Source organism: Lutra lutra, chromosome 3 (assembly GCF_902655055.1).
Source record: "Lutra lutra chromosome 3, mLutLut1.2, whole genome shotgun sequence".
Taxonomy (NCBI): Eukaryota; Metazoa; Chordata; class Mammalia; order Carnivora; family Mustelidae; genus Lutra; species Lutra lutra.
The window spans coordinates 104,826,915-104,970,057 of NC_062280.1; the positions used below are offsets into that span (position 1 = coordinate 104,826,915).

Below are 143,143 nucleotides of genomic sequence, written 5' to 3' on the forward strand. Positions count from 1 at the left end.
AATTGGTTACATACTGAATGGTAAATCAGTTGTTGGCAAGTGGATGGGGAGTTCCATGACTGGTGTGGACTAATCAGCAGCTACTGCTGGGAGTGGGGATCTGGGGAACTGGGACTGGGAGAAGACTGAGCAAAGCTGGAAGGTGGGAGTAGACAACCAGCAGTGTCCACTACGCTACAATATGCAATTTGGTGGATTATACAGAGATCTACATATTATATCTATTTCCATATCTCCATATCTATTTTTATGTCTATCTTTACCTATAAAATAGGGAATTCAGCACTTTTTATAAAAAAATTTTTAGGACAAATTAAAATGTATTACCCAATACCCATTAACTAGTGTACAGAAACAAGCATTTGATGATTTAAGCTGGAGTGGAAAGGTCTGGGACTGTGGGAAAGTATTTATTCTGAAATCTACAACCTTGTTGGGGCAACAAAAGGGAAAGAACTAAAACAACACCCTGTATAAACAAATGGATTTTTTTTCACCCACTTGGCCAACAATTACTGGATAATCACTATAAACAAAGATCTGCGGGAGATCCAAAGATAAGGCACAGTGCCCTCCTGATAAGAATTTTGCAGTTTAGGGGCACCTGGGTGGCTCAGTCATCGGATGTCTGCCTTCTGCTCAGGTCATGATTCCAAGATCCTGGGTTCCAGCCCCGCCTTGGGCTCTCTGCATAGTGGGAGGCCTGCTTCTCCCTCTCCCACTCCCCCTACTTGTGTTCCCTCTCTCACTGTGTCTCTCTCTGTCATATAAATAAATAAATAAATAATCTTAAAAAAAAAAGAATTTCACAGTTTAAGACACACAAGCAGTAATGGGTACAACATATAAAAAGATAAGTGCCGAAAAAGATGCTAGAACAAAGCGTATGGAACCCAGATTAAGGAAACAGTCCTTCTGACTGGGAGGGCTACGGGGAGGGTAGAAGATATCTCCAGACTAGCCTTGAAAGATGGGGAGACTTTTAATCAGTGACACTGGCGGCAGGGACGGATTGGAGAATAGGAAGATGGGAAAAATGAATATTCCCAATGTGTGTGGGGGGAGGGGGAGGGAACCACATACGGCACAAGTGATGTGGGTGTGGGGAAGGCAGATATTCTTATTGGATTCCTACTATAATTTCTTATCAACACGAAGCCATAAATAATATCAAGCAAGTGTCAAGGCATACAATGAAAAAAATGAGACAGGGACAACTCCTGGGAAGAGAGAAGCTTGAAACACACTCATGTAGTGTTTAGTGTCCATGGGTGAGCAGGACGGAGCAGACACGGCAGGAAGTCTAGGGAGCAAGTCCAGGTTTGTGGTTTACAACTCCTAAATATCAGTATCAGAACAGAAACAGTTCCTTCAGTGAATAACTTGCAACAACAGAAAGATACGGAGGGACCATCTGTCAACTAAAAGACACCTAAAGGACCTATCAGTCTATTGTAATGTGTGGGTTTTATTTGAATTCTGATTCATCGTGGCAACTCTAAACGTGACATTTATGACACTCGTGGGGCAATTAAATTAATTATTTAAGGCACTGGCATTGTGGTTACGTTTTTAAAGAGTTCTTATCTTTTGGAGGTATTTCTGAAATATTTATGGATGAAATGATGCCTGGGATTTTCTTCAAAATGATACAGGTAGTAGGGGAAAGGTGCAGACGAAACAAGATTGACCGTGATTCGACCATCGTTACAGATAGGTGTTGAAGGTTCATCGTACTACTCTGCCTACTTTCTTACGTGTTGGAAATTTACCATAACGGAAAATGTAGAACAAACTATACTTAAGTATTAAGCGATTCCGTGGATGAAGGTGTGCCGGGAAGCCCCGCCCACTGAGCTGGGGAGGCCCCGCCCCTTTGGGCCCACCGCCCTTCCGCGGTCCGCTCTCTCAGGGTTCCAGTTTACGGTGTCTCCCGACTTTCTCACTTCCCCTCGGGAATCCATTGCCTTCGCATCTCATAAATCGCTCTCTCTGTTCTCCAGCCCCCACAGACTGCTCCGAGTCCCCAGAAGTCACCTGCGGCCTCCGGACCTGGAGCCGCCGCCGCAGGGCCTTCCCCACCACCCCAACCCCCGCAACCTCCGCCCCACATCCCTGGGGAGTTTGGTCGCTTCCGGCCGCAGACACCGCCCGGGAGCCTGTCCGCGTCGTCATGGCGACGCTCGGAGCCGACGCCGACGCCTAGGCCGACGCCGACATGGGCGCCAGCCGAATTCCGCCCCGGAACCATCTCCTGTGTGAGCGGCTTGGGACCTGGGGCGCGGACTTGGCCCCCTGGGCCGCCGCTGAGCTGCTCAGGCAGCCTGAACCGGGGGCGGGGGCGGGGGCGGGGGGCGGGTGTCTCGCTTCGAGTCAGCCTGGGCTGGGGTCAGAGGAGAGAGAGGTCCGGCCTAAAGAGTTGTGTGAGGATGGGGGTGCTGCGTGGGTTTGGGGTCGACCCCGACCCCTAGAAGGAGACGGAGTAAAGGGGCTCTGAGGGGATCAGGCGTTTGGCTAGGGTGAGAGGGCCTGCCGGGTAGAGAGGATGGGGGCAAGGGGACCAAGGACGGGGGTGTGCGAAAAGAGACGGGGTTCACCCGGGAGTGAGTGAACTGGAATAGGAGCTCTCCTGAAAATGGTTTAGCCCTTGTTCCTGCGAAGTACAGGCAGGGAACTTGAGGCAGCCACGAAGAGGGAGCCTGAAAGTGAACTAGAGGCAGGTTTTGTTGAAGGGATGGAGGGGAAGGACACTGTTGTGGGGGAGGCTGTGCTGAGGGGGAAATCTTCAGAGATGCTAGTGAGAGGAGGTGGGAGGAGGGAAGGGGAAAAAGAAACTTCCAGAAAATGACTATTAAACATTGTCTTCATTGTGGTTACTGTATTTTGCTTGGTGCTGTGGACTGCAGGGAATCTAAAGTTATGAGCCTTTTCCAGGAAAAAAAGAGAGAGAAGCACATAAAGATCCACATATGATTTTACATTCACTCTCAGAGACATCGCAGAGCACCCCCCCCAAGCATGTACAAGGACCCCAAATTTAGAGACTTAGCTGTAGAAGATGGCAAGATATATAGGCTTTATAAAGAGTGTACAAGGCAATAAATCATTAAGACCCAATGAGTAGTAGAGGCGTTAATTGCTGAAGAATGTGGAAGGGTGTTGGGGTCAGCATAGACTTTATGAAGAGAGTGGAACTTAACATGATAAGGAAAAGCAAGTCTGACAAAGGGTGCCCGTGAACCAGGACCCTAGATCCTAGGGCAGAGCTTCTAGGAATGCCTTCTGTGGTGCTGGAGGAGGTCCACTGGCCACTCCAACTTCTCATCACTCCAGAGACGGACCCTGGAAGTTGGCCCCAGGATGCCAAATGGTAAAGGGTTTCATGGTCACATGCAACTAAGAGACCGATTTGGAGAAATCTCAGAAGAAGCTTTTCCAATTTGATTTATTTTTCCATTCATATACCCCTCCTAATAGCTCAAAAGCATCTCAGGACTACATTTTGGGAAAAGCTTTTGAGGAGAGAGAATGAAGGACAACAGAAGGGTTTTGAGCAAAGGCATGATATTGGGTTGTGATGTGTGACACAAGATTAATGGGACATCTCTGTGTGGGAATGGAGTGGCCAGGAGAGGCAGGGAGGCAGGGAGAGCCTGGTACACACAGTCACAGAGGTACATTTGTCAAAGACTGAGAAAAAAAAAATATGTGTGTGGTTTCTCATACTGCTACTGTTTGGTCCCCCCACCCCCACCCCCAGGAAATGACCTTTGGCTCTAAAGAGAAGACTCGATTTTTCATGATAAAATGGCAGTGGTGAAAACCCCCAGCAGAGAACTGGGCAATGCCCAAGAACCATTTACTAATGTATCCCCCCTCCTTTTGAAGAGGCTAGTGGAGGAGCCCAAGAAAAGAAGAGAAGTACCTAATCACCTTTTAGAATCAAGTAAGTAAGTAGAAAAGAGATTTGCTTTACAATTTACATCTTACCGGAGGATCCAAAGTCCAGAAAGCACAATGGGATTTTTGGTGCTGATTTCTCTATATTGTTTAATGGGCTATATTGTTTTATGGGCTCACAATAGCTTTTAATATTAAGCTGTTATGGTTCTATTTAGGTCCATCCACTCGTGATAGATTCTTTTGATGTAAATGAGTCACCAAGTCACCAAGTTCTATTGCTTCCTCTAACAGCTTACCTATCTGTCCCCACTGCCTTGTTCCTCATCCTCAGCAGGGTCACTGGGTTATCCTAGTGCTCTCCTCTGTATCACCTTCACACCCCGTCAGTCAGTTTCCTTTGTGCAGTCATCGCTGGCCCTGCCCCTATCTTGCTCAGATACGTTCAGTGGTTCCCTTGCATTGGGAAGAGGGTTGCAATTTCCTTCACTTGGCATTTGGCCCCCTCTGCTGTGGATGCAAGCCCGCCCACCGAGCACCATCCCCACACTGTGCACTGCTCTTTTCCAGCTCCAACCACACAGTTACTCCTGCTTCTTCAAGACCACATGAACTTTATACCTGCTTGCCTTTTTCCATGCACATCCTTTCCCTGCCATGCACATGGAAAGCCTAGTAAAATCCTGTAGCTAGTATGTAAGAGGCTAATCATTTTGCCTACATTATTCTCACTTAATCCACACAATGTCAACGTTCAGTTTTTATCTTACTGGTGGGGAAGTTGAGGCTCAGGGAGGTCAAAGGAATTATCCATGGTGGCACAGCTGGGTGGAGAGGTGTTGTTCTGTCACGGTCGCCCAATCTCCAGCTATCTACCAACATACTAGGCCGCTCCTCACTCATCTTTCAAGGCCCATCACAGATGCTGAAATGTGGTATTTCGGTGTGGCTTTTTCATCACCATAAAACTTACTGAGTGCAAATTAGTAGACTTGACTCTTTCTGGGCATCAACAGAAAAATACCGGTTTTGGGTCTATTTTGCGGCCCTAATAACAAAAGCAAATGTTCAGCATTTAACAAGTTTAGCAAAGAAGGTTCATTTCAATACTTAAAAAATGATCAGATAACCCACAGTGATCACCCATCCCCCAGAAACATCATCCTGACCCCATCCCAATCCTTTGGTTTGGCCCAAACCTGATGACAGTGTCGGGTCACCTGGTGAGGAGAAGACCACCAATCATTTCATATGCACTCCAGATGTTTATAAGAATCACAGCAGGCTAAGCAATGGAGGAGGGTGTCTCAGGCTCATGTGTGTTTGGCAATAGCCAAAGGTGAAAGGTCATTATGTGTAAGAAACTGAACAGCGCCTTCGTATTGAGGGAGGCAGTTCAGTGTTTGGAATCGGACAGACCTGGGTTTGATTTTTAACTCCTGGCCCTGGGCAAGTTGCTTAATTTTGTTGAATCTCAGCTCCTTCACCGGCACAATGGAAATAGTACCCACTGCATAGGGCTGGAACAAAGATTATGAACAAATGCCTAGTGGGTTGCCATGGGTTCTCTGTGCCTCCTCTACATGTCTCAGCTCCTGCCTCATGAAGAGCTGGGGAAAGTATTATAGATCCGGACACTTTTGTGAGATCGGCTGTTTTAACCTTGTTCTCAGAACTGAAGAAAAAAATAAAAAAGATATTCACATTACACTAATAGCAGTTTGAGACTTTACTGTCCAGAGCAATAATGACTCAGAGCTTTACGATTATACTATCACATTGTAATTCTATTTGGAGGAAACCCAATGATAACAGGTAAATAATCTAGTGATGAAACTAAACACTTGGAGTCTTTGAACTGTGTATTTGTTACATAGTAAGTCACATCAGGGTTACCCAGAGCAGCAAAGTTAGGGTGTGTGCTATTGCAAACTCATGTTTTGTTATGAAGACTTGTACAAAATGGGAAGAGCAGATTATTTTAGTGGGTAATAAACAATACATGTGAATTTGTGTTGTGATGATAATTATCTCCCAAACGATGTGTAAATATAGAAGGAGAAGCAGTACAGTTCATTTGGAATAGATCATTGATCTTGTTGACAGCTGTATCCTCTGTCTGAAACTTTCATATGCTAAAAATACCCTAAATTAAAGAAAGCCCACATTAATAGGATCTTTATTTATTGAATATTTTCTCTTATGTCTCATCTCATGGTGTACTTACCTACATTGTTTTTATAGAGGTTTATGCGAAAGTTGTGAATAATAAGGTCATACAGGCAAAACCTGGCATATTGCATTTTGGAGGCTACGAAGTAGAAAAACACCACCAACAGATTCTGGTAGGTATTTTTTAAGTGGGGTAATTAATCATGGTAACAAAATGACATGAATGTTCTCCATTTATATAACTCATTCATTTAAAGAGCAGCATTATCTGCAGAAGCACAGATGTGAGTTGGGCCAGAAAGTTGGGTCTAGGATGAGAAATTTTAAAGCCACACCAGTGTCCTTGGACAAGCTACTTTCCCCCTGCCAAGGGCTCCTCATAGCATTCTTTCCAAAGAGGTGTCATTGTTGACCCACTCTTAGGGGCTAGGAACTGTGCGTGCTGTCTCATGGTGATCGCGTCTCACATGATTGGATTTCATCCTTACCCTAGCTCTGTGGAGGTTGTAATATTATTCTCATTATATGGATGAGGAAACCAGGATTCCAGAAGTTTCAATAGTTGGTTCAAGAACACACAGTTAGTAAAAGTGATAGAGACTGACTTTGACTTTTAAGCTGCCTTCTTCCAAACCAGTGCCTTCCTCCTCCAAGCCTACACAAGTGAGGCTTCAGTGAGCTTTCTGTTTCACGCACTCGGGTCCAGTGCTCATGCCTAAATCAGCCGTTCTGGCCCGAGAGATTCAAGCCAGGTCTGGGTGGCAAGGGTCCGTTCTACTGGACAGGCTCCAGGAGGGGCAGTTGAAAGGATGGACTACAGCCCACCATGGAAGGGTCCCCTTCATTGACCTGCGGGTTCAGACTGGGTGGGCCTGGGGTGGCTATAGCATTCCTAACTCCTATGCTTAGAGGACCTGAAATTTTTTTTTTTTTTAAGAGGGATGGGGAGGGACAGAGGGAGAGGGAGAGAGAATCTTAAGCAGATTCCACATCCAGCCCATAGCCTGTCAACCCTGAGTTCATGACCTGAGATGAAATCAAGAGTCAGACACTGACTGAGTCAGACCGACTGAGCCACCCGGGAGCCCGGGACCTGAACATTTAAGCTCTATAACCTCGCTGACCTCACTTCAGTTCCCTAAAGTCACACTGAGCAGGCGTCTCAGAACTACTCCTGCTGGGCTCTGGGTCTGAACCAAATGACCTCCGTGCGTGGTTGGAGGGGAGCAGAGGCAGCCTCCCTCCTCATGAGCCCTCTGAGACTCCAGCTTTGTACACTACGTTCCACCTCTGGTTCTGTCACCAGCCACCACAAAAGTCTCTACTTTTGGCGGGGGGGAAGCTGACAAATGCTAAAGCTGTCGGGAGGTAAAGTTAGGTTTCTATCAAGCAGTCCCCAACAAACAGATGATGCCGTTTCCGTGCATCCTAGTGCATCGAAGTGGGTAGAGAGAGAATAAACCCAGAGAGAAACCTGTTAGGTGCCAAGCGTTTCCTCTCAGAAAGAGGGTAAGGTTTTAAAACAGTCTATTAGACAATCTGCCGGTCAACCTATAAGCATGCACTTCTTAGAACAGAGCATCAAAGACCAAGGTTAGTAAGTGGTTTCGGAGCCTACTTTTTCTGGTGTTAGGTTTGCTGTCTCCATGGTGATAGGGTAGATCTAAAATAATTATCTTTCATAATTGTTCATTGTTTATAATGAATATAGGAATAAACAATTCACTCCCTACCCTCCAGTACCCTCGCTCCTCTTATTCCTCCACCCAGTCTACTCCTACCCTAGGCAACTGCTCATCCGCTTTCTGTTAGCATAGACTTAACTATTCTGGATTGTTCATGTAAATGGAATCATGTAACATGACGTAGCCTTTTGTGACTGGCTTCCTCCATTTAGCGTTGTTTCCTAGGCTCATCCACCTTGTAGCATCTATCGGTACCTCATTCCTTTTTGTGACTGAATACTATTCCATTGTACGTCTCTACCACATTTTGTTTATCCATTCATCAGTTGGTGGACATTTGGATGTCAACTTTGAGGCTATTATGAATAACACTGTTAGGAACATTCCTGTACATATTTTTATGTGACAGATTTTCATTTCTCTTAGATATATACCAAGGAGTAGAATTGTTGGGTTGTAGGTATGTTAGTTTTTTGGGGCTGCTATAACAAATAACCAAAAATTGAGGGTCTTAAAAAAAATAGAAATTTATTCTGGAGGACAAAGTCCAAAATTAAGGTGTATGCAGAGCTGTGCTCCTCCAGAGGTGCTTGGGGAGAATCTGTTTGCCTATGGCAGCTTCTGGCAGGTGTTCCTTGGCTTGTGTGTTTGTAACTCCACTCTTTACCTCTACCTTCATATGCCTTCTCTGGCTCTGTGACTTCTCCTCTTTAAAAAAGGATACATCATTGGACTAAGACCTACCTGGGTAATTCAGGAAGATCTCATCTCAAGGTCCTTAACTTAATAACATCTGCAATGATCATTTTCCCAAATAAGGTCATATCCACAGGGGCTAGGTATTAGGATGTGAACATACCTTCTTGAGACCACCATTCAACTCACTGTTGTTGTTGTTTTTTTAAGGTGATAGAAGCTTATTGAATGCACCACAAGGGAGTGGCAGGCAGGACAGCAGAGGAGAAGCCATCTGCTCAATTCACTATTTTATTTGTATTTCTTTATTTGCGTGCTTTATTTGCATTTCCCTAATAAGTAACAATACTGGGGGGGGGGGAAGCTTATGGAAACTTCCAGCTGGCTTAGTCAGTAGAGCATGGTACTCTTGATCTCTGGGTTATAGGTTTGAGCCCCACATTGGGTGTAGAGATTACTTAAAAATATTTTAAAAAACAAAGAAAGGAAAAGCTTGTGGGAGGAGAAACCACTTGAGATAGCCCAAAAGGAAAGAGAAGTGGGAAGAAGGTATTCAGGGCATAAAAGAAGACATTGAGAGAGGTCCAGGGTGCGTGCTCCTTATTTGGACACTAGTGTACAATCTAGTTTACCTGGATTGTAGGGTTTGGGGAGGGAGATAAAAGCTTCATTCTGTTGAAGAACAGAGACCATCTCTTTGATACAGCACAATGCCTAACACATAGAAGTTACTCAGTAAACACTTCTGAATGACCCTGAGTTCACTTCACTGGAAGAGAATGACTTGGTGAAGACTCACACACTCCCAGGTAAATACAGTGTAAAGTCTATATAATCATACTGCTTCTTTCAGACATGAAAACAAGCAGGCACAGATAAAAGTACAAAATGATTTCATCTTAATAACATTCTGGGAGATCTTGGGAGGGCCAGCCTCCTGTTTCCATCAGCAAAGTTAAGAGGAAGCCTAAGGCAATTACCTTGAGATTCTTGCCAAAGAAAGGGGAAAATCCAGCTCTGCTTTTATCTTGGTTTTGCTACAGGAAACTATGCAAATTGCCCAAGAATGGAAAGATAGAATGTGGGTTTAAAAACCACAATAAATTGTTCATTAACATTCGAGATTGATCCAGATCTGGTTAAAGGATTTAAAGCATTTTACTTGGATTCATAGTGAGATCAATGCTTTGACTTACTTTAAAATTTGAAAGAATGGTTCCCAGGTTCCTCAAAACAAAGACCTCTTAAATTCTCTTTCCCTCTGCAGAAAGATTTTGTTTGTCTGGAAAACTATATTTAATAAGTAAATAATTAGGTTTCTCACAAGACAACCAGTGTTGATGTTGCCAGCCCAAAACAAAGTTGTTAGAAATTAACACTTTCTTTAGGCTTTCTGAAATAATAGCATTAGTTTTCAATTCCCTATTGCAACCTTTAACACCACCCCCCAACATATAGCCAAATATTACATCTTTTATTATAATGAATGGGATCTATGTTGTTTGATTCTTTTAAAAAATTTTTTCTAATGATATATCTATCCATTTTAGAGAGAGAGAGAGAGTCCACGTGCACAAACCAGTTAGGGGGAGAGGCAGAAGGAGAGGGGAGAGATAGCCCCCAAGCAGACTTCTTGCTGAGTGGGGAGCCAGATCCATTGCTTTATCCCAGGACCCCAAAATCATAACCTGATCCAAAATCAAGAGTCAGAGGCTTAACCAACTGAGCCGCCCAGATGCCCCTTTAATTTATTTTTATTTTTATTTATTTATTCTGAGCGAGAGAGTGGCACAAGCGAGGGGTAAGTGGTGGGGAAAAGGCATAGGGAGAGCAAGAATCTCAAGCAGGCTCCATGCCCAGTGTGGAGCCCAACACCGGGCTCTCAATCTCATAACCCTGAGGTCATGACCTAAGCTAAAATCAAGAGTCAGAGGCTTAACCAACTGAGCCACTCAGGCACTCCCCTATGTTGTTTAATTCTTTAAGAAATGAATTCAGGGGCACCTGGATGGCTCAGTGGGTTAAGCATCTGCGTTTGGCTCAGGTATTGATCCCAGGGTCCTGGAATCGAACCCTGCATAGGGTCCCTGCTCTGCTGGGAGCCTGTTACTTCCTCTTCTACTCCTCTTGCTTGTTTTCCCTCTCTCGATGTGTCTCTCTCTGTCAAATTAAAAAAGAAAGAAAGAAAGAAATGAATTCAGTATTTTCTAATTGGTAATTTTTTATTCATTTGACAATGTAGATGTTACCTACTGAATTCCAGTGCTCATCCTTCACATACAAATGAGTTGTGGGCATATTTGAATTTGTTCTGCCACACTCAGGTTGGAGGAAGCGACAGGTTTCTATATGTTTTTAAAATCAGGATGTGGCCCAGCCCTCACCCACAGGTGCTGGCTGTATCTTCAGTCTCAGGAGAGCCAGCGCCTGTCTCCTCCCTTGGGACCACTCAGGGATACGGGAACACCTGAACCCGCTCAGTGGCTTTGAGCACAAGACCTCTGGTCTCCAGCCCGTGATGCTGCCTGTTGCAAATTGACCTAAACCCACAAAGTGATTAGATATTAGGTAGATATTGAGAACCTGACCCTGAAGGGAGGTGGGAGTCAAAGGTCCCCTCCCAGCAGCCTTGCTACCAGGTGTATCTGCGGCTATGAAACAGGTCCGAGAAGAAATTCTGCCATGCATACGACACTCAACAGCAAGCAGGCAAGAAAGAATGACCATACCTGACATCTCCAGGAAGGCCCAACCATAGCTCCTTGCAAGGAAGCTTTGCTGGCAGCAGATCTAGTAGGTCCACTGATAGGATTAGCCTACCTTCCAACCAGCTGACAGGATTTTTTTGTGCTGTGCAAAACACAAGACCCGAGGGAGTCCTGGGTCTTTGAAGGTCATGCTAAAGGATCCTGGGTTCTGGGCTCACTGGATTCTCAGATCCCTTTTGTTTAAGAGCAGGAATGCCTGTATGAAAGTTCTGGTAAATACACCTATCCTGATATTGTAGACCCTCTAGTGCCAGTTCAGGTGAGAAGGATTGAAATGGCCTGAGTCACCACCTCTGGAGTATGGATTCGATTAGGCTCCCACAGTGTCTACTAAGCACTCCTGGAGTACAGATTACTGATTTCTTCTAAGGTTTACCACCCTTGAGATGCATATTAAAGGCAGTCCCTACACCCTTGTTTGTTGCCCTGTCCTTACTGGATTTAAAAAAAAAAAAAAGGTTTTTTTAAAAGTGACAGCCAATATAACCACTTCTGTTCCCAGTTCTTCCTGAACTCTCTCACTCAAGGCTTCCAACTCCAGGGTCCCCCTTGATGACAAGCATGGGGACAGAATTCTTTGTCAAGGCTTCCAGGCCCTGGGGCTCTATGGCTACCTACCCATCCCCAGGCAGGTCCCACCACCCCAGGATTCTGGGTGTGATGGGCACAGGCCCCAGGCATCCTGGGTCCCAGCATAACTATCCCTCCTCCCCACATCTCTCTTGGAAGGACCATCTTGTCGGTAGAGCCCCAGGAGCCCACACCTTCACCAAGACTGCCCCTGTGCAGGGCCCTTTGGAGGTCCAGAGCAGCCTGGAGAATTTTTTTTTTTTTTTAAGGCTTATAGCATATTTAAAAAAAAGAAAAGATATGCCAAAACAGGGCATAAAACAGGGTCACTTTAGGAATGTTCACAGGTGACAAATAAGAGTTTTTAACAAACCCAAACACCACTGTAACCTCATCAGGAAGTAATGTCTGAATTTTAATTTAGGGCTTCAGTGACCATGAGGCCTTGGGCAATGGGCCCCATGACAGGCCCAGCCTCTGGCCTGGACTTTGGAAACAAAGGCCTCTTAACTGTCCCCTGGCCCAGGTGAAGCCCCAATTCCCAGATCCCGAGGTTCTTGGTCCCATCTCAAGCAGAGGAGGAAAACACTCCTATTTAGAGACCCATTTATTTTATGAAGCAAGTTGTCCTGCCTCACAGCGGGGGCCTTTTCCGGTCACCATCCACCATCAGAGAACTCCTGACTTTCCTGACTTCCAACTTCTTTTCCATTTTCCCCAGGCATGGATTGGAGGCTGCCCTAGCCACACTCTTTTTCCTGATTTTTTTGACCACCGTAGTGTCGCCGGGCCCCCAGGATCAGTGGCATATAATTTGAAGTAGTTGTGGGAGTTGGTGGGTGGCTGACTTTTTAGCCGGATCACAGGATGAAATGGAGTTGTGAAAATTCATAAGTGATAGGAAACCTGGTTCATATTGGAGTCGGGAGGCTGTCACACCCCACTACTCCTCTGTGACTACAGACCCCGTAGGAAGAGATGTACCTTGCAAGTCCATACTTTAGGTACTACTTCACTGACCCCAGCAGGAGGAAGGAAGATTTTCCTTCTCCCCAAGCAACAGCCCAGCCAGTGAGAGACAGTTATAATCAACCAGTGAACAGTCCTTACACTTCAAATTCCCAGTTTACTCCAATGGACTTTTGTTTATAAATAGTCCTCACCCCCTTCCCTCTTGCATCTCCCTTGGTCTGGGACTTGTCTATGGTTTTGCAGCAGCCCTCTTGTCCTAGTTTGCAAATCTGTGTTATTCTGAATAACCCCACTTTTTGCTGGCAGAGTAACTGGTGGCTTTTTTGTTTTGTTTTGTTTTTGAGGTTAACAGAGCTCAACAAAAAGGCACACGTGGTAACTGGTCAGAATTGGGAATGTGGGCTTTGTAGAGGAGTTTACTGTCTGGGGGCTGCAGGCTCTAGTAAGGTCCCTAATCTGGGCAGAAGGCACTTTGGTATGCTTTATTATCCTTTAATGGGTGTTGTTTTCAGGGTACTTGGCTAGCTCAGTTGGTAGACCATATGACTCTTAATCCCAGGGTTGTGAGTTCAAGCCCCACATTTGGTGTGGAACCTACTTCAAAAAAAAATTGTAAGTGGTGCTGTGTTTTACTATTCTTTAAATGGTGTATGATGCTTTCAAATCTTCTAAAAAGTGAAACAATAAATTTTGTCTCCTCAAATCTCTTTAGGAACAAGATGATGAGATATGCAGCTAGCTAAAACAATGTTTTCCCTAAGTGCTTCTCTTTCTCTCACAGCATCTGGTCAATATTTCCAATGAAGATGTACATGTGCATATTTTACCCCCTCAAACCAAATACTTTCAGATCAAGTATTTGAAAACGGTAAGCACGGCCTGTTGCCTGTTCTCCATGGGGCTCTCTTTGGATTGTGACTTTCCGTGTGGTGGGTCTGCTTGGGATGCATGTGTAGTATGCCGCCACTACAGCCCACTTGTCTTCTAGGAACACCGCCTCGTCCCTGGCTTGTCCCTCACAGTCACCGTTACGTTTTCTCCAGATGAGTGGCGATACTATTATGATTGTATTCGGGTTCACTGTAAGGTAAGTTTTCTTAAGATTGTTTTTTTGGAGGGTAAGGGACAGGACGATGTCAAAACTTATACCCTGAGGGAAGAACAGAGGGAAATGGAGCGATAAGTGTGGTTTCTCACCCAGCCCGTGTGTTCCTTGGGCAGCCAGTGTGAGTAGCATGGAGGGTCCTTGTCTGGTGACTTGGGTTCTGGGTGCAAGAGCAAGAACCAAGAACCAGGGCAGAGCCATGAGACATCATTTGCTTCAGGTTTCCAGCCTGCCCTGACCTGGAAACTCTATCATGAAGCTGTAGGAGTTGATTTAAAAAAAAAAAAAACTTTGTCAAATAGCTTAAACAAACTCCTTGAAGTGCTAGGCTTCTAAATTAGCAGGATCCCCGAATTGTGATTACGAACCCCAGGGACTGGATGGTGTCATGTTGGAATGTCCTCAGAGGCAACCCCTGGGGCCTGCAGAGAGATAGGAGCCTGGGTGGCCTGACCTCAGATGGCTGGGCTGTGTGGGTCCCTGTGAGCCTTTTTGAGGTCACCAAATTCATCCTGTGGCCTCCAGCCAAGGCCAGCTCCATGTGCTGTCAATCCATCTCTTCTAGCGGCCCCCCATATGTCCCTTTGCTCCCCTAGGCCCAGTTCTTGCAAGTCGAGAAGCCTTAAGGGGAACTAAAAGTATGCCTTAGTAACCCATGAGTTCCAATCTTTAAAAAGAAAATTGAAAAGCTAAACTGAAAACAAAGGTAGGGTATGGCTTTCAGCAGGAGCACCTGCACCAAGAAGATGAGTCTCGAGGACAGGCATGGTACAGAGGGCCAGGGCCCATCTCCTGCTACTCAGGGGTAAGGCTAATATAATACTCTGCAAGGATGTAATGCTCTTATCTCTTTCAGGCCATCATCTGCCTTAATTCTTAAAAATAACTTTATTTTATTTTTAAAAATTGTTTAATCTTTAGTTTTTTTTTTTTAAAAAGATTTTATTTATTCATTTGAGAGAGAGAGAGAGAACATGAGCAAGGGGAGGGGGAGAGGGAGAGGAAGAAGCGGACTCCCCGCTGAGCAGGGTTCCTGATGCAGGACTGTATCTCAGGACCCTGGGATCATGACCTGAGCTAAAGGCAGATGCTTAACTGGCTGAACCACCCAGGCTCCCCTTAAAAATACCTTTAAAATAAAGGCAGAAGTATTCCCATTTTGCAAAGGAAGAAACAAGGCTTGGAGTGGTTTTGTTTAAGGTCAAACATGAAGCGGGATGGCCTGCAACCCTCTGGGCCCAATGTCAGTTCATGGTTTATGGTTCATTGCTCTCTGTTTCTTTTGGGCTCCTACAGACTAGGTTTGCTTATAATTTTCTCAAATAGAAGTAGGTAGATTACTGTCTTTGTATCTATAGGAAAACATTGTTATCTTTAGCTTTACTGGATAATAGTGAATATCACTTCAAGGAAATGTACTTAAAATTTCCTACAGTTTGTTTATAGTTGGGAAAGCTCAATATTTCTGGTGTTATATGTAAGCACTCAGGCTTCTTAAGGAAATGTTTTTTGGTGATAGCAAACAACATAAGAAAGTATCTACAAGTTCATTTTTGAAAATTAGAGCCTCCAGTATAGTAAACTTGACTTTTTCCCTCCATTAATTTTAGGGAGATGACACTTTGCTTATTCCCATCCATGCCTATCCTGTCATGAACACATTGGACTTTCCCTCATTTATAAATCTATCCAATGTTTTCCTTGGTGAAAGGTGAGTTACCAAGATGAACTACCAAAATGTTATAGGTCATGAAAAGCTAAGGTATATGCACATAGAAACTTAGATTTGTATTTTTCCTAATGGCAGGTTATGCTTGTAGCTGAGTTAGACTGGACTTATAGTTGGAAAGGCAAAACAAGGGGCCCCTGGATGGCTCAGTAGGTTAAGCATCTGCCTTGGGCTTGGGTCGTGATCCTGGGGTCCTGGGTTGAGCCCTGCATCAGGCTCCCTGCTCAGTGGGGTGTCTGCTTCCCCCTCTACTGCTCCCCCTGCTTAAGCTCTCTCTTTCAGATATATATATATATACATATATATATGTATATATATATATGTATAAAATATTTTAAAAAGAGTGCCTACCTGGGAGAATTGTCCTGAGGATTTAAATAGGTTAAAGTAGAACTTAACAAATAGTTAACAATAGTTAACAATATTTGAATGTTTGAATTATGCAATATTTGAATATTTTAATACTTAATAATAGTAAGAACAGTGCTTTGCATGTAGCTACTGATTTAAATTAGCTATCAGCCATCATCAGTGCCATCATCATCATCACCAAAGAGATTTTGACCTAAGTAATGTACAAGTGAGATCCAGACAGGTTGACTCACACATCAGCAAAGGTAGACAATGTATAGAGAAATTGTGATGAGAAGCTTGGAATGGAAAGGCTGGTGGCCAAGTTGAAGGTGGGCTTCCAACACTGAGTGATGGGGTAAGAGCTGAGGGGCAGTTGTGAAGCTCCAGAAGAGCATGTCAGGGACTGTGCCTCTGCTGGGGAGAGCGGCCCACTGGCAGGTCTGCAGCAGGGCAGGGAGGAGGGGCCCTTTTCTCTTGGCCTTTATATGTTAAAAAACAAAAACAAAAACAAACAAACAAAAAACCTGTTACTGAGATATAATTCACATATGATAAAATTCACTAATTTAAAACATAAAGTCTGATCATTTTTAGTACAGGCAGCCATCACCACAAAGAGTTCTTGAACATTTTTTTCATTACCCCAAAAGGAAACCCATTACCCATCTCTCATTTCTCCTTCAAACTTCTAGTCTCAAGCAAACTCTACTTTACTTTCTGTTTCTATAAATTTGCCTATTCTGGACATTCATATACATGGGAGCATACATTAGGAGGTCTTTTGTGACTGACTTCTTTCAGTTAGCATAAGGTTTTCCCGGTATCAGTACTTCGTTCCTTTTTATTGCCATTTAATATTCCATTATGTACACATACCACATTTTATTTATCCATCAGTTGATGGATATCAAGTTGTTTCCACTTTTTTTTTTTTTAAGATTTTATTTAATTATTTATTTGACACAGAGAGAGAGAGAGACAGCAAGAGAGGACACACAAGCAGAGGAAGTGGGAGAGGGAGAATCAGGCTTCCCACTGAGCAGGAAGCCTGATGCAGGGCTCAACCCAGGATCCTGGGATCATGACCTGAGCCGAAGGTAGATGCTTAACGACTAAGCCACCCAGGTGCCCCAGTTGTTTCCACTTTTTGGCTACTTTGAATAATACTGCTGTGAACATTTGTGTGTATGTTTTTATTTGGGTATATACGTGTTTATTTGTGTTGGGTATATACCGAGGAGTGGAACCGCTTGGTTATGTGGGAACTCTATGTGTAACTTTTTGGGGTACTTCCAGAATTCTTTCCAAAGGGACTGCACCATTTTTAATTTCTACCAGCAGTGTGTGAGTTCCAGTGGCACTTATATTTGTGAATGTCAGAGGAGAGCAGCTCTATCTACAGCTAAAGAAAAATTCCTGTATATTATGGAGAAGGACAAAGGTTATGGGAAAACACAAATCTAACAGAAGGTAGCTTCAGAGAATGTGTTTTCTCTCTGCATGTAGAATCCATTCAGACAAAATTGCCAGAAGTTACAAGAGCTACATTTAATACCACCAAGTCTGCTTTCTTACTTTGAGGTTGCTTCTGGGGAGAAGCAACTGTGGTCTGGATAGGGCCTCTCTGAGGACTGGATAGCCTTTCCCACAAGATCATGAAGTGTACTTGTATATATTCATCAACCACATTTGCAACTGGCTGGATTTGATGGTTATAAATTTTCCTTGCTGAAATAAAATTCTACGTGGACATTTGCCTCTAAACAACCATGGCGGCTTAAGATCTGGTAAAATGTATTTTGACAGCTTCTGTAAATAACAAAAAGTTGCATTCTGGTCTCTGTCCAACATCTCTAAACCAAACACTGTGGGGTACAGAGGACTTTTAGTTCTCTTTCCCTTTTGGAGGTTGAAATTCTGCTTTATAACTAGTCTAACCACCATGGCTGATTAAATTTCATAACCACTTTATATTTTAGGGAGTATTACAGACAAAATACAATTTTCCCGGGGTGCCTGGGTGGCTCAGTAGGTTAAGCCACTGCCTTCGGCTCAGGTCATGATCTCAGGGTCCTGGGATCGAGTCCTGCATCGGGCTCTCTGCTCAGCAGGGAGCCTGCTTCCCTCTCTCTCTCTCTCTGCCTGCCTCTCTGCCTACTTGTGATCTCTCTGTCAAATAAATAAATAAAATCTTTAAAAAAAAAATACAATTTTTCCCGGGGGTGGTTGGGTGGCTCAGTTGGTTAAGCATCTCCTTTCAGCTCAGGTCATGATCCCTGGTCGTGGGACTGAGCCCCACAACTGGCTCCCTGCTCAGCAAAAAGTCTGCTTCTCCCTCTCCCTCTGCCCCTCTGCTCACGCTTTCTCTCTTTCTCTCAAATAAATAACTAAAGTCTTTTAAAAAGTGCAATATTCCCCTTCCTATAGATGCAAATAACTAAGAACATGCTTTTATTAGGTGCTGAAATTTGGTATCTTTCCATTCCTGTGTTTCTAAAAAGATTCACATAGATTGATCAAGCTCTGTAGTTTCTCTAGCAGTGTCTACCTGGTACCCAATAACCAGTCAAAATCTGTAACAAACCCAGTCAGTTGACCAGTTCTCTCCATGTGGCATCAACATGTCTTCCTTGCACCAAGATGACTGTTGTCCAGTTGGTTAGTGTGCTCTAGACAGGCTTACATGAAAGTCACCTGGGCCCTTTCCTGGACTCCCTGTCACTTCCCCATTTTTCACTCAACCTGGTTGGTCCCATGGCAAGGCAGTCATGTTGCTCCAAAGCAAGTGGAACTAAGAGTCCATCTCAGGGCTGCAGATGCTGTGTAGACCACAGGGTCACATTAACAATGCCAGCAGAGCAGGTCCCTGGCTACACCATCCCAAACCTGGGCTGGAACTTTTACATCATTAAGTTTAAGAATTTACCAAAGGATGCTTTTCTTTAGGCAGTGAACCTCATGGCTCATTCAGAAAGTGTGGGAATACCCAAGGTCAGAATAGGATGTCCAAATGAAACCTAGTTCTCTCACTGCCCTATGGTTGAAAGCATGTGGGCTACAGGAGAATGTGAGTAGCACTGGGAGGGAAAGAGCCACAGTGAGGGTGACTGGCATAGACAGCAACCAGGTCCTTTTTCGAATTGTGCAAGTAAAGAGCCTCTGCTTGAAGGCCCCACAAACCAGCTGTAACTGGGTTAGAATGAAGGGGTCAGAATGACTACAACACAACATTGATCTTCAGAAGGATATTTTTGAAGCCCTCCCTACTCAAAGAGAATAAATTCACATTTTTCAGTTCATCCGGGGAAACACTGTCCTTATGCTAGGGACTCATTTTTTTACATCCCAGAGTCAAAGTTGACACGAAGGAGCAGCGACTTTTTATGGAAATATTCTGACAAGGGGGACTTGAACTCATCAACACACCTGTGCTTTATTTCAGCCCCTACTTTGAGTTTATCGAGCAGCAGTGAACTTGTATTTCAAAATTGATATTCAGAGGAAAAAAGGCACTTGGTAACAGCCTGAATTTTTACTATATGAAAAATTCTATCATATTTTATAGTTAAAATTGCTTTGATTTAATACCCCTTTGCTGACCTAATATCTTATGCCAGTTTCTTTTTGTGAATTTTAACAGGAAATGAAAATCATCCCATTCCTAAACCTTAGGGATCTATATCAATAATGGAAGGGCATAACTGCTTCCCTCTTTCATTCAGCAGAAGTGGGTGCCAACTTGAGACAGTCACCAAAGGAAACTTTCAATGGAAGGCCTACACTTTTTTTTTTTAACAAAATGTTGAGTTTTAGACTTTTGACTCCTAGGGAAAGTGATGGAAAGGCTAGAAAACTGAAAATTTGGGAAGCAGTATTGACCTTATTAAGGCCTCGTTTGAATATTGTAATACTCTGCTTTTCTCCCTTAGATTTTGTACAACTTTGATTTGGAAAATTGCTTGATTGGTTTGCATGGGGCTAAGGGACAGAGTGGTACCAATGTTTGGCCAGCACCTAGAACAAATGAATGCGTGCATAGAGGTAGTAATGAAAGGTGGGGTATTTCTGTTGCTTAGGTTCCTGTAGGCATTGAATACATTCTTGGAATGATTCCTTAAACTCCATAGCATATACATTTTGTGACTTATATGAAACTACCAAGCTGCTATCATGAACTAAGCAGTAAGAACATTTTTTTAAAGATTTATTTGAGGGGTGCCTGGGTGGCTCAGTGGGTTAAGCCTCTGCCTTCGGCTCAGGTCATGGCCTCAGGGTCGTGGGATGGAGCCCCCCATTGGGCTTTCTGCTCAGCAGGGAGCCTGCTCCCCTCTCTCTCTGCCTGCCTCTTTTTTCTACTTGTGATCTCTGTCAAATAAGTAAATAAAATCTTAAAAAAAAAAAAAGATTTATTTGAGAGAGAGAGCACGAGCAGGGAGAGAGGGAGAAGCAGACTCCCCGCTGAGCAGGGAGCCCAACACGGCGCTCGATCCCAGGACCCCGGGATCACAACCCAAACCGAAGGCAAATGCCCAACCCACTGAACCACCCAGGTGCCCCAGCAGTAAGAACTTAAAAAATGAACTACATTTTAAATTCTACAAAAAATATCCAGGGGCCAGTCCCCAATTCTGATATTTAAGAATATAACACAAAGAGTTTCCGTGTCTCCCTAAAGCACATTACTGGAAGCAGCAAAGACAAACACTATAGTTTTTGGTGTTGGAGACACACTCCTAAATGGAAAGTGTTTTCTGGGCATGTCTCCTCCTTGCTTGGTTTATACAGCAGACAGATCTCCCACCAAGCCCTGTCCAAGAGGCCACATCTGGTCACTACTGCTGCTGTTCTCCATGCTCAGCATCCAGGTCTCTGATACCTGCACGCATGCATGTGCACATGCACACACACACACACACACACACACATACACACACACAGTGTACACATACCTGTGTGCTCTTCCCATGGTTTCTAGAGGAGCACCTGGGTCTCTCAGTCAGTTAAGTGTCCAGCTCAGTGTTGGCTCAGGTCCTGATCTCAGGATAGTGAGACTGAGCCCCACGTTAGACTCCAAGCTCAGTAGGGATCTGCTTGGATATTCTCTCTCTGCCCCCCGCCAAGTAAATAAATCTTTAAAAACAAGACAAAACAAACATGGTTTCTAGAATGTGATTATTTCATGCTTGTCGGAATACTTAAAGCAGAGTAACTAGCAACAGTCAACTGAATTGTGACTCTTTTCTTAAATAATTGCTTTTTCTTCAACATGCCTGAAATAGCTCATGGAAATTCCTTATCTACAGCCATTTCAATATCGAAATTATTTGAATGCAAATTACTTTGCTTTAAAAATTCATGTCTTACTCTTCCTGTGAGCTTTTTTTTCTAATAGTTGCTAGTGGGTAAGCCGCAAGACCAAGCCAGGTCCCCTCCGTGCTGTGTCAGGCCCAACGTGACAGGTCCCTCAGCTCTGAGGAGGTATGTTTGGAATGCAGTTAGCGTGTGGCTCCTTGTGCCCCCTATTTTAAAAGAAGAAAAAGCCAGCAGTAGTTTTTAGTGTATCCTCTTATCTCCAAATAAATGCTGTATTTTTCTCAATAAAAGAAGAAATCAGCCTGCAGGAGGCTTTCTTCTACCCTCACATCACAATTCAGTTGCTTCCTTTCCCTTGAACGTGACTTTCTTCCTGATGACAGATGTCCCTATTCTCTGGTCTTAGCCATGGGCCCTGCTGTGACTCAAAGGAGCCACTCATGAATTTCACTCCTTACTCCATCTTATCCCACATTATCTGCAACTCAAGTGAGTTGTGAGGTGCTGTTTTTCTAATATGTATTATTTATAATACATATTAGAAATAATTATTTTTATGAACGAAATAAAAATTATTTCATTTTTAAGTGAAGTTAATGTTTAGTTTTTGGGTTTTTTTTTTAAGATTTTATTTATTTATTTGACAGAGAGAGAGAGATCACAAATAGGCAGAGAGGCAGGCAGTGGGGTGGGGAGCAGGCTCCATGCTGAGCAGAGAGCCCGATGCGGGGCTCGATCCCAGGACCCTGAGATCATGACCTGAGCCAAAGGCAGAGGCTTAACCCACTGAGCCACCCAGGCACCCCTGACGTTTAGTTTTTCAAAGCTATTTTATATTGTATGAAAACATTCATATGAGGTACTTGGAGTAGTCAAATTCAGAGACAGAAAGTAGAAGGTTTGGGGGTTGCCAGGGGCTAGGGGTATTGGGGGAAGGGGAGTTGGCGTTACTAGGGACAGTTTCACTTTTGCAAGATGAAAAGAGCTCTGGAGAAGGAGGGTGGGGATAGTTGCACACCAGTGTGAATGGTTTGATACCACTAAACTGTATACTAAAAAATAGTTAAAATGGTAAATTTTATGTTATGTATGTGTTACCATATTTTGTTAAAGGGGTTTTTAAAAAGTATATATGTGAATAGGGCATGTATTATCTCTGCAGAGAGCAAGCATGTCACAGTCACCTCTAACTTTCTGAATTCAGTTTTATTCCAGCCCCTAGAGAAATGCCTTACCTTCTTTTACCAAGAATGCAGAGGTGACCCCTTTAATTCTGGTTGTTCCCTGGGGTTCCACCTTTTCCTAAACTACAGAGGCCTGAGGGAAGGCAGGGAGTGGGGAGTTTTAGCAACAAGGAGGACTAAGCAATTAGATTGAGAAAAGAGTTGAACCAGAGGCAAGAAAGGCGCTCAAAGGCCAGGCCAGCAAGAGACAGATGTCGACCCTCCCTGAATCTTTGACTACTTCTTGCTCTTTACCTCCAATACTGGTCTAAGCTTAGGCTAAAATGAGGGTAGTGTTTAATTCTCTCAGTGTAAAAAATAAGTAAATGCCTGTTACTTGAACATTTCTTTATGTAAATCTCTGTTTGTCTTTATTTGACTATATCGTTAAAGATCGTGGGTCCCCTCTGCTTCTCGTTTGAGGCTCGAATCCCGGTGAGATTAATTGTGTCTTTGAAAATAAGATAAGCAGCACATGAAAGTTCATAAGAACATAAATTATCTTAGATAAAAGGGCACACTTTGAAATTTGAAACGTAATTTACCCTCAACTCTTTATATCTTTTCAAATCATTGCCTGTTTAGGGGGTTGGAGGTCTGGCTTATCAGGCAACTAATCATTTTGTCTGATTGCTTTCTGGTTTTGGGGTCACATTCTGGATACAACAATTTACATCCACAGCTTAAAGCAAAACAACGAGTCAGCCCCCAGATTTCTTCCTTTGTCTCTATGCACGTAGCAGTGCTTGAAGGGAGGTTGGTAACATTTGAGAACAGGCCTTGGGATTTTCTAGGCTTTTCTTGCTTGTGGGATAATTAAAGGAAAGGCCTTCTAAAAAGCTCAACAAATAAGCACAGAGGGCTCAGTTTCAAAGAGAATGTCAATAAAGGAGAAGACTAGTGCAAACAATGAGATGTCATTAGCTATTCCTTTAGAGACCAAAGAGAGGTAATGAAATATAGCAGTGAACAGCTCAGGTTCTGGGGTCCCGCCTTTAATTTCCACTCATCTCTTATGAACTGCTTGCTTTTGGACTACCCTGTGGGTCAGTTCACTTATCCATAAAATGGGCATAGTAATAGTACATATCAAGCGTCAGGAGGGTTAACCAAAATACAAGCCTAGTGGTGACTGGTACCTATGAAGGGCTAGTACCAAAAAAAAAAAAAAAAAAAAAAAAAAAGGAGAAGGGCTTTAAAGTTGCCAAATTAAGGTTGCAACTAGAAATGGGGGATAAGGTGGTCATTTACTGAAGAAGAAACAAGACAGAGAGAATGCCACTTGGGTCCATTTTCTATTGCTTTGTAACAAACCACCCTAGAAGGTAATGGTTTAAAAGAACAGCGATCCCTCGTTTTGTTTGTGCGTGAACCACGTGGAGAAGCTCATCAATGTGTGTGTGGGGGGGGGGCCTGCCAGATCCACTTTCCAAGATGCTGCACTCATGTGCTGGGTGTTATCTGGGTCCTCAGCCAGACCAAGGTTCTCTCCCCAGGCTGCCTGGGCTTTCTTACAACACGGGCAATACGTTGCAGAGTGAGCCTTTTCTTAGACTTGGCCTCAGGAAAGGAGTACAGCATCCTTTCCAACACATTCTGGCAATTGGAGCCCAGATTGCAGGGAAGAAGACCTAGACCCCCCTGTCAATGGAAGGAGTGTGGGAAGAGTTCACAGAGTTGTTTTAAAGCTGCTACAGCGTGTGATCCCAAAGCGTGCCCAGATGTAATTTTTTCATGAGTCTCCTGTACATTTGCAAGGGAAAGACTGTGACATGGATACACTGTTGCTGCCCACATCTTTGGATCTAACCATGATCCTTCATCAGTGAGCACTTGACAGAGCAAAAGTCCTATAAAATTGACATGTGACAGTCAATGTTATAGTTTAAATTATTCATACGTCTCCGTGATAGTTTAAATTATTCACACGTCTCCGTGGGGAGACCTCCCTTTATCTTGAGTTTGTGTCCCTCAGATTTTTATGTAGGCATCACAGCTAATGAGTGGTTAATTTACTGTGCGGTCTGAGTCCAGCATCTTGTCATAAGTTAGCATTAGTCATACTGCTGTCAGTTAACCTGCATTCTCCCCAAAGGAGTCAGATCCGGTATATGGCAAAGTGCTTCCTCCCCCTCTTTGCATACTGAGATTTTGGAATTAAGGAGGAAATCTGATTTTATGTTATCTACAAATTCACGAGATCATTCCTTCTCTCAAAAAAGGCTTGATTAGCTTCTTGACAAATATAATGTTAAATTTTAGAATGAATGATAAAAATAACATCAGACTAAGGTAAAAACAAATGTTATATAATTAACTGGAAACCCGTGGGATATTTGACCCTTACTAGCATGCATTTAGAGAAGGGTGAAGGAAAAAATTTGAATTTATATTGTTATTTTATAATATCTAATTTCCGTAAGTCAAATGTTTACTCTCTTCTAATAGGCACACAACTTGTATATAATCATGATATAAGTCTAGTATTTAAAAGGTTTGGGTTGGGGGCACCTGGGTGACTCAGTGGATTAAGCATCAGCCTTTCACTCAGGTCTTGATTGCAGGGTTTCGAGATTGAGCCCCGCATCGGGTTCTCTGCTCAGCAGGTGTCTGCTTCCCTCTTTCCCTCTGCCTCCCCCCCCCCCCCCACTTATGCGCTCTCTCTCTCTCAACTGAGTAAATAAAATCTTTTAAAAAGAAAAACTATGAGAGCACCTGGGTGGCTCAGTCAGTTAAATGTCTGCCTTTGGTTCAGATCATGATCTCAGGGTCTTGGGATCGAGCCCTGGGTCAGGCTCTCTGCTCAGCTGGGAGTCTGCTTCTTTCTCTCCTTCTGCCTACCTGCTTGGGCTCTCTCTCTCTCTCTTTGTCAAATAAATAAGTAAAATCTTTAAAAAATGTATTTAAAAGATTTGGGTTGGGAGGCACCTGGCTGGTTCATTTGGTGGAACATGTGACTCTTGATCTCAAGGTTGTGTTTGAGCCCCATGTTGGCTGTAGAGATTACATTAAAAAAATTTCAAAAATAAAATAAATGTGATGTAGTGAGCACTGGAGATTATGTAAGACGTGTGAATCTCTGAAGTCTATCTCTGACACTAATAATACACTATATGTTAATTAATTTAATTTAAGATAAAAAATAGTAAAAGAATAAGTAAAAGTTTTGGGTTGGATTTTATTCAAAATAGGGAATAATTCTTTTAAAGTATTGGGTATATTTTTATACATCATTTTAAAGTACTTCATTTTTTTTTTTTTAAGATTTTATTTATTTATTTGACAGACAGAGATCACAAGTAGGCAGAGAGGCAGACAGAGAGAGAGGGGGAAGCAGGCTCTCCACCGAGCAGAGAGCCCGATGCGGGGCTCGATCCCAGGACCCTGAGATCATGACCTGAGCTGAAGGCAGAGGCTTAACCCACTGAGCCACCCAGGCGCCCCTAAAGTATTTCATATTTATACATGACCTTAGCGTAACTGATAAAATGTTTAAATAATAAAGTAATGAGGATAAAAGTTGTGGTTAACTTCAAAAATACCAGCTTCTGTATGCTTTTGATATTTCGATTGGCTGCTTCCTATAAGTTAGAGGAACTCAGGGTACTGTTTGTGTCTCAGGAACCATAGGCGTAAGATGTGTATATTCATGTTTCTTCAGTATAAATCACTTTTAATGGTAATTAACAAGGGTATTTAGAATCTCTAAGTCCCCTTAGAATCTAATGGGATTCTGTTTTTTTCAAATATGAAAAATTTCTAAATAAACTAACCTTTATATTTGTCAAAATTCCTTGGGACCCAAATTCATCTAGACTGTGCTTGATTCGCAATTATGGCCGTCATCCTTGCTGATTCGGCACCGGTAATAACAAGCTGCAGTAATGAAAGCAAATCTGTGTTACTTGCACTGCTGTGTCTCCTTCTGAATCAGGTTACTTGGAATTCTGTGCCTTTAGGGAATCGTTTGTTTTTGCAGATTGGTTAATGCATCAGGAACTTGGCTTCACGTAATCATCGCTAAACAAATATCCTGACACCTTTTCTATGGGAATTATCAGAGCTCTAAAATTAGTTTAAAATTGGGCATATATAAAAAGTCCCAGCAGTATTTTTTTGGTTTTAGTTCAGGAACATGCAAACATGCAGCTCTTAGTAGAACAATCTTGAGCAGCCAATTTGACCTCGCCAGGCAGCTCTGAGCAGATCACTGGGGTTACCAACCCAAGCACCATCCGGCTCATGTGGCTGTGAGTCATGAGTCATTGGCCTGATCTTCAGGGACTGTGTCTGAGCCATTTAGACTTCACATTGACCACCTGGAGAGCATTTTGGCCATAGCTAGTAAAGTTGATCATTTTACTTTACTACTACCCAGCAATTCCATTCCTGGGGTATACCCGGAGTAGCTCTGGTACTGAGGCACAAGGAACCCCAAGCGAGGATTGTCATTGCCACGTCACAATAGTGAAAAAGTGCAAATAACCTAAATGTCCTTCAGCAAGAGAATAGGTAAGTGGGAATGAGATAGTCATGGAATGGAATATTCATCACTAGTGACATGAATGAACAGTACTTCATGTGTCATGGATAAGAATCATATATCATGGGGATACCTGGGTGGCTCATTCTGTTGAGTGTCTGCCTTGGGCTTATTTAGGTCATGATCCCAGGGTCCTGGGATCAAGTCCCACTTCTGGCTCCTTGCTCACTGGAGAGCCTGCTTCTCCTTCTGCCTGCTGCTCCCCCTGCTTGTGTTCTATCTGTCTCTGTCTCTGTCTCTGTCTCTCTCTGACATATAAATAAATAAAATCTTTTTAAAAAATTGTATATCATGGATAAATATCAGACAGATAGCACTGAACAACATTAGCAAGTTTTAGAATGATATTGTTGAAAACAATGTAGATTTTGTCAGTACCTACATGTGTAATGGTATTATAAAAATGCATGGGAATGATGGACAGTGGAGACAGGGTAGGGGTCAGTATGGGGAGGGACAAAGTGGAGGAAGGGGAGAGGTGTACAGGGAGTTTCAAGTGTTTGGCAATGTTTTATTTTTAAACGCTTTTAACATGTTCACTCATTCATTTATTTATTTATTTTAAACATTTTTTAAATTTAATTTTATTTTTTCAGTGTTCCAGGATTCATTGTTTATGCACCTCACCCAGTGCTCCATGCAATACGTGCCCTCCTTAATACCTACCACTAGGCTAACCCATCCCCCCACAAAACCCCTCAGTTTGTTTCTCAGAGTCCACAGTCTCTCATGGTTTGTCTCCCCCTCCAATTTCCCCCAACTTACTTCTCCTCTCCATCTCCCCATGTCTTCCATGTTATTCCTTATGCTCCACAAGTAAGTGAAACCATATGATGATTGACTCTCTCTGCTTGACTTATTTCACTCAGCATAATCTCCTTCAGTCCTGTGCATGTTGATACAAAAGTTGGGTATTCATCCTTTCCGATGGCTGTGTAATATTCCATTGTATATATGGACCATATCTTCTTCATCCATAAACATTTTTAAACACTTAAACATTTTTGGTTTACCCAAAGCAGATTTGAGAGCTTGGTAGTGGATAAAGGGATCTCTATTATATTACTCTCTATATCTTTCTTTCTTTATATTCAGAATAGTCCACAAATTTTAAAAAGGTAGTGAATTTAAAGCCAAATAAAAATGCTCTTGGCATAATTTTTAAAACCACATTTGACCTATACCATATCCCCAGAATTACTATGGAAAAAGAGTTATTTTACTTTGTTCCAACAAATACTTGTTGAATGTCCAGCAGATGCAGGGTTCTGGAATTTTGTTGAGGTCAGGCTGGAGAAGCAAGCAGACTCAGCTCTGCCTTCATAGGACTCAGTCTCCCAGGTAGACAGGTGTGGGACAGGTAAGGAAGCAGGTCCTTGTGGGAAAAGTCCCCGAGACAGACAAGGTCAGGATGGGCACCACCCAGAAGACAGCATGCTAGCTGGCCTGATAGTTCTACTCAGCCCGATTGTAGTCTCAGTCTCCCACACAGACTGGGAAATGGGAGGGAGAAGGGTTGGCAGGAAGGCTCTCACTGAAAGGTCAAGAGGTGGAGACCAACCGCTGGGCAGGAGGACAAGATGGGCTGTGAGGGTGCAGGAGTTACGAGGTAGAGAAGGGAGGAGGCAGAAGGAAATACAGGGATAGAGGGCAGGGCTGAGCTCTATGTTCAGCTGCTGAAAGAGGCTGGATCACCTACCACCCCAGCTCCATATCTGTGGGGAGGCCAAGTGCTAGAAGCTCAGCTTCTCCATGCCTCGCTCACCGCAAACTCTGGCCCACCTGGGCTTGGGCTGATAGTAGGAGAAGACATGATGAGAAGCTCAGGGCCCTCTGAGCAACGGCCCAACTATAGCAGCTCCTGCAGTACCATAAGGGACAACCTCAAGCACACTCAGAAGTCGGACTAGTCTTGGTGAGGGAGCATTTCTGGGTCCTCTGCTGCTTGTTGGCCTTCTTACCAAATAAGAAGTCTCTGGCACATTTCAGTCCAACACAACTGGAAGGGTGGTTTCTTCAGCGCCGTCTAGGTCCAAGCTCCGTAAAGGCCTGGGGCTTCCCAGGCTTCTCTGTGTCAAGCCTGCTCATGCCGTGTTCCCTAGGTTCCCTGGGGCCCATTGGGTGGCAGAGAAGCCCTTTCCCTGTAACTGTGGGTGTCCACAGAAAGAACCTGACAGTACTCAAGAAGCAGCATGGACAGAGGTATTTGAGTGCAGAAACTGGGCCCACTTGACCTGCCTTGAAGCCCACTTCTGCCATGAACTAGCTGGGTCACCTTGGGCAGGACACTTACCCTTTCTGGTGCTTTGTTTGCCTTGTCTGTAAGTGGGGATGATCACAACACCATCTCACGGGATTCAAGGAGTTAATGTTTGGGACATGTGTGTGACGGGAGGCACCCAGGAGTTACTCTAGCTGCTGTGTCAACCTTCACTGTTGTGGTTGTTTATTATGTAACTTGAGTGTCTATTCCTTGCGATCAAAAAAACTCATTATCAAGAAAACTTTTTTTTCCTTTTTTTGTTTACAGCAAAAAATATGTTATCCCTTTGCAGTGCAGCTGCCCTGTCGATTTCGAGTTTCATATCACTTTGATTCAGTCTCATGAAGCCTTTACTATTGATCCAATATCAGGTAAGGGGAGTCAAGATTTCAAGTTTCTAATTTCCTTAGGGTTCTCAGATCAAAGGGATTTGGAGAGTTGGTCTCAAGGTCTAAAAGAGAATAAGCTACACTTGAACATGGTATCTTCACATGTGTAACAGTAACAGATTTGACGTGTCTGACATATTGTAAATTGGGATTGGACACGTGAGAATGAGGACACTTTGGGATCATTTGTATTGTGCAGATAATTTATAACAGTGTCCAAGTAAATTTCTTCCAAGATCAAAACTTGACATCGGAAGTTAATCCTTTCCTCTTCTAATTTTGGCCCTTGGTTTATCCTTGGAGTATCCGTTTCACTCAATTTCTGATAAAATGGGAATTGCATCTCTTACCAAGCTTTTGGGATGTTATTGAAGGCTGTCATGAATTTACTACACACATGGTGTGGACAATCTGCCTTTTCCTGCCCCAAAGGGCATAGATCTTTGTTCTGCTCAGAACTTTTGAAAGAAAAATCTCCTCTAAAGCAATTACTGCTTCCAGTTTCTGTCTCTTTTGATGTTTGGGTGTGGGCTTTAAATATCCGTCCACAGTGTTCTGCTGTGAACACTAAAATAGCTTTATTCTTGAATGTCTGGGTATCCACTAATCTCCTGATTTTGAGTGCATATATGAGTGTTCAAAGCAGAAATTTTGAATAACTTCTAAATTATGAGATGTATATAGATTATTTCCTAGAGAACCAGGATCAATTCTAAGATTTCTGAAATGCAATGTAGCTTACTATTTATATTGCAAAAAGCAAAACAAAAACAGTACTTGATTCTCTTTCTGGAGAGAAGCTTTATTACTTTTAGGCTTTAAAGAGCAGAGAGAATAAGTGGTTACCAAAATTATACTAAACAAGATTATATTTCTGCTTTTAATTATAGTCGGTGTTCTTGCTGTAGGCCTTTTGGTAGAATAATAATAGTAGCACTTACTTAGTGACTGTTATGTGCCAGGCACTGTTCCAGGTGACAGATATAGATATATTTGATATATGTTGAAGTACCTGTATATTTAATCTAACCACAACCATGTAAGGTTGGTATAATTATTATTTCCAATTTATGGACATAGAAATGAAGCACCAGGGACACTCGGGAGTAAGAGGCAGAGGTAGGATTTGAAACCAGTGATTCTGGTTCGGAAGCTGGTGCACTGCCTCATAAAATACAAACTGAATTTCCACCTTCACTCTGAAGAGGTTATAAGAATTTGACCGTTGATGGGGGATGCCTGGGTGGCTCAGTCATTAAGCAACTGCCTTTGGCTCAGGTCATGATCCCAGGGTCCTGGGTCTGAGCCCCATATCGGGCTCTCTGTTCGGCAGGAAGCCTGCTTCTCCCTCTCCCACTCCCCCGCTTGTCTTTCCTTTCTCACTGGCTCTCCCTCTCTGTCAAATAAACAAATATTAAAAAAAAAAAAAAAAAAAAAAAAGAAAGAATTTGACCTATGAGGTAAGTTGGTAAAGTGAACTAGCTCCTGTGATCTTAGTCTAGACTCTACTTGAGAGATGACAGCAAGACAGAGGAGGGACTCCTGTCCCTCCCTGGGCCATCAGACCACACTGGACCTCTGGGAATGTCCCTGAAAGCCAGGTGCTAAGACAGATCCAGATAAACCGGGGAAAGAGCATCAGGTCAGTGTAGGAATGGGGAGAAGAAAAAGGCACTGGAGACAGGCCAGCTGTGTCAGTAACAAGAATCACTATGGTGTAGGGGCACCTGGGTGGCTCAGTCAATTAAGTGTCTGCCTTCAGTTCCGGTCGTGATCCCGGAGTTCCAAGATCGATCCCTTCATCAAGTTCCCTGTTTCTTTCTTGCTCTGCCTTTCACTCTGCTCATTCTCTCTCTCTCTCTCTCTCTCTCTCTCTTGCTCTCTCATTCTCAAATAAATAAATAAAATCTTTTAAAAAATTATTAAAAAAATAAAAAAAGAATCACTGTAGTATAAAAAGGAATGGCCTTAGGCCGGGCAGCTCCTGGTGCATCATCAGAGATGCTCAAATAGGAATTGATCTCTTATCATGTAGCTAGTTCACCATCACTGAAGACTGGTGGGAATGTTGTAGAGGGGAGTCAGAGATGGGACTTAGAGCAGGGCAGTACCCCAAGACATTGAACATTTATGACAGCTATGAAGCTAAGGGACCCATCCCTGGTAATTTGCACTTAATAGCTCTGGGAAGGGTCTGGTTTTCTGTACTGGTAGCAAGCACCTACCAGTGATCCTGATGTGGACATTGCTCAGAGTGGTGTTTGGCAATCACTAGACTAGGTTCATCTATATGATCCTGCCCCTCTTGATGGTCTGTAATTCTGTGAAACTCCATAGGCAGAAGGGAACCACCAAGATTTCTGAGCAATTGTGATAGGAGCTGTTTTTTTGAAAGGTCAGTACTGCTGCAGTGTGCAGGAGTGACTGGGGCGGGTAGAGGCAGGAGACCAGGAAATCATTGTGTTGGGAATGAAATCATGTAGGTCTTGAGAGCCTGAACTAAGCTGGTGTCAAGTGGCAAGGAAAAGGCAGGGGGAATTGGGAAGGAAGTGAGAGGTTCTTATGGCCAAGGCCTACTTCTGCAAAGAACTATGTCCCAAGATATAGAATATTAATCTACTGAAAGGGTTTTGAAACACAGCCTATTCAAAACCCAAGGCAGGTGAGAGGTGGGAGCAAGAGACAGAAATTTCCACATCACCTAGGTACTAAAGAAGTGGACAGCCGTGAGACAGAGAGGAGGTCGCCCGGGGAGTGGGTGTGGCTAGACAAGAGAGGTGGACAGAGCACTGAGCCCTGAACACATAGGCCTTCAGGGGACACTGAGGGGAATTGGGTCCGGGATAGTGATCCAAGAGGAAAATCAGAAGAGTTTGATGCAAGCGAAAGCATGAGTGAGGGAGGGAGCTAGCAAATGAATGAAAACAAATGAGAACAAACCAGGGCTTTTGAACTTTGCGGACCCCACCTTTACGATTTGAAACGTTCTGCATCATGTGGATGGCCTTGCTGATTTGGCTTTACAAAATGATCTCCTAGGCTGGACCCTTCAACCTCCTTATGAGGCTTAGTGCAGGACACTCTTTTGGGCAAATATTAGTAACTGATTATCTAAAGGCCATGGAGACATGCGTGGTCCATGGGATTATACAGCAACATCTTCTCTAGGAACTAGAAGCATCATTTATTCATGCCTTCCAGGCATTCTGTGCTCAGGCTTGCCAAATGAAAAAATTTGAATAGGATAATTCCACTTATAAGATATGACTCTGACATAGGGCCCCCAACTTTAACTCAATAGGCCATTTGCCCACTGGGCATCCTTAGGATTCATGTGTGCCCTAGAGCTGCCAGAAGCTGGCTCCAGTGATGGGGCCAAGATCTTTCTGAAATTGGGGAAAAGAAGTAAAGGATTTTGTGAGCTTTATATTGCTGACAAGAAATCATATACAATTAAAACATCAAGAACGCTCTGTCAATAATTTTGGAAGAGCCAGCGATACATGACTTTGGCCAAGATTTTATTAGTGTTGGAGAAGAGCCAAATGCCAGAAAAAAATGGTAGAACTTGTTTACTTTTGACCACTTTGAGATCCTGGCCATTTGCTTGGTGTCACATACATCAAGAAGAATGCATGCAATTCATATCAATGGCAAATTGTAGCCTAAAATGGCTAGTTAAGTGTTCCTGAGGACTATTGGCCAGAGTTCTTATGGAAAGTCTTAATACTTATGTTCTCTTTTATCCCCCCAATTATGAGGACTAGATCAGCCATTATAAATAATTTTATATTTTGCATTTTCTTATGAAATGCAAATTTATGACCATTTTATATTGATTTGGGAGTAATCCTAGAACCTGTGGCCTTGCTTTGGACCCAGACTGCTTTTTGGTTATAAGCATTACCTGTAGGCCCAGGTCCACCAAAGGAGTTTCCCTTCCCCTGAGATGAGCACTATGACACTGTAAACACTGAACCCTACCCATCAAAGTCCAAGGCACCTTTGTATACCTCCTATTCTGGGTTGGGGGGAGGTATAGGGACTTGACCTAGTCCAATCATGTGATCTCAGTTGGATTCATTCATTCTCCTGCAACACCTGCCGATGTGGTGCCCGCCCCCCAGCATTTACCTCTTCAGGTTTCAAAAGAAAGTGACTGTTAACCCACTTTTTTGTCTCTTTCTTCTTCAAAGCCCCCTTCCTCCCTGACTGAGGTATTTTATCATTTAATAAGCCTCACCAACAGGGTCCAGATGCCTTTGGGCATCCATGAGCAAACTCTTTCCTTCCAGACAAGAATATGAATGGGGAAGTTTGCCCTGCTTCTCTTCCCTGCCTCACTATACACCTGTGAATGGGTGAGACCTGCAGGGGACAGGTCAGGGTTGTCAGGAGGATGGTACGACCTTTGGATCTTTGGCACACAGAAGAGGCCCCCATAAAATGTTTCTCCTTGGTGGCTAAGACCATCATGGATAGCCTCATCCCAGAAAATAGTGCTGATTATATGGCTATACAGAGAAATGGAGACATCCAGGTATGTCTTTGGCAAGTGATAGAAATGAGTGAGATATACCAGCGAAGTGCTTCTGATCACCTTCCAGTTCAGCCAATTTGAGAAAAGCCAGAGGCCATAAGCCGGGTTGGAATAGAATGCTAATGAGAAGTAAAATCAAGAGATCAGACGTTTTTATGACTTTCTAAAGCACCAAACTGAATAATGAGGAAGTGAGAACATTTAAGGACAGTTAATACACCGAATGCAAATGGGTTCCTTATGCCCCTTATTTAAGGGCATATGTAACTGATTTGCAGTAGCATACTGAAGAAAGCAGGAAAAGCTAGAGAGGCAGGTGGCGGTTCTTTACACACAGGTCCTGAAGCAGCTGTGTCACTTTGGAAGCGATGTTACATTTTGCCAGACATTAGTTATGTCCTTGACAAGTGATGGTGGTTCTACACAGAGTTGTGGGCATAATGCTAAGAATCACTCCCATTTATTAATTGTTAACCACGTGACAGGCACCGCCCCATTGCCCCCCACAACCCTACGAGGCAGGAAATAGTAGCATCATTTTTTACTGCCAATGTCGCCAAGACTCAGGGAGGCCAGATGACCTGCCCAAAGCAACAGGGTCTGTCTGACTCCAGACTCAAGTTCTCACCCCCCTCCCCTAAGCTAAAAGGGTAACAAAATGAGGACACCTTGAAATAGAGGAGAGGAAGACAAACAGAACTGTATCATAGACCAAGAGTTTAGGAAAATTCTATTTTTCGAGAGAAAAGCTAGGGAGATTAATAAGAGCTCTCCACCCAGCCTTGTATATTCTTCTTGCCTTTGGGATCCCTAGGTATCTCCTGTTTGAGATGACCATTTGATGGCCTGTCAGTCTGGGCTGGTTTGAGCTTGGTTGATCAACAGCATTCAGTGAACTTCACCCAGAGGCCAATTCCTATACCTAGACTGAGCTCTGGATCTCTCCTGCCCATCCAGGGGTACTAGCCCAGCGAGGCCCAGGGAGGGGCCAGGGATGGCTTAAGCCAACCCCTCCTCCTGCTGGAAAATCCTGTCTTCCAGGAGACTGAAAAGGAATGCCAGCTTCGCTTGCAGGAGAGCAGGCCTTTCTGGGGTTCCCTACAGGGATGGTCCGGGAAGGGTGATATGCCCCAGACCAGGCAACAGTAACAACAGAGTTAAACAAAGAAGAGCTCTGGGTGGAAAGGAGTGTGGAAGATAGGGGGTTGAGCAGACATAAATATTTCTTTAAGAAGTGGCTTTATAAAAATGAAGTATGTTATAAAAATATGTTTCATGACTTGATACTGATTGAAAAAAACAAACAGGTGAAGCCAAAGGAGTTGTTGAACTACATTGATATAAGTGATAGTCTTAAAATTTACAGCTACAAATAAGAGTATTAAAAACATCAAGAGGTCAGAGCTACTGTCTTGCATGCTTCAACTCCAGCCGGAAACATGGCGGTGCGGACAGTGGGAGGGAGCGTCCATGCTCTGTGTCTCTCTCCCTCCTTAATGGCTTCACCTTCTGTAAGTTTATCTTCCCTTTTCTGAGCTGATAGCGTTTGCATTCTGTCTTGTGACCAGAAATGCCACAGTTACTTCGTTTCTATTTCAGTGGAACCCGGGTGTCCACCTCCATTCTTTGATCCACTTTTCCTCCATTCTAAGTTCTTTAGGTCCTTTCTTCCCCTGGCTTGTCTGGAATGTGAAACCAGCAGCTTGTTAACCAGAGGTTCCTGGAGGCTACATACCGAGAATGCTTGCATGTTTGACCATGTCTCTACAGCCTGTCATCTTGAAGGACAACCTGACTGGGTCGAAGAGTCTTGGTTTACCAAGACTGTTGGCCTCAGAACTTTGTAGACATTACCCAAGTGCCCCTTGCTTTGAGAATTTGTTGGGAAGTCAGAGGCTGGCCAGAATCTTTACCTGCCCAAGGTGAATTCTGGATGCCCTTGGGATTCTCTTTGTTTTTGTGTTTGTTTCAGTCTTGAGGTTAAGTAATCTGCCAGGCGTTTCTCTGTATCATTTGTTTTCCTTGAATGTGGTATATCCTTTTGATCTGAAGAAAAAGGACTTTGGTTATTTTAGGAAATTTTTCAACTATTAAAACTAAGTATTTTAATCTATTTGCTTTGTTCTCTTGTTCAGGAACATAAATTATGTGTATGTGTTGGTCACCCTTTGCCCTTGGTATCTGTTATCTTCCTTAACATAATTGAATTTTGTGGGGATTCCTCATTCCTTTCTGCCATGGCTCTACCCATGTGTCCATGCGTGTACATTGTGTATGTGTGTGTGTTTTGTTGTTCCTTCTCATGCAGTGTCTACTTCAGTGACCCTTCCATTTCCTTTTTCTGTGTGTCTCCCAAACCCACCAACTCTCTTTATCTCCTTCTAGTATGTTCCACCATCACTTCCTTGAACCTAGTAACTCTCGCTGTGGGAGGGTCAGGCTGTCTGTCATTTCTTTAAGACTTTGGTGAACCACCTGAGTTCTGAGGTCATCCCTCTTGTGATGTTCTTGTGTGTTCTTCACCTGCTTTTGCTTATGTCCCTTTCCTTCTTCAAAGCATATTCATTCTTGAATGTACAGTTTTCATGCATAATACCTGTGTTGGTTCTACTCAGCATTTTATTCAGCTTTGAGTAGGGCCTGCTGCCAAAAGAAGAATAAAGTGGGAAAGGAATTATGATGATGAAAATAATTATAGTAGTATCTAAGGCTTGCATGGCCCTTACCCTGTGCCAGACCCCAGCACCGCTCCTATCATACTCCCAATCACACTCATCAGGCGACGCTATGAGTAGGTCCGCTTTGCAGGTGAGGAACCGGAGGCATGGGGTAGTTTAAGTGGGTTGTCCAAGGGCTGAGCTAGGATTGGAAGCCAGGGTCTGGCCACAGTCCGTGGGCTCCCACATCCTGACAGAAAACCTCCTGGTGCTGCCCTGGGCTCACGAAAGCCAGGTGGATCATCTGTGCTGCGCACTACCATCGTGGGGTTGCCTGCTCCCCTCTGTCCCCATCAAGTCACCTCCAGCCTCCGGGTCCTGGGTCTAAGACAATAGAAATGTCAGGGCAAGGTAAATACTTCTTCAGCTCCCTCCCTGCTATTCTAGGATGCTGAGGTCTGGTCTCTTCTGTCCTCATCCCCCCTTCTCCAGGTCCCAGCCACATTCCCTGTTTTGCCACTTTAATCAAAGAGGAGGTAGATGTATTTTTTTCATGGCTGTTCCCCTTCCCCTTTGGGAAACCAGTTGCCTTCCTGGCTCTCTGCTCATTCCCACACCTTACTATACAGTATTTGGGGAGCATCTGCTTTTTCAGGCTTTGGAAGTATAGTCATTTCCCTGGTTTAACAGAAGATTTTCCTTCTCTTCCATTTTGCACAATTTTTTCTTGTTTTGGTGAGTTTGACAGGAGGGTAGTCAAGGGCAAATGGCTTCACTTGACCATCTTTTACCAGAAATGCTGCTGGGTTGAATCCTGTCCTGTGGCCCCACATTGGCATTTATTCTAGAACTAAGCACTCAGTGCCTGCTGTCCATCAAGTGCTGTGATAGGCGCTGGGCTGCCCAGGTAGCAAGACAGACTTGCCCCCGGATCTGACATCCCAGTATGGCGGAGAGACACAGGCACCCAGAGAGGACATTGCCCAGGGTAGAAATGGTTGTGACAGTGGGGGATGGGACCAGGTGACTGCTGTCATCCAGCAGTCAGGAGCTAGGAAAAAGGGTTTCAAGCAGAGGAAGTCCCCAATGCCATCAGGTTGGAACAGGCTTGTCGGGGTCACGTTTGAGGGAAGTCCCAAAGCCCAGAGTGTCTGGACCGTGCGCCCAAGGGGAAGAGGGCATGCCCCAAGGGAGACCAAGTTGGAGAGGCCTCAGGGACCTGAGGAGGGTAGGAGTTAGGGTTTGGTTCTGAGCTGGGAGGGAGACAGGAGAGGGTTCTCAGCAGGGGGTGGTGGCTTGACCTCATTATGCTTCTGAGGGGGGACTGGGTTGGAGTAGTACAAACGGGGAGCTGACTGTCCCCTTAGGAAGGAAGCCCAGGTTGGCCCGGATGGGTGCCGGCCATGGAAATGACAAATGGTGGCATGGACAGGCTTTGCTGAAGGGTTGGTGAGGCTGGGGACGTGGTCAGGGGGAGGCTCCTGGTGTCCCTGTGAGCGATGGGAGAAGGCAGGTGCTGTGCGAGGTGCTTCAGGCAGCTCATGAATTCAGCCAGAAGCATCCCCATGCAGTCTCTCTGGCCTCCCTGAGCTGTCTTTGCGCTGCTGGACAGCGCCCAGGAGAGGGGCGTCGTTAATACATGAGGTGGCACTCCCAGCTCCCGGTCAGCAGGTTACAAGCTGGACAGAAAATGAGTTGCCGGGCTAGCCTGGCTCTCCCCAGCGTCCTTCTACTCAGACTGCTTGCTCTGCAGCTTCCCACTAGCATAAGCAGGGCCCCCAGGCTGTCTGCTCCTGCTCCTCATGTCAATGCATTTTGGGTATTTGGTGGACAGGGAGGAAAAGGGAGATCCCAAAAGACTCCATTTTACTAAATATTTCTGGTTTCAGTCACCAAGGCTAGCTGGAGGGAAGGGGATTAAAGATTAAAATAAGCACTGAGAGGAACACCTGGCTGGCTCAGTCGGTCACCATCTCGATGTGATGAGATGGACCCCCCTCCACCCACCCCCCTTCCCCACCCCTGTGTCAGCTTTGCACTCAGCACAGAGTCTGCTGCAGGTTCTCTGCCCCTCCCCCCACTCTTGCATGCGCAAACACTCTCTCTCAAATAAATATATTCTTTAATAAAGTGAGTGCTGAAGTAATTAACAGTATCTGTTGTGGCTTAGCAAGTTGGTCCTTCCCAGGGAAACCTAGAAATGAACTGGTAACTGAAAGTCTTGGGACTCATATTTTAGCCCTTACCAGAAAGTCTGAGGACTCAGTTTTTTTTTTTTTTTTTTTTTTTTTTTTTTTTTTTTTTTTTTTGAGAAAGAGAGCATGCATGTGTGCACTCATGAGCCAGGTGGGAGGGGGTATTTGGGGGACGGGACTTGGGGGATTGAGGGGATAGATTAAGGAGAGGCTTAACTGATTGAGTCACCCAGGCCCCCCATAGCTTAAATTTTAAAGCTGACCTTTCCAGAGGCAGCTCAGTCCTTGTTTCTTGACTTGTAGAATCACCTGCTTTTGGGAAACTCATCTCAGAGGCTTGGCATCATGAGGCAATTGCGTCTTCCTTCTTTAACACTCAAATGGGTCAGGTGCAGCTAACCCTTGACAACACAGGTTTGAGTCATGCAGGTCCACTTCTATTCAGATTTTTTTCAATAAGTACAGCATGACTATAAATGTATTCTCTCTTCCTTATGATTTTCTTTATATTTTCTTTTCTCTGACTTGCTTTATGGTACGAATATAGCATATAACACATAGAACATACATACAAATGTGTGTTGTTTGTTATTGGTACGACTTCGGATAAACAGTAGGCTTTTCATTGTTAAGTTTTGGGGGGAGGCAAAAGTTACATACAGATGTTCGACTTCATAGGAGGTCATTGCCTCTAACCCTCATGTTGTTCCGTAGTCAACTGTGTAAGTTTTCCCAAGAACTATTTCCTCTTCCTGACATTTTATTTTATTTATTTTTTCAAGATTTATTGGGGGGGAGGGGCAGAGGGAGAGGGAGAGAGAGAATCTCCAGCAGACCCCCCCCCCCCACTGAGGCAGAGCCTGATGTGGGGCTTGAAGTGAGGCTCAATCCTAGGACCCTGAGATCACAGCTTGAGCAGAAATCAAGAGCCAGATGCTTAACCTGGTTTCCCTGACATTTGATTTTTAATTTTTTTTTCTTTAAATAGACTCCAAGACCAGTGTGGGGCTCCAACTCACAACCCTGAGATCAAGAGTCACACACTCCACTGACTGAGCCAGCTGGTTCCCTCTTCTTGACATACTACTAATAATATAATACACAATAAATTATTACTCATTTTACTTGGCACAAACATTGGGAAGGACACATTCATAGGGCACACACTCTGTAATAAGTACATATTATCCCAGACCTGTACATTCTTTTCTTCTTTAAACCTTGTCCCATTTTGCAGATGAGAAAACTGAGCCACAGTTAAAGTAACAAGCCAAGTCACAGAGCTCGTACAGGACCCAACAAGTCAGGGTCTTGTTGTCCGCACACCCTGGGGGTGGTGGTGGCCCGTGAGTGTCCCAGTGGGTAGTGTGTGACTCATGGTGGTGAGTCAGATGGGAGGAACGTTCTTGAAGCCCCCCAACCCCACTGTAATCCAGTGAATCCAAAACACTGAGATCATCGATAGCTTGTTCATGGACAATTTTTAAACTACACAGCTATTAAATTCCCACACAAAGCTTAGAGAGATTAAGAAATTAACCCAACAACACTCAGCTCGTAAAACCCTAAATCCTGGAAGATTAAGACCAGTACTTACTAACACTTCAAGCATGGGGCTTATAGGGCTCTGTGATAATTTAGGGAAGATGATCTGTGCTTTCTGAGGACTTCAAAGAAAAAGTTATTTTAAAAGTATAACAATATTGTAATGATGCCATATGAACATAAAAGAAGAAATGTTTAAAAAATGATTCCCCACCCCGGGCCTAACTGCCCTAACACCGTACTTTTATTTTTCCATCTCCTTTTGGTAACTGGCCATATTTATGCATACTTTACATAATTATCATCAAGGCAAAGATCCAGTGGAATTTCCCAGTCAACCATTAATCATAGCATTTTTCAGTGTCGCTACGTTTTCTTCACTATACCCATTTTATCGATAGACTAGGATTTTCTTAGGCTTTCACTGATTTCTCCGTTTTTCCTTCCTCTCTCCCTCTGCCTCGCCAGCCTCCCTGCCCTGTGACTTCACATGATCCCTGCTGATGTTAAGGGTTGCGATCCAAAATCGGCCCCAGACAAAACTGGACTGAAGCCATAAAATCGTGGTTTGGGTTTTTGGAAAGGAAGTCGTAATTTGGGGGCAGGGGAACCTTCCCACTTTTCAAATGTGACACTTTCTCTCCCTTCTCCCAGCATTAGTTTTGCCAAGCAGTAATCTGCCTCTGTGAGGCACACCTTTAAGAGCAGTTAGCCTCTGACAGCCGCAGCCAAGTTCCGTTAACAGAGCCGAGCTGATGGAAAAAGCGGTGTACCTGGTCGCCCGGGCTACGCCTCCAGTGTGCTTTAGCTATTAGCTGCAGGCTGGGAGCACTTAAAAATAAATCATCCAGGTCAAGGCAAACATTAATCCTTGCTCCAGAGCTTGTTAATTTTTTAAGTTAATGAGCTGGAGCAGAAGCACTAGAATGTTCGCAGTCTGAAGCCTCCCCCCACCAGCAAACCAGAGGTCAGGCAGTGTATTTTCTGACCTCGTGGGTGGTCGATGTCCCAAACTGTATGCAGCAGTTTCTGTTCCGCTGATCCTAGGCTGGCCCACAGAACTGAGCTCTTCTGCTGATTCGCTGTCCCCTGCAGTGAGCTCTTGGGTCACTAGTGGGTAGCATTTCAAGATTTGGACTTTTGCGGGTGCCTCGGTGGCTCGGTCAGTTAAGTGTCTGCCTTTGGCTCAGGTCCTGATCCCAGGTTCCCGGGATTGAGCCTTATCTGTCTCCCTGCTTCTCCCGCTCCTCCCTGCTTGTGCTCGCTCGCTCACTCTCTCAAATAAATGAAATCTTTAAAAAAAGAAAAAAGAAAAAGATTTGGACTTCTGCTCTCAGGAAGTTGACAAATACCTATTTCTGAAGCCCTGCACTAGGGTTCTGGGAAGGTGAACGAGCTTTGGGGCCCTGTGTCAGCTCTAGGGGCTTGCAGTCAAGTGGGAGAGCTCTAAACTTGAGAAGGCAACAGTTCAGGGGGCACATGGGTACTGCAGGGCTGACAGAAGTGTAGGGGAGTGAAGGCTTCCGGGGATGGAGAGTCAAGAGGGGTTTCATTCACTCATTCAACAAATATTTATTGAGCTGGGAACATTGTAATGGATGCTGGTAAAACTGCATTTGAGTCTAGAGTAAGGCAGATGCCAAGACAGTGATTTCGGAAAGTAGGATTAAGAAACTAAAAGAAGATCTGGAGAAAGGGCTTTCCAGACTGAGGGAATAGCAGGTGCCAAGGCCCTGAGGCAGCAGGAGCCCAGTCTGGGAAAGTTAGTGCATAGGCCCCTCTCCACCTTCAGGTCTTGGCTGCAACATCTCCTCACCAGAGAAGCCTTCTCTTTATCCTCTCTCAAATAGTACATCACGTTTCACTTGCCTCCCCCACACCCTGCTTTTTTTTTCTTGTTGGTATTCATGACATGATTTTACATTTTATAATCATTTTTGGTTTGCTTGCTTGCTGTCCCCAGCTAGAAAGTGAACTCTGTGAGATCTGGGACTTTGTTCTGTTTATTCCTATTCCTCAGGTGCCTAACATGTTGCCTGGTACAGAGTAAATGCTTAGTGAATGCTGAGATGGCCAAATGAAAGGTTCATGTGGTTGAGCATAGAGAACCGGGGAGACAGTGGTATAAATTCAGAGGACATAGATGGGAAGGAGGGAGCGCCAAGCATTTATGAGGGAGTTGTGTAAATCCTCTATAGGGACCATGCAAACAAAAGATGCACAGGGGCCTAAGAAGTCATCTAGAAGGCAAACCAAAGAGCCCTCAGTGGGAATCACAGCAAGCAGTAGCCCTTCTTCTACCTACTACATTGATCTTTCCTCTTTTCTCCCCCTCTCTCTCCTTTCCTTTCTCTCTTCTATTTTTCTTCCCATGTTTTTTGAGCACTTACTATGCTCCAAGCCCCACTGACCCCAGAGATACAAAAGAGGAACAAGACATAGTGGGATATTTGACTTCAGAAAGAGCAGTGGCCCATCCCAAAGATTTGGAAGGAAAGATTCAAATGACGCCCAAATGTAGGGAACTGAATTTTTTGGGCATAAACTTATATGTGTGTTCCTAGTTTTTCTTATAGCTTAGAGTGTAAACAATGACATCTGATAATTGGCTTAGAGATCATAGTTCTAGGAGTTCATGTCTGACTCACTAATGCTGATGGATGTGTATATATTTCTATAACTGAGAGTCAAATAATTATTATAAAGAATTAACGTAGCCATTGGCAAATAAGATCAACGTAAACATGCGAAGTCAATTCACATGGATTTAATGAAAAGGCTATATAAGAATAATAGAAGTATTTGACTAACCAGGGGAGGAGTGTGTTTGTGTGTCAACCTCTTTGTTGGGACTTTGCAGGAAAAAGAATTGTGCTGTCTCATTTCCTTCCCCTCAGGAATAATCCCGGCTAATGGGAAGGTGAACGTGACCATCAAATTCACACCATTCAAGTACGGGATTGCACAGATAAAAATGCAGCTGTGGATCTCACAGTTCAATTCTCGGCCGTATGAATGTGTCTTCACTGGAACATGCCGTCCCAACATGGCTTTACCGTATGGTTGCTTTGGAATGTCTTTGTTTCTTCCTAAAACTTTGTAAAAAAGATCTGAGTCTCCATGTCTTCCATTCTTTCTTTGTTTTGTAACAAAATGCCATCAAAAACCATACTTAAAATGATGCACTTTCAGAAAATACTCTTTAAAGTCTAACAGAAATGCATAGAATAGCTCTAGGCTTGTGGCGGTAGATGTTCCTGCCAAGAGGGAAGAGATGATCAAGAAAAGGTAGATGGAGGGATACTTGCCTTCACTGAACCCTGCTGGTTGATCATATGACCAGTTTTAACCATATGTGTGTATTATATATGTGTGCATCACATGTATGTATATCTCTGACCCTATGTATTATGGTCTTCCAAATTTTTTTCTAAGATTTATTTATTTGAGAGAGAGAGCACCTACTATGGGGAAGAGCAGAGGGAAAGGGAGAAAGACTCTTAAGCAGACTCCACGCTGAGCACAGAGCCCAACATGGGGCTCTGTCCCATGACCCTGAGATCACGACCTGAGCCAAAATCAAGAGTCAAACACTTAACTGACTGCACCACCCAGGTGCCCCCATTCTTTCAAATGTAAACCATAAGACAGGAGCAGCATAACCATTTTCAAAATTTCAGTATAACATTATAATGAACTGAGGGCCTGCTGTGTGCGGTGTCCACTGCAAAGCCCCATGGGACATGGTCCACACTCTGAAGATGCGCCAGCAGAGGGACCAAAAGAAGTCGTGGATCACAAGTGACTTCAGCATAGGGCAAAAATGAGAACATGCCACATGGGAGGTTTCGTTGGGGTTTTGTTTTTTAAGAACCCTCAGCATTCAAGTCTGTGTAAAGCTGTGAAGTGGGATTAAGTTTTACTTCACAAAATTTTTTTCCAAACCCCTATTTCTGTTTGAATGTGAGCTTGTATTTTTATATCCCTACGTACCTGGTTAAAATGGTAAGTTTTTCCCAATATGCATGATACTTATAAAAGCTGAAGGAAAACTTGTCACAGTTTTGATCCTAACCTTGGTAAATCCTTATAGATTTTTGAAAATGATAAAGAAATAGCTGGCCATTCCTTCTCTCCCCTCACACATAGATAGACCTCACATAGCACCCTCATTCGGCATATTATTATGTAGAGTAACATCCTTATATCGAAACATGAACTAATTCCATGACTCATTATGTATTTATATCATGATCTTCTTCCGAAAACTTCAAAGCAGCCTGAATCAACTGTAGGATGTTAGGGTGGCCTGCCGAACCCAAATCCTGCAGGTACTGTAGGAGAAAGAAAATCATGCCAGCAATAAACAAGTAACACTGGATATAAATAAAAGACAGTAGTAATTTTTCTGCTATTTTCTGGCCAAGAAAATGTGATTTGCCATGTCACGTCACGTGCTGCGATGTACAAATGACTTTCTTAAGGACATCACTTGAGTGGAATTTTTGCTTCCCACAGATGTGTTCTTAAAGACACAAGAGCGTTGTATGGAAGAAACACCACGCAAATGGCAGGCATCCCCTCTTTCTAAACTTTTTTTTTTTTTTGGTCACCCAGCTGGAGTTTAATATCTTATTTAGTGTACTCCTGAAGTTTACAAGGACTCCATCTCAAGACCTGCATGTCTCCCCAGACTGCAGATAGTAGTAGAAACTATGAGTTTTTTCCATGCAGGAAAAGAATTAGCCAGGCTATGGCATTCTCTGAAAAGTGTCACAGGCAGCTTCTTGTTGTTATTTTCAGAATGAAGTGTAGGAGGGACTTACTCAGGTCCCACGAGTAACTCCTTAGGAAAATGTATCACTTTCTTAGACCCCTTCATGTCCATTGTCAGCAGTCAGATCCTTTAAGGAACCTGTTCTGTTTTGTTTTTTAACAGTTTCAAAAATTTTTTGTTGTTCCCCTATATTTATAGCAGAGGTGATGTCAAAGTTCTGATGAAATATGGGTGGAGGGCCCCTGCTGGCTCCCTAACCCAGGGCCTCCACTGTGCCCACCACAGCCTGTTGGTCAATGTGTATGTCACCAAAGGCCACTTCCCTCAGGCCATTGACATTTCAGGATTCTCTTTTGTAGGCGATGTTAAGTTTGAGATGGCTGGCACGTCTCCTGTGTTGTGCAGTGGGGTCCATTCAGGAGATGTTCAGCAGATGGTTTGTGACCATCAGAATGAATGAATATCAGTGTATTCTTATTTCTGTAATATCAGGGACATACATAATCCTGCAAAACAGACATTCACATATTCTCACTTAAAGAAATGCTTCATAGCACAGAACATGAAGTAGTTCTAGTACATCCCATAATATGATTCCAGGAGTTTCTGTAGGCAGGCTAGTAGCCCTGTCTGTACCTACATATGTCCAAAGATTTTTCAGTTGCAGAAAAGATCTCAAACATTAATCTGAGTCACTTGGGCATAGTCATTCTTTTACTAGGAACATACATCAGTGGAAGAACTTTTTTTTTAATGTAGTAAATTTAGCTATTGAAAACCAACAGCCGAGAAACAAATCACACTAGAGCAGGAGAGCATTTTCTAGCCTGTCATGTTATCTACTTGTTCTGTTCTTTGAGAAGGTAAGGAGGAGCTGCCATTGGTAGACGATTTTGGACTGTAAGATTATAGTGTGGTACACTGACATTGCATTCATTTTAGTAGACCACTGTTTTAGCACACAGATTTATTTTTAGTGTAGATAGAGTCACTACTGGACTGAAAGTCATGATATTATCAGAAGGAATCTAAAAATAGGAACCTTGTGGGACACCTGGCTGGCTCAGTTAGCACAGAGCACACAACTCTTGATCTCGAGGTTGTAAGTTCGAGCCCCATGTTGGGTGGAGAGATTACTTAAAAAGCCTTTAAAAAATAGGAACCTTGGGGTGCCTGGGGTGGCTCAGTCAGTTTAACCTCTGCCTTCGGCTCAGGTCATGATCCTAGGGTCCTGGGATTGAGCCTCGTGTCGGGCTCCCTGCTCCGTGGGGAGCCTGCTTCTCCCTCTCCTGTTCCCAAAATCCTAAAAAACAGTAGGAACCTTGAGTTGTTGGATTATATAGTAATTTAATATCTGTTTTAAACTATAGATTAGAAGAATTTGAAAGATTAAATGCTCTTTCTAAGGAAGTGGACCGTCCTCCAGAAAAGGCAGTGACGCGCATACATTTTCAGCAGCTGCCACCAAAACTAAAGCCTCTGAAGATTAAGGTAACCTGGGCGTTATGCTCAATATGATGGAAGGAATGACAGAAAAGCACAATAATGACTTATCCCTCCTGATCTTGGTCTCAGGAAATTGAATATCAGAACTTGAGATTTCCGGTAGATTTATCAAATCCATATGCCGTGGCAACTGTTTTAAACCAAGAACCAGGAAAACTGAAGATTAAAGAATTAAGAGAAGGTAACTAGCTGACCTGTTCGTCACATTTACTATTTATGAACAACAACAGCAAAACCCAGTTAGGTTGCTGTTATGTTTTGCCATTAAAAACGTGTTTTGGGGGACGCCTGGGTGGCTCAGTTGGTTAAGCAGCTGCCTTCGGCTCAGGTCATGATCCCAGCGTCCTGGGATCGAGTCCCACATCGGGCTCCTTGCTTGGCGGGGAGCCTGCTTCTCCCTCTGCCTCTGCCTGCCATTCTGTCTGCCTGTGCTCGCTCGCTCTCCTCTCTCTCTGACAAATAAATAAAATCTTAAAAAAAAACAAAACAAAAAAAAAGTGTTTTTGTCTTGGCAAATGATGCTGATTTGATTACTGACATAATCATTGTTTGCTCTTGCCCTCAGTTTTGGACCAAGGCAATGAGATTTCAAAAACAAGACAGATGAAGGAAGCACTCTTTGAACAGAAAGTCAGACAGGACACTTACGAAGAGATCGAAAATCACCTTAAGTGGTAAATATTGAGCAGTTATTTATATCAAGGGAGAGGACAGCATTTTTAGTAATGGCTTTTTATACATGAGACATGATGAAATGTAATCGCTTTGTGCCCTTTGAAAAGTTTCATTATTTCCTCTCCTCTACTGGACCTGAGACGTTTCTCTTTGGCATAAATCACCATGACCAAACCATGCTCTTTCCTAAGTGTGACCAGATAGTGGCAGAGACAGAGCAAACTGTGAGAGACACTAGGACACTGCTCCCTACTGACCACTGCTGCCAGCATCCTGTCTCTCCTTTAGGGGCCCCTAATCTCGCCCCCCACCCCACCTCAACCCCCTGTACCCTGGGGTGTCTGCCCAGGTGCCTCTGGGGATCCCAGCAGTGCAGGCTGGAGTGGGGGAGGCTCTGGGTGGAGGTTCCAGAGCTCAGCTGTGAGACCTCTGTCCTGTTCTTCTGTGGTCAAAATACATCCCTGTCCCCAGGTTTTTACCGGATCATACCAGAACTATCCATGTACCCAGACCCCACTAAACTTGAAAAACTCTTGAGCTGAGCTAAAAAAGAAACCCTTAGAAAAAGTCTTGGAGAGACCACTTGCCCATGCCCCACAGCCATACTTCTCAGACGGAGAGAACACACGCCAACTTCCCAGGCCTTCACGGATGTCCCCCATCCCGCCACCCTGCTTGCCCGGGGCAGTGCCCTCCATGTCTCACAGAAGCATCTTTCCTTCCACAGCAGCCTCTCTCTCATGGTCTGGCCCTGGTTAAATGCGAAGTACACCAAGTCACTGCAGATCATTTTTTAAAATACTCTTTCCCTGTTACAAAAAATGGCCACACTGTCATTGTAGAAAAGCTGAAAAATACATATATATTTTTTAAGGGGAGAGAAGTGGTGAAAAAAGTCTGTAATGCATTGACTGCCGCCAACACTGGGGTCTTTCCTTCCTTCGCTGCTTTTTTGTAGCGCGCTTGAGATCACAGCCGCAATTCAGTTCTGAAGGCTCTGTCATTCACTGACTATTTTCTTCCGGCTTTTTCTTATCAGAAAAAGAATTTAAACCTGCCAGTAACACCCACATACACTAGACATCGGTTCACTAGTTGTTGACATTATGCCACATACACTTGCACTGTCTACACACACACACACACACACACACACACCTGCTTTTGAAGCATTTGAAAGTGAATTGCAGACATCACGGAGCTTTGCTCTTAGAGGCGTTAGCGCGTGGCTCCTAAGAACAAGGATATTCTCCAACAGTAGCCTCATCACTTCCAAGAAATCTAAAACTGACGCCATAATATTAGAATCACCAGCCTCTCTGCACGTTCACCCAGTGGTCTCAATAACGTCCTTTCCATCTGGGCTTCTGTTTGGTTGGTTTTCGGAGAGGAAGACTCCGCCATCCAAACAAAGGTCAGACCATTTGTACTTAGCTTCCAGGTCTCTCCAGTCTCCTTCCGTCAAACAGTTCTCCAGACACTCCGTCCCCTTTTAAAATCATAGCAACTGTTTATTTTGAACATGTGCCAGGCTCCGTGATCAATACGTTACATACCAGAATTTTCTAAACTGTGCTAAAGTTCACAGAGCGCACAATTCACAATGTTAACCGTTTTAACGTGTACAATGCAGATGTTCTCATTGTATTCACAGGCTCATTCAACCGTCCCCATCATGCCACACTAAAACATTTGCATCACTCCAGAAGGAAACCCCATACCTATTAAGCAGTCACTCCCCATTCCCTCTCCCCTCCCTGCTCTCAGTCCACTTTCTAGCTCTATAAATTTGCTGATGCCAGACATTTCAAGTGAATGGAATCCTACATACATAGGGGGCCTTTTGTAACTGGTTTCTTTCATTTAGCACAGGTTGGAGGTTCATCTGTGTCATAGCATCTGTCAGGACTTTGTTCCTTTTTTATGGCCGTGTAATGTTCCATTGCATGGATTGACTACATTTTATTTACTCATTTATCAGTTGACAGGCATCTGGATGGTTTACACTTTTTGGTTATTGTGAAGAAGGCTGCTGTGAACATTTACATGCAAGCTTCTGTGTGAACACATCTTTTCAGTTCTCTAAGGTGGGGAATTGCTGGGTCATATGGTAAATCTATGTTTAGCATTTGGAGAAACAGCCAGACTGTTGCTGTAGTCTCTACAACTTCTCTCCCCCGTGGCCCACCTCCAGTATCTCCACACCCGCTTCGGTTGTTGAGAATAGCAAAGACACTCCATCCCCAAACTGACCATGGTATTCTGAAGGGCTCTGGAAGCTGGGTTTGTTTGTTTGTTTCCTCCCCAGGCAGGTGCACCTCGGTAGAGATCATATGTCTTTTAAATTTAGAAAAGACCTTGCTGAAGAGCGGCAAAGAGAAAACATCAAATATAAGGTCAGAGTCACTAATTCAATGATACTGGTTGCGCTAAATAGTTTGAATTCCTGCTATATGCAAGAGGGCACATGGGAAGAAGGAACACATAGTTCCGTTGGGAGGGGAGGAGGCTGATGACAAGTTAATTGTTAACCATAAATCAAGGCTGGCTGTAGATGTCACAAGAAACCTCTACTAAATATTGTGGGGAGTCAGAGGCCAAAGAGGAGAAAGAGCTCATCTAATTGAAAAGCTTCCTCCAAGACATGGTATGATTTTGAAAGGCAGTAAAGAGGACAAAGGCGTTTAATTCAGAGAGAGGGCAATGCCTCAAATTCAGGTTGGAGTTCTGGGTGTGGCGCACGCCTGCCCCGTGATCTGCAGAGCACGAGAGTAAGAGGGACCCACAGACAGGGACCAGGAGTGACGCCAGAGCCAGAGCCAGAAAAAAGTTCCAAGCCAGAGATGCTCAAGGGGGGCTGAGCAGAGAGAATGACAAACTGGTTGAGGGGAGGGGACCACGGCTGGCTTGTCAAGGCGGCACCTGCAGATTCAGGGAGGGGAGGGTAGAGACGGGAATGGTGGAACTGTGCCACACCCCTGGGCTCACCGTGTGTGAGAGACCTTGTTCGCTGAGAGCAGGTGCGGGGGTGGGGGGGTGCGCTGGGGACAGGCCCATAGTCACTGAAGCACAGGGCACTCATGGGCCAGAGGAGATAAGGCTCGTTTCGGGCTTCCTGTCTCAGGGGCTGGGACTTTGTTGGGAGGACTGACGGAACCATCCTGTGTCGTACTAGTCTGCTCAGGCTGTGGTAACAAGTACCAGACTGGGAGGTGTAGGCAACAGAAATGTGTTTTCTCACTGTTCTGGAAGCCCAAGGTCAAGGTGCATGATCTTCTAAGGGACATGAGGGAATGATCTCTCTTCTCGACCTACAGACCATCTTTTCCCTGTGCTTCACATTTTTTTCCTCTTTCCAAACTTCTTCTTATAGAAGACACCAGTCACACTGGAGTAGGGCCCACCCTGTGACCTCCTTGTAACTTGATTACACCTTCAAACACAGCGTTTTCAAACAGTCACATTCTGAGGTGACTGCGGGTTAGGATTTCAACATATGAGCTTTGGAGGGACATAATTCCGCCATAACACATATATTTAAGCTTGGGATTGTGAGCTTCCCATGGTCAGTGCTACACGAAGTGGCCACACTGGGTGGGAGGGATTAGGGAAAAACATGGATCTTGTTGGATAGGAATCTATTTTTCTTTCTAGAATACATTTTTCTTACAGAATACATTTTTCTTCCTAGAGCTTCTTTCTGATTGGATTCCAAATCAGATACTCGAGTAAATTTATCTTTTCTTTATTTTTTACAAGAGAGAATGTAAAATGATTGCATCAGTAAACCTTAGCATTTAGGGAAGGCACGTATTAGATTGACATTGAAATTTAGTTCGATTCTGGTTCTGTTTCTCTGCATTGGATTTTAAAAACAAAACATTGAGTATTCTGTCCACCCCACAACGGGATGATAACCATTTTAGAGATGAAGGTGACACAAACGTGGCACAACCAGGCAGGACAGTGTGACAGCAAAGGCTGGATTGCCAGCCTTTGGTCGCCAGGGAACTCAACTGTGTATTTGCCTTGCAAGCGTGTTTAACAAGTGCTCTTTGTCTGTAAGACTCTGCTAGTGAATGAGCCACTGTCCCTGCCCTCCAGAAAGGCACAGTCCACAAGGGGCACAGAAACATTAAGAGATGATTTAAAATGTGCCAAGTGCTGTCACTGCTGGCAAAGAAGGGCAGGGGATCGAATGGTTCATAGGCGTCCCGCTTAGGTGGGTGCTGGCGATTTTTTTTTTTTTTTAAGATTTTATTTACTTATTTGACAGAGAGAGATCACAAGTAGACGGAGAGGCAGGCAGAGAGAGAGGGAAGCAGGCTCCCCGCTGAGCAGAGAGCCCAATGCGGGACTCGATCCCAGGACCCTGAGATCATGACCTGAGCCGAAGGCAGCGGCTTAACCCACTGAGCCACCCAGGCGCCCCCGTGCTGGCGATTTTAAATGAGATCCCAAATACAGAAGAGAAGTTCAACTTAAGACATGTTACACATGGAGGGCCTGGAGGGCATCCTGGTGGTGGCTACAGGAACAAGTATACCTCAGCAGAGAGGTGGAGAGTAGACACAGAATAGCGCCATGGACTGGGGAAAGTTAATGGAGCAAGAAGCTGGTAGCTCCAGGTGGGAAAGCCAGAGAACCTCATGATTTGAGGGGAGAGCAGCAGATATCGAAGGAGCCAGAAGGAGAAATGGTCAGGGAGGTCAGGAGAACCGGGTGACACTGAAAAAGCAGATGGGGAGGGATCCAGGATGGTGGGGCCCGAGAAGTACATGGTGTGTTGGACCACTTAGAAGGCCTGTTTTGCCATAGCGATAGCCATCCCGGGAGAGAAGTGGAGATGAAAAGCCAAATGGCCACGGCTCGAGGAATGCAAGGAAGTGAGTGGCTGGTTTCTTGAGAAGCTGAGATGACCAGAAGCGAAGAATCAGGGCATGGACCATTCCAAGGGGATGTGGTGTCAAAGAGCAGGTTTCTAAAGTTGGAAAACTCCAGAGCATTTGTACGCTGAAGGCAAAAAACAACCGCAGAGGGAAGGGCTAAAGAAATTTGGGAAGAGGCCTTGGTCGGAGGGGAAGACTGACCTTGAGGAAGGACATGGTGTCAGGCTCGCATGCTGAGAGAGGGCCGTTGAAGGCTGCATGTGGCCTTGTCCTTCTGGGTGCCCCAGGAGGCCAGGCCAGCTGCAGAGATAGCCATGAGCACTGGTTGGAGAGTGGCCTGCAGAGAGGAGCTAGTAGTCACAAGGGTAGCCAAGGGGAGAAGGAAAGAAGACTTCATGTGCTTAACATCACTCACTGGGCCCCTGAGCCCCAGTATAGTTTGGCAGCAAGTGCTGAGGGACCCTATTCTGTGTGTCTGGGAGCTCTCATCAGGCAGCTGAATCCTGGCGGGTGACCCAGTGGCAAGGAACACCTGAAGGCCCAGGCCATGTAGCAGAAAGCTGAGACAAGGGATCTGGGTGGGGAGATGGGGGTGTGGGGAGGGCAGGAGTGGAGGGAGTGGGAGTGGGCAGGATGATGGGCTTTTACCCAGGAGATGATTAATGATAGTAAATTTCAAAACACATCATAATAAGTAGAGTCTTGATATAAGACCTTACCCTCCTCTCTCTTCTAGCTATCAACCTATTTGCTAATCCCTCCTTTAAGATGCTATTTTATTTTATTTTATTTTATTTTATTTTTAGTAGTGGTGGAGATCTGGGTCTCTTCCCACAAAATCTGTCTTTCGAGGCTAACATCCATAGTCTCAGTCTCAGACTCAGCTCCCTGATATGTGCAAATCAGAGCTAGACAACTCACCACCTGGTGTCAATAACAAACTCTCTCGTTTCTTCTGTTAATATGGTGATCGGAATAGATTGCTTCCAGTTAAGTCTTTAAAAATTATGGCAAACAGCAAACATACAAGCCAAGCTAGATCTGGAAGTAATTTAACAAGTAATAAAAACCACAGATAGGTAAAAACTAACAAGCTTTTGCTGTGGACACAGTCCCTTTTTCCATGGAGGCAGGTGTATGCAGACACCAAGCCAAGCCCAGCCAGCCAGGCTTCCGGGGGAGTGTGCCATGTCTCCTGGGCAATGGGCCAGAGAGCTCCAGGGTCCTGGGGAAGCAGGAGGTGGGGAAGGGCAGCAGCCTGGGAGAAGACACTTACTCCAGGGAAAGGGCAGATCCCAGAAGAGAGGAGGACTTAGGCACCTTTGTTAAACCCCGTACTGGGATAATCAGCTCTGAGGAGGAGCTTGAAACTTTAAGTTCTTTTTAAAATGAAATCTCTACACTCCCGTGGTTACACGGTTTCTTATAAAATCCTTCTGGTGAGTTTTAAATGCTTTGGAAATGATTTCTAGAGCCACTTCCCCTGATTATGGAAAGAAAGTTCTGGGTCCACTCAGCTGTTAGAACCCCCTATGTTTAAACAGTGAGTATGATTATAATGAGCCCTTTAACTCTCTGTCACCCACTCCCAGCCAGAACTTCGTGTGTGGTTGTGACTGATCCTTTGATAGGTTTCTATCAGCTTTAAAGAGATATACAGTTGTGTGTGTTTGTCTTCAATTTCAATATTTTTGGTGATTGAAAAACCCAGGTAGATCGAGGAGATCCTGTTTTGGATGAGGAATTTCAGCGCACCAAGACAGAAGTCCACCAGAAACGGGTTGTTCGTAGTCTAGAAGAAGTGGGTAACTTTCCTTTATTTGGGAGCTAATTATCAATAGCCCTTTATATTCTTATTTTTAAAACACTAAACAATTTTATAGAAATGCTTTTACCAAGAGATATTTACTAAGTTTTAATTTGCATTTTAATTTATATTTTCAGAGTGTTTTTTTACTATATATTTGCAAGTGAAGTATCAAAAATCATGATGTTTCCCTTAAAATTAACAGCATTAAATTCTTTGGCTCCTCCTTTATGCCCTTCTACTTTCTCTTTCTTGGTCTTCTTTTTTGTTTCCCTTTGCTCTCTAAGCCCCTGTCTGCAGGTCCTTCCTGGTGGGTCTCTGAGCCTATGTTCCTTGCCTCCTGCCCTTGGTGGGAAGGATACACAACAGGAGGACAGAAGCTAGAGATTCTCAAGCTCTCTTACAGATTTGGGACCTGGGAAAAGCCCTCTTAGTTTCTGTACCTCAGTCTCCTCAAACATAAAATGGGGACAGTGGCTCCTTCCCCTGAGTGTCCTCTGTCATGTGATAGTATCTGGTTAAAACCCCAATTTTTAATTTTAACGATGAGACCATTTGAGAGACAGAGAGAACACAAGAACAGGGTGAAGAGCAGAGGGAGAAGCAGACTCCTAGCTGAGCGGGGAGCCTGATGGGGGGCTGGATCCAGGACCAGTCCTGGGATCATGTCCTGAGCCAAAGGCAGATGCTTAACCAACTGAGCCACCCAGGCACCCCTACACTGTCAATTTATTAAAACCCAAATCTCAAATTCCACTTTTGGCCCCCAACCCAAGAAGTATTCCCTATACTGCTACGTTACACTAGGAGTGTAGAATAAATGCTCATTCCATGGTGGAACAGATAAGTCATAAGTTGATTTAGGGTCAGGCTCTAAAACGTTTTTATTAAGTGCTCCTACCTGGAGTTAAATTTAAACCTAAGATATGCCTGTGTTCTATTTTCACAGAAAATCAAGGAATTCCATCCTAATTTTGATCCACTCGTTAATAATACCTGGGTCAACAGGTTCAGAGCACAAAAGCGCTTTCAGCAAGCTGCACGCAAGGTAAGTCCCAGCACCAAACGGAAATCTTAATTGGCTTAGTCCTCAGCACAAGAAAATCGAATGACTTTTTCTAACAGTTTTATTGACATATAATTCACTTCCTGTAAAATTCACTCTTGTAAAGTATACATTTTGGTAGGTTTTAATGTATTTACACAGTTCTACAGCCATCACCACGATCTAACTTTAGAACATTTAAAAAATTTTATTGAAGTGTAGTTAGCATACAATGTTATAATAGTTTCAGGTGTAAAATATAGTGATTTGACAATTAATTTTAGAATAACTTTTTATCACTGCAAAGAGAAACCTGGTTCCCGTTAGCAGCCCCTCTCCATCCCCCAGTCCTTGGCAACCAGCGATCAGCTTTCTGTCTCTATGGATTCACCTTCCTGGACATTTCATACACATGGAATCATAGGGCACATGGCCTTTTGTAACTGGCTCTTTCACTCAGCTGGTTTTCAAAGTTCATCATGTGGTAACCTGTACCAGTACTTCATTTCTCTTTTATGGGTGGATACTATCCCATCATCCCATCGTGTAGATACGCCATATTGTATCTTTTCATCCGCTGAAATGTTTGTGTTGTTCTCACTTTTTGGTCATTATGAATAATAATGTTATGAACATTCCATTCGTGTACATGTTTGTGTACATGTTTTCAGTTCTCTTGGATATATACCTAAGAGTAGACTTGCCCTGTCATGTGGTAACACTAGAGCAGTTGGACTTTGATCAGTTACTTCTAGGGAGAGCAATCGCGAATTCCTGTGGGATCTAGTCTCATCCAGGCTTATGGCTTTCCCTTCAAGACGTGTCATCTCATTTCACCCTCATGGTGGCTTTCCACCCAACCCATTAGAGCCTCCAATGGCTTGCTGTGATCGGGATAAAAAATAAAAGGTGTCTTAAAAAAAATTAAAAAAATAAAAAATAAAAAAATAAAAGGTGTCAGTGACTCCCTAGTCTAGCTGCAGCCATACCTCTTTAGCCTAGCCCCGCCCTCCACCCTGCTCCCTACCTTCATCCTCTGTGTGGTCCCAGTCCTCATCTCCCAAACACACCAGCCCGTTCCCTACTACAAACCTTGTCATGCTTCACCTGAAGAGACATTCCATCTCCCCTCCATGTGCATACTTGTCCTGTGAGCCAGCATGAGCCCACCGAGCCATCACCAAGCCAAGGTGCCTCTTGCTTCTTATGCTGCTAGTAGATCCCTTGTCCCAGCCACTCGAGTGCAGCCGCCTTGCGGAGGAGAGTCATTCCTCAAGCAGGGGAGAGCCGTGCTCAAGACCTGGACTCTGGAGCCAGGCTGCCTGCCTCTAATTATTCCTTTTCTTTTTTTTTAAGAGAGAGAGAGTGAGAGAAAGCATACATGTGAACAGTGGGGAAGAACAGAGGGAGAGAAGGAAGCAGACTTCCCGCTAAGCAGGGAGGCCGACACGGGGCTTGATCCCAGGACTCTGGGATCATGACCTGAGCCAAAGGCAGCCACTTAATGATTGAGCCACCCAGGATCCCCTGCCCTTAATTCTTGATGCCACTAATGAGCTTTCTGATCTTGGACAAGTTCTATAACCTCCATTAGCTTCCTCCTCCTCCGTAACGGAGGATCACAGTAAGACCTGTCTCGGAGTTGTTGTGAACATTAACTGGGCGAATATGTATAAGGGACTCCAAAAGTTTATAAACTTTCTCCATTGAGCAGTGTTTTTAGCCTGGACTGAGGACAGTCTAGGGGAGAGGCAGAGCTCACTGATCAGTGACCTGCGCACCAGCCTCCAGGGTCCTGCGGGACCCTATCCCTGCTGAGATTCTGTCTGGGTGGGCTGCTATGTGCAGAACAGAGGTGGCCACAAGGAGCTCAGTGTGGGGAAGGAAGTGGTGGAAAGAGGCAGGGCGAAGCTGTGCTCCAAGGGAGGAGGGCACAGCTGTTAACAATGGGCAAACAGCAGCGATACGGGCCAGGCTGGGTTCTCCATGAGTGCGACCACCTGACCTTTCTGGGCTGAGCCCTCCAGGGTGATAAAGGTATTGTCAGCTGTTGCGTGCTTTGCTCTGAGCAATGGCTCAGTCTTTCCCTCACTCCCCAGATGAGTCAGATCAAGGTGCAGATATGTCCCCAGCCTGATGACTTCCTGTCATCTCTCCAACTCAGCCACAGCCCCGTCATCTCCTGCCTAGACCAGTGTGACTCGCCCTGCCTTCCCTGCTTCCAGTCTCCCCCACAGCAGCCACAGTAGTATTCCCGAAGCCAAAAGGTGAGGGTACCCCTCCTCCGGTAAAACCCTCCAAAGTCTTCCCATTGCAACTGGAATGAAGCATAAAACTTTTTTCAAGGCCACAGGCCACTCTGGACTTCTCTCTGTCCCTTAGACCTGTCTCCTTTGTTCCTGAAGCAGGATCTTCCTCTTTGCTATTTCCTCTGCTCTGAATTCTCTTCCTCAGATCATTCTCTCCTCATCATTCCAGTTTTAGATCAAACCTCACCTTCTCAGTGAGGTCTTCCATCATTACCCTTGCAGCAGTGGCCAGACCACTCCCCTCCCCACGTCCTCCCCCCATCATGCCCTCGGGTATGTGAGCACGCGCGTGCACACGCGCGCGCACACACACACACGCACACACACACAGAGTTAGAATGTCAGTTGGGTGCAAGCAGGAACAACCGCATCTGATAAGCCTTGAACAGAACTGACCGGGGCATCAGCACGTCATACTATTAATTTGTTAAATGAGAGCCCCTTATGGGATGGAAAGGGCTATTAATCATGGAAGGAATGGTCCCTTTGGTCACAGCTCAGAGCACGGGCACCAGACCCCTCCGTAGCACGCACTCTGAGTACAAAGCACATGGTAGACAGTTAGCATTGCCCATAATCCACAGCCCAGTTCCCCCAGAAACACCCATTTATTTGGTCCCTCTGCTCCGAAAATAACACGGCGGAAGCATTGCTATTCAGATACACTGAAAAGAAGCAGCGTGGAACTGGTCGTTCTTTCCACTCTGGAAATAGAAGAACAGGTCTCATAAATTGGGCGGAACAAGGCCAGATGACAACATAGTCTTCTCTTTTTTGTATTCAGGCAAGTCAACATGGCCGAGACCTTGAAGTCCCCGTGGCCTCTACCTAGGGCAATGTGCCCACGATCCCTGTGAATTCTGACTTAGAGCGTGGGCCTCAGCCCTTAGCTGTGGTTGGGGAAAGGGAATCAAATTGAAAGACAAAATGAGTGAATACTTTGAAATCATCCCTTCTAATTCCAGGTCATGATTCATAGAAGATTAATCAGTATGCTGAGTGCTATTCATAACATGGACAAAGAGAACATACGCAGAAAACTGAGCCAAGGAAGACAGTCAGTAATAACAGGTAGAACACAGCTGCCAAGTGCAGCGAAGCTTCGACCCTAGGGCTTCTGAGCATGACATCCTGTATAAGGTGTTAGCTGTGCAGAGGTAAAATATTTTTGTAAATCACATCCATTAGGTTTTTGTTTTTGTTTTTTTAATGGCCACAGTAATGAATCACCACAAACCTAAATGGCTTTAAACAACACAGATGTATTATCTCACATTGCTGAAAGTCAGAAGTCTGAAAACCAAGGTGTTAGCCGGGCTGGCTTCTTCTGGAATTTCCAGTGAAGAGTCTATTCCAGGCCTTTCCACATCACTCTGCACTGTGCTTCAGTTGTCACATCACCTCTCCTGACTTTGGCCCTCCTGCCTCCTCCTCATATCGGTCCTTTGACAACACTGGGCCACCTGGACTACCCAGGACACTCTCCCCATCTTCAGATCTTTAACTTAATCATACCGGCAAAGTCCCTTTCGGCATGGAAGGTGACAGAGTCATAGCTGCAAGGGACGGAATGTGGACATTTTTGGGGGAGGGTGACCATCAGGCCTACCCAGGACATAAATCAGACCTCCAGGCCAGGTTTGGCTGAAATGCCTACCCAAGTGAGAGTTAGCCAGACTGGCCGACCCAGCTAAGTTGTGACATCTGTGGAGTCTGGCCATGGTTTGACCTCTTGTTTTGTGCCCTCAGTTCTCTCCTGTTACCAGAGAGACCAGGATGGTCAACATTCATACTTGTTAACTGACTGGCTACATCTAGTGTCGTCACAACCTAGCATTTGCACATAAAGCTTTTTTTTTTTTTTTTTTTTTTTTCAAATAGACTCCATGCCCAGCATGGAGCCCAACAAAGTGTTTGAACTCACAACCCTGAGATCAAGAGTTGGCTGCTCAGCTGACTGAGCCACCCAGCTGCCTCGCACATAAAGCTTTTGACCTCATACAATCTTTGCTAACTTGAAGGAATTCCAGTCCTCGGATGCCTGGGTTGACCAGGCTATTGGAAGCACACTCTCAGTGGCTTTTGGGCTCCCATCATCATCTTCTCTTCCCCAAGGCTCATCTGCAGATACATGGGCAGGCCCCAATCTTTCCAAACCCTGCCTGCCCTCCCTAGTGGGAGCCCCCAGACCTGACTCTTCAGTCTTCCTCTCCCTCAAGACCTAGATGGATTTTTTTTTCCAAAACATTTTATTGCATTTTAATCCCTTTCCCCTGCCCTTTTTTTTTGGCCTGACCCGGGGCTGTTTATTGAATCTATCATCAGAGGCAAGGACTCACTATTCATCACAAAAAGGGGAGGGCAGGATTCACCACAGGAGGGTCTTCCAAAGGGGTGGGTTGGGAGACAGCAGGTGTGGGACTTGGGTTCCTGTAGAGGACCAGGAGTCTGTCCAGCCCTTGCCTGCAGACACACTTGACAGCCGCTGGGCATGGCATCCAGCAGGACCCTGTCCCTCCTCACCTCAGACAGTGCCCCTAACGATGGCTGGGCCCAAGACCCCCAAGGCCCCAAGGGAAGAAGGAGCTCTGGTGGCCCAGGCTCAGGTCCTGAGCACCCGCTCCTCGTCTTCCTCCCCCTCAAGATCCAGATGCGTATTTTGTTTCTCATAACCTTTTTTTTTTTCGCTCTTTAATTATACTTTCAAAAAATTTCTCCTATGTTATTATTACATCCAGTATTGATGTTTCTAATGAAGAAACACTTGTTTAAAATATTGTAAAATTCATCTGTGAATTATGTATGGACCCCTGTAAAATGTCTTCATGTGTTTTTTAATGCAATCTTTTTCTTGACTGATAAGGACAAAGAAGATTCATTAGAGAGCCTTTCACGGGGAGTTGTAGTTTTTTTGAAAGTAAAAAATAAAGCTTTAAAAAGGAGATGGGGTGGGGTAAAGAACAAAAGAAAATTAGAACTGGGCCCGGATGCCCATAGACATATATATTCTTTCCAAGCTGGCATGTGACAAGTGCCCACCGATTGGTGTATGGCAGATAGGAAACTGAAGACGGTGGTTTCACATAAAAATACTGTAAGAACATCCCCCAAATGCTCTTCTGTTCTCCCAGACAAGAATGCCTCCAGATTCCTCCTGGATCAGATCAGTCAAGATAATTATTCCAGCCGTTTCTCTGTATCCCCCAAGGAAGTGCTGCCCTTCGCCTTTCCGTCCTACAGTCCTCCTCAGAGCTCCAACGAGTTGGTGGGTGCCGTTAGGCTGTGGGCTGGGGGCTGGGCACGATCAAAGGGTTGTTAGATGGCGGCAAGACCTACCTCAGGCTCTGTCCCTTTGCTTCCTCCTGAGAGGCTCCCTGGGACACCTGTGCCCAGGGACTTGCGATCACTGGGAAACCTGAGATCATCTAGACTTACCTGTGCTGAGCTCCGTGGTAACCTGGGCTGGGTGCCTTCCAGACTGGAACCCATCAAAAGTCCCTCCTGATAGCCCAAGAACTGGGCCTGAGAGCAAAGGGGCAGATGGAGAATCCGGGAGGGCCCGGCCTAGGGAGGTGGGCTCTGCTCAGCTGGACCCTTCTGCTTTTTGGGCAGATGGAAAGTATCTGAAGTGCACTTGTATCAGTGCATTTACTCTTCAGCAAATTTATGCAATAGGTTTATCATCTTACTGACGAAGAAACTGAGACACAAGGCCACATGGCTGGTAATAAAATGTTTTCTAAGCTCATGTGGTTAGCAATAAACAGCATGTTTAGAATTGATGTTGAAAGCACACACGCGGGGCGCCTGGGTGGCTCAGTCAGTTAAGCGACTGCCTCTGGCTCAGGTCCTGATCCTGGAATCCCAGGGTCAAGTACCGCATCTGGCTCCCTGCTTGGCAGGGAGTCTGCTTCTCCATCTGACCCTCACATCTCATGCTCTCCCTCTCAAAAAAAAAAAAAAAAAAAAAAAAAAAAAAAAAAAAAAAACACACAGGCAAATTAATTTTTTAGCTTCAAAGAATAAACTTGCCGTGCACATCCTACATTGTATGTTACATATCACAAGTTAATCTACTCGAGAACTGCAGGACCAACTTTAGAAATTCCTTGGGTTTTCTGCATTAGATCATCAAATGACCTAAGACATCAGACTGTGTAGTTCCTAGGAAATAATAAATCTGTGATTCTCAAGCATGGATAAACACACTTAATAATTAGTGGGATGGAGGGGCGCCTGGGTGGCTTAGTCGGTTAAGTGTCCTGACTCTTGCTTTTGGTTCTGATCATGATCTCAAGGTCATGAGATTGAATACCATGTGGGGCTCTGTGCTCAGCAGTGAGTCTGCTTCTTTCCCTCTCCCTCTCCCTCTGCTACTCCCCTCCACCACCACCACTCACTCTCTCTCTAAAACAAATACATCTTCAAAAAAAAGATTCTCTGCCTCTGCCCCTCTCCTTTCCCACTCACAAGCACACTTTCTCTCTTTCTCTAAATAATAATAATAACTAACGGGGCGGAAAGGATAATAGTGATGAGTAGATCACTGTGTTGTGTAGCCTGTCTCATTATTTTTGAGTAGTTCCCATCTTACACATTCATTTGTTGCCTTAGTTAGTTCTACAAAGACTTCTGTGGCTTGTGGTTGATGAAAGATGGAACACTCGGCACTCCTGTCTATAAAGAATTTTGTAATTCATTCTATACTTTATTTCATCAATTCTTTTTATATTTAGCAGCTTTTATATTTAGCAGCAGAAATCAATAAATGTCATATAAGCAATATGTATTAGCAATGCATCATATTAATTTAATGATGATAGATTAGGCAAAATACAGTATTTATTGAGGGGTCCATAGTATGTCAGGCGTTGTTCCAGGTTCTCTGGGGGACGGAGGCAGACATCATGCGGGAAAGTAGTGCTTTGGAGATGAGCCCCCATAGAAGGGACTTGGGTTGGACAGGGAGAAGGAGAGCAGCCGTCCTGGACTAAGGCCTCAGCTGGACTCATGAGGAGCCCCGAAGCTGGGATGGGGGTAGAGGACCCGGCATTTCTACCTTTGTTTCAACTTGTGGCTGGTGGCAGGCTGCCCTAGGAGGGGCACACGACCTTGAGGGAGGCAGCTCCCTTCAGTCAAGGCAGCTCCTGAAGAGGGCTGACCCTTAAGAGTTGTTTCTGTCAAAGGACTCCAGAATCCTTTGAAGCCCGCAGAGGATTCTGGGTGGCCCGTGGCAGCAACCACAACAGTAGAAAATAAAAAAGGATCCCATACACTACGAGATAAGGAGGAGAGGTTGGTCAGCACAGTCTCCCTGCCCCACACATCGGGTGGAACTGAGGTCATGGAAAGTTTGCCAAATGTTTCTCAGCAGAAGCACAGCGACTTTTGCTCCGTGTTGATCATGTGTCAATGTTTTTGAATTCCCACATTTTAGGCTCCTGATGGCCTTGGACCAGTTCCAATTAAATCTCAAGAAACTCAAATCAAGCAGAGTTTTTCCTTCTTCAGTCTGCAGGTCAGACCCACCATATGGTATCAGTTAATAGGTTTCTTGTGACATGAACAAAATATTCTTGAACTTGAATTGTACCATTTTATTAGTTTTGTTCTGTTGTAGATTATACACCATAGCATTCTGTGTGTATTCTTCTGCTGTTATTTTATGGTATGTGCAAGGTATAACATATGTGGTTTCTGGAAACCAGGATCTTTACTCTGTGGATATACAATATATTATGCATTCGCGAAACTATCCAAACAACATGTGTTAGAAACTTCAGGGAACACAAGATGAAGTGAACAAAAGTTAGTTGGCCTTCCTTGACGTATAGCTACTCCCGGTTTTGAAAATGTAAATATTTCAAGTCCACCAACCAGTGTTCAGTGTATTTCCACAGGTAAGCCCTGTGGTAGAGGAGAGTTACTGCAAATGCCCAGCATTTATTTGGGGACCCAGAGCAGGGCCCCGCGGTGGGACTGGGACTTCTCCCTTTAGGAAACTCCAACGTATGCTTATTGGGAATTAGATCCCTTTAATCAGTGACGGTGTTTAAGAACATTCTATCAGTTGTCTTCTTCGACCTCAGGTTCCTCAGCTGTACAAAATTAAAGGCTATCAGCCTTTCTGTGTCCAGAAGTCGTCAACAAGCTACAAACCTCAAAAGCTTGCCAGAGCTCTGAAGCAAGGGGCCGAGGTAACACATCTCCGCCTTTAAGAATTGCTCTCATGGGGCACCTGGGTGGCTCAGTGGGTTAAAGCCTCTGCCTTCAGCTCAGGTCATGATCCCAGGGTCCTGGGATCAAGCCCCACATCGGGCTCTCTTCTCGGCAGGGAGCCTGCTTCCTCCTCTCTCTCTCTGCCTGCCTCTCTGCCTCCTTGTGATCTCTCTCTCTGCCAAATAAATAAATAAAATATTAAAAAAAAAAAAAAAAAAGGAAGGCTAACACACCACTTGGTCCCTTCACAGGATGAAGCCACAATCATTACCCTACCCAAGCAGGATGCTGCACCTCAGCTCCCCGGCAAAACCTCAGTCTTGGGCATGAAACCACCGGAGGCCTTAGCCGTGTCTCCAAATTATGACCCGCTTTATATTTTTGTAAGTGACAACTGGCAGAAGTCTCTCGTGTTCTATGTGCGTCTATCTCAAGACTTACTTTATGAGAAAACAGAAGCATTAGTTAGGAATATTTTTCTGTCTTTGGAGTTACAAGTGTGAAATGGTATCTCACCTTTGGAGTTGCTTGCCAGCATTTATCATGTGGAGAATATCAGTGTTTCTGTCCTTTTAACAATTCCAGCATTTATTTATGTTTATGGCAATAGTTTTATGGTCCTTTCTAATTTCATATAATTATACATATGATATGTGCGTGTATATCTGAAGCTATCTGAACTACATACATTAGAAACTTTAATATATAAAATCATAATTTTATATTATATATTTTTATACTTATGTTTATATAATATATTGTATAATATAATTATAAATTATAATTATATATTATTACAAATTATATATGTGTGTGTGTATATATATATATATACATATATAGTGTTAAAAAAAGAAGAAACAAACAAACAAAAACAAAACACAACAGAAAGAGAAAGTAAAATCAGCCTAAACCTTATCAGTCAGAGCTTAATCGATTCCTTGTTCCATCCTTGGGCAGCACTCCTCTTCCATACTTGCGCCTCTGATTCCCAGATTTGTCGGTTCCACTTTGTTTCTGTGGCCACACTTAATTAACTTCCCTGTAGCATATCCTAACCATGCCACTGTCCTGCTCCGCATTCTTCACTGACTCCCCATTTTCTTCCAAATTAAGTCCAAGCATATGGGAGGCCAACAACATAACCACCCCCCTTGTCTGCACCCCTGCATAAGTCTCTGCTGAACTTGGTGTGCTTCCTTCCTTCCCCAGGCCCTCACTTCTGCCTGTCTGCCCTCGTGGGGTCCCCACTCCCACCCTTATAGTTCCTTCTACCCAAGTCCTAAATGAATGGAACCCAGACAGGGCATCTGATGAGGTTCTTTGTAACAGTGGGCTAATCAGTGAAATGCCACAGTAGTTGCCCAGGTTCTGGTCTGCATTTTTGAAGACAGACAGACACACATACACACAATTAAGAACCTTAGATACTGGTTAAGAAAGTCTCCTTTTGAGAATCTCCAAATGAGAATCTGTATCTGTAACGTGGGCAGAGATGCTGATAGTCACACCCAGGGTCTCTTGGCCAGTCAGTGGGAGAGCTCTGAGCTAGTAGACAGAAAGCTGCCTATTTGCTGGTTGACTGGCTCAGGGGCTCTTCCTCTAAATTGTGCTGCTTTCCTCCTGAGATCTGTGATGTTGGCTTTGGTCATTATGGGGCATTTTTTCATAGATTCTCCTTGGCTTGGAGCTGAGATAACCTCACAGGACGTTTAACTTAAGGCTTTTCGAACTTCATTTAGTGCCAGAGCCCTCGAATCAGCTGAAACTTGACATAGAAAGTCAATATGTAATATACCTAGAGTCTTGCTTACTGGCTGGGAATAGCAGTGAGTAGGGAGTTCTCCTGAGGAGGGTGTCCCTGCAAAACTGTGGGGTTCCCCATAGCAAGGTTTGAAAAACACTCTTCAACCTCTTGTGAATCCCCCAGATTCACCATTACCATCCCCTCCCCATTCTAAAAGTGAGGAAACAGGTCTAGAGGAGTTACAGGAATTTTCCAGTCACACTCATACTTCCTTGGAAAATATCAGTAGTTATTTATTAATTCATTAATTCCACAAACACTGAGAGCATGGCTAAGGTTTAAAAAACCTAAGGTTAGGGGCAGTTCATCAAAGGGACACAACAATTCCACCTAATAATCCACCTAATTTATCCACTAATAGTTTCAAAATACATGAAACAAAAATTAATTGAACTTCAAAGGAAAAAAAAACACAAAAATCCACAATGATAGTTGATTTCAATACCTCCCCCTCAATAATTGATAGAAAAAGTAAATAGAAAAGAGTAAGGATATAAAAGTTTTAAATACCATTATCAATTGACTTGACCTAATTAGCATTGCTAGAACACTCTACCCAAAACCAACAGAATGCAGATTCTTTTTTTTTTTTTTAAGATTTTATTTACTTATTTGCGAGAAAGAGCGCACAAGCAGGGGGAGCAGCAGAGGAAAATGGAGATGTAGACTCCCCTACTCGCTGAGCAGGAGAGCCCTAGACGGGGCTCGATCCCAGGATCCTGAGATCATGACCTGAGCCCAAGACAGATACCCAAACCCCTGAGCCACCCAGGTGCTCCCAGAATGCAAATTCTCTTTAAGTATACACAGGTTTGCCATGATAGACCATATTCAGGGCCATAAAACAAGGCTCAATAAAATTGAAAATATTCAGATCATATGAAGTATTTTTTCTGGCTTTGAAGAAATTTAATCAGAAATGAATAGCATAAAGATATCTAGAACCCCCCCCCAAATTTGGAAGCTGAATTAAATACTTCAAAACAGTCAAAGAAGAAAGTCAAAGTCTAGTCCAAAGAAGAAATCAAAAGAAAAATTGGAAGGTATTTTTTCTTAATGGAAATGAAAGCACAAAAAATTTAAAGGGAAATTTATAATGCTATATACCTATATTTGAAAGTAAGGATGGGACTTAATGTCCTCGGCTATCCCTTTAAACTCAAAAAAGAAGAGTAGATGAAACCCAAACTAAGCAGGGAAGAGAAACAATAAAGATTAGATTGAAACCAATGAAAAAGAAAAGAAAAACAATAAAGAAAAACTGTTTCTTTGAGAAAAATCAATAAAATGAATAAACCTGATATAACTGGTTGGGGAATAAAAGGTAAAAGACAGGGGCACCTGGGTGGCTCAGTGGCTTAGGGAATCAAGCCCCGCATCAGGCTCTCTGCTCAGTGGGGAGTCTGCTTCCTCCAATCTCTCTTTCTGCCTGCCTCCCTGCCTACTTGTGATCTCTGTCTGTCAAATAAATAAATAAAAATCTTAAAAAAAAAAAAAAACGGTAAAAGACATGAATTACAAATACCAGGAAAGAGTTATCATCACTGCAGATTCTACAAATAGCAAAAAGATAATAAGTTAATATTCAAGTATGTTCAACAAATTAAATGGACAAATTCCTTAAAAGGCACAAACTTTTAAATCTTATTTAAGAAGAGGTAGATGACTCTACTCTCTCTATATCTGTTTTAAAATTGAATTTGTGGTTTAAAAAGTACCTAGATGTCCATCAACAGATGAATGGATAAAGAAGATGTGGTATATATACACAATGGAATACTATGCAGCCATCAAAAGAAATGAAATCTTGCCATTTGCGACTACGTGGATGGAACTAGAGGGTATCATGCTTAGCGAAATAAGTCAGTCAGAGAAAGACAACTATCATATGATCTCCCTGATATGAGGAAGTGGAGATGCAACATGGGGGGTTAAGGGGGTAGGAGAAGAATAAATGAAACAAGATGGGATTGGGAGGGAGACAAACCATAAGTGACTCTTAATCTCACAAAACAAACTGAGGGTTGCTGGGGGGAGGGGGGTTGGGAGAAGCGGGGGTGGGGTTATGGACATTGGGGAGGGTATGTGCTATGGTGAGTGCTGTGAAGTATGTAAACCTGGCGAATCACAGACCTGTACCCCTGGGGATAAAAATGTATTATGTTTATAAAAAATAAAATAAAATAAAACAAAAAAACAAAAAAAAAACTTCCCACAAAAAAACTCCAGGTACAGATGCCTTCACTGGGGAATTCTGCAATCTATTTAAGGAAGAAATAACACCAAATCTACAAAAACTCTTCCAGAAGATGGAAGAGATTACTTACCAACTCATTCTAGAAGTCAGAATTATCAGAAGTCACTCTGATGCCAAAGCCAGACAGAGACATTACAGGAAAAGAAAAGGATAGACCAAGTATCCTTCATGATTTGTGAGCATAGAGATGATAGATAGATAGATAGATAGATAGATAGATAGATAAGATAGATAGATAGATAGATAGATAGATAGATATTAACAAATCCTATTCATCATATTCATCATACAAAAAGAATAATGTATCAGGAACAAATAGGAACCTAGCCAGGAGCATGAGATTAGTTTAACACTCAAAATTCAGTGTACCTCACCACATTAACAGACTCAAAAAGAAAAACCATATGATCATCTCAACAGATAATAGAAGTAATCTGTCATTCCTGATAAATGCTGTCAGCAGTTGAGGTACAGAAGGGAATTTTTCTCTACCTGATAAAGAGCATCTATTAAAAACCTGGCGCTGTCCTCACTTCAGCAGCACATATACTTAAAGTGGAATGATACAGAGATAATTAGCATGGCCCCTGCACAAGGGTGACACACAAATTCTTGAAGCATTCCATATTTTTAGTTTGCAATAAATTTATGTACAATAAATGTATCTAACCAACCAAACAAACCTGGAGCTGACATCATACTGAATGGTAATAGACTGAATGCTTTCCCCCTAAAATCAGGAATAAGGCAAGGATGTCTGTTCTTACTAATTCTATTAAGATTGTAACTATAGTCAGTGTAACAAGGTAAGAAAAAAATATATAAGCCATCCAGATTTGAGAGGAAGAAGAAAAACTATCTTTATTCGCAAACAAAATTATTGTATCCATAGAAAAGAAGGAATTTGGAAATCCTAAGAAAAGAAAGAAAAACAAAGGGAGAGAAATACCAGTCAGAACTGGAAAAGCATTATAGCAAAGTCTTGGAATGATATTCGTGCATTCAGCCTGGAGGAGGAAAGGTAAAGAGCTCTGGGAGAGAGATTTGGAGGGAAGGGTAGACTCCACACACTAATAGTGCAGTTGAGAGGATGGAAATATTCAAGGATTTTATAAAGGTTCATCATCCAAGCAAAAGAAAAGGCCATTATAAACTCTAGGGGGAGAAAATCAACTAAAAATCGGTACGTGTTCCAAATAGGAAACCAATCTAAAGCAAACTAAAATTTGGTATGATTTTTAAGAGTTAATCATAGGGGAGCCTGGGTGGCTCAGTTGGTTAAGCCTCCAACTCTTGGTTTCAGCTCAGGTCATGATCTCAGGGTTGTGAGATTGAGCCCCACGCTGGCCCAGCATGAGGCCTGCCTAAGATTCTCTCTCTCCCTCTCCCTCTGTTCCACCACCCCTCTAAATAAACAAACAGACAAACAAAAAAGGGTTAATGGCAAATAAAAGAAAAAAATAGAATCCATTTAGCCTTGCTACTAAAACACTTCTCCATGAGTGACCCGATATTGAACCTTCACAAAAAACTAATCTGAGCTGCTGCTTGGCCTGGTAAAGAAGCATATTTACACAGTTAAGACAAAATAAAACCCGTTGATCAGTTTCCAACTCTCAAAGACAACTTATGAACAAAGCATGAGGTCTTGGTTTTGGTTCCAGAATGCAAATGCTAACAATCTCCATAACACAAAAGCAAAATTGTGGAAGAGCGGGGAAAGGTATCAGAAAGCCTGGGAATGGTCATGTTTTCATTTCATATGATGGGGAGGAGTTGAAACACTCAACTAAAGATGATGAAGCAAGAAATAGGGATAGTAGTGCATTATTTCAAGTCCCAAAGATAACTCACAGCAGAACTAAAAATGGTGTGATTTTCAAAATTGGGAGGAAGTTTGGAAGGAGCATTTGTGTACATGAACTAAATCCTTACCTTGCATAGGAATGAGTCAATGTATACCGTCTGTCTGAGGTTGAAAATAGAGAAATGGAAGAATAATCATCATGTTTAGAGTAGTGACCATCAGAGACACTAAACTCAGAAATAATGGAAAGAAACGGCCTTTGGGATATGCGCCTGGGGATAAGGAGGAGCCCCATTGCTTTTCATCTTTCCAGATCCTTCTAGCCTGAGTGAGTCACTACCACATGCATGCATTAGTTTGAGAAAAATTAAAAACCTTATGGGATGACCACTCAAAAAGACCACTTACTCTGGCAGCCACGGCCACCCAGGGGAATCCAAGGTATAACAGCTACTAAAAACAGTAATACTGTCATTTCCAAAAATATTTCATCGATACACTTGGCCCAAGACAGAGCGAGAGATCTGGTCACACAGCACTCTTGTACACCCTCCGCATAGGAGACACTCCTTCAAGCCACACAGCTCACTCCCCCTCCCTGGTGGTGTGCCTCTTACCCCCATCACCACCCGACTAGGGTGCAGCCAGCCCCTCCCCCATCACACTGTGTCCTGGTCTCACAGTGACTCTGGCCAGCTGGAGTCTCAGGTGCTCCTGCCCCAGTTCCCTTCCTAGGCACGCTCCTGATTGGCCTTTCATATCTTGGGGTAAGGGGGGGTGTGACTCCTGGCAGTGGGAGTCAGCAATTATCAGATACATTACATTCCAGTCACTCCCCTTACCCAGGAAGTGGAGCTGTGCTCCTTTTTCCCTTCTTCAGTCCTGCCAGTCTCCCCCACTTCCTGGCTGGGGGAGGCCAAAGGTCTCCTTGCTCTACTTCTGGACGTCTCTCTGCTATAATTATGTAGAGGACCTGGTCTTCCCAGGGAGGGTGGGGAGGGCTTGCTCTGTCTTCTGTCCTTGGGTTCTCCTTCTGTAATACACTGGAATGGGAAATGTCCCCTCCGTCCCCCCCGCCACACCCTCCCTGCCCTCCTTCCTCCTCACCCACCTTCCTGTATGTTCTCAGACCTCCCCTGCTTGGTTCCCCTAGGGCCCCCACCTTTCACCTGGCTCCCTTCCCACCCTCCAGCCCCGATCTGGGCAAAGGGTCTTTCCTTGAGCTCCAAGGGGTAGAATGCAATGTTTACATTCTCCTCTGTCTCAGTCCCCACCACACACAGTGCTTTGAGGAACCCCAAGAGAATCTGCTGCCGTCAAACATATGTGTGTATGTGTGTGTGTGTGTGTGTGTGTGTGTGTGTGTGTGTGTGTGTGTGTGGACTGTAACTCTTCTACCAAGTGCAAGTCCTCCCTAAGGGCTTTGCTCATTTCTCCATTGTTATAGTGCCCCTGCCAAGTCTAGCTGCATTTTCTTCATTGTGGGAGACATTTTTCTCTTGGCAGTGAGATGGGATTTCTATAAACCATGTGGAGTTTTGTTGTTGTTGTTGTTGTTGTTTTAAAAAGCCTTTAAAAATCATACAAATGAGGGGCGCCTGGGTGGCTCAGTGGGTTAAAGCCGCTGCCTTCGGCTCAGGTCATGATCCCAGGGTCCTGGGATCAAGCCCCACATTGGGCTCTCTGCTCAGCGGGGAGCCTGCTTCCCTTCCTTTCTCTCTGCCTGCCTCTCTGCCTACTTGTGATCTGTCTGTCAAATAAATAAATAAAATCTTTTTTAAAAAAATCATACAAATGAACAAAAAGAACAAAATGCCAACTTAGTGGGTCTGTGTGGGACAAGAGTGGGGTTTGCTGGACTAACCCCAGAAGGGACATTAAAAGACTCTCTATTTTCATATTTTGATGTAGTCACTCTGGGTCTCCATCAGTTCTGTTGGGAAATTAGGATAAAACAGGCTCTCCCATAAAACCAGATACTGCATCCAAATGGAGCCTTCCTGAATTAAAAACATTACCCAAACAACATTAAATGTTGACATTTCCTGATCATCAAATGTCACCCTCTTCTTCGTCTTGTCTGTAGTTTTTAAGAAGCTATTTTTGTTTTCCAAAACCAGAAGCTTCTTTGCTTTTTAAAGCTAGTTTGCTTAGTTAATAAAGTCCCCTAATTCATCAAATGTAGAAATAAATACAGAACTTTAAGCAGTTTTAAGCCCTCGCTTCAGCAGTATTTGTTCCCATGAGAACTTCGTAAATCCACGTGGCATGTGCTGAGACTCTTAAAGCAGGAGAGTGACATTTATGAACGACCGTGACTGCTGTCCAGTTTGAAAAACGCTCTCTTCAGTTGCAGCTCTTTCCCAGATAAGCTGACAGGGACCCAGAGTGTTAGTGCTAGCGGGAGCCACAGACGACATTTGCTGTCGCCTGCCTGGCTTGGCTGGGCTTAGAAACCTGTAAACAAAAGAGAATTTTTTTTTTCTCTCTCTCTCTCCTACAGAATCCCAACCCAGGACTATTTGCTGTGAAGCACCCTCTGACCTATGCAGAAACCTTGATAGATTACCATCTGTGCCCTCACCCCAAGTACAAGTTCGTCAGGGAGTCCCACAGGGGCTCCAGCATTCCTCTCACCCAAAAGCAATTTCTCCATCACACGGTAATGGCAGAGCTGGCCCTGGGCTGTGGGGAGGGGCGGGCGGACAAGCATGGGTGGGCGCAGCTGGAGTTGGGGGGAAGGTCTGCAGCCACAGTCACAGAACAAGAATGGTACCCTTTCATACCACCAGCCTCGGCTCTGCTCTCGTCCTGTCCGTATCCCCTGTACGGGCAGCACATGGCCCTTCTTTCAACCTTCTTCTTCTCTTTTGCCCTTGAAAGCTGTGCCTGATACTCATTTTAGTCCTGTTCCCACCATGTTAAAAAAAAATGGTCACGTGCCAGGTGAAACCCCACGGTCTCATCTCCTCTTTCTTTGGCTCCAACAAGCGTAACATCAGGATGGACAAGCTGGTGATGGGACCAATGCACTGTCTGGGAGAGGTTCCAGAGAATTCCTTCTCCCTTTAGATGACTGGCCTGACCTGAACGGCCAGAGACCTCTCTTAGGGGTGGCCCTCAGGCCCTGCAAACTCACCAAGTCCCTAACAGGTCATTCTCTCTGCCCTGCTTCTGCTGACCACACCTCATTCCGCCTCCTCTTCCTTGGCTACCCACTCGCCTTTCTGAACTACATGTTCTTGTGCTGGGACCCACATCCCTGGGATCCCTCCCTCTCTTTCATTCCCCATTTCCACCCATCACCGGATCCCCCAGTCTGCCCTCCACAGCAGGCGAATCTCCTGCTTCACCCCACTGTGCAGTGCCCCCCGACGCCAAAGCCCTCCCTTGACACAAAGCAGGTCTCGTCATTTTCCAGTTTAAAAACCCTCAGTAGGTCCCGCAGCCCCGTGGAGCTGGCTCCAAACTCATCAGCTTGGCCCACAGGCCCTTTGTGCCCTGCCTGTCTTTCCAGACTCACTTCCCACCAGTTCCTGTCTCGCGGTGCCCCCCACCCCCTGCCCAGCTGGTGGTCCCCTGACAGCGCCCTCCCTTGCATGTCTGTGCATTTGCAGGCACTGGGCCCTGCCAGGAATGCCATCTGATGAGCGAACATCGCTTTGAATATCACTCTAGCATCGCGTTCACAAAACAGATTGTAAGGCCCGATATGTTTTCCATCACCAGGCCCCATTTCTTTGTGTGCCTGATGAATCAGGGGGAGGAAAATCTCTCCTTCGTCCCTACTTTAGTTCCCATTGCTTAATGTCTTCTGCTAGGGAAGTCGTCTTTAAGCCTCAGAAGAACAGTTGAACTTAAGGAAGGTATACATTTTGGAGCTCAGCTTTGAAGACTGCCAAAAAGCCCATTGAATGAAACAAAAGTCCTTCCTAGACTTGACCGCACCAAACAGTTCCCTTACATGTGGGACCCTGTGCCCGGCTTTTCCTACAGGACATTATTCCTGGGATAATGCATTGGAAGAAGTTCCAGCCCCTGGCCCTCTCCTCCCTGCCTGAAACCTCGAAGACAGAGACAGCCCAAAGGTAAGCCACAGCTCATCTGTTCATCTCCTGGAGGTCTCTTGGCACCACAGATTACAGAGGCTGTGATCCTCAAAGTTAACTGCCAATATGGTCTCAAATTCTACTTTTAGGGTTTTAGGGAAGTTCACTAGGTGGAGAAACACGATAATGCATCCCAGACTCACACATTCTGAATTCTCTTCATTGAGATCTACTTCTTAAAAGAATGAATGTCACAAGCGGCTGATCATCCCTGTTTCAGTAAACGTGGACCACCAATCCATATAATTCAACTGAAATAGTCATGGTCAATTTTTAATGTTCTTGAATTGCCAAAATTAGCCTTCTGCGCCCTCCATATAAAACTTCAGGGGAGCTCCTTCTCTCTCCGCCTCAGCCTACCGTTCCTGGGAGGCCCCAGCTACCATCATACACAGACGGAGCTCAGGGGCAGAAAGAGAACAGACCAATGAGCATATTGGTGGAGCAAAGAAAGAAGGAATCTAGAGTAGACACATTTTTGCTAGTTTGCTCATTTAGCTCCTCTTCAGAGCCCTCAGATCTCAAACAAGGAGTCTGAGGCCTTTTCTTTAGGACTCTGGCCAGTCAGTAACCCACTCCCAAGCCTCTGAATTTGCTTCTTTGGTCTGTTGTCCTTACCAACATAGTTAAACAGGTTATTGGTGTGTGGAGGTGACTCGTATCCAAAAGAGTGGCCATCGGCAGTCACCTTTCCTTCAGGTCCTTTGATCCAAAATGAGGCGCACCCCAAGGAAACGTGAGCTCTGCCCCTATAGGATCAGCAGGAACCCCCACTCCCACCAGCATCTCCTGGATCCTCTGAGGCAGGAACTCAAGCCCCTCTCTCCCCAGAGTGCCCAGCCCTGCGGGAGCTATGGGACATCAGCCCCACTCCTCAGCCTCTTCTCCCAGTCCTCTTGGCCATTAAAACAAGGTGATGGACATTTTTATTTTAGTAGGAATAAAAGAGCTCACTGGGTGTCCCGTGTGTGACCCTATATACACTACCCATCTATCCCTCACCCCCACCCCCAGGGAATTTGAGGGACATCGCTGAAAGCACGTTTGTGACTTGAGAACACTGAATTTTACTTCTTCCCTCATTGTCAGAAAAAAGCTCCTCCTGAATTAAGCAACATTCAGCCTCCCTTCCCTATGCCCTGCCTGGGGCCGTCGCTTTTGGGTTATTTCCTTACTGCTTCTCAGCTACTGTCCTCCGCCTGGAGATTTAACAAGAGACAAGCAAAAAGCGCCCCTCCTGGGGTGTTTGAGACCTGGCAGGAGCTCAGAAAACAGGAGTTCCCTTTCAGTGGGTTCCATCCCTGCTTCATCCCTCCTGGAGCCACCTAGAAGAAGCTCGGCATCTTTGTTCTTCACTTGAGCACAGTCCTAAAATCCGAAAGCTCTAGAATCAGGGAAGATAGTGTCACGGTAGAGAGAATGAACATGTTGGAGGGCCTGGGAGACTGCCTCTGTTCCTCATGAGCGGCGTCCCCCGCTCTGGGTCCTTGGGCGAGTCACTTATCACTGAAGCCCTTTGAACAGCACCTTTCTGGTCTGCGAAGCTGGGACAGCCACAGCTGCCCCCACCCCCACCCCCGCCACTAAGCATTGCTGTGGTTCTGCTGCCACCAGATGGCGGTAATCTGCCACCCGGCCTGCTTAGGCAGTGGGGTGAGGACGCTTCAGCCCCATAAACCAGACGGAGCTGGCTGTGGGGTAAGGTCAGGAGACTGAAAGAGCAAAATGACAAATGGATAAATGGCCAAAAGTGGCCACCAGCTGTTGGCACGCACAGCTCTCAAGAATCAACAGGGGGAAAAGTCCTCTTTTTTTCCCAAGCTATGTCCTTGGAAAAATCTCCTGAGGCTGTTCTTTTCAAAAAGCAGTCAGCAGCAGTTACCTTGGGCTTCAATTAACCATGAATTAAACATGAATTGTACATGAATTAAAGAAAACGCTCCAACTAGGAGCTGTTACTTTCAACTTCTGTGCCTGAGTGCTCTGTTGGGCCAATTCATTTCAAGATAAAGCGTAATTGCATAACAGATGATAAAATCGAGAGGATTCTACATTTCCTTCTCATAGATTCCCAGGATGTAAGCTTCTAGACCCTGTTTTTATTTTTAAAAGCAGTTATAACATAAGAATGGTATTCTTTCTTAAGTTCCTACAAATCCATTAATGATACTTCAACCTTGCAGTCTGGCTTGAATAAATTACCTATTACTTATGAGATGTTTCCTTTGCCCCGAGAATATCTGTTTGCTGTCAAACCACACGATAGAGTTATTTACTATTTGTTTATTCCAAGTCACTTTTGCATTCATAATAATCAAAACAGCTCACTTGGCTTTTTTGCTCTTTAAAAAATTCAGTGAGAACTTTTTGAGTTTCTCTAGGACTTTCATAAAAATCTTGCAAATCAGCAGCAGCCGAAGACATCATCTAATCCAGTAGCGCCCCGGCTTTCAGATTTTATAGACTAGTGAAATGTCCAGGAGAATTTTTTAAATTTTCCTTTATGTAAATTCAATTAATTAACATACAGTGTTGTTCAGAAGAATTTTGAGAACCATTTTAGGGCCATCAGTTTTGCTTTGCCAAGAAAAGCATTAAAACCAAGGAAAGCAACACAAAGTGTCCGACCATCATCTACCGTCTCCACCGTTTCAATTTCAGAACGTATTAACACACACGCAAAAGTAAGAGGAACGCGGGCTCAGATTTTAAAACTTGGATTAATTTGGTCTCATGAAAAAGACGTGGCTGCGGCCAGGCTCTCTTCCCAGACTAGTCTGCTCTCTGGGGAGTGCTCTGGGCTCTCCACTTCTTAGTACCTCTGCTGGGCAGGAATGCCCCGGACCACCCCACTCTAAAGCGGCAGTGGGCTTTGCAGGTAGGACCCGCATGCTTTGTCAGGTTCCCTTTCAGGAAGAACGGTATGAAAACCAAAAGCTGGATACAAGGTGGACACATTGCTACTGGGTGGCTTGTTTCTTGGCTTCCCCAGCAGACCAGCCAGACACACACACACATAGACACACACACACATAAGCACACATACACACATTTCAGAAATGATAAATTCACACCGGTGCTTACAATTCTAGCCTGCATCCATAAAGCTACTGCCTGCTTTCCTCCATTCTGTGTTTGTATGTCCCTTCTTCCACTGTGAGATCCCTGGCTCCTAACGCATTTACTCATTAATCAATTTCATAGAAGTCCAAAATAGTTTCACAGTTGTCTCACCTATAGCCATGTTAATGAACAAGCATGATAAATGGAGGTCAGGTTTGTTTGCAGGTTCCCCCAAGTTTATTGTACATCCCACCAAAACTATGACTATATAGTCAAATACAGTATTTATAAGTTTCTTGGATTAATGCTTTTTTTTTCCTTGTTCTTTCTTTCCTTCCTCCCTCCCTCCCTTTCCTCCTTTCCTCCCTCTTTCCTTCTTTCCTTTTTTCCTTTCTTTCTCCTTTTCTCTTCCTCTTTCTTTCTTTCCTTCCACCATGATTATGGAATTCATGTGAAATATTTGCTTCAGTTTGCTTTCAATTTGGGGGTTTCCCTCCCTTCTGTTATTGATATAATCTTTTTTTTAAATAATAGGTAGAACAATAACATGCTTTCTTTTTCTTTAAGATTTTATTTTTTTGAGAGAGAGCAAGCAAGAGACAGCCCGAGGGGGGGCGGTGGGGGCAGAGGGAACAGGGGCAAGTGGACTCTCTGCTGAGCAGGGAGCTGGAGGTGGAACTTGATCCCAGGACCCTGGGATCATGACCTGAGCCAAAGGCCAATGCCTAACTGACTCAGCCACCCAGGTGCCCCATCAAAGATATATGTGCACAAGCCAAAACCCCTTGTTTTCTGCATCTGCCTCCTGCCTTAGCCTCCACTCACAATCTTTCTAGGATCTGGGGGAAGCTCCATTTCCTTCCTATGTGTTCTACTGTCTGTCACTATGTACTCTTCTTCATGAGACAACACTCTCCCCAGCTTCCAAATTTAGTCCAGAAAACTGTTGAAAACTCTTATCCATGTAGGTTTTTTCTCCTCTTCTTCTTTGTCATGTGTTCAATTTTTTATTCCTTTAAAATGTCATAAGTGGGGGCACCTGGGTGGCTCAGTTGGACAAGCATCTGACTCTTGATTTCTGCTCAAGTCATGATGTCAGGGTCATGGGATGGAGCTCTGCGCTGAGCATGGAGACTGCTTAAGATTCCCTCTCTTGCTCTCCCTCTGCCCCTCCCGGCTCATGCTCACTCTCTCTCTCTCTCTCTAAAAAATTAAAAACCAATAAATAAAATTTTAAAAAATAGAAGTTTTTAAGTAGTTGAGACCAAAAAAAGCAAATGTAAGTTCTACCATCTTGAAACAGAAGTTTGCTGCCAATTTCTAAACTAATAATATTTTTTCTATTTTAATATCTTTTTTTTTAAAGATTTTATTTATTTATTTGACAGAGAGATCACAAGCAGGCAGAGAGGCAGTCAGAGAGAGAGGAGGAAGCAGGCTCCCCGCCAAGCAGAGAGCCCGATGCGGGGCTCGATCCCAGGACTCTGAGATCATGACCTGAGCCGAAGGCAGCGGCCTAACCCACTGAGCCACCCAGGCGCCCCTCTATTTTAATATCTTAATGTGCTCTATTCTCAGGATTTTATGGAAAGCTCTAAATCTATAATACCAAATCATATATCAGGGGGTGGGGAGGAAGGTTTGAAATGGAATGGAACAACTAAGGAAGACTGTAAAGTTGAGGGGAAACTATTAAGAAAAGTGAACGGTCCCAGTACTGCCCTGTACCCCCAAGAAATAATATTAGACACCACCAGCTTGAAAGTTCTGTTCCTAAACCCCAGAAAATGACTTACTTGGCCACATCCTCTAGGGTTTGACCAGTCCTTCACACCCCCTGCCTTTGTCCACAGGCAAACACTGGGTTTTCAGGAGTGAGGGATGGAAGGGGAATGTCCTGCCCAGTGGGAAAATACAAGCACTTTAGCACATGGTGTAAAGATCCCAAGACTGCGAACGTGAGCATTTATCCTCCCCTGCCTGTGTGGTTCTTTCACAGCTGTGATTCCTTCAACCTAGTCATGCTTCCGAAAAATGTCCCTGCCATTCTCGATGCCCTACCAGAAGAAGATAGACTGGAAACCGCTGAACGGTACTTTCTCACCTTTGCTTTCTCATGTAGTCTGTTCTACCAAAATGCACCAGGTGCTTTGAGAGATTTCAAAAGAGCACACAGTGCCCAGGTCTGCAACCCAAATGAGTTAGGGCTAACACACGCAGCCAGAGCCCTAACTAGGGGATGGCAGGCTAAGTTCGTGGTGTGGAGTAGATGGTCTCTGCAGCCTCATATTCACTGATCGGAGGGAGCTCAAGGGAGGGGAGAGCAGAGGTGGTGCTCAGTGGGCTGGGAAGGCTTCATGGTCACGTACAGTTGGGTTAGTCCTTGAAAGAGGGTGGGATATGGAGAGGCATAAAAAACTATAAACCCCAAACCAAGATGCTCATGTTTCATTTTACTGGTGAGCGTCCAACAGCCTTGAATCTCCTTTTGCTGTGCCGATTTCAGCATTTGTCCATGTAAATCATCAATTAGTGAAATCCTAAATATCTGAGGTTTCTCTCCGGGGCTAAGACTTGTCCAGGCGCAGTGACACTTGGCAATACCGGAGTATTTGAAGCTCCAAACCCGGGAAGGTGGGAGCGCCTTCTACTGGAACCACTGCGCAAGGACATCGGTGAGGACACTGGCGAGGATGCTGGAGCCAGGACGGATGGTACACGTCTGTGTGAGGTTCAGAGGAACGTGTCCTGTCTGGCAGGGCTGTGGTGCCCAGCAGGCCGTAGCTTAGCTGACCCCTCCTCCGCTTGGCACTGATGTGGGGACCATCGTGATCGAGTTCCCCCATCTTTGAAATGATAATAGTAGAACCTATTTCCTTGTCAGAGTTGCAGGAGATAATGCTGATGGCAATCAGAACATTTACCAAGCACTCCAGCACAGGGCTTTGCCCGCAGTCTCATTTACTCCCCATGATGAGGTCTTTCTGTTATCCCCACCTTAGAGACAGGAAACTACTCACAGGAAATTGATTCCACAAAGCACCAACATGCGGCTGCTTAGCAATCATTAGTCTTCAGTCACAGGGTACTGAAACAGCATCTGTGCCTTCCAAGGGTACTTTCCGTAATGGAACCTTGCTATGCCACTTCAGGGTATCATGGCTGAATGGTGTTCCTGCCTTTTTTTTTTTTTTTTTTAAGATTTTATTTGTTTGACAGAGAAAGAGATAGCGAGAGCACAAGCAGGGGGAGCTGCAGAGGGAGAGGGAGAGGCAGGCTTAATCCCAGAACCCTAGGATCACAACCTGAGCCAAAGACAGATGCTCAACCAACCTAGCCACCCAGGCACCCCTGTACACCTGCTTTTAATTCCAAACTTTGAAGACTTGATTGATCTTGGAAGCATTTCTCTTAACTGAGTCATTATCAAAAAATCCATTCTCTTTTTCTAAAATAATAGGGTTGTTGAAAGTAGTAGTGACAGTTCCCAGCCTCCCTTGCAATAAAGTCACCCATTTGGCAAGGCCCTGGCCCAGGGAATGCGAGATGGGAGATATTCCACTTCTGATCATGACCATTGAAGGAGTGAGTGTATCTCCTCCATGGTCTCTCTCTCTACTTTCCTCCAGCTAGAACCCACACATGCAGCAACCACACTTTAACCATCAGGCCAGGGGTCAGCAAACTATGGACCATGGCTGACTCTGGCCTACCATTTATTTTTGTAAATAAAATTTTATTGTAACATAACCACACCCATTCATGTATTATTTCTTTTGGTTCCTTTCATGCTACAAAAGCAGAGCTGAGTAGTTACAAAAGAGACTGTATGACCCTTTACTGAAAAGCTTGCTGACCCCCATTCCAGCAGATAGCAGACCACAAGACAAAAGTCACCTCAAGCCCTTTAATTTCTTCTTTTACCAATAGTTCATTTGGAAATCTATTATTTAAATATATTAAAATTATATTAAAGCAGTTGTAGGTTTTTTGGATTTTTTTTAGTGAAGAAAATAGTGATCTTCTTCAATATCACTTTCTATTTAAATTTCATGGTGGCCAGAGAACATACTGTGAATGATTTCAAAAGATTGAAATCATTCAGGCTTTCTTTACAGTCCAAGATATGGTCAGTATTGGTAAATATACCACATGCACTTGTAGAGAATATTAATTCTACAACCCCACTTTAAGAATTGCTTTTTACTCTCTGGTTATGATTCCTACAATTGTTGGTCAAAGCAGTTTATCAGCCTTATGCTTCTTTTAACATAGACTCAACAAAAGTGGGTAGAACTAACACTGAAAGCCAAAAGAATTGCATAATTCTTAAATGATCACAATATTTCTCTACTTTATTTGGGGAAGGAAAACCCTTTCCAGCTAAGCATGTTCTTCCTTTTCAGTGAGCTCTGCGAACAGAACATAGAAGTTCTGTTGACTCCGGAAATGATCGAAGCAGAATTCCCTATGTTGGACGACAAGGACCCCAAAAAGGAGAAGTAAGTGGATGCTTTATGCCTTCCTTAGGAAGAGGCAGCCTTCTGATAGAATTGGTCCTCCATGAAGGACAGGAATTGTAACGTCTGTCATCTGAACCTAAATACCTCAGGCTTAAAAAAGAGAGAGGGGTGTGTCTATCCTATTTGATGCACAATTACGGTCTCTCAAGTGTGGTTGGCAGGTAAACGTTTAAGAACTGGACCCAGTTTTTCCATTTGCTTATCATCTAATTTCAGAGGTGAGTTTGTTTGTTAATGATAACTGAATGAGTCTCATCTAGTATCAGGAACCCCGGGCTCCGGACCCGGAGGAGACCCGTGGCCAAGGCTCAGCTCCTCCATTTATGCCGTGTGAGCTCTCCAGCCAAGTTCCTGACACCTCAGTAAACTGAGTTACGGTGTCTTCATGTGCGCCATGCAGGAAATAAAGTCTCCCTCACAGGCCTCACAAGTGTGAGGAGTAAATGAGACACCAGTGCAAGGACGGCCAGCCAGTTGCTTGATGTGAACTGGGTGTTTGGCAAACGTGAGCGCTTCCCTTCGCCTCTCCCTCAGGGGCCGGAGAGCTAAGCAAACACGTCATTATCCCTCAAAAAATTGGTTTCTCTTTTTTTTAAATTGTATATTTATCTGAGAGTGAGAGAGAGATAGAGAGAGAGAAAGCATGAGCAGGTGAGGGACAGCAGGAGAAGCAAGCTCTCCACTGATCAGGGAGCCTGGCGTGGGGCTCCATCCCAGAATTCCCAGATCATGACCTGAGCCAAAGGCAGACGCTTACCCAACTGAGCCACCCAGGCACCCTGAGGGAACATTTTAATTCTTCATTTTCAGGTATTTCTGCTTTTTCTAAACTGCCAGGCATTTGCCAGAACTTTACATTTCACCCTGTTTAGAAAATGTTCCAGAAACACTTGAGTTTATACTGTATTCTATCTAGGCAGATCATAGAGCTGACCTCACAGTCTTAAGACATCTGTCCTTCCAACCAAATGCACTCCTCAGTTCCTTCCCAGATATTTGGACTATTCTACCGGAAACCCCCTTGCCACACCCAGCAAAGGGCTGGGCTCCACATCAGCCACCACCTGATCCAGGTGCAGAACCCGCCCTCTGATTCCCCCTCTTCTGGAGCCACTCTCAGAGTCAGAGATGTTACAGGCCTACCTTATTCATAAACATGAAGCAGCAACGAATGCTGACTGAACCTTTAGAAGACATCATGTGAGTGATTTCTTATTTCACCTTCTTGACAACACTGGCAGATGGGAACTACCACTGTCTGTCCATCTGGAAGCAGAGCCTGAGTTAGGGAACTTGGCCACACTAAGAAGCTCATGGAGCAGAGATCAGAAGCCAGGTCTGAATCACTTACCAGCCAAGTGTTTTCACTAGTAACAAAATTATCATCAAACATAGTTTGAAATAGATATATGTGATATCAATCCTATATAAAAACATAAAACAAGTCTTCCAGGGGTGCCTGGGTGGCTTAATCGGTTAAACGTCTGCCTTCGGCTCAGGTCATGATCCCAGAGTCCTGGGATCGAGTCCTACATCGGGCTCCCTGCTCACCTGGAAGCCTGCTTCTCCCTCTCCTTCTGCCCCTCCCCCTGCTTGTGGTCACGCATGTGCGCACTCTCTCTCTCTCTCTGATAAATAAATAAAATCTTAAAAAAAAAAAAAAAAGTCCTCCAGGCTTCACTATCCCCGCGACCCTGAGCCAGCTTCCGGGCATGGGTGGGCAACCTGAGCTGCTACCAAGTGCCCTCATGTATCCCTGTCGGGTGTTTGATGTACAGAGAGATCAAAGAGCAAGCACAACCTACGGAGAAGCCAGGAGAAAAGGTGCTGGAGGAGATGAAGATTCTACGGGGCAAAGCTCTCAACTCGTACCTGATTCTAGGATAAAACCCCCCAGGAGGTCAGTTCCTCTCGTTGGCTTTCTGATGGTCGCTGTGTCCATTGATGTTCCGGTCATTTGGGGAGTTAAACTCTCTAGAGAATAAAATTGAAAGGTGGATGATGGATATATTTGTAAGTAATCATTTTTCTTTGGAAAGATAAGATGTCACCAGTGGGACGGCAGTGTTGGAAGGCTCCTTGGTGCAAAAATTCAATGCTGGCACCAAGACTTCCGGAGCAGGCCACAGGCCACCCACCACGTGGAGAGCCCCAGAGCCTTCTGCATGCAGTGTGGTGCTGGGAGGGGGGCTAGGCGGGCAGGGAGAGGGCAGAGAAAGGCGGGTGCGGAACAAGTCTGCTCTCTCACCTCTGCATGGAAGCCGCCCCTCGCCCCTGAGCGTCCCAGCCTTGGCGAGGACACTCACTTCCCAGGCATCTATGCAAGGGCACAGGCTGTCCTACATTTGTATTTGCCAAATCTGCTGACAGCGTTCAGCACCCAGCAGTCTTGGGAGAGATGCTGTGCGAGAGCATGCTGGGCTGGCTGCCCAAGGAGGAGAGGGGGTAAGTGACGTGGGAGTCGTGTGTGGGGTGTGAGGCAGGCTTTCCAAACGAGGACAACAGTTCCTTTTTCCCTGGAGTCTGCCGCGTGCCAGGCCCCCTGTTGCAGGCCAGCTCTTCGAGTCCTCACATCCTCCCAGGGAAGGGAATCCCAAGGGTCCCAGGAGCCAGGGGACCTGTCAAGCTGGTGAAAACCCACAAGGCCTGTGTGACTTCGAGGCTGGGCAGAATCAGGGAGGTAGTCTTCAGGCGCCCAGAACTCTGGCAACGTCAGCTGTGCTGGGCAGGAGGGGCAGTGAGAGACAGGGACACTGCCTGCCTCTGCCTGAGGACACCAGAGTCTTCATTCTCGAATCACCCACAACAGACCCGCAACAGAACTGCTACCTCCTCCTCCTGTCTTAAGCTACCGAATTGTCATGCCTCGTCTGCTTAAGGGACACAAGGAGGTCACATTACTTTTACTGTTCAGAGGTCACAATTTGTATCTCCCATCCCACCAAAACAGGAAGATCACACTCACCTTCCAGAGGTTCCTTTTTCCTTCCAGGATAAGGCCAAGCACCCTGGGGAGTCCTACTCAGCCCAAAGGGCTGGTCCTGATGACCTGCTAAGGAGCCCAGGCCTTTGACTGCCCCAGCTCGGTGTCCTGCAGCCTGCTTTCGGCTGGATGCCTGTCTGCTGTGGGGACAGAGACTCGGCCATTCACAGCTGAACAAATAGTGGTTCTCCAGGTAGAGGAGGGAAGAGTGGCCTGGGGTATGGCACACATACGCACACACACACACAAAGATGTACACACAAAATACACACAAGACGCACAAAATACAAAGGAGTTGCTGAGGGCCATCCAAGAGCTGGGCCTGGATCCAGGTCCAGCAAGAGATACTACCCCAAGCCTGCCCTGTGACAAAGGGGACACACCATCAACAAAAACCAGATTTTACGCTTGTGGTATAAAATCAGGATATGAGAAGTGCTACAAAGAAAGACTAATGTAGGGGCGCCTGGGTGGCTCAGTCGTTAAGCATCTATCTTCCGCCCAGGTCATGATCCCAAGGCTCTAGAATCAAACCCCATATCGCACATCTTGCTCAGCAGGAAGCTTGCTTCTCCCTCTCCCATTCCCCCTGCTGTGTTCCCTCTCTCGCTTTATCACTCTGCCAAATAAATAAAATATTTAAAAAAGAAAAATAGATTCTGCCTTCAGCTCAGGTCCTGATGCCAGGGTCCTGGGATCCAGTCCGGCATCGGGCTCTGCGCTGGGTGTGGAGTCTGCTTAAGATTCTTTCTCCCTCTTCCTCTACCCCTGCCCTCCCCCACCACTGTGCACTCTTTTTCCTCTCTTAAAATAAATTAATAAATCTTAAAAAAAAAATTCCAGGTTCATCTTATATTTTCTCGGCCTCAGCCCTGGAGTCAACTATAACTCCTTTTATTGATGTTGTTATGAAGGATGCTCAGAGACGACGCCTGGGTGTTCATTGTTCCTGGGTCTCGGTTTCCAGGCTCTCTCGGTGGACAGAGCTGGGACACCTCTGTATTTTTACCAACCCGCACATACACACACATACATACATAGCTCTGTAGCTCACTCTCCACATCTATCAAGAACATGAATTGAGGGGCACCTGGGTGGCTCAGTGGGTTAAGCCTCTGCCTTTGGCTCAGGTCATGATCTCAGGCTCCCTCGGCGGGGAGCCTGCTTCCCCCTCTCTCTCTGCCTGTCTCTCTGCCTACTTGTGATTGCTCTCTCTCTGACAAATAAATAAAAATCTTTTTAAAAATACTATATAAAAAAAAAAGAACACGAATTGATTCTGAGACTTCTGATTCTAATCACCAGTTTGTTTCAGCCTTCATTTTAACTCCTTTGTAACCCTCCCCCCACAGTGATTAACCCCATTCTCATTATCTACAGTGTGTTTATTTGTTCACTTTTAGCACATCCGTGAAGGGATGGCCCAATGGTTCACCTACCTCCCGTGAGAAACCCATGTTGTTGTTGTTGTTGTTTGTAGTTTGTTTGTTTTTAATATTTTATTTATTTATTTGACAGAGAGAGAGCACAAGCAGGGGAAGAAGCAGAGGGAGAGGCAGAAGCAGGCTCCCTGCAGAGCAGGGGAAGCCTGTTATGGGGCTCCATCCCAGGACTCCAGGATCACGACCTGAGCCGAAGGCAGTGGCCTAACCAACTGAGCCACTCAGGCGCCCGAAACCCATGTTTTGACTAGATGACAGTATTTGCCTTCTTGTTGTCATTAGCATTACAGAGTTCAATAAAAATACAGTTTTCCAAAGTTAGGGCTCTTTTTTCCCCTCCACGCATGTCCATGTGGTTCTGCCATGCAGTTAGGTTCGTTTGTTCCTGTTTCTGTTCCATCTCTGAGTTCCCCAACATCCTAGTTGGGTTTAATTATTCGTGTATATTTAGGATGTGCACAGGGTTCGCACAACATTCCCATGGTTCTCACAGCCACACGAAAGAGGTGCTCGGGGAAGGGCCCGTCCCTCCTCATCTTACTACCCTGTTCATACCCACCCTGTAGGTAACCAGGCTCTTTAGTTTCTGGTTTATCCTACGAATCGGTAATTCTCATAAACCTCTGTAGGGCTGAAAACCTTACTTTCCCGCCCTGCACTCCTCCTCCTCACTCAGGCCTCTCAGCAGTTCCCCAAACACAGCCTGCTGGAGCACACCCTGCACCTGGGCCCTTGCTGTTCCTGAGGGGCTGTTCCACCCCCTTCCGGCCTTCCAGCCCCAGTTCAGATTCCCCACCACCACCCCGCCCCCTGGCCTCCGGTTCCCCCGCACTACACCCCCTCTCAGGTAGGGGCTAAATCTTTCCTCCGCGAGCCTCATGGCCTGCCACTACAGAGGAGGGAGGGGCCCGGCCTTGCTGCTCCAGGGAGTCGCTGCCCTCATCACACAGACTCAGCACCACTTTGTCAACCTTGCTTCGTCCCACGCGTCCAGCCTGCCCTCAGTGAGCCCCCGGCTAGCTCCACCTACTCCTTCCCCCTTCCTTCCTGGGCGCCCAGCGCTGTAATATTTATGTGAACCTTCCTGCTGCTCAGGGCTTGTTACATGGCTTTGAACCTGGGCTTCTGTCAGTGCGTCTATTTACACCCATCTCCGTTCCCCCACCTATAAACAAGGGCCAATTTATTTTGTTTCTTTCCGTGCCTTCCAAGGGTCATTTTACGACCCTCTGGAGGATTGTGTGACTGTGTTGGAGATCTGGCGCCACCTGGTGGATGCCTCAAGAAGGGCCTCGTCCGCGTCCCCAGTACACTGTAGCCTACGATTTCCACCAGGAAACAACTAGTTTCCAAAAATTTAATATATGCGCTTTTCTTCCCTTTTTCAGACCACTTTTAGATGGGAAAAGGCAAGAAAGCCTTCTATGTATTGTCTTCCATGATCAGTTCCATAGAAAAAGTTGCTTCAGTGGAATCACTGAACCACATGAAGTTTGGGGGCTTCCTTGTGGGCTCAGTTAGCCTGGTTCTATGGGGTGGTGGACACAGTCAAAGGTTGGTTGCATGAGTGAGGAGCTCAGGGTTAAACAGTGGTCTCTCAAGACCTGCCAGCTCCTTCTCTCTTGTGTTCACTCAGATTATCTCAGCTCTCGCTCTCTCAAGCTGGAGAAATTTTAAACCACAAAACCTCAGGATAATTCAATACTGTTACTTCATTTTATGAGTAATTACAATTGCTTCCTTTTTTAGGACTTTCAGCTTGTCAAGTATTTTCTCAATGATCCTCACAATGTTCTGAGACACACAGACTGGCTGTTATCCTCATGACATATATGGGGAAACTGAGGCCCAAAGAGGTTCATGGACTTGCCCAATTAACAGAAGAACCAGGTTTGGGCAGAACCCAGGCTGCCTGATTCTGAATCCATGTTTCTCTCTACCACATGAAAAAAAAAAAAATCAATGGAAATGGAAATTTTGTAGTTTTATATTATCTTTCCTTTTTATTTAAATGTTCAGGTTTGGGGTTTCTAAGTGTCACATAATGATATTTAGGGGCACCTGGGTAGCTCAGATGGTTAAGTGTCTGCTTTCAGCTCAAATTATGATCCCGGGATCCTGGGATCAAGCCCCACATCGGACTCCATGTTCAGTGGGGAGTCTGCTTTTCACTGTCCCTCTCCCTCTCTTCCCTGCTTGTGTGCTCTCTCTCGCACTCTAATAAATCAATAAAATCTTTTTAAAAATATTTATGTTTCACTTAATTATTCTTTAAAATATGTAATATGGAAAAAGCACAAACTAGCAAATTTTCTAGCTCTAAAATCAGTTCGGATCTAAAGAAATCAGACAATACATTTACCCCACAAGGGCAGTGGCCACATTTATGTGTCCCCAGCATGAAACAAGATGTTTGGCACAACATAGGCTCTCAATAAATGTTTGTTGAATCCAAGAATATGAAAGAAATATGAAAACTATGGGTCTAATATCCATTTACATTCTCATGGACATATGTTTATACAGTGTATTCACTATAGAAAAAAATAGGAGTTGAAGATAATAGGTGAATTTTGAATCTAGAACATCAGAATCGGAAGGATGTAGAACCTCATCTAGCCCCACCCAGATAAATATGGGTGTATCTCTGCAAATATGGCAAGTTTGTGCAATCTCCTTGCCCTTTATTAAATGGGGAAAATGGCAATATTAACTTTACAGAGTGGTTGTGGAGTTAAATGAGATGATTCTGACAATACAGTGCACAGTAAAGATTAGCTATTATTAGCATCTCAGTATTTATTTGGCAAGGGAGTGAAGCTGAGTCCTTACCTGCCTCCCTGCCTTCCTCAATTTCCCTTGCCACCTTCTACCATCCATGTCCCATGCTCCACTGGCTAAGCTGAGAACTGCACATGGAAGAAAACCTTCCAGATGGTGAGGGGATGAACCATTGCACTAAAGAACACTAACTCTTCCAGCAGGGTTTGGGAATATGGGCTTAGGTAAATATTTAAAAGAGGGAGATGGTGGCGATGTGGGCCTCCTTCAAAGTGGGGAATAGACCGATTGGCTCCATGGTCACTCACGTCCCTTTCAAAGATGGAGGACTTTATCTCGGGTCTCTGTCCAGACCTTGCAGCCTTCCCTTTCCTGGTCAGATTATAAACCATTCCCCCTCCACCCAGTAAATGGCATCATGGAGAGGAATTCATTATGAAGGCAAGGAGAACTACTACTTCTAGAGTGCATACTAAAGGTACCTTTATCCAGGAGGCAGCCACTTACTTCCAAGGTGGAAAGCCCATGGCACCCCTCCTCTTCCAACTAACAGTGAATCCAATCAGAACAAGCAAGCACCTTTCCCAAAGGCTGTAGGTCAACAGGAGACCAGGGACAAATAATCTGCCATTAATAGATAGGCTGAGCTAGGACACCCAAGTGGTTAGTTGGTTAAGTGTCCAACTCTTGAATTCAGCTCAGGTCTTGATCTCAGGGTTGTGAGTTCAAGCACTATATGAGCCTACTTCAAAAAAAAAAAAAAAAAAAAAAAAAGATTGAGCTAATCTGATCCTTTCTCTCTAAAATCTGAACCAAGAAGTTAAAGAGAGATTGAACAACGTAGTGTAGGGACAGAAGCTGCATAGTTATGAAACAGAATGGGGCATCGGGCAGCAGTGATAGGCCCTGAGCAACTGAACTTAAGAAGCAGTGAAGCCATGGGTTTATAGTGTGGCAATAAGGGAAGCTGGTACCTCTGAAAAGAAAATATTTTATATTAAAACAATATTTAAGGGGCTCCTGGGTGGCTCAGTCGGTTGAGCGTCTGCCTTCCACTCTGGTCCTGATCCCTTGGTCCTAGCATCCAGCCCCGTGTAGGACTCCTTGTTCAGCGGGGAGCTTGCTTCTCCCTCTCCCGCTGCCCCCTCTCACTCTAATGTACACTTTCTTGCTCTACTGAATAAATAAAAAAATGTTTTTTAAAAAACAGTATTTAAGTATTCAGGTTGGCATTAAGTTGAAAATAATATGATTCCATGATTTTTTTCTTGGTCTGTCTCTTAAGTAGTCTGCAGTGCTGTAGCCCACCCACCCCCAATATCAAATAGAGTAGTGGAGGGGCACCTGGGTGGCTCAGATGGTTAAGTGGCTGCCTTTGGCTCAAGTCATGATCCCAGGGTCATAAGATCGAGTCCCGCATCTGGCTCCCTGCTTTATGGAGAGTCTGCTTCTCCCTCTCCCTCTGTGTGCTGCTTGTGTGTGCCCCAGCTTGTGCTCGCTCGCTCTCTCTCTCTCTCTCTCTCTCTCTCAAATAAGTGAATAAAATCTTTAAAAAAACAAACAAAACAAAACAAAAAACGAATAGAGTAGTGGAACAGGTATCCAGAGCACCTGGATTTTGGTCTCAAATACAATTTGCCAGCAAGAACTAAAGAGCCTCGGAAAGTTTCTGATTCTGTATCTTGGAGCAAGGATAATTCAGATAGGTCTGGAGCATCCCTTTTTTTTTTTTTAAGATTTTATTTATTTTAATTGACAGACGGAGATCACAAGCAGGCAAAGAGGCAGGCAGAGAGAGGAAGGGAAGCAGGCTCCCTGCTGAGTAAAGAGCCTGACACAGGGCTCAATCCCAGGACCCTGGGATTATGACCCAAGCCGAAGGCAGAGGATTTAACCCACTGAGCCACCCACGCGCCCTTGGAGCATCACTTTGTTGCCAGAAAGTTTGCCTCCAAAATTATCCAGGGCAATTAAGGGATAAAGGAGCTGGTTAAAAGCACTCCCACTGAGCAAACTGTGACAATTATGACATTAGAAAGAAAGCAGTAGTTCTCTGCACAACCATATGAGGCAACTAAAAAAAAAAAAAAAGAAGAAGAAAGAAAAGAAAAGGAAAAAAAAGAAAAGAAAAGGCACGTACAGCTTTTTAATGATGCTTACAGTATGTTGACAAAGCCAAACCATGTCTACTATATTCAAGCTTTGGTCAATGTCAAAATTTCATCATTGCAAGTCAAACAGCTAAAAGATTAATGGGAATCCTGGCAGGGGATTCAGAATTTCATCCATTCTACTCAAACAATGAAAAATTATGGAAGATTTACTACTAAAAACTTTTTAAAGCCACAGGGGCGCCTACGCGGCTCTGTTGGTTGAGCATCTGACTCTTGGTTTCAGCTTGGGTCATGATCTCAGGGTTGTGGAATCAGGTCCCATGCTGGGCTCCCAGCTCAGCATGGAGTCTGCTTGAGATTCTCTTTCCCTCTCCCTCTGCCCCTCCTTTCTCTCTCAAATAAATAAATCTTTTTTAAGACTTTATTTATTATTTATTTATTTATTTGAGAGAGAGAAAGAGCACAAGTCGGGGGAGGGGCAGAGGGAGAGGGAGAAGCAGACATCCGGCTGAGCAGAGAGCCAGATGTAGAGCTCTATCCCAGGACCCTGGGATCATGACCTGAGCTTCATTTACTAAGCCACCCAGGCACCTCTAAATAAATAAATCTTTAAAAAAGAACACACACACGCACAAACACTCATAGGTTTGGAAAGTCTGATTATCCACACAGAGACTCAACCTAATCAAAACAAAGTCATGGTGAATCATCTGGGAAATCACTCTGAGCCCAACCTTGGTAAGAATACACCACTCAGAGATCAACCCAGAACACGGCAGCGTGGAGTGGCTTGACAGGCTGGTTCTGTGCCCCTGGGTTGGGAGACCACATTTGTCATGTCAGGGTGAACAAAAGATTCTCCCTCAATTGATACTCTGGTCCTGGTCAGGTCATCCGTAATGACAAGTTTCATTGCACAGTTTCCTACATACTTCAGTTTAAGAGGTTTAAAACATGTCAGAGAATCTGTTACATTTATGTGACTGTTTTATTAGATTTACAAGAGTTGCTTAAGGGTGTAGAAAGATTTTGCTTATTAGATTTGAAAGGCTACATTTTGGGGATAGTACATTTAAAAGAATCAGCTAAATTAAATTTGAAAATGTGCTTTGAAATGTCTAAGGGAATTTGATCAATTAAGTACAGGACTGGTGTGGTATAATTAAGGAAGATTTAATAATGTAAAGTCTGTAGTTAATTGAAACTTAATCAAAGAACAAGTAGAAAAAATTCATATTTTATATGTTAAAAAGTACTGGGTTTATTAGTAAGATAGTATTTGTAAATTGAGGTTCTAGGCTTAGAAGACATGGGATATTTAAGCTTGCTATTTTAACCAATAATAATTAAGACACAAACTACTTTTAAGTATTCCTATCATGCCCAAAAGGCCCCACAGAAGTTTTTTTCATGAAGAAATGGGGAAGTTGAGTAGACCAGTACCAAGTAAGGACATTGAATCTCCCCACAAAGAAAAGTTTCAGAGTTGATAGTTTCAATGGTGAATCCTACCAAATATTTAAAGAAGAGATAATACCAATCTTTTTCAAACCTTTGCCAAAAAATTGAGAAGGAAGAACACTTCCTAACTCATTGTGAGGGTCAGCCTCACCCCGATACCAAAGCCAGACAAAGATACGACAAGGAAAATTCAGCAAATATCCCTTATGAACACTGATGCAAAAGCCCTCAACAAAGTACTGGTAAACCGAATTCAGCACCACATTTAAAAGGATTATACACCATGACTGCATGGGATTTATTCCTGCAATGCAAGGACAGCTCAACATACAAAAATAGATCAACATAATACACCATGTTCACAAAATAAAGCAAAAAAGGCAATGATCATCTCAACCAAAGCAAAATTTGACAAGATTTAACACACTTATGTGAAAAAAACACTCAATTATTAGAAGGTGGAAGAGAGTCAGTCATGTATCCTCTAGACTGAGAAGGCACTTTTAACAACAAAAGACAAAGCAAGCCGCTCCATACCACTTACCTGCCAGTAACTATGGACAGGCCTCCAGAGAGCTGGCTGCCACGACCAGTCCAGGTGGTTCCAAGCTTTTATTCTCCACCCACTCTCTGCCAGGCCCTGACTGCAACCCACAGCTCTTATAAAGCGAGGGGCTTGGTGGTGAGGTCCCAGGGTAGTTATCTGAAGTGGTGCCACCTGTGTGCCCAATGGGCTTGCTACTCATTATCTCAAGTAGCATCACCTATACCAAGATGGAAGGCCAAAGATGGAGTCAGCGTTGCCAGCACTCCTACACTCGACAAACCAGGAACAGAAGTAAACTGCCTCTATGTAATAAAAAGCCATATGAAAAACCCACAGCAAACATCATACTCAATGGTGAGAGACTGAAAGCTTTTCCTCTAAGATCCAGAAAAAGACATGAATGCCTGCTTTCACTATCTTTTTTTTTAAAGATTTTATTTATTTATTTGACAGAGAGAGATCACAAGTAGATGGAGAGGCAGGCAGAGAGAGAGAGAGAGGGAAGCAGGCTCCCTGCTGAGCAGAGAGCCTGATGCGGGACTCGATCCCAGGACCCTGAGATCACGACCTGAGCCAAAGGCAGTGGCCTAACCCACTGAGCCACCCAGGCGCCCCTCACTATCTTTAACATAGTACTAGAAGTTCTATCCAGAACAATTCAGTTAGGCAAGGAAAGGAAAGAAAAAGCATCCAATTGGAAAGGAAGAAGTAAAATTATCTCTGCTCATAGATGATATGACCTTATATGTAAAAAAACCCTAAAGATTCCACACCAAAAAAAAAAAAAAAAACCTGTCAGAGTTAGTAAACGAATTTAGCACAGTAGCAGGATACAAAGTCAAAACATAAATTTCAGTTGCTATGCACTAACAATAAACAATCTGAAAAGGACATTATGAAAATACTTCCATTTACAATAGCAACAAAAAGAACAAAGTATTTAGGAATTAACTAAAAAGGTGAAAGACATAATGAAAACTATAAAACGCTGAAAGAAATTTAAAAAGATATAAATAAATGGGAACACATTCCATGTTCATGAATTGAAAGATTTCATCTTGTTAAGATGTCAGTGCTATCTAAAGCAATCTACAGATTAAATACAATCCCTAACAAAATCCCAATGTCCTTTTTTTTACAGAAATAGAAAAACCCCATCCTAAAATTCATAGGGAACCTCAAGAGACCCTAAATAGCCAAAACAATCTTGCAAAAGATGAACAAAGTGGAAGGACTCACACATCCTGATTTCAAAACTTACTATAAAGCTACAGTTACCAAGTCAGTATGGTACTAGCATAATGGCAGATGAATAGAACAGAATACAGAGTCCAGAAGTAAACTCATACATATATAGTCAAATGATTTTTGGCACGGGTGCCAAGACCATTCGATGAGGACAAGACAGTCTTTTCAACAAATGGTGCTGGGCAAACTAGATATCCACATGCAAAAGAATGAAATTAGACCCTTATCTAACACCGTATACAAAAAGTTAACTCAAAATGGATCAGAGACATAATTGTAAGACCTAAAAATGTAAAACTCCAGAAGAAAGCATAGTTGCCATATGGTGATAGGGCTTCATGATGCTTCATGATGCTGGATTTGGCCATGGTTTTTGGATATGACACCAAAGGCATAGGCGACAAGAGAAAATAAACAAATTGGACTTGGTGAAAATTTTAAAACTTCTCAAAAAACATCAAATGACAATGTCCACAGAGTAAAAAGGTAACCAACAGAATGAGAGAAAATGTTTGCAAACCACATATCTGATAAGAGATCAATATCCAGAGTCTATTGAGAACTCCTAAAACTCAGTAACAAAACACATCGCTTCTCAGCCTTTTGGCTAAGGTCAAGTGTAGTCACTGTTCTTATCAGTTTAATATCAATAACAAAACAACAACCAAATCAAAACGTGGACAAAGCACTTGAATAGACATTTCTTCAAAGAAGATATATGAATGACCAATAAACACACGAAAAGATGCTCAATATCACTAATCATTAGGAAAGTACAAATCAAAACTATAAGATACTATCTCACACCCATTAGGATGCCTGCTATCAAAATGCCCAGAAAACAGCAAGTGTTGGTGAGGATGTAGAAGAATTGGAGCCCTCACTCACTGTTGATGGGAATGTAGATGGTATAGCTTTTGTGGGAAACAACATGGCGGTTCCTCAAAAAAAAAAAAAAAAAAAGCCATTTCATCTAGCAATTCATTTCTGGGTTCATATAAAAGATTTGAAGACCTGTACCCCTGAAACAAATAATACATTATATGTTAATTTAAATAAAAAGATTTGAAAGTGGGGTCTTAAAGAGAGAATTTGTATACCAATACTCATCACAGCATTATTCACAACAGTCAAAAGGTGTAAACAATCAATGTCTATTAACCAATGAATGTATTAAACTAAATATGGTACATACATATAATGGAATATTTTTCAGCCTTAAAGAGAAAGGAGATCTTGTCACATGCTTTAACATGGACAAAACTTGAGGACGTTATGCCAAGTTAAATTTCCCCTTCACAAAGAGACAAATACTGCATGTTTCCACTTACATGAGATACTTAGTCAAAATTAGCCACTGAAAGAAGTACTTACTATTTACACTGACCGAGAGGAGAGAACATGCCATGCCATGTGGGGCAATGGGGGAGGTACCGGGCTCAGTCAGGAAGAAGGAGGAGCAAGTAGAAAGCAGGGCCCAGAGCTTTCTCTGTTGAGGTTTCCATGGGGAGGAATGGTGAGGCAGGGGGAGAATTTGGAAGAAGTTTAGGATTAGATAGTTTGAATAATTTTGGCAGGCTCTGGTCTTACAGGGTGGCCTCTAGTTGTCCAGTACCTTACTCTGGGATTATTTAGAATAGGGAAAATATTAGGTTGGCGTGTGAGAGCTGAAGGAGGTGGTCAGGGGTAAGGGCTCTGGATTAGTTGGTTTGTCATATGAAAGGCATGCTTGTGGTGGAAGTGGGGGGTGTCGTTTGTTATCTCTAGGAAATAGCTAATCGCAGGAGAGGCAGTCTTTCCAGGATTAGCAAGGATCCCAAATTGTAAAACTTCATAAAATATGGAAAATTTTAAAAACATGACTCAAACACTGCCTCAATTCTCAGAAATCTCTGCCACCCCATCACAGTCATTGACTCCCACACTCATATACTTGACCTTGCCATCACCAATATGGATACCACCTCTGAAGCATCCATTTCCAGCCTTCTACCTTCTAATCACCACCTCCTTACATACATTAAAAAAAAATTATTATGGAAATTTCCAAACATACATAAAGTAGAGCACAGTATAATGAGCTCTCCCCTAAACTCGTCAGGAAGCTTCAACAACTACCATCATTTTGTTGATGTTGTTTCCTCTCAGACCCTGGTTTTTGTGGTTTCATTTGGGCTGTAATATTTTGAACTAAAGAGCGGACCTCATGTCGTTGCACCTATCAACACTTCGTTATGCATCTCTAACCGATAAGGACTTTTTGGCTTATGTAAATTTCGTGTTTCATCCCACCTAACAAAATAAGCACTTCACTAACATCACCTGACACTCAATCCATATTCAGATCTCCCCGTGGTCTCAAAGGTGTCTTTTTTTACAGTCATCTATCAGTTCAGGATCCCAACAAAAGCCACGTGTTGCATTTAACTGCTAAGTCTTTCACATCTCTTATTTTATAACATTCTCCTTTCCATTGTTTTTTTTATGCCCTTGTCTTGTTTAGAGAAAGCACATCATTTGCCCTGCGGACTATCCCACATTCCAAATCCAGCTGAGGTCACATATGAAAGCAGGTTATAGCACTATTTACAGACACACGAACGAGCAGCCAGACGTGAAGTCTCAGAACCCAAACAGATCTCAGTAATACAAGCTAATAGCTCTATGGTCTAAACTGTGCTGGGCATTATATATGCATGAACTCATTGAGTCCCCACAATAAGCCTAGTAGGTAGATGGTACTCTCATCTCATTTTTTTTAAAGATTTTATTTATTTATTTGTCAGACAGAGAGATTGAGAGCACAAGCAGGAGGAGCAGCAGGCAGAGGAAGAAGCAGACACACACACACACATCCGCACTGAGCAGGGAGCCCCAATGCGGGACTCAACCCCTGGACCCTGGGATCATGACCTGAGCTAAAGGCAGTCGCTTAACCGACTAAGCCACCCAGGCACCCCACTCTCATCTCAATTTATTAATGAGAACACTGGGCCCTGAGAGGTTCACTCGCCTAAAGTCACACAGCTAGTAGGGGATGGAGCCAAGATCTAACCTAAGCAGTCCGGCTCCAGCATCCATGCTGTTCACCATTGCTAGATCTACATCTGGTCACAGGCCCCTTTATGACAGACTTCCAGGGCCAAGATTAAAGGGAGACCCCCGAAATGCCATCCAGGGGCGTGTGATTTGAAGTGCCTCCCTTCACTGTCTTTAGTTATATAGATAAGGTTATCCAGAAAACTTTCACAATTAGGATGTAACATGATACCTTAAGACTGATATTATCCTCACTTTAGAGATGAGGAAACTGAGATCCGGAGTGGTGACATCCTTTACAAAGGAGCAAGAGCCCCCTGCCTCCTAAGAAAGTTCTCCTTCCCTAGGCTGCAGTCTCCCTGAGCACTGCTTCTGAGCTGAAGCACCAGCCCAAGTCTGGGGGCAGCCACGCAAGATCTCGGTTCTTCTCTAGTGTCAGCACAGTTATCTCTGCCTGACCAACCTATGGCTCCAGAAGGAGCTGCTGAGCCAAGCCTGAGACAGGAAACACCAACCCCAAGGTCTCTCCACCTTGAATCAGGTATGGTCCCGACTGACCATTACAGCTGGTTCTTTTGTGGTCAAGAGCCCTATGGAAAGGGCTAAGCTGGTAGCTTGTCTGGAGACCCAAGGGTCCACAGCCTGCTAGACGTTGGAAGCCCCATCCCAATGCCCACAAGCTTCTGGATCTCCTTACATCTCATCTTCCCTCACAGTCTCACCTTTCCACCTAGGAGATCAGTTATTTTCCCCTCTTACTCCAGGGCTTGGATGGAAGAGAGAGTCAGACGCAGAGGCCAGGCCCACTTGGGAGAATTAGCAAGACCCACTAGGCTGAATTTGTATGGAGGCAGGAGATGGAATGGGAAATGTACAGGGACAGGAGTCCTGTGCCATTCAGGTGCATGCTAGGTGCATATGAGCTGCTCAAACTAAATGCCTCCCTTCTTGATCTGTAAAATGGGAATAATGTACTTCATGTGTCCACACACTTTTTCTGTAAGAGCCAGATAGTCACAATTTTAGGCTTTCTGTATCAGCCTATCTCTGTCCTGGCTGCTCAACTCTGGCCTTCTGGGATAAAGCAGCCACAGGAAACTGTAAAGAAATGGGCATGACTGTCTTCCAATAAAACTTTATTTACAAAAACAGGTGCGCACTGGATTTGGTCCACCCGCAAGGTGATGATCCCTGACCTAACTGGAGCGCTGCTAGGAAGATGAGGTGACAGGCGCGTCGCTGCTCTGTGGACTGTACAGTGTGGATCATTTGCGAGGAACTGGAGGGGCAGCTGCTATGGTAATAAAATAAAGCTCAGAGCAGCTCACTGGCGGTGAACGCTTCCAGACAGAAAAGGCCACCGGGGGCGCCTGGGTGGCTCAGTGGGTTGGGGCCTCTGCCTTCGGCTCGGGTCGTGGTCCCAGAGTCCTCGGATCCAGCCTCGCATCAAGATCTCTACTCAGCAGGGAGACTGCTTCCTACTCTCTGCCTCTCTCTCTGCCTACCTCTCTGCCTACTTGTGATCGCTCTGTCAAATAAACAAATAATCTTTTAAAAAAAATTAAAAATAAAATAAAAAATAAAAAGGCCACGACCCGGTAGTCACGTGGGCAGGGGCTCCGATGGGCGCTTAGCCGTAAGCCACCTCCTGACCCATGCAGATACGCTGTTTCCTAAAGGCGGTCTCTCGAGTGCAGACAAGGAAGCCCTAGCCCGCTTTGGTCATCCTGAAGCGAGAGTGTGGCAGTTCGCAGCCCCACCGCAAGGTGCTCCGACACCAGCCACCAGCGGGCTAGTTCCGTGCCACGGTCCCTCCCCACCCCCGGGCTCGCCCCCCGGAGGCCCGCCCCCCGGAGGCCCGCCCCCCGGAGGCCCGCCCCCCGGAGGCCCGCCCCCCGGAGGCCCGCCCCCCGGAGGCCCGCCCCCCGGAGGCCCGCCCCCCGGAGGCCCGCCCCCCGGAGGCCCGCCCCCCGGAGGCCCGCCCCCCGGAGGCCCGCCCCCCGGAGGCCCGCCCCCCGGAGGCCCGCCCCCCGGAGGCCCGCCCCCCGGAGGCCCGCCCCCCGGAGGCCCGCCCCCCGGAGGCCCGCCCCCCGGAGGCCCGCCCCCCGGAGGCCCGCCCCCCGGAGGCCCGCCCCCCGGAGGCCCGCCCCCACCGGAGTCTGCTCTGCGCCCGGCCCGCCCCCTGTAGTCCCCGCCCCCAGAGCGCGGTCCGGCGTGCTCTGCGCCAGACCCGCCCCGCGCACGTGTCGCGGCTGCCCAGGCTGCGGCGGAAGAGGTGAGTCCCGGTTGCGCGCGGATTCGCGGAAGTGGGACGGGCACCTTCCCCAGGGTCTTCTCCAGCTTCGTGGTCGAGCTGCGGGGCTCACCGAGCTGCCCGACGCCCAATGGGAAGCCCTCTGCGAAGTTTCCGCAGCCCCTCCTCACCCAGCCTGGAGGAGGGCCTTGGCGCTGGTGGGCCTTGGGGCGTCGGGACTTTGTCCAGGACCCTTGCTTTCCTAGCTTTAGTCCTTTGGTTGGGAATATAGGCCCAAGTGATGTGCCCCTTTAGGAATTTTCGTGAAAACAGTCCAGGCGGTACCCCCACGTTCTTGTTTGCAGCAACCTACGTGCTAATTAAACCGCTATCACAAGCAGGCAGGAAGACAGTAAGCTTCAACCAAAGTAAAATAATTATGAATTTTTGCTGAAATATTTATGGATGAAATAAGAGGACACCCGGGATGTGTTTCAAAATAATCCAGTTGGAGGAGGAATGTGGGTGGGAGAAGAGAGGAAACAAGATTGTCCATGAGTTGGTTGAAGCTGGCTAATGTGCTGTTTTGTCTACTTATGTAGATATTTGTAATTTAGAATTAAAATTTTTTCTGAAACGAAAAGCTCTCTGATAGCCTGTGTGCCTGTGTTAGCTAGGGTTGTCAGGACAAGCACTAGATGGCAGGATTTTATTTTCTCGGGATCTGGAGGCTCAAAGTCCAAGATTACAGTGTCAGCATGACATTTCTTCTGAGACCACACTCACTGGCTTGTAGATGGTCACCTCTGGCTTGTGCCCTCTCATGGTCTTTCTTCTCTAAGTGTCTGTGTCCTAATCTGTTCTTCTAAGGACACCAGTCAGATTAGATTAGGACCTACCCTAATGACCTCACTTTAAAGACCCCATTTCTAAATAGTTACATTCTGAGAGACTGGGGCTTAAGACTTTAGCATATGACTTTGGAGGGGACCCACCACTCAGCTTGTAACTTCGCCACTTTGCTAGTTTGGGGTTTCGTCCAATTAATCTATCTCTGCCTCAGTTTCCAGTGTTCAAAAATAGGAGCAATATAATTAGGTCATGGAGTTGTCAGGATTCAGTTGTTGGACAGTATATATAAAGTTCTCAGAATTGTGTCTAGCGTACAGGAGGTAAGAAGTTGAATTTAGGTTTCACCTATAAATTAGGGATCGTAGGACTTCAGAGTGGGATGAAGAGTGGAGTGAGGCAATTGGTACTTCATGCCGTGCCTAGCCATGGGAATAAAAGTAACAATCACAGCATTATCACAGGGGGTGTCTGCTGCTGTGCCAGACCAGTTGTTTTATGTGCGTTCATTCATACCCTCATCACAACCACCCCAAGGATGCCATTGTCGGGTGCCTGTTTGGCCAACGGGGAAGGTGGTACACAGAGATGGAGGTTGGATTTGAACTCTGGCTTGAGAGCTCATGCTCTTAACCACCTCCCTGTATTGCCTCTGTTCAAAAGGATGTGGCCCTGGGCTATGTTCGGTCGGCCAGCTCACCCAGGGAACCGTTGGCTGATTCTCTTTTTCTTGGCCCAGGTGTACAACGGTGCCAGCACTCATGGCCGGTCCCCTGTGGCGGGCTGCAGCATTTGTGCAGAGACACAGGACAGGCCTGTTGGTGGGTTCCTGTGCAGGGCTGTTCGGGGCCCAGATCTCATACCACCTCTTCCCAGATCCCGTGATCCAATGGCTGTACCGGTACTGGCCTCAGGGCCAACCAGCCCCACTCTCCCCAGAGCTGGGGGGGCTCTTCCAAGAGGTGCTCCAGGACATCGGGGTCCCTTCAGGCCACAGCTACGAGGCTTTCACCACGTTCACCTTCCAGCCCGTGAGTGCTGGCTTCCCGCGACTCCCTGCGGGGGCTGTAGTGGGCATCCCAGCCACCTTCCTGGGGAGAACATTGACCAACACCGATCACCCAGTGGTGGTGCACGGGCAAAGAGTGAACTGGCAAAGCCCAGCAGGCGCCCGGCTGAGAGATGCCTTGACCCTGTCCCATGAGGCCCAGAAGTTTGCCTTGGCCAAGGAAGTGGTATACCTGGAGAGCGGTGCAGCCGCCCTCCAGGCCCTGCCGGCCCCAGCTTGCCTAGCAGGAACCTGGGCCCTGGGCGTGGGTGCCAAGCATGCACTGGGGCTCTACGGAGGCCCCATGAATTTACGGGCAGCCTTCAACCTGGTGGCAGCAGTGTTGGGCTTCGTAGCCTATGCCTTCTCCACGGACTCTCTCACTCATGCCCTGGAAGGCTGGCTGGACCGTCGCACAGCTGCACTGTCTGCAGCCTATGCCCGAGGGGGCGTGGAGTTCTATGAGAAGATTTTATCCGGCAATGTAGCCCTGCGCAGTGTCTTGGGCAGTCACGGAGAGAAGCTGTATACGCCCAGCGGGAACATCGTTCCCAGACACTGGTTCCGCATCAAACATTTACCCTACACGACCCGCCGGGACTCCGTGCTGCAGATGTGGAGGGCAGCACTCACCGCGGGCCATTCCTGAGGGTCTCATCACAGGATGGATGGGGCTCATGCAGACACCACCCTGCTGTTGACTCTGGGGGCTCTTGGTGCCTCCGGCCCCAGAACCCAGTGTCAAATGAATCAGAGACTCTGAAACGAAACAGCCTAGATTCTACCCCTGTCCATGATTCCAGTGATCTTGGGCGAGTCCCTTTTGAATCTGAGCCTCAGTTTACTCCACTGTAAAATGGGGGTATTTGTCAATCACCTGGCAGGATTTGGGGGTTGTGTGAGCTATGAACAAAAGGGCCTGGCCAAGAGGACACGCCATCAATGATGGGATGTCCCTCCTTGGTCTTAGAATTCCAGCAGGCTGTGGGAGTCAGGCCACATCTCCCCACCAGCAGTGCTTATAGGACGGGAACACTTTCCTACAGTGAAGAACCACCATGTAGTTCACCTTGTGGTCTCATCTCACTTCCTTCCACCATTGGAGAAAGTAAAGCTTTTAGAGGCCTGGGTGAGAAGCTAGCATGGCCCTGAGAGGCTAGGAGAGGGAGCTTGAGGTGGGATTTCAGAGCAGGTTTACCCAGGCCTGATGGCATGCTCAGACAGAGCCCCTTTGCCTGAAAGGGAGAGAAAGCGTTGCTGGAACCTGGCAAGACCTGTGGCATGGGAGACTTGGCAGGAACTCTGGCCAGAGGAAGAAGGAACGAGCCATTGCAAAACCACGGCCTTGCCGGGAGGGCACCTGTTGATGTAGTCCAGAGCGTGGTCAGTACCTGGAGAGGAGAGGAACTGGGCGGTTCCGAGGGGGATGGCAGGGAGGAAGCAGGGTGGAGGTGGGTGAGATAGACTGGGCCTAGTGTCACATCCGTGGCCCAGGGGAATGCTGCACCCTTACTCTGTTCGTTTCCTTCAAGGCTTCCTGGTGGCAGGTAGATCAGACCCCACTTTTAATCCCTGGACAGGAGACCCCTTCCCAGGGAAGGTGAGAGCAGCTGTGGCCAGAAAGCCAGACTCACTTGGCCATTCATGTATTTTTATTGCCAATTGTGTTTTCCCCGGAAGAATGGAAGCATTCAGGCCTGGCGCCGGTGTAATTCAGGGTGAAGAGATGGGGCCACTCCTAGGGAAGGGCGCAGGGCAGTACCAGGAAGCCCACTCGGCCCTGGCACGTACTTCCTGCCGGAGACCGAGCAGGCAGTGAGCAGGGTGCGGTAGCAGGTCTTCCTGCTGGGTCAGTCACAGTGGCTGGAGGTCAGTGCTCTGGCTCCATTCGACCAGCATGTGGGTCCCAGTGTTCGGCCTAGGCAGACACCCATCCCTCAGATCCCGGGATGGTAGTGCACACATGCTTGATGAATGCAGAGGTGGACAGATGAGTTACTGAGCGGGTGAGCAAGTCTCCACTCTGGGAAATGCCACTGCAGGAGACCCCTTGGCTTGTCATCCAAGTGCTGCTGCCACGTGTGACTGATCTTGGCCAGAGAAGTGTAGCTTGGGGTCTGGATTTGAGGAGTTCCAGCTGCTCCCCAATCCCCATGCCAGCGACTTTCAGTACTGCAGGAGCAGGGTGATGGCTTCAGGCGTTCCCCAGGTGGTTCCTCCAGTCCATTGTCCCCACCTCTCCCAGTTCTTGGACATGCAGTTCTGATTGGGTTCCATCCTGCGGACAACCCTCTGCGGGTGCCCCGTAGCTTTCTGGCTAGAGCTGCCTCTCTGAGCCCTGGCCTAATGGCCTCTCTAGCCATCTGGTGTCCTGTCTCCCACCCCCACCCCCCCAGCTATATGGAGCCTAACCTCCATAACCTCCATGGTTGCTTCACTGCTGGCCCCCTCCTTCCTCAGTGCCTGGGTCTGGGCTGCTCTCTCCCACCCTGCCCTTGTCTCAGGTCCTCAGAGCTCCTCCAGCAGGAGTACTCAACCACCTGACTCCGAACCTTCCCCATTCGTGCCTGTCCCATGCCCTGTACCTCTCCGCCCCCCTCAGGGCTTACTGTAAAGAAGTTACCCGGCAGATAGTACTCAGCCTCCCCTCCACTGAAACATACTGTCTGCAAGGGCAGGGTGATGGGTCTTGTTACTGCTCTGGACTGAGGCCTTCCATAACATTGTTGAAGACTCGAGCAAGGCTCTGAAGCTACAGCAGCTGGGCCTGGCACCCTAGAGGCTGAGCCGTGACTGTCCAGCTGGCTGTGCATGTGGGCAAGGCCATCTGAATCCTATGTGACCCTGTCCTGGCTTCCCAACTTGGGACTCTCCAAGGGCAGGGCCTGGCCCCGATCTGGGGTTGTTGTTCCAGTGGGGGGACACAGGACACTTCTGGTCACTTCCAGTAGAGCACAGATTCCCACTCGGGCCACCAGCCCCCCCCCCCCCAAGGAGCTTTAGGAAAAAGAGGAACCTCCAAGTTGTATGATATACTGTGCCCCCACACATGGATTTGCAGTTTGTTCCCAGAAAGCTTCAAAAACATGCTCCATGGCTTCATAGATGGGCTAGGTGGCAGGGAGTTAGCTGGTACAGGTTGCTTCTTTCCTCAGATGCCAGCTGCGTGCCTCAGTCGTCAGCATTGCCCTGTGTCCCAGGTGAACGTTGTTCTCCTGAGTAACCCCCCGCCCCCGCCAGCTACATGTTCACAGTTCTCTGAGTGTGAATATGCAAAGATACCCAACACCCCAGAACAGTCCTCCATAGGATTCCAAACTAGGCTAACTGAGAGGGCTACCGCAATAGAAATGCTCTCCGTGCTCCTCCCTGTGCCTACATATGCACGCACACATGCAGACACAGCCGGAACACAGGAAAGGGGGTCCCAGAGTCTTATGCCATCACTGGCTCTGCCCATTCCTGACCCTAGCAGGTCCCACTGCCTTGCCCAGAAGCCACAGCGCTGTGCCCCGTGCAGCTGTGCCTATAGCCGGCACATACACGTGGGACCCACATCTCCAGGCAGGCTTATACCCCAGGCTGGGCTGGAACAGATGTTTGGGTCCTTACCCAGCAAGACCTCCCGCCCACTACAGCCCTACAGTAATGCCCACGGGACCTCTGTTGTGCACCAGACACTGCAAGCTTCCTAGAATCTTTTTTCAGTTAGCCCCAGATTGGAAGAGGTAGTTGGTAATGTCATTTCAATTTTATAGGCAAGGAAAGAGCACAGAAAGGTGAAGAAATGGGCCCCAAACCATAAAGCTTTGAAAGTGACAGAACAAGGATTTGAAGTCAGCACCCTGGTTCCAGATCCCTGTTGGGAGGCCTTCATTTACACTGTCCTGTTAATCCTGAGGGTTTTGTCGTGGAAATTTGTGCTGTGGCCTCTACAGCCTTTCTTCCATGCCAGTTAGAGAAGACTTTCCGACCTCACCTCTCGTCAGGAAAAAATGGCCACTGAGCAGATCTTTCTGGAACTTCCAGGGGAGACACTTTCAGCTAGCTGAAGAGGAGGGGGCTGCCGAGTCCATCTGATTTGGTGCTGAGGTGGGAATGGGGTGGAAGCGCCATGGGTTACAGAGCCCTTGGGCCCCGGCTGAAGACAAGGTTGCCATGGGAAGCAGGAGAGGACTCGGCAGCCAGCTGTGGGGTCAAATGCTGGTCCTCCCACTTTAGCAGAGTGACTTTGAACAAGTGATTCCACATTTCTGCCCGCGAGCTTTCTATTAAATGGGGATGTTAACATGTAGCTCCTGGTATTGTTTTGATAAAATGAAATAAAGTTTGCAAAATGCAAAGCCCAACATGAGTATATAGTAAGCTTTATTTTATTTTTGGTAATAATGACCTGTCTTTATCATTTACTGCATTTGACAGAAATTACCCTTTTAAATTTTTACCTGTGACACTTCTACTTAGTTTAACCTCCATATTTTGTCAAAATACTGTCTTCATTCTTTGATCATGTCACACGCAGCACACACCCACTCCTGTGCACCCACAGCCAGAGCCGTACTTCCACAGTGGGACCCAGGAATAAGAGGTCTGTTCAAAGTCTCAGCAGCAGGGAATACACTAACTTTTTTTTTTTTTTTTTTTAAGATTTTATTTGTCAGAGAGCACGTAAGCAGGGGATGCGGCAGGCAGAGGGAGAGGGAAAAGCAGCCTCCCCGCTGAACTAAGAGCCCAATTTGGGACTCGATCCCAGCACCCTGGGATCATGATGTGGGCTGAAGGCAGCGGCTTAACCAACTGAGCCACCTAGTCAGCAGTATCTCCTTAAAGACAAAAGTCTTGAAAGGATTAGTGCTCAGTGTTCTCAGCACAACAGCGCATTTTAGTTCACAAGGTATTTTGGCAACGCTTCCTCTGGGCAAGAATAGAGGCTTTTGAAAAATGAAGCTTTAAGTGATGCCTGGGTGGCTCAGTCAGTTAAGCGTCTGCCTTCCACGTGGGTCATGATCCCAGGGTCCAGGGATTGAGTCCCTCATTGGGCTCCCTGCTCACTGGGAAGTCTGCTTCTCCCTCTGCCTGCTGCTCCCCCTGCTTGTGCTCTGTCTGTCTCTCTCTCTCTCTCTCTCTCTCTGGCAAATAAGTAAATAAAATCTTTTTTAAAAAAAAGAATAGGGCTTTAAGAAAGCTTGCTATTTTAGGGCTCAATTTTAATATAATGTAAGTTTAAAGTCTTTACATTTTAAACAAATAAAACCTCAAAATTACTGATTGGTTCAAAATGGTTTTTATGGAAAAGGTAACAAAATCTGTAACAAAAACATGGCACCAAGGGCGAAGGCTCCACCATTTTTGAGTAAAGTGTACAAAGGTTCCGAGGGTGACGGGCTAGGAAAGGGGCCCATTCAGTTACAGCAGCAGGCAATTTCTCTTCCTCTTTTTTTTTTTAATTTTATTTATTTATTTGACAGAGAGAGAGAGAGATCACAAGTAGGCAGAGAGGCAGCAGAGAGCGAGGGGGAAGCAGGCTCCCTGCTGGGCAGAGAGCCGGATGTGGGGCTCCACCCCAGGATTCTGAGATCACGACCTGAGCTGAAAGCAGAGGCTTAACCCACTGAGCCACCCAGGTGCCCCTCTTCCTCTTCTTGACAGAAGTCAATAGAGAAGCGCTCGCATAGCTTCATCAAACACTGTCCGAGGCCTCACTGCAGGAGAGCCGAGCACCCCCAGTGGTTTAGAGCACCGATCTCCTTAGCTGTGGTCAAACACCACGGTAGGTGATGGGAGTCGGCTTCTTCCCCTGCAGATTCTCAATCGTGTCTTTGTCGCCCCTGAATCAAGTTTAGTCCCCACCAAGATGATGTGGGTGTTGGGACAGTGACGTCATACTTAAGGGTACCACTGTGCTGAACATTTTCAAATGATGCACGACTCCCTAAGAGAAAAGCAAATTAAGAACACATCTGTTTGCAGATAGGATAAGGGACTTCATCTGTCCTAATTTTGTCCAGCTGTATCCCATAAGCCCAGATTCACCGGTTTTTCATCTACCAGAATATTGGCAGAGTCGTTGTCAAACACAGTGGGAATATATCCCCCAGGAAATGCATTGGTGTGTAGCTGATCGGTAGGGAAGTTTCACATACAGCTCCATCTCCCACCACCACACACCTGATGATCTTCGTCGGGGTCACTCATCGGGCTACAGCAGGCGAGGGGGACAGGAGACAGGGTGCTGGGGCTGCTATCCACACCGCCTTGCCCTCTGCTGATGGGAAGCTGGAGCCCAGTATATATGGTAAGATTGTTTTTTTTTTAAATAAATATTCTGTTTATTTATTAGAGAGAGTATGAGTGGGGGGACCAGCAGAGGTAGAGGGAGAAGGACAACCAGACTCTGTGCTGAGTGGAGAGCTCAACATGGGGCCAATCCCACGATCCCACAGCACTGAGATCATGACCCCAGCCAAAATCAAGAGTTGGACACCCAACCAAGGCACCCAGATGCCCCATTATAGTAAGCTTTAAAAGAAGATTGGTTTTCTGCCAATCTTGGTTGGTTTTCTGAAAACCAGAAAATTGGTTTTCTGCTAACTGCCTCAGTCAGTTAAGTGTCTGCCTTTAGCTCAGGTCCTGGGATTGAGTCCTACCATCAGGCTCCTTGCCCAGCTGGGAGCCTGCTTCTCCTCTGTCCCTCTCTCTACTGTGCTCTCTCTTTCTCTTTCTGACAAATAAATAAAATCTTTTTTAAAGAAAGAAAGAAAATTGGTTCCTGCATTCTGTGCTTTTAAGTGGGTCAGCTACCAGGGTGTTCAAGGTCTTGGAATTGTTGCCCCAATACCAGCAATTCCTTGAGACTAGAACCTTCCCAGGGAATTCACTGCTGCCTAATACAGGTCTGTGTTGATAGCTTCTCAAAGTCCCAATTAGGGCAGTTCCTTAGCTGTCTTGGTTGCTATCAGTTGACAACTGGAAAATTCTTTGGCAGCCCCCTGGAGCAGAGGACCCATGTGATCCTAGGGTAGATAGCAGGCCGGAGAAAAGGACATTAAAATGTGAGATCGTCATTTACACTTGACACACTGGTAATTTTAAAATACTAGAATTTTAAAATATTAAAACCACCAGTGTTAGGGTGGTTGTTGTAAAGTTAGTACAAGCATGTGCTCTTGGTGACATTTGTAGTAGACAGCTCCCAAGATGGCCCCCAGTGCCCCCCCACTCCTGGTGCTCTTGACCTCTGTCAGCCTCTCCCCTTGCTCCCCTGGTTCAAAATAAGAGAATACAGCAACATTAAGGTGCTGTCACTTCCATGATTAAGTTACAAAATGTTGTGACTTCTGTCTTGCTAGCAGACGCTATTGTTTTCTCAGATGCATGCTTTGATAAAGCAAGTTGCCATGTTGGAGAGGCCCATATAGCAAGGAACTAAGGGCAGCCTCTGACCAATAGCTGGTTAAGACATGAGGCCCTCAGTCCAACAGCCCACGGACACCCGAATCCTGACAACAACCGAGTGAGCTTGGAAGATAATCCATCCCCAGCCAAGCATTCAGAAGAGACCATAACCTCAGAGACTGCACCTTGACTGTAGCCTGTGACAGACCATGAAGCAAAACACACAGCTTATGCTTGGATCCATGACCCACACGGAAGCAGTGAGACAATAAATGTGGGTTGTATTAACCACTTAGTTTTACAGTAATTTTTTGTGCAGCAATAGATAATTAATGTACAGGATTAACGGACATAATGTCTTCAGAAAGCCATTTGGCAAAACTTGATACAGTCACAAAACTTGATCTTCTGATCCAGTAACTTGAAACCTAAAAACTTATCCTAGAGCTATAACCTAACAGAAACCAAAGATGTACATAACAACATTCACTGTGGTAATTTTAAAAAAAACATCAAAATAAGGGAAATGTTGAACAGCAAGGACCTAGGAAATTGTGGTACACCCATCTCTTGAATATTCTTTGGTCACTAAAAAGTGTAATTATGAAGATTCGCAGAGAAATGTAGACATATTAGTTATGAATATCAAACCTTGAGAAAATGTGAAGTATTACTTGCATGGTGATAGCAAGAATGTAACCATGGTAAGACCTGGAAGGAAATTCACAAACTTGAAAGTAAATCTGGGGGTGCCTGGGTGGCTCAGTCGGTTGGGCATCTGCCTTCAGTTCAGGTGACGATCCCAGGATCCTGGAATCGAGCCCTGCATCAGGCTCCCTGCTCGGGAGAAGTCTGCTTCTCCCTCTCCCTGCGTTCCTCCCCTCTGCTTGTTCTCTCTCTCTCTCTCTCTCCCTCCCTCAATTAAATACAATCTTTAAAAAATAAAATAAATAAGAAAGTAAACCTGTTAAGATGGAATTTTGAATGACTGCATTCAGTATAGGTAAGGACTGCCTGCTGTATGTATTTACTCAATGCATGAAGGCTTACTCAGAGGGGCCCATGGACCCGCTCCTTCTCCCTGTGTCAAGGTGACAGATCCTGGCATCACAGCTTTTGGCTCTGTGTCCTTGGGGTGTGGCCAACCTTCTGTCTGTCAGTTGCCACGGCCGTCATGAAAATGTGCCACTCAGATCTGCAGGGAGCAGACTTGACTGACGGCCGCAGCTGTTGTTTCTCTAGATCCACAGCCATGTTCTCACTGAGGCCATGCCTCGTGGGCTGCTTTCAGCCCGTGGCGGGACTGGTGGCACTACTATGGCAGGCCCAGTCCAGTGACTTGGGGGACTCCTCCAATGGGTGACCGTGGCTCCAGGACTCCCCCAGGGCCTGGGCAGGTCTTTCTTAGAGCTGCTCTGAAGTCTGAGACCCAGTCCTCCTCCATTCCCCGCTCCTTTCCAGGCGTTAGACCTGCAAAGTAGCTCAAAGCCTCTCCTCAGCTTCTATGCCCACCCCCCTATGCCCTTCACAGGCATTTCCCCCCAATTCTGCCTCTTTGTCTATTCCCCAGAGGACCTGAACTAGCAAGGTTAGTCACTCGGTCAGGTGCACTGTGAGGATCTGGGGAGCCCACAGTCCTGCAGAAGAGACCGTCTGACAAGTAAACGGTGGGACCGAGGCAGTGAAGGTGCAAGGACCCGCCTGCTGACCCCTCGGCTTTTCAGACATGTGGCGCAATTTTATTTAATCACACCAAGTTAGTGTGTAGGAAATGTAAATGCAACAGTATGGTAAAAATAGCAGAGAATGGAAAAATCTAAAAAGGCAGTATGCATAAAGCATGTGAATCAACGTTCATTAATGCCTCGTCTTCCGTTCCGACTGACACTCGATGCTTGCAGATTTCAAAACAAACTTTGAAATCATATGACTGTTCTGAAGAGATCCGCACATTCAGTCAGTTTGCAGTTGGCTTGTCCTCCACTTACATAGTGCGTCGTACAGACTTGTCCAGGGTCAGGTCCCAGCACAGAGGAAAGAAGTACCTTCGTGTAATTAGAAAAGATCCCCTCAGCCGTACTCAGGTTCAGACTGCCAGCGTATAAAGGACGCAAAAACCATCACAACATGGTTCCAAGGAACATAATTTTTATAAAGAAAATTACTTGGGGCGCCTGGGTGGCTTAGTATGTTGCATGTCAGACTCTTGATCTCAGCTCTGACCTTGATCTCAGGGTTGTGAGTTCAAGCCCCACGCTGGAGCCTACTTAAAAGAGGAACAAAAAACAAATGTAAGCTTCTGTTTCCTATTTTAATTATTGAAATCTCTAACAATGACAGACTGTCACCTGTGACAATAAATGTAGACAGTGATTCAAACTTCTTAAAAGACAATTAGGAGTCTGACGTAACAGAAAATGATGGAAAATGTGATGTGATTCTGTGATTCCATGCTGGTTCTTTTTGTCATTTTAAAGACACATCATGGGGCTGCCTGGGTGGCTCAGTCATTAAGCATCTGTCTTTGGCTCAGGTCATGATCCCAGCATCCTGGAATGGAGCCCCACATCAGGTTCTCTGCTCCACAAGAAGCCTGCTTTTCCCTCTCCTGCTTACCCTGCTTGTATTCTCTCTCTCACTGTCTCTCTCTCTCTCTGTCAAATAAATAAAAAAATCTTTAAAAAATAAAAATAATAAAGACACATCATGTTAATGTCACACCAAGGCACAAAATATTTAGTGCATGAACCAGTTTTCTTTCTTTTTTTAAAGATTTTATTTATTTGACACAGAGAGAAGAGAGGGAGAGAGAGCACAAGCAGGGGGAGCAGCAGAGGGAGAGGGAGAAACAGACTCCCTGCTGAGCAGGGAGCCGGATTCAGGGCTTGATCCTAGGACCCTGGGATCATGACCTGAGTGGAAGACAGATACTTAACCGACTGAGCCTCCCAGGTGCCCCTAAACCAGTTTTCTTTTACGAGCTAGCATTTTAGGGGCACCTGGGTGGCTCAGTGAGTTAAGCCTCTGCCTTCCGCTCTGGTCATGATCCCAAAGACCTGGGATCAAGCCCCAATCAGGCTCTCTGCTCTGCGGGGAACCTGCTTCCTCCTCTCTTTCTGCCTGCCTCTCTGCCTACTTATGATCTCCGTCTGTCAAATAAATAAATAAAAAATCTTAAAAAAAAAAAAGAGCTAGCATTTTATTGTAGTCTTTTATCTTACTTTGTACCCAGTACTCTATCCTACTAGAAGCTATTCAGCTTAACCAACAGAAAAAAAAAATGATTTCTGACTAGATTTATAGGGGACATAAACTTTTATATCATCAAACTGCCTAATCAAAAGTACAATAATAAAGATGAAAATGCCTCCTATTTCTTCTAGAAAATAGTACTTTACAAGCTCGCTGCATCTTGAATATCTTTACTACTATTGCCTGCCAACGGACAGCTGATAGAACAAGGAATTGTTAACCTGAGTTATGATAGCACATCCCTCAGACATCAACCTAAAAACGAACTTTCTACAGAAGAAGGAACTATTTGAACATGGGGGAAACAATCGCTTATTCAAACCCCCTGGAAGTGAAAATGGCTACAGATTTGTAGCATTTAGACAACTATGCTGTCAACACACTCTGTTTTAGGAACTGAGATCAAGACATCTAGAGAGAGCAGAAGAAAATGGATTTTTTTCTTCAGAATTTTAATCAAACTCCCGATAATCAAAGATTTCAAAGCAAATACGGCACATAATATCTCAAGCATAAATGTAGATAGTGAGCCTTGGGGGCACCTGGCCGGCCCAGTCAAAGAGCGTGAGGCTCTTGACCTCAGGGTCATGAGTTTGAGCCCCATACTGGGCGTAGAGATTACTTTAAATAAATAAATAAACAAATAAATAAACTTTTTTAAAAGGATGGAAAGCCTAGAGGATTTTTGAGTTCCTAAATATTAAAAAAAAAAAATCTATCACTGCAACATGTAGTTTAATCTTAAGAGTGTCAAAGAAACTATTTTAATCTTCGGAGTTTCAAAGAAAAAGTAGTGGATTACACACTCGTGTGCGTGCCGCATGAACCTGCATGCACACACACACACGCCGGTAGGTAACCCAATCTCTTCTTCCCATCGCCTCACTTCATTACAAGAAAATTATGCAGAGCTCATCATTGGTCTCGCTTGACCTAATGATCTCTGTGACCTTACTTGCTGCTGTCATTGTTACTTCTTGTATTTCAGCATAACAGAATTCAAAAGCAGCTTCTAGACAGGAACCTGTTTCTGAACGCCTATATTTAACTGGAGGGTACCTAGGTGATACTAACCCAAAGGCAGGGTTCAAACTTCTGGGTTCCCCTGTAAGCGTGTGAGGCTCAGAATCTTGCTTCAGACCGTGGTTCTCCAGACAGACAGAGGCGGTGGTGCCCTGAACTGGGCGGTGGCCGTGGGGATGGGAAGAAGCAGAACTCAAGACTACATCTAGGATGGAGTATTGATGCAATTTGTGGCAGGCTGGGTCTGGGGGTGTAAGAGACGAATATCTGGGCTCAAGGGTCGGGAATGTCCCCTGGTTCCCGCTTGGCAGCTGGGTGTCTGTGGTGTACCCTTTGCCTTTCCTGTCTCTGCTTCGGGGCTGGCAGGCGCTAAGTCCCATTCTCCTCCTGTCTCCTGGGATGTCCCTCCTCCCTTACTGACTCCGCCTCCCTGGAATGAGTTTTGGCGGCAGTGGCTGTGATGGAAGCCTGGCAGCCCATGGGATGCTTGAGAACTCCCGGACTGAGGCAGCATGCGTAAGGAGACCTCAACAGTATTCTCTAAACCCTCCACAGGTTGTTCAGGGTGAAGGTCAAGGGAGGTGAGCAGCTGGGGTCCACAGGCGGGATGCTGCCCAGTCCTTCCTCAGCTATGTCTCTGCCTCTGCCCTCTCCTCCATGCACTCTCAGCCACGCTCAGCTCTAGCAGGCTTGGGGAGCACACACCGAGCCCTTGCCTGGCCTGGAGTCACCTGGACTCAAAGACCCCCTAGCTCCGGACTTCTTCCAATCCGGATCCCTGGGGCCTCCCCCTGCCTGCTGTACAGGATGGTCGAGAGAGTGGGCTGCTGGGCCCTGCAGGCTTGGCCAGGGGGTGGAGGGCAATCCCCTGGGACCTGGGCCAAAGGAACAGACTATGGAGCCAGAGCCCACATGGAAGGAGACAGGGAATGGGCATCCACACAGCACACGGTAACATCTCATTGCTTTCTAATGAGATCCTCTCTGGTTCTGGACTTTACTGTTGTCATCACAGACAAGTCCTGCCAGAGTCTGATGCCTGGACACTGAGCAGCTGGCCGGGCATGGACAGGTCACAATCAGGTGGGCATCGTCTGCTCACCAGCTAGCTCCAGTTTCCACGACCTCCAATCAATGTCAGGGTTGAATTTTCCCTAAGGGCATCCACATGTGAAAAGCCCAAGGTCACAACTCTCTTCACTATAGCTTTCTCCCTCCCTTACCTGGGCCCCGGGGCTTCAGACCAACGAGCTGCTCCTCTTCAGAGTAAACCCCTGCTGACTGGGAGACTCCGTCTGGTCCCCACTGGTTGGGGGCAGCCCTGCTGCAGTCCTGAAGCATGCATGTCTCTGTTGGTTGGTGGAGGCAGGAGAGATGCAGAATCAGGGTCCCGGGAGACCCGGGTCCAGTGGGAGGCTCATGGCCAGGGGGCAAATCTGTGGGTGCCTCTCCCCGCAGCCTTTGGCTTCAGAACCTGACTGTAGGGGCGTCTGGGTGGCTCAGTGGGTCAAGCATCTGCCTTCGCCTCAGGTCATGATTCCAGGGTCCTGGGATTGAGCCCCGCATCGAGGCTCAGTGGAGAGTCTGTTTCTCCCTCTTCCCCTGCAACTTCCCCTATTTGTGCTTTCTTGCTCTCTCTTGCTCACTCTCTCTCTCTCTCCTGCAAATAAATAAATAAAATCTTTAAAAAGAAAAAATACCCTGGCTCTACAACTTACTCTCCTGAGCACGTCATTCACCTTCTCCGTACCTCAGTTTCTCCAGTCTGGAAATGGGAAATATGACAATGTCTGCTTTCTAGGGTTGTTTTAAGAACCTTAAGTTGAAAAAAAAAAAAAAAAAGAATCTTAAGTTGATATCTGTAAAGCACTTTGCACAGTGCCCACATTGGGCACTGTGACAGTACTGCCCTCCACAGCGTCCTCTGACCTCCGGCCCGGTCTTACTCATGTGTCTGACTCCCCTATCAGCCTGGGACCTCTCTGAGGCTGTCCCCACCTCCTTATTCCTATATCCGAGAGTCAGTGTTCAGATAGTGTTTGGCGAGGACATGACTGAGGAGTGAGGGGAAGGAAGGAGCTTGACGAGTGAGGAGACCCCGGAGGCCCTGGCCTGGGAACCACAGCTCAACCCAAACTTCTCAGTCCTGTCCCCTGTCCCCTGGATAGGTCACCTCAAGAGGGGCTCCCAGCCCCTTCTGACATGGCTCCTGACAGCAGCTGTGGCTACCCTCAGGCCTCCATCCCCAGATTCTGATCCTGGCTGGCTGAAACGTTGGCTGTCCTGCGCTGGTCCCTGGAGAGGAAAGGTATCCCAGCCCAGAGGTCTGGGCTCAGAGGGCGAATGTGTGGAAAGTGTGGCTGTCCCAGGCTGCAGACAAGTGAGGCTCTGGGAGGCCCCACAGGCAGTCGGGCCCCAGCTGCCCCATCCCGGCCCTGGCCCAATGGTGCCTCCTTCCAATGGCCACCCCACAGATTCTTCCACCTCCCAACTCCTGTGCGACCCATTTTGGATCCCATACCCAAGGCCCTGAGTGCCAGCCAAACGAATGTCAGGAGCCGTCTGTTGCCAACGCCCGCAGCGGCTGCCGGGGAAAATGCTGGCATACGTAGAAATCAACTTTGTTTTGCCTCGCAAGAAGATCTTCAGTTGAGCAAGGGGAGGCTCGCTCAATCATTCAGGGGTTCCATTAACCTGAGGAAGGCAGAACCGACAGCCCAGGGGAAGGGCAGGCGGGAGGCCTAGAGACAGTGATGGAGGCCCAGCAAGCCGAAGGCCCTGCGGCCTCAGGAAGAAGCCACTGTGGTGTCACAGCCACAGGCTCGTGGTCCCTCATGAGAGGACCAGGCCCGTGTCCCCCTAACTGGCCCGACCCCAGGCCACCTCAGCAGAGGGAGCACGGTTGGCTTTTGGTGCCCACCCAGGTGGACAGAGCTCCCATGTTTCCCCAGGCCCCTCAAAAGGAGTCTTTCCCTTGCCTAGTTCTGCCCAGCCCCACAGGGAAGTGCCCCCACGCAACAGTAGTAGAGTTACCATGTGCGGACTGCTACTCTGGACCATGCTGTTGCCTCGTATCAGCTCATGCGATCCCCTTAAATTCCCACAAAACCCCTTAAAGAAAAGAAGACAAGTATTTTTTCTCGGGCCCAGCTGGGAAGCTGCCGCCCAGAGAGGGTATGTAACTTGCCCATGACACCCAGCGATTGCTGGTGGGGCCAGGGTGGGATACCTGGAGCACTGTGCAGGGCTCTCTACCAAAGCTGTAGCCTCACTGGGGAAGTAGGGATCATGGGGGGCTTGGGGGGTGCGGGGGGTGAGGGGGTGTTTACATCCGGGACAGCAGCACCCTTTTGGGAAGCAGCAGAGCCTCCTGGAGATGCCAGGAAGCCCCACTCCCTGCTGGGGGGTTCTTGGTGAGGGATTTGAAGCATGCGGGGCACCCTGGAGCCCTGACTGGAACGTTTTGGTCACTGACTCACAGCTCTGTCCTGGGGGGATCTGATGCTGGCCCAAGGCGTCTCCTGAGAAGTGGGCTCTTGGTAAAACTTCCTCCAGGTGGAGTGAAATTAAATCTGCTTTCGAAAAGGAAGCTTCTCAACCGCCTGAGATGCTATGAAATGCAGATCCCCAGGCCTGCCTGAGCACTGGCCGACTCGACAGTCCACCAATGGGACGCAAGACACTCCACTCGTCACCAGCTTCTCCTGGTGGTGATTTGTGTGGACCCCAAAGTGGGAGGAGTGCCCTGGGTGAGCCAAAATTTAGGTTGATGTTCTTTGATACCTAAGGAGTGGGTCCTTCCCAGAGCTTGCTTCCCCTTCTGAGGAAAATGGTCTCAGCCATTCCTGAGGCAAAGGGATCCTGCAGGAGCCATGTGTCCCCTCACCTGACCTCTGTCTGTGGCTGGAGCCACAGAGGACACACATACACACACACATCACACATCACACACACCAGAACATGCCATACCCACCTAACCACAGAGCACACACACACCAAACCCTCACCACTACACACCACACACGTATACCCAGACACGCACCCCCCCAAATCCTCACACACCCCACACATACACCCAGGCATGCACACACAAACCCCAAATCCTCACACACCACACACATACACCCAGACACACCCACACACATCACAAATCCTCACACAACACATACATAACCCAGACACACACACACAACCCAAACCCTCACCCATCGCACAGACACATACCATACCCACTCCAACACACACACACACACACACACACACACACACACACACACACACACACACCCCATGCCCCAGGAAACATTTGGAAGTCCGTCCTAAATAAAGGTGATGTTAATTCACTGCCCCATCACATTCTTTCTTGGATAGTTAAACCAGGGGTGCAAGATAAGAGTCCACAGTGAAAGCTGAAGAACCAGGAAACCCTCAGAGATTAACAGTGATGGAGTCTGTGCTGTGAGTGGGTTAGGCTCTTGGTCACTTGTGCAGCTGTCGACTGGGCTCTGTCCCAACACTCCCACGTTGAAGGTAGCCCTGACCCCATGACCCACCGTGTCCAGTGGCTTCGATAGGTGATCAGGGTCACTTACATGTGAAAGCATTTGAGATCCAAGGTGTCTCCATCTTTCCTTCCTCAGCCGGCCTCCAGATGTTGTGTCCCTGAGTGAGGACAGCGTGGGACACAGACCCCACCCACCCCGAATGGACATGTAATGAGAGCAAAAAGGAAACCTGCGTGGTTTTAAGGCCCAGATTTGGGGTTATTTATTCCAACCCCACGACTTACCCCCTTCCTGCTGCTATACCACACTGACGAGATGAGCCACCACAAGGGTTAAACTCACTCTGCTTAGACAAGTCACCTAATCTGGGCACTCAACTAGAAGCGGGTTGTGGAAGGGCTCATTAGCAGGAGGTGAGAATTCTGCTTGCTGGAAGTGGTCCTGCCAATTCTTCCTGCTCAAGCCTTTCCAGCCTCAGCGATGCCTTTCTGAAAAACAAACATCGAGAAAGGATGGTGTGGAAATGAAAAGAAATGATCTTGCTAACACAGAGCTGCTACTAATGCCTTATGTTAGGGTTGTGCGAGCGTCTGTGTGTCTTTCTTCTTCCCCTGCCCCCCCCCCATGGAAAGAGCAGAAGCTCAACGGAGGTGACAGTCCACAGGCTCCAAACAAAGCAGGAAGTGGGGGGGAGCTCCATGTCTTCATTCCCCCGCTTCCCTTCACACCCAGCTCTTTGAAAAGCTGAAAGCAACCCACAGATGCGAGGAGCTGTTTTCATTCTTGTGGTTATAAACCCCCCTCTGTTCCCATGGCAGCCTGGCAGACTCCTGGATGCACTCTTCACACGGAGCCTAGCGTCTGCTTCCTTGTCAGGCTCTCCCAACTGCGCTGTGAATGCCTGGCGGGCAGGGCAGTGTCTCCCATCACGCATTCTGGCCACCTGACTGAACACCTCTGTGTGGGGGGCGGGGCTCAAGTAGAATGGGGAGGGGGAGATGGGGGGAAGAAGGGGAGAAGGGAGGAAGCACTGGAAGGGAAGACCCTGTAGGCCTGACAGCAGCAACCCAATCCAGAAGCATCTACTGAGCACCGCTGTATACACAGTCACGGGCAAGGCTCTGGGGAAAAGTCTAGATTTCTAAGATACATTAATCAGTTTACAAACTATCATATATATTGTGTTTTGAACTTCACATTCATAAGTTGTCCTGTCTTCCTTCAGAAGAGTGGGGGTTTGCAGGGTTTACAGGCAGTATAACAAAAAAGGGGAAAGACCTTGGGCAGTGCATGTTGTTTTGAGTCTTGGCTTTGCCCCCAATCTGCGTACCTCCTCGGGAAGCTCAGCCTCCTGGCTTCAGAAAGGGAAGGACTGGCTAAGCACTCACAGCCTTCCTGAGGGCCCCAGCTTCGCTGGAAACCTTGGAATGTTCCAGCCTCTGACCTCTAAGGCTGGGGCCAGGTTCAGGCCTGGAGGGCTGGGGCAGGATCAGGGAGAGGGGCTGGAGGCCTAGAGCACATCCTTTCTTTGGCCTCCACTCACCCTACAGGCCCCAGCCAAGGAAGCCTGCAGGGAATAAATGGCCGAGTGAGGCTGGGCAGCCCAGGGGTGGGTGTTGTCCAGATATCCCAGCTGTCTGAGAGCACATGGGCAGAAATGAGTGCTCATAGATTAAATGCGACCAGAGGGACCAAATCCTGGGAACAGTGGATGGGCAGACAGCTGCAAAGTTCAGTGTTGAGGGTTCTGCCTGTCCCAGTAAGATGGGACCTGGGGAGACCATAGATGGCTAGCATCATCACTGACCTCATGGTGACCAAGGAGGTGGGGGGAGGGGCACACCATTACCATCAGCTATTCGTCAGCACACATTTACTGAATACCCACTATGTGCCAGGCTCTGTTCCAGGCACTGGAAATGCAGAAATGGATACCATCCCTGCCTTTATATTCTACTGAGGGGCACAGACAAGAAAGGAGAAAGAAGTCATTATAGAGCCTACAAGACAGTGATCAGGGCTGCTGTGGGACAAAGGATGGGAGAGGCTGGGTTGGGGGAACAGGTGCTTTCCCAGATAGGGTGGCCCCGGGAGGCCTAATACTGAGAAGGTGACCTTGGAGCAAAGGCCCAAACAAAATGAGGAGGAGGAATGTAAGAAGGATCTTTCCGGGCTGAGGGAAGGACCAGGGCAAAGCCCCCCCCCCCCCCAGGAGCGAGCCCTGCATATTTGTGGTTGGAGCAGGCTTAGGGAGGAGGGAGAAGCGGGAGAGAAAATAGGAGGGGGAAAGGGCTAGAGTGTGTAGGGTCTTGTGAAGGAAGGTTGAGATTTTTCCTCTGCCTCAGCTCCATGCCTCCCCTAACACCTTGCTTCAGGGTTCCAGCTGTCTGGAACTAGAAGCGTCTTTCTTTATCACCTCCAGATATTTGCACAAGCCGTCCTTTTCCCCTGAAACATCCACAACCTTCTCTGCATGGCTCCTACAGACCCCGAAATTCTGGGGGGAAACCCAGCCTGATTCCACACACTGGCTCCTCTCCCCTATCCGTGCACCTGCAGCCTCCCATCCCCCATCCCCACCTCTCCCACTCCCCTTCCCCCCAACCCCCCACTGGCTTCTGCTGTCATTTTGTTGGATCATCTGTCAGGTGATTTCCTGGTTTCCTTCTTTCTCCTCCTAACAAGTCTACCTCACTCCCCTGTCTGCAAGCATCTCCCATGATTGCCGCTGGTGGGCAGAACTCAGGAAATTCTGCTCGAACAGCAAGGGGAACCCGGACTTCAGGGTGGAGAGGAGCCAGGGGTGGAAATGAAACAGGAGATGGGGGCGGGAAGCCGGTGTGCATTGTTGAGGCAAAAGGAACAAACCTTTGTGAATCTCTAAAAGTCAGAAAGATTGTTCTATGGAAGCCCAAGTCAAGACAGCTTCCCTGGGAAACAGGCTCTTCATCAGGAAAGGATGGACTCCAGAGAAAGAAGAGTTATGACAGGATTCTATACTTTGTACAACTTGTAAAAGCTCGAGAGATTACAGAGTCACATAGAGGCAAGGATCGAGAGTTTGGTCATAAAGGAATGCAGGAAGTAGGAGCATTGATGGGTATCTCAAGGACAAGATAATTTTTCTTAAGGCTACTCATTCCCAAAGCAGATGCATGACACGTGCCCGGTGGCCATAAATCAGGCTTTGGGGTTTGAACAAAGTTTATGTACAGTCTTGTGAACTTAGAAGGAAAGCTAGAAAGGCTTCCCTTGTATATCAAGACTTTAGAGCATTTTTCTCGCATCATCATTGGGCCAGGGAAGGAGGGCAGGAAAAGAGGGAGCCAGACACAGTGAGAATCTGCAGACTTTCAAGGCGTGAAGCGTGCAGTCTTCAGTTCCCTTGTGTTGGGACCCCAAGACTTCCCCGGACATTTAAACTGATGCAGTCAGGCTGGGTCTAAGAGCCCCAGGGAGGGTCCCACGGGACCAGCCGAGAGAGTCCTTGGCCTCACACAGAATAGAAATCAAAACAGAAAACAGAGTTTATTGAATTGTGTGACAGGTAGAGAAGAACAGATAGAGTGTCTGGGAGACTTAGAACAGATTAATGAGTCTTGTCACCGCTTGGGGCTACGGATTTATATTACAACAAGTCTAGGGTCTGTGTTCCTCCAGGAACCCAGGGTAGGTCCAATCAAAGGCAAGTTCAGGTGTTACTCCACAAATTACCAAAGGTTGCAGCGCCTGGGTGTCTGAGTGGGTTAAGTGTCAGATTCTTGATTTCAGCTCGAGTTCTGATCTCAGGGTTGTGAGATGGATCTCTGTTTTGGGGCCCCACGCTGGGCCTGGAGTCTGCTTGAGATTCTCTCTCCTTCTGCCTTTGCCTCTCCCCCCAGCTTGGACGTGCAGGCTCACTCCAGCTCTCTCTCTCCTAAAAAAAAAAAAAAAAAAAAAAAAAAAAAAAAAAATTACCACCATGAAGTCTGGTTTCCCCTCACTGTGGAGGTGTTGATGCCAACATCAGCCAATTTATTTGAAGCTAACATCCCGGGACATGTCTGAGATCTGGTTCTTCTTGAGTGTTAGCAGGTGTTTGAGGCCTTGGACCGCACTCATAGTGATTCACTTTCCTGCTTCCATGCTGAAGTGGGAACATAGCTCTTGGCTTATTCAGAAGCAAAATGTGGAACATGAGTCAGTGGGGCCCAGCAGGAAAGCATCGGAGACAGAGCATTTCTAACATGGAGCCCCTTCTGCTTCCCTTCTTCACTATTTCTGGCCTCCTGAAGATCTTCCCCAATGACAGGCACTTCACAGATGACAGACTGAGAGTCTGCAGGCCGGGCCTGTGGGGGACATACAAGGGCTTCTGGCCCCCTCTACCTGAGACAGCATACCCTGTGCACTCCCCTTTCCCCAGGGACATAATGGGTGAGGACAGGTGAGGCCAGATCAAGTGCCAGAAGGCGGGCTGGCATGATGTTTTTGAAACATTAGGTGGTTTCTCCAACATTCCCCACCCCCTTTTCCCGCCTTCCTTTCACCTCTTTCTTTAAGCTGGGCTCCTCCCTTCTGGGAAGAGGAAAGTGTGTGTGAGCAGAGAGAGCAGAATAAAAGTGGTCACTTCCTGGCTTTTGTTTTCAAAAGGCCTCCCAGACCACTAAGGGCAGAGAGTCACTAAGGGCTTGGACAAAAGACCAGGGAGTAAACCGCTGGGGAAGGAGAACAAGGTTTCCTGCCCTAGCTTAGAGTCCCTGGGGTGGGCAAGAGGAGGGATCAAGGGGACGAATTGTAGGGGAGGAGGTAAGAGATAGATGTGCAGGGCCCTGCTTCCTGAGGGGATACCCTGGCGCGTGGCAGGACCAGGTGGGGCGACAGGATGTGAGAGCAGGGGGGACCTGGCCGTCATTTCTCTGGGAGGCACCAGGTGGGGGCAGGGGATAAATTGCAAAGAGCTTAGCTTTATCTTTTCCTTAGCTGTTCTTTCAGAAAGTCCAGTGCCCACAGACCAAGAAGCCTGGTAGCTCCCTGTCCCCTAAGGCCTCGGCCACAGAAGCGGTCCCTCTTCCCTCCACCTCCCTCTAGGACAGAGAGAAACCTGTATTCAAAAAACAAAGTTCAGGGCACATGGGTGGCTCAGTCGGTCAAGCGGTCAAGCGTCTGACTTGGGCTCAAGTCATGATCTCAGGGTCCTGGGGCTCCCTGCTCAGTGGGAGCTCAGCCGGCTTCTCCCTCTGCCCCTCCCCCCAGTCGTGCTCAGTGTCTCTCAAATAAAATCTAAAAACAAACAAAACAAAACAAAAAAACCCAAAGCTCAATCAAGTACATTTTAAGTTCTAATTGGCTTTATTAAACAAAGAGGCATGACCCCATCTAGCACGTAGAAGGGAACTCCAAGAAGCTGTACATAATGGGAGGTTTTTATAGGAAGGAGGGTGGGGCAAGAACGTTCTTAGCAAAAGAAAAGATTGTTTCTGGCTCGGTCATTTTCCCTTAGGGGGAAGGAAGTGGGAGGTAGGGGAGGGGAGTTCTTCTTGTGCGGATTACCTCATTAGAAAATTCCTGATGGAAAGGTTCAAACTTAGTTTCTGGAATAGTTTGAAACTGCAATCAGGTTAGTTCTTAAACCTGGTTTGGTGACTTGGTCTGGCCCAGGTGACACAATTTTGGACCTGTGGTTTTCTTTTCAATACCCCGAAGTGATCGAAATCAAGTTACTGCAATCTCTTGGAGAAACTGGACTTCCAGAGAAATGTAAAACATCAGAGTAAAATAAAACAACTTTTCTTGTTCACCTGAGTCAGATGCAAACAAAAATGTTACAGGAGAAAGGGGAAAGAAGTGTACGGATTACACTGGGGGATGGGTGGGTGTGGTCATGGAAGGCTTCCTGGTGGAGGGGAGGTTGAGTCAAAAAATTGAAACTTCTCCCTATGTGTGCCAATTTAAATTTCCACCAGTGTCCAAGAGATCCTGTTGTAGCTAAGACAACTCTCTGTTCTAGGAAAGTGGGTCCAAACATACCCCAGATGCTCAAAATCCCATGCGAACTTTTCAAGGGGGCTGGTTGTGCAGCCTGGGTACAAACTGCTGACTATGCCCAGAGGGGCTAGCGCACAGGACCAGCCGAAATCCGGCTTGCCACCATTACTTGTTAGATGCCCTGGCTGGCCAGCAGGGGGAGCAAGCTGGCCACAGCCCAAGGCCCAGGAGGAGAAGGGTGGGTGGAAAGCCAATGTGGTAGTGTCCCAGCATTTAATTGTCTTCAAGGGAGTGGGATCCTTTGTGGGCGTCCAAACCACCCCTGGGCATCCATCCATCCTCCCTCAACCCTGCAATTTCTTTAGAACAGTGCTTTCAGGTGCCCCCCCCAAGCCTTCCCACGTGCACGCAACTGGGCAAAGAAAGGTCAGATCTTGCTGGCCCAAGGTGGTTTCTGGGGTGGGAGGCCGGGCTGGTGTTTCTCACCTAGGCTGCAAGCCTTCCAGCTGTGGAGACACCTCCATGAATTCTGTCACTTAAAATGGAAGGTATGGAAAATGAAACATAATTATGAGCAAAGACACCATTGCTGTTAATGGACAGAGACCACTCTTAGTACCCTCCAATTTACTGCTGCTATTACTTCCATTACTAATTTTTTTTAAGTGGGCTCTATGTGCAACATGGGACTTGAATTCGCTACCCCCGATATCAAGAGTTATATGCTCTACAGACAGAGCCAGCCAGGTGCCCCTACTACTACTAATATTAATAACCACAAATAATAAATTATAGACTCACCAAATGATGAAATATAAAGTAGCCATTAGGAACACTGTCTTCAGGAGCACCTGGGTGGCTCAGTGGGTTAAGTGACCAACTTTTTTTTTTTAAGGTTTTATTTATTTATTTGAGAGAGAGAGAGAAAGAGAAAATGCACAGGGGGAGGGGCAGAGGGAGCAGCAGACTACCCACTGAGCAGGGAGCCCAATGCAATGCAATGCAGGACTCATCTTGACCTGAGCTGAAGGCAGACACTTAAACCTACTGAGCCACCCAGGGGCCTCGGTGTCTGACTCTTTTTTCTTTTTTTTTTTTTTTCATCCAACAAGAAGCCATAACTTTATTAATGATAGAAACAGTACAAATTTCAAACCAAGCTGCAGTTATTCTTTTGAAACACCAAAAAAAAGTCCTCGTTTTCAGATGGTTACATTGTTAATTCCATAATAGCATTTACAATGTCATTACTGTTGTTCTTCAGGGCTCGGACTGCCTTTGCTCTTGACACATTTGCTTGTGACATGACCAATTCTATGTCCTTAACCTCTACACCGGTTTCATCAACCTCTTCCTCTTCACTCTCCTCTTGTACAGTTGGAGTCTGTGTGTTTTCTTGAATGTTTGAGACAGCTTCACCTTGAACTTTGAATTTCTCAGCAGCTGCCAGTTGTGCTTGCTGAGATAAATCCTCGATCTTGGCTTCCCCAAAAACTATGTAGGTATCTGAAGCTGGGCTCTTGTAGACATCTGGTTTTGTGATGAATAAGAGGATATTCTTAGATTTCCGGATAGTGACTCTTGTAACCCCTGTAACCTGTCGAAGACCCAGTTTGGACATAGCCTTCCGTGCCTTCTTTTCACTCCGGCTCTGTTTTGCTTTACTGACTGGTTCTTCGTCAATTTCAGCGGCTGCTGCCAGCTGGGCTTGCTGTGTGGTTGCCTGTGTGGAATCCTGTTCCTCAAGCTCTGGTACTGATTCATCACTGTCAGATTCTGTTCCAGACCCTGTCTCAGCCTGGGGCTGTGGCAACTCCTGCTCTGTAGCAGGGACGGTTTCTGTGGCTTCACCAGGCATTTTGTGCGGGGGATGCGGAACCAAGATCGGTGTCTGACTCTTGATCTCAGCTCAGGTCATGATCTCAGGGTCATGAGTTTGAGCCCTATGTTGGGCTCCATGCTGGACCTGGAGCCTCTTTAAAAAAAAAAAAAGAATAGTCTTCAAGGGATATTTAATGACATGGGATAGTGCTCATAATACAATATGCTAGTTCTTCTCCATTTTCCAGAACCTTTCCAGAATTCCATTCTTTCCAGAATCATTTTCTGCCCCACTCTGCACCCCAGGACGTGTCCCTGTTCCCTTGCCCTCTGGTGCAGGGTGGGTTCGGCCAACGCAAGGATGTGAACAGGAGATGGAAGGGCAGGAGGAGAGACACGCTGGGATGTGTCTTCCCCGTTCCCCCGCCTCTGCTCCTCTAGGACTATAGCTCCTACTGGTCAGTCACCTCTAAGAACGCAGCACTCTCTGGGCTGTCTGGACTCTCTCTTTCCATCAATTTCTCTGCTCACCCTCTGGGCTCTGAAGGCGAGAAGGGCTTCCTGCTCTGGCTGGCTCCTGGATGTCTCAGCATCTTTGGCCAGTTCCTGCACCCTCTGTAAATCATCCCTCACTAAATGGCTTTGCATTTGAACCATCAGAGTGAATGCTGTTTCCTGCCAGCTTCCTGACTAATACACAGGTTAAGTGAAAAGAGAATAGGAAGCTTTGTACAGAAAAAAAGAAAGAAAAAAAAAAAGGGCCCGGGGCTTTACCCTCTTGTTTCACGGAGCGCTCACAGCAATGCGGCGGAATGCAGTGGAGAGCAGGGTTGACACCAGATTCAAACTTAGAAAGCATTTGAGGGAACATTCCAATAATGTCTTTACGGACAGGGAAGAATATGCTGACAAAGAAAAAAGTGAAGAGGGCCCACGAGATATTTATTCCAGTTCAGCTTATTTCCACAAAGCGACTCCCAGATTGTAGTTTTTTTAATGCAGAATACTGTAACTCTTTAAGAATGTGCTTCTGAGAAGAAGGGCAGGAGGAGGAGGAGGAAGAGGAGGCTGCTTGATAAAGTAGGCCACAGGCGCTCAGATGACCTGATTTTTCCCTGCGGCAAATTTCAGCCCAACTTAGAATGGGAGGAGCCAACTCACGTTCTTGGACTCCCGGTGCTACACTGTGTGACCTCAGCGTTTTTAATCTGTAGAGTGATTATATTAATGCCTATCTTAAGAGGCGCTGTGATGATCGATGAGTCGGTGTATGTGAAGGGTCTGGCCCCGCGCCCAGGTCGTCATGGGAACCGAACACATGTGAGTCCCTGTTTTATCCTTACCGCCACGTGTAGAGAGGGCATTCGATGCTGGGACTGTGTGGGGAAGAAGAAATGGGACGTGAGACACAACAGCTTCCTGTTGTCAACTAGTGCCTGGAGCTTAGCAATGGCCCTCAAGGAGGAGTCGACAAATCAGCGAAGGAACAAGGGAGACTTCTTCCGAGATCTCCCTCCCCAAGCTGGGTCCCAGGAAGACTCTTCCCAGCTTCCACTCTTTCACCCAAGAATTTTTATTCTCTATCCCCACGTATTAGTTGTTTATCTCTATGTGAGAAATTCCCCCCAAAACTTAGTAGCCTAAAACGGTACACATTTATTATCTCAGAGTTTCTGGGCCCAGACTAGCTGGGTCTGCAAGGAGGGGACTGACAGGTTGCGCCTGAGGAGCTGGTGGGCTGCTTTCTTATCTGGAGGCTCTGCTGGTGCGGCCTCAGAGCCTGGGTGTGCACTGTTGCCCATCCTGGAGATCTCACAGACTCCTTCAGATTGTTGGCAGAATTATGTCTCCTTAGTCATAGATTTAGGTCCTCGTTTTGCGGCAGGCTGTCGGAAAGAGCCCCTCTCAGCTCTTGGAGGCCGGCCACAGTTCCTTGCGAAGTGGCTCCCTTCCTCCATCTTCAAAGTCAGCACAAAAGAATCTCTCTCTCACACCGGTCTGCTCAGGGCCGTTTGTGTGTGTGTGTGTGTGTGTGTGTGTGTGTGTGTGTGTGTGTGTGTGCGTGTGTGCGCGCGCGTGTGTGTGTGTGTGTATGTGTATGATCACCTTCACCATATAATGTAACTTTGTCAAAGGAGTGACTGTCTACCACGTTGCCGTATTCCTACTGTTTAGAAGCAAGTCTCAGGTTCCACTGGGAGAGGGTGGGGACTATACAGGCTGTGATTCCTGGAGGGGTCACCTTAGGGTATGTGTACCACACCTATCCTCTCAGAGTCCTGTTATCTGTTGGGCGATGAGCACACATATATTTTCCTTACATATACACTATTTGCCTTTCTCCCAGAATGTTCAGGAAGAAATTCCTTGTGTCTAGATCACTGTTGTAACATCAGTTTTCCTGGATGTCTGCCACCGGCTTCCTTTGAGGTGATGGAAGAAGTGCATCACCTCTAGAAGCCTTTATACTCTTCAGATTCGCCACTCAGGCGGCCACTCATTGTCCACACTGACCCACCCATGTATCGGCACCAACAAGGTACGGCATAGGGGACAGACTGTCACCCCTTTGATAAAGTGGCATATATGGCACTTACCAGCATATATTTCTTGAGCTTCTGCTGTGTGCCTGATGTTATACATAGAGATAATGCTGCTAGCCTCTGCCTTGGTAACCAACTCATTCACTTTTGTTGAGTAAAAGCATATTTCTTTGCTTTGAGTTAAGGTATGTATTCCACTGCAAGTCACACAAGACCCAGCAAACAGTGACTTGAGGAGGAGTGATTTCTTCTAAGCATCTAACAAGAAGCTGGGGCAGTCCAGGGCTGGTGCAGCTGTTCCTCTAGCATCTAACTTTAGTCCTCATGGTCACAAAACTGCTGCAACATCACCAGGCATTGCATGCATATTTCACACAAGAAGAGGCGGGCAGAGCAAAGAGACTTGCCCTTTTATTCTGGAAGGATCACCCTCCCCAAGGACTTCCACCTCCATCGTATTGGCCAGAATGTAATCACATAGTTAGCACTAACTCCAAGAGAACTGGAGAAATTAATTTGGGGGCCCAATGCCAGCAGGAACAAAATCAATGTCCTATTAGCGAAAAGATGGGAAATGTATTTGGGGTAGGTCACCAGCAGGGTTACTGTACGCCAAATCTTCATGGCTCCTCAATGTCGATGGTTTTTGCAGCGACAACAGTTGATTCCTTCTGGGTTCTTTGTCAATACGCTCAGTTTATTTGCTGGAATGGCATCATATGAGCAACTGGGAGATGCCTTAAAATGGAACTAATGGCTCTTCTTCCCCAAGAGCCCTGCTGTGCAGAGCTCTGGCAGGATAGCAAGGGGTCTTTATGAGCTGTCATTGTGCAAGCAATGTTTTAGGCTAGAGGTCTCCTTTCCTTCTGTTTTTCAAAACATGCACAGACGTAGAGAGAACAATGTGGGGGCCCTTGAGCTGTCTGCCCTCAGACCCATACTCCTTGTGCTGACCCTACTCTTCTCTGTGCTACAAGGGGCTGAACCCCAGGGACTTCATTTTGGTGGCACAGGGGGCTTGACTGAGAGGGAGCCCCCGCAGGAGGCTGGAACATGGATGGAAGGGAGAAGCAGGGTTTGTCTCTCTCCCTTTCTACCTTGGAGAGTGTCCTCACAGCAGGTGGGGCTGCTCGGTGGCTCCCGCGCCCTTCCCCCACAAAAGGCCTGCTGGGGTTTCTACTTTGCTAAGCAGCTCCCCATGAGAGCACCCTCTTGTCTTGTCCCTCCAACCCAGGGCTGGTGGTGGTTGACTCTAATCTCTGGGTGCTCAGCTGGCCTCCCCAGTCTCCCAGCTCCTGTGTAACCAGTAGTTGGCCTTGAGTCTCTGTGCCTTAAAGGCTCAGTGGCTGTTTGCCTCCTGGTTAGATCTCAACTTAGAGAAGCTGTATAGTAAACACCAAACACCCATCATGTACATTTATTTAGTTAGTTAGTTTAAAGATTTTATTTATTTGAGAGAGAGAGAGAGAGACAGCATGAGCAGGGAGAAAGGTTGAGGGAGAAGCAGACTCCTTGCTGCGTGGAGAGCCGATGCAGGGCTCCATCCCAGGATCCTGGGATTCTGACCTGAGATGTGGACATTTAAATGACTGAGTCACCCGGGAACCACCCTGCCCCCATCACGTACATTTAACAATGATTAGCAATCTGCCATACTTCCGTCATCTGTTTTTATGTTTATGGGTTGGGGGGGGGACCCGGACATCTTGATGTTGCTAAATGATTTCAGGATGTATCTCCAAGAAATTAAGGCTATAACAAGCATATTTAAATCATTCCCATGTTATGTTCACACATTAGCATCCCTAACAAAATGAGCAAAATTTCCTTCTGGTCATCTAACACCCAATTCATATTCAAATTCTCCCAGTTGTTCCAAAGATACCTATTTCACAGTCGGTTTGTTCAAATTAGGATTTAAGCAAGGTCCACACATTGCATTTGGTTGGTATGTTTCCTGAGTGTCTTTTGTTTCCCTGAGTGTCTTTTAAGCTTGAACAGTCCTCTCACAAGGTGTTTCACACACACACACACACACACACACACACGCACACAGACATGCACACACCAGTGATGGCTAGCACAGCCGCACTGAGCCCCTGCCTTGCCCTGTTTGTGCCTGCTTCTGACAGACCCCCTATACAAACTGTCCCCCTTCTCTCCCAGGGACAGACCCTCTCTGCCCTCTGGACTACCACCAGAGTTGAAGTCCTATGACTCAGCTTGGTCCTTGACTCGTTTTAACAGTCTCTACATTTGTTTGTTTTGTTTCCCTAACAGTGTATAAAACCAGATGGAGAGAAAACCTAAATCTCTCAGTGACTTTCAGCCACACAGGGATCTTAAAGGTCATCTCATCTAAGCCTTGGTTTTCCCTTTTTATAGCTTTACGACTTGTGTCAGTAGTACGTCACTGAATTTACAGATGAGGGAACTGAGGTGCAGGGACCACACACCTCAGCCTTTCCATTTTCTGATGGCATCGAACGCCGTGTGTCAAACACAGAAAATGCTCCCTGAATGGTTGTTGCCTAACAGATCTTTTCAGCTATGGATCTGCCTTTTAACTACTTGAGGTGAGAGCAGTTGTGACCCCTTAGAGATGGTTGTTGGAGGCAAATGATTGGCTAAAAATACTGCCCCCCATACCACCATGTCTTTGAATTTTCAGGGAGTCTGATCCATTGGGTGCCAGGAGCCTTCTAGCAGTGGGTACTGGAGTCAGCCAGCTAATCTCTGGGAAAGCAGTCCCCAGAAGATGTCAAAATACATTATACCTGGGCACCTGAGTGGCTCAGTCAGTTAAGTGTCTGCCTTTAGCTCTGGTCATACTCCCAGGATCCTGGGATCAAGCCCTGAGTCTGGTTCCCTCCTCAGCCTGGAGTCTGTTTCTCCCTCTGCCTTTCCCCTGCAACTCACTCTCTTTCTCTCTCTCTGTGTCTCACAAAAATAAAAAAAAATCTTTTTTAAAAATTCACACTCTACCTGTAAAACCACAGAAACAGAAGGCACACTGGCGGCTGCCAGGGGCTGGGAGAAGGAGGAATGGGGAGTAATCCGTTAGTGGGATAGCATTTCATTCTGGTGTGGTGTAAATGTTTGGAAACCAGATCTATATGATGGTTGCATAACATTCTGAGGGTACTAAATGCCACTGAATTCTTCACTTTTAGAATGGTCAATGTTCTGTGAATTTCACCGCAATAAAAATAAATACACGACACCGAACAGGATTAAACGTTCCAACTCAGCCCCGCCGGACCCAGCCACACCTGAGCCTTCCCTCGACCTCAGATGGTGTAAGCGATGACAAGATTCCCCAGCACTATGCTGGGGAATATTCTGCTCTCCTCTCCTCAGTCCAGGGAGGCACAGAGAGAGAATTGCCCTTTGAGATTAGGGGAGGGGTCCTGCAAGAAGCATGTTCCTGGGTTGGAGAGAGGCTTGTCGGCAAAATGGAGAGGCCACAGTGCAGTGGCTTGTGTGCCCAAGAGGGGTCCGTGAATTTCGTTAGGACACTGGGTTCCTTGGGCTTCCCTACCAGCACTTCTCCTAAGAAAGCCAACCCCAGGCAAAGGGACTCCAGCTGTCAGAGAGCTGAGGAGAGGCAGAGGGAGGGGCCCACGGTTACTCCTCTTGAGACATGACTTTTGGACCCCTGCCATCCTGAGAACAGCAACAGAGAAGCCACAAAAGCCACAGAAGAAGAGCTTACACTCGAGGCCCAGTGAAGCAGAAAGACTCTTATCCTTGCTCCCCACCCCTTCTCCAAGTCCCCGATGTTGGGCGGGGAGTGAGGAGAGGTGTGAAGAGCAGCCCCCTACTCTCAACCCCTGCACTCCCAGCCTCCCCCCTGCAGGCCAGCAGGTGCTGGGACAGGGACAGGCAGGGAGCATTACATCAGCACCAAAATTTAAGATTTTTTTTTTTTAAAGGAACGAGACAAGACAGGAGGATATTTTTAATACATGAAAGCAACCCAAAAGCTATGAGTATGGGATCAGCCCAAGATTTTACTGAAGATTATGAAAGGAGATTCGCTATACATCTTTAAAAGATTTGGAGGAAAAATAACCCATTTCATGTTTGTGCCCCACAGGGTCACAACTGTGAAGTCGGTTTGCTTCAACCGAATCTGTTTTCTCATCTGTTAAGATGAGGGTAATGATGCCGTCATGCTGGTAGCTGGTCATTGGGCTAATATTCCTAATGCCCCTGGCGCACAGGCAGTCCATAAAATGTGGAACGGAACAGCAGCTTTCAGAAAGCAAGCTGCTCTTCTGGGCAGAAACATGCACATCCTGGGATGCTGTTGCTCCTGGAGCAAGGCTTGGATTCTCTTGTCCCCTGGGATTTGAAATATGGCTTGGCTTTTTTTTTTTTTTCCCCCTTAGGACAGCTTCCTCCATGAATTGAAAAGCTGCAGAGAGGAAAGACCACGTAAGGACAGAGAGAGAAGGAGGCCATCTGCAAGCCAAGGAGAAACCAAGCCTGCTGACACTTTGATCTTGGATGTCCAGCCTCTAGAACCGCAGGGAAAGGAATTTCTGTTGTTTAAGCCACTGATCTGTGGTGTTTTGTCAGGGTGGCCCGAGCTAACTAAGAGAACTCAGATTTGTTTGTCCCATGGAACGCAGAACACAGCGACAGAATGACAGCCACCGACCCAAGCCCCGAAGAGGTACCACATGCTTCTGCTCATGCTCCTGATACACACCATGAGAAGGACTGGCCCCAGATACCCACTGGCCCAAGGAGGAGCAGAGTGTTGTGGAGTGGACATCAACCCAAGGGGCAGCATCGGCCCTGAGTGCCGAGCCAAGAATAAGTGTCCACACCTGAGTCCCACCTGGTCCAGACACCTGACAGTCAACCTCAGGCCCGTCAGAAGGAAGTGCATGCTTGCTGTCCTACACCATCCAGGTCTAACAAACAAGCTATGACAAAGAAACCCTGGTGTGGATCTGTTGTGAGAATAACATACGTAACATACGAAAAGACTGAGTAAAGGTAGGACATAAATATTATTTTTTGGCAAGGAGATCAAGCCTTATGCCATCACGCTGGGGAGGGAACCAGGGGCATTCTTTGAACGGTGGCTATGGAATGAGCGTTCATTGAGGAGGAGCATGACGGGAGGAATCTGGATTACCAGTGATTTTTTCAAAGAAATGGTTGTCTTACTTTTGAGTTACATACGTACATAAATGATGGGCTGACAGTCATCAAAGTTCAGTTGCCATGTGTCTGTGCCCTAGGTGTGGCCTAGCCCCACCTAGAAGAAGCTGGTGAGAAGAAGCTGGTGTCCCCACGGCCCTCTTGACGCCCCCTGACAATTTCATTTCGATCTGCAAAGGCAATCCCTCACCCGGTTCATATCTTGAGTTTTATCAGCTTTCACCTGGTTGGGGCCAAGACTGATTACAAATAGGGCTTTTAACGTTCTTGTCATGCCTTCCCGCTTCCCTCAACCCGCCTTCCAATTTTGGCACTGAACAATATGATATCTCATTTACTTAAATCCTCACCACTCTCCTTTGACATGGCCATCATCCTTCCTCATCTTACAGGTGAGGGATCTGAGGCTCAGAGAAGTCATTTGCTAAACAGCCGCTAGCTGATTTGGGAACTGGGTTTGTCTAACTCCAAAATATGTTCGCCTCCTGGAGATGGAGTCCGGGGCACGCTACCAGGAGTGGTTCTAACAAGGGTAGAGATCCCTTGCGCTGGAGACACATGGAAAGATGCTGCAGAGAAGGGGAAGCTGGAGCTGGCCTTTGAAAGACCAAGAGGTGCTCACCAGATCCTGAGGAAGGAGGCAGAAACCCAGATGATGCTCAAGGAGAAGAGAGCCTTGGAAGCCAAGGCTCACGCCGGGGCAGATCTTATAGGGGAGTGATGGCGGGCAGAGCAGAGCAGGGGAAGTCATGTGCTCTCTAAACATGTTCTTTAAAAACCTTTCCTAAGGTTTTTAAAGGGGAACATGTTGGTATCAGTGGCACGAAGAGGGGCAGGAGTGGGGCAATGATCTGCCTGGGTGCAGGCAAGAAGGGGCACATTGTCTATAGAGAACTGCAGAACAAACAATAACACCGTTTTCTGTGGACTGAATTGTATCCCCCTCCCAGATTCATATGTTTGATTCCCAGTGTGCTGGTATTGGAGATTTGGAGGTGGGGCCTTTGGGAGGTATGTAGGTGTTTTTGTTTGTTTGTTTGTTTTAAAGACTTTATGCCTTTATTTGAGAGAGAGAGAGATAGAATATGGGGAGCAGAGCGGGAGGTAGAAGCAGACTCTCCACTGAGCAGGGAGCCCAAGGAGGGGCTTAATACGAGGACACTGAGACCATGACCTGAGCCAAAAGCAGACGCCTAATTGACTGAGCCACCCAGGCGTCCCAGAGGAAATTGGGTTTTGATGGGCCCCCAGTATGGGATTAGTGCCCTTTTAAGAAGAGATATCAGAGAGCTGTCCCATCTCTCTCTCTCTCTCTCTCTCTCTCTGTCTCTGCCACGTGAGGAGACAGCTAGAAGGCGCCATCTGCAAGACAGCTGATGGCTCTCACCAGGAACCGAAACTGTCAGCACCTTGATCTTGGACTTCCAGCCTCCAGCACCATGAATAATAATTATCTGTTGCTGAAGCCACCCGGTCTATGGTATTTTGTTGCTGCGGCCTGAGCTGAACTGAGACACCAGTCAAAGTCAGTCAGCTTTCATTACCAGCATATATGCTGGTATTCTGAAGAATGTCAATGATAAAATAGTCCTCTGCAGCTGAAGCCGCTCTGACCCCTGACATGACTGCTGTTAGGATGGTGATGAACTTGAATCAGCAAGAAAGCAAGAGTTAGCTTGTTGGATATGCAACTAAAATATCACTAGGTAAATCTTGTAAGGATACCCACAGTAAGATAATACTGATACGAAGTCTGAAAGCACACAAAACAATACTATATATTATTTAGATATATATACACACATATCTAACCAAAGCATAAAGATTTTCCTAGAAATACCAACACCAAGTTTAAAACAGAAGTTTTCTCTGGTGGGGAAAGCTGGAAATTTAAAAAAAAAAAAGTTTCCTAGACATAAAGGTAGCATTTCATTTCATAAGCCAGATGTTTCCTTCTATTATCCTCTCTCTATTTTTGTAGGGTTTAAATGTTTCATTACACAATGTACATCGATCAGTCAAGGAGCCCACTGTCCTTCCATGCTGGGGCAGGCCTGCCACCAGCCTTTCTTTTTTTCTGTGAACTGGCTTCTCTCTCTGCCTGGGGGCGTGACTGAGCCTGGAGCTTTGGTGAAGAGCAGGGGAGCTCAGGGGGTCTGGTGGGGGACAAGGCAAGAGGTGTGGCCAAGTAGGTGAGCCACCCCTAGATCATGGAGGATGTTGGGTGCCCTACGGGAGAACTTGAGCTTTGCGTGGAGAGGGGAGTAATTGGGGTAGATCAGCAGCTTAGTCACAGGGAGACCGGTGATGTTGGAAACACACAAGAGACGGAGAAGGGGGAGTCTGAAGGAGTGGAAGAGATGTGGAAGGAAGGGGTTGGCAGGAGAAATGGGGGCAAATCCAGTCCCATGGCTGGTGTGCTGTAGGATGGTAGCCAGTTCCAGCTGGAGGTGGAGTTTCCTGGGTAAAAATGGAAGCAGCCAGCGATTGCTATTTATAAAAATAACTACAAAGGCTTGACAACCCAGAGAGAATGCTGAAAAAGTAAATTGAGGGCTGTTGGGAAAATGCTCAGTGCTTCTCATCTTCAAAGCATTTCTGAGACATGAGGTCATGAATCCTCCTTCCAGATCCCTGAGAGAACTAGAGGGGGAAAGGACGGTGAGGACACAGTGTGGGTGACTTCCCCAAAGTAGCAAAACTGGCAGCTGAAGCTTTTATCATGGGATGCCACTTGAATGTTCACTTCTTTGGTCTGCTTCTCCACCCTGTTCCTCAGACCCAGGCTGCTCGGGGACTCAAATGTGCTGCAGCAAAGCGGGGTTGGGAAGCCAGGGGATGGGTAGAGCTGCACAAAACATGCCAACAGCCAGGTGGGGCACAGCAAACAAAGATCCAGGTCTAGGGACGCCTGGGTGGCTCAGTCGGTTAAGTGTCTGCCTTTGGCTCCCATCATGATCCCAGGGTGCTGGGATCGAGTCTTGCATCAGGCTCTCTGCTCAGCGGGAGCCTGCTTCTGCCTCTGCCTGCTGCTCACCCCTGCTTGTGCGCTCACTCTCTCTCTCTCTCTCTCTCTGGCAAATAAATAAATAAAATCTTACAAAAAAAAATGTTTTAAGATCCAGGTTCAGGTGATAAGGCAAGCTGAGGCTACTAGTCAAGGGTCATGTTGGGTGAGAGTCCAGGTAGGGCCTTGGGCGAGACCTTGGGGGTTTAACTGTGAAACTGGCACAGGCCCAAGCTTGGGAGCAGGAGGAAGGTTTGAAGCCAGACCAGGCAATAGGGAGAGAATGAGGGCAAAGAGAAGATAGGAAGTGTGGGCCCCGGGACACTTGAATGAGAGCTACCTGCAACTGAACTCCCAGAACCATAGTTGAAATTCTATAAGCCTGCAGCATGGAGGCTATTATCACCCTTCTATAGAGCAAGAAACCAAGAGCAAGGGTCTCGCACAGTGGCAGTGATGAGATTTGAACCCAGATTCCTTTGCACAAATCCCCTTGCTCCTGGCAAACTTCCATTCATTCTCCAAGTTTGTTTGTTTGTTTGTTTCTTTCTTTCTTTCTTTTTTGTTTAAAGTTCTTATTTATTGGGGTGCCTGGGTGGCTCAGTGGGTTAAGGCCTCTGCTTTCGGCTCAGGTCATGATCCCAGGGTCCTGGGATCGAGCCCTGCATCAGGCTCTCTGCTCCGCAGGGAGCCTGCTTCCTCCTCTCTCTGTCTGCCTCTCTGCCTACTTGTGATCTTTGTCTGTTGAATAAATAAAATCTCTTTTAAAAAAAAATTTTTTTTTTAAGTTCTTATTTATTTATTTGACAGAGAAAGAGACAGGAACACAAGCAGGGGGAGTGGGAGAGGGAGAAGCAGGCTTCCCACCAACCAGGGACCCCAATGCAGGGCTCTATCCCAGGACCCTGGGATCAGGACCCGAGCTGAAGGCAGACGCTTAATGACTGAGCCACCCAGGCACCCCATCATTCAAGTTTCTATCCAAGTGCCTCTCTTCTGGCAGCCAGCCTGGACTGCCCCAGAGTGGAGAGCAGTTTGCTCCTCTGTGTTCCCCCCAGCCCAGAGCGGACTCCTTTGCGAGCGCCCATAGAGTGGAGTTCTTGGAGGCTCTTGTGGCTTGTTGTCTCTGCCTGGACTGTATGCGCCCTTGGGGCAGACTCTGGGCTTCCTCCTTGTTGGCTCCCACCCCTGGCAGCACCAGCTTCCGCTGCTTCCCTGGGACTTAGGCTTGCCCCAGGTCTCCCATGGAGTGAGCTCTAACTGACAAAGCCTTTCCCAGTGTCTTAGATCAGATTCCCAAGAGGAGAAACTGATGGGTCAGAAGCCACTGCCCGGGCCAGAGGGGTGGGGTAACCCAAGTGGACCAGCTGGTGGTCTCCCTGTGGGCAGGACAGGCTCAAATAACTGATGAGCCAGAACAAAGACGATATGGACCAAGCATCTAGATCTCAGTACTGGGGATTCATCTGTGAACAAAGCAGATGGTGGTATGTGCATTCCTATGCAGAGACAGACCACACATAAACACACCTGTATGGTGATTTCCAACAGTGGTCTGTGCTGTGAAGGTAGGGAAAGGGGACGTTTCCGGGGCTGACTGTGGGGCCTCCTTAGCTAAGGGGGGCACGGTGCCAGGGAAGGTGATGAGCATGGCCCGGGGGGGACATCCACATTCAGAATGACACCTCCAGGGGTCCCACCAATTTGCAGAATATCTATGCGTCCTACATTGCTCGGAGACGGTGGTGACGGTCTTTACCCCATGAAAAAAACATGCCCAGACCAAAAGCACGGCTTCAGTTTCATGGTTCAGCATATTTTTTCCAGACTCCACGGTGAGAGATTATTTCATTGCCTTCAACAGAAGGCGTATTTGTATGTGTACATATGCTTGAGAGAAATTTACTGAAAAGATGTGGGTACGAGACCAGCTGGCAATGCATTCCAAGCCAGGATCCTCTTTCTGCAATCTGCCCAAGAGTTCTTGTTTGCAACGCTCGAAACCCAGCTGGGGAAGGATGCAGTATAAGGAAGGCATGGGGGGCCAATTCATACCTACCCTGGAGTTCCCCTCCATCCCCCCAAAGGAAGGGAGGTCCTGCCCTTGAAAGGAGGGATGGGATCAAGACTTTCCAGGGAAACATGAGGGTCTTGGACCATCCATCTGGTCCAGAGGATAGATTTCATATCCAGAAGTGAAAAGGGCAATGCAGTGAATCAAGGGTCTCTCTTATAACCTCCTTCTAAAAGGCCTTTTTTAGGGGTGCCTAGGGGGCTCAGTGCACTAAGTGTCTGCCTTCATCTCAGGTCATGATCCCAGAGTCCCAGGATCGAGCCCTGCATTGAGCCCCACATCAGGCTCCCTGCTCCAAGGGGAGTCTGCTTCTTCCTCTGCCCCAACCCCATTCATGTTCTCTCTCTCACCCATGCTCTCTCTCTTGCTCTCTCGCTCTCTCTCTCTCAAATAAATAAATAAAATCTTAAAAAAAAATAAAAGACCTTTTTTAGGGTCTTAACTGTGCCAGCTCAATGGATAGAATTCCTACCACTTTCTCAAAGTAATTTTCCCCCCAGACTTTAACATTGTACTGATCTTCCAGTGTATCAGGCATGGCAGTGTTTAAAAGACAACAGAGGTGGTGTGTTCCTTGACTGGCTCAGTCAGTAGGGCATATGACTCTCAATCTTAGGGTTATGAGTTCAAGCCCCCTGTTCTGATTTGGAACCTACTTTAAAGAAAAGAAGAGAGGTGGTGAAAAAATTGGAAAATGTGAAATCACAAGTTCAGAGACTACTAGAATGTTTACCTATTCCTTTCCCTCCATGCCTCCTTTCTTTCTCTCCCCTTCCTTATTGCATCTATTCCTCTTTATGGCTAGATGAAGGAGCTTTAAAAAAAAAAAAAAAAAAAAAGCACATCTAGGGACAAGATAAACTGGGACCCCAGGTTGGAGAAAGAAGGATAAAGATAGTGATGTAGGCAGAAGAGTGACCAGATGTCCACATCCTAAGACCCAGAACCATGAGTGCATTGGGTTGCATGGCAAAGGGGAATTAAGGTCACTCATCAACTGACATTAAAATAGAGGGATTGTGCAGGAGGGCCCACTGGAATCCCAAGGGTCCTTGAAAGTGGAGAAGGGAGACCAGGGTGTTGCAATGACAGAGGGACTCCAAACACCGGTGCTGGCTTTGAAGATGGAGAGAGGCTCTGTCAGTCAGAAAAAAAGGGGGCCTCAAGAAGTTCATTGGGAAACACAAGAAATGGATGGATTCTCCTTTCATAGTATCAAGAAGACACTTGAATTTTAACCCGGTGAGACCCGCATGGGATTTCTAACCTGCAGAACTGTAAGATAATAAATTCGTGTTATTTAAGCAGCCAGTTGTACCGTAATTTGTTACAGCAGCAGCAGGAAAAAAATACATAGGGATGTAAAGCAGAAATTAGAAACAAGACCCAGAGATGGCAGGAAGCAGTGAGCTGGAGAACAAGAAGGCAGTGGGTTCTGGAGATAGGAAGACACAGGACAAGTTGAACTGGGTTCTTTATGGGACACTTTGGACCTCAGGGTAAGGAGGCATAAGACAGCTCCCCTTGCTGGCCATTGTCATATTCCAGACGGACTACATAATGTATACAGTCCAGTGCAAAGGGAAAATATGGGGCCCTTTGTTCAAATTCATGAAGAGTTTTGAGACAGTGACAGGGCTCTTCTGAGCCCGGGGTGCTATGTGGCCACACAAGTCACATGCCCATGGGGACACTGCTGCTCATCATTATTGGGGGTCTGGTGGTGCCGTGCCACCTCCCTGAAGTAGTCCTGAGTTACTCCAGAACCTTTATGTGGGCCTCCACTGGTGATACTTACTCCTTTTTGTCTGGAACCTCTCCCTGTGGCCCCAGTGTAGACCTTTGCCTCTGACCTAAGACTTTAAAAGGAGGACATGCCTGATACAAATTACTAGATGCTTCTTTCTGTGTTCCTGCCTGCCTGGCAAAATCTGAGTATTTCCTTTGGCTGTGGCCAGGGACTCTAGCACCAACATGGGGAGAGGTTGTCTCAGATGGATCTGAGAGAGCTCAAATCATAGGCAGGAGTCAGAATGCAGAATTTTTTTTTTCATACGCAGCATTTTTATCCTTAATCAGAGCAAAAGGAATAAACTGTGCAGTTCCTAAAATGCCCATGTTTCTGGAGTTTAGAATCCCAGTTTATGTTCCTTCTGGCAAAACATATATTTTTACAGAACCAACATCCCTTACAAAGTAGCGTTTTGGGACCCAGTTAGGTGAATGTAGATTTTGAGTGGTTACGACCCACCCCACCATTTGTGTGAGTGGAAGATTTAGCCATGTGTGGCACACACCCCCATCCAGGGACACCCCTCCCCTGCAGCTGGCCCTGAGATGAGCCATTCAACCAGGGACCAGGGCTCTGTTTTCAATCTGATGACTTCTGGCGAGGTGGGCGAGGGTTTGGTTACAGTCCATGGGACTGGTTACCTGGGGCCTTTGGCTTCCATGTTTCTCACGGAGAGCAAGAATTTTTTTTTAAGATTATTTTTTTTAAAGATTATTTATTTATTTATTTATTTATTTATTTGACACAGAGAGAAAGAGAGAGACCACAAATAGGCAGAGCAGTAGGCAGAGAGAGAGGGAGAAGCAGACTCCCTGCTGAGCAGGGAGCCCAATGCGGGCTTGGTCCCAGGACCCCGGGATCAGGACTTGAGCGGACTGAGCCACCCAGGTGCCCCATTCTTTTTTTTTTTTAAAGAGAAGGATAAGATTTTCTTACCAGTTCTCCAAAGTCTCTGGAGAGTTCTTTGCTATTATTGAAGGAATGGGGGTCACATTTCAAAGGAATTGCCCTCTGACTCCCCACTTTCACGCTGTCCTTGCCATAAGACCAGGTCCACATCCAAGATGTCTTCAGTCTCCGGTTGCTGTCTGAGCTCCCGAAAGGGTACAGAAAAACTGATTGTGAAGGGACGAGGAAGGGGTTATGGGCTGAATGTGTCTGTGTTCCCGCCCACCCCCCAAATCCACATGTTGAAACCTAATCCCCAATGTGATGGTATTAAGGGGGGGGCATGTGGCAGTGATTAGGTCATGAGGGGGAGCCCTCATGAATGGGATTAGTGCCCTTGTAATAGGGACCCCCATAGAGCTAGCTTGCCCTTCCACCACATGAGGACATAGGGAGAGGATGGCCCTTTATGAATCAGGAAGCAGGTACTCATTAGACGCACAGTCTGCCAGCACCTGGGTCTTGGACTTTAGCCTCCAGAACTGTAAGAAATAAATGTAGGCTGTTTAAATCATCACATCTGAGGTCTTCTTGTTATAGCAGCGAATAGACTAAGACAGAAGGGAAGTGAAAAATATATACAGCTAAGGAGAGAAATAGTAGGAACAATTGTCACTGAATAGGGAAGGGTAAGTTCCACTTGGTCAGCACCGTGAAGGGGCAGAAAGGAGCCAGGCGCAGCTCATGGCCATAATAACTTTATCATTTAGCCTGAGAGCATGTGTATCGGACAGAAGGCCATCGCTGTTTGTTTTTTGCCCGAGTCCATTCTCCCCCACCTTCCTCATTGCTGGCAAAGCTCTTGTATTTTCTGTTAAAAAAAAAAAAAAGTATTTTTTTCTCATATCTATCCATTCATTTTTAGAGAAAGGGAGTAAGCATAAGGAGGGGCAGAGGGAGAGAATTGTTCACACAGACTCCCCACTAAGCAAAGAGAGGGACATGGAGCTGGATCCTACAACCCATGAGACCATGACCTGAGTCAAAACCAAAACTTTTAAGCAAGAAGTTTTAAAACTGACATTTAATATCGTTCTCCCAAACTTCAGAGCATGAGTGCATTGGCCAGCAGTCTTATTAAAATACAGTTTCTGATTCAGTAGGTGGAACATGAGATTCTGCAGTTCTCACAAGCTCCCAGGTGATGGGGATGCTGCTTGGCCGGGGACCACATTTCGGGAAGCACTGCTGTAATCCACGTGCAGAAAAATGCAGAAACCACAGCCTACAGCCTGATGGCCCCACGCCCGTGTAACTGAAATCCATATTAAGAAATGGAACGTAACTTGGGTCCCAGAAGCTGCCTTGTGCCTCCTTCTGATCACTACTCCCTTCCCCGCCCCCATGATAATAACAAAGGTGACACCTCTCCTGACTTCTAACACCGTAAGTTAGTGAGGCTTGTGTTTGGACTTCATATAGTACCTGTTATGGATTGAACACTGTCTCCCTCAAATTAGTATGTTGAAACTCTAACCTCCAGCATGGCTGCATTTGGAGATGGAGTCTCCAGGGTGTACTTAAGGTTAAATGACGTCATATGGGCGGGGCTCTGGTCCCATAGGATCCATGTCCTTGTAAGAAGAGACCTGAGAGATTTCCCTCTTCCTCTCCAGCAGCACACTTAGGAAAGACCACAGGATGACCCAGAGAGAAGGTAAGCTGTCCAAAAGCTAGAAAGAGAGCTCCTTGAGAAACCGAATCAGCCAGAGCCTCGATATTAGACTTCCAGTTTCCAGAACCGTGAGAAAATTAATTTCTGTTGTTTAAGCCAGCCAGTCTGTGGGATTTTGTTACCGCAGTCGGAGCTAAGTAACATAGCATGTATTCTTTGAGGTCAAGCCTGGAGCTTGATTGGGCATCTAGCTTCTGCAAGGCCATGTGCTCAGGGACCACGACACTCTCTGCACCACCAGGCGGCAATTTCTCTAAGCCGAACATGGGCTTTCCACAGCCCTGTTAGTGATTGGTTTGGATGTGGTCATGTGGTACCATTCTAACCAATAGGGAAAGACTGCTGGAGGCTTCTGGGAAAATTCTTTCTCTGAAAAAGATGCACAGACAGAAACATTCTTTTGGGGCGCCTGGGTGGCTCAGTGGGTTAAGCCGCTGCCTTTGGCTCAGGTCATGATCTCAGAGTCCTGGGATCGAGTCCCGCATCGGGCTCTCTGCTCAGCAGGGAGCCTGCTTCCTCCTGTCTCTCTACCTGCCTCTCTGCCTGCTTGTGATCTCTCTCTGTCAAATAAATAAATAAAATCTTTAAAAAAAAAAAAAAGAAACATTCTTTTGTTTTTGTTTGATGTTCTCAGAATTGGAGCAGTTGCTCTATAACAAGGAAGGGAAATATCTGAGATCTAAAATCAACTTCGGGGTGCCTGAGTGGTTCAGTGGGTTAAAGCTTATGCCTTCAGCTCAGGTCATGATCTCAGGATCCTGGAATCAAGCCCCGCATCCGGCTCTCTTGCTCGGCGGGGAGCCTGC

General features: G+C 46.1%; 3 protein-coding genes, 1 non-coding gene and 2 pseudogenes across 6 annotated transcripts; 4 read left to right on the forward strand and 2 right to left on the reverse strand.

The window, feature by feature from the left end:
• Positions 1-1,871: 1,871 nt before the first annotated feature.
• Positions 1,872-83,414, forward strand: CFAP221 (cilia and flagella associated protein 221). 3 transcript variants are annotated; one of them, XM_047722590.1, is made up of 24 exons: positions 1,873-2,258; positions 3,761-3,946; positions 6,145-6,245; positions 13,545-13,631; positions 13,752-13,850; positions 15,479-15,579; positions 29,561-29,664; positions 43,517-43,676; positions 46,767-46,887; positions 46,972-47,083; positions 47,468-47,576; positions 49,886-49,973; positions 54,178-54,267; positions 55,223-55,321; positions 58,593-58,698; positions 60,759-60,892; positions 63,065-63,145; positions 63,717-63,824; positions 64,098-64,229; positions 72,221-72,379; positions 73,714-73,805; positions 78,889-78,981; positions 81,296-81,391; positions 83,191-83,414. In XM_047722590.1, exons 2-24 carry the CDS (start codon positions 3,808-3,810, stop codon positions 83,297-83,299), a joined length of 2,520 nt encoding a protein of 839 aa, XP_047578546.1. In that variant the 5' UTR covers positions 1,873-2,258; positions 3,761-3,807; the 3' UTR covers positions 83,300-83,414. The 3 variants fall into 3 exon arrangements, with proteins under 3 accessions (XP_047578548.1, XP_047578546.1, XP_047578547.1); XM_047722591.1 differs by lacking the exon at positions 1,873-2,258 and adding an exon at positions 2,311-3,020; XM_047722592.1 differs by lacking the exon at positions 78,889-78,981 and having other exon boundaries at positions 1,872-2,258.
• Positions 68,436-68,542, forward strand: LOC125096570 (U6 spliceosomal RNA). The gene has a single exon (XR_007126252.1). It is a non-coding gene; the product is annotated as a U6 spliceosomal RNA (small nuclear RNA).
• An 11,161-nt stretch (positions 83,415-94,575) lies between the features above and the next one.
• Positions 94,576-94,720, forward strand: LOC125096489 (uncharacterized; annotated as a pseudogene).
• A 4,513-nt stretch (positions 94,721-99,233) lies between these two features.
• TMEM177 (transmembrane protein 177) lies at positions 99,234-105,506 on the forward strand. The gene is made up of 2 exons (XM_047722593.1): positions 99,234-99,302; positions 100,849-105,506. The coding sequence occupies exon 2, from the start codon at positions 100,871-100,873 to the stop codon at positions 101,804-101,806; it is 936 nt and encodes a 311-aa protein (XP_047578549.1). The 5' UTR covers positions 99,234-99,302; positions 100,849-100,870; the 3' UTR covers positions 101,807-105,506.
• A 978-nt stretch (positions 105,507-106,484) lies between these two features.
• On the reverse strand, positions 106,485-109,806 carry LOC125095585 (ras-related C3 botulinum toxin substrate 1-like; annotated as a pseudogene).
• Positions 109,807-124,378: 14,572 nt separating this feature from the next.
• LOC125095995 (nascent polypeptide-associated complex subunit alpha-like) lies at positions 124,379-125,181 on the reverse strand. The gene has a single exon (XM_047722594.1). It carries the CDS (start codon positions 125,155-125,157, stop codon positions 124,510-124,512), a length of 648 nt encoding a protein of 215 aa, XP_047578550.1. The 5' UTR covers positions 125,158-125,181; the 3' UTR covers positions 124,379-124,509.
• Between the last annotated feature and the right edge of the window lie 17,962 nt (positions 125,182-143,143).

Coding starts and splice junctions, on each gene's coding strand:
- CFAP221 (XM_047722590.1), top strand. CDS start 3,808: ATGGCAGTGGTGAAAACCCCCAGCAGAGAACTGGGCAATGCCCAAGAA. Junction 3,947..6,144: donor TAATCACCTTTTAGAATCAA/GTAAGTAAGTAG, acceptor TTGTTTTTATAG/AGGTTTATGCGAAAGTTGTG. Junction 15,580..29,560: donor AATGTTTTCCTTGGTGAAAG/GTGAGTTACCAA, acceptor TTTTGTTTACAG/CAAAAAATATGTTATCCCTT.
- TMEM177 (XM_047722593.1), top strand. CDS start 100,871: ATGGCCGGTCCCCTGTGGCGGGCTGCAGCATTTGTGCAGAGACACAGG.
- LOC125095995 (XM_047722594.1), bottom strand. CDS start 125,157: ATGCCTGGTGAAGCCACAGAAACCGTCCCTGCTACAGAGCAGGAGTTG.